Source organism: Nelumbo lutea, chromosome 1 (genome assembly GCF_056320005.1).
Source record: "Nelumbo lutea isolate HS-2025 chromosome 1, American lotus-T2T, whole genome shotgun sequence".
NCBI classification, from domain to species: Eukaryota; Viridiplantae; Streptophyta; class Magnoliopsida; order Proteales; family Nelumbonaceae; genus Nelumbo; species Nelumbo lutea.
The window spans coordinates 55,844,728-55,988,906 of NC_142684.1; the positions used below are offsets into that span (position 1 = coordinate 55,844,728).

At 38.6% G+C, this 144,179-nt stretch overlaps 1 protein-coding gene, 3 long non-coding RNA genes and 1 other non-coding gene across 8 annotated transcripts; 3 read left to right on the top strand and 2 right to left on the bottom strand.

Moving 5' to 3' along the window:
• Positions 1–18,076: 18,076 nt before the first annotated feature.
• LOC148874655 (uncharacterized) lies at positions 18,077–39,110 on the top strand. 2 transcript variants are annotated; one of them, XR_016104946.1, is made up of 3 exons: positions 18,095–18,606; positions 37,114–37,315; positions 38,703–39,110. It is a non-coding gene; the product is annotated as an uncharacterized LOC148874655 (long non-coding RNA). The 2 variants fall into 2 exon arrangements; XR_016104945.1 differs by lacking the exon at positions 38,703–39,110 and having other exon boundaries at positions 18,077–18,606; positions 37,114–37,431.
• On the bottom strand, positions 36,930–42,723 carry LOC148874656 (protein FLOWERING LOCUS T-like). The gene is made up of 4 exons (XM_088964359.1): positions 42,486–42,723; positions 42,181–42,242; positions 39,616–39,656; positions 36,930–37,297 (listed from the first exon to the last, which is right to left on the bottom strand). The coding sequence occupies exons 1-4, from the start codon at positions 42,681–42,683 to the stop codon at positions 37,077–37,079; spliced, it is 522 nt and encodes a 173-aa protein (XP_088820485.1). The 5' UTR covers positions 42,684–42,723; the 3' UTR covers positions 36,930–37,076.
• Positions 42,724–43,841: 1,118 nt separating this feature from the next.
• LOC148874657 (uncharacterized) lies at positions 43,842–86,811 on the top strand. The gene is made up of 3 exons (XR_016104947.1): positions 43,842–43,920; positions 84,561–84,650; positions 86,549–86,811. It is a non-coding gene; the product is annotated as an uncharacterized LOC148874657 (long non-coding RNA).
• A 7,924-nt stretch (positions 86,812–94,735) lies between these two features.
• LOC148874658 (uncharacterized) lies at positions 94,736–108,425 on the bottom strand. 3 transcript variants are annotated; one of them, XR_016105894.1, is made up of 4 exons: positions 108,259–108,425; positions 104,327–104,818; positions 103,198–103,338; positions 94,736–95,004 (listed from the first exon to the last, which is right to left on the bottom strand). It is a non-coding gene; the product is annotated as an uncharacterized LOC148874658 (long non-coding RNA). The 3 variants fall into 3 exon arrangements; XR_016105895.1 differs by lacking the exon at positions 94,736–95,004 and adding an exon at positions 95,041–95,238; XR_016105893.1 differs by lacking the exon at positions 94,736–95,004 and having other exon boundaries at positions 102,369–103,338.
• Positions 108,426–140,483: 32,058 nt separating this feature from the next.
• Positions 140,484–140,570, top strand: TRNAS-GGA (transfer RNA serine (anticodon GGA)). The gene has a single exon. It is a non-coding gene; the product is annotated as a tRNA-Ser (tRNA).
• The last annotated feature ends 3,609 nt before the right edge of the window (positions 140,571–144,179 follow it).

Sequence of the window (144,179 nt, forward strand, 5' to 3'; positions counted from 1 at the left end):
AATAGTGTCACTTCGCCATCACTCAATCTTCTGCTAACTTTGAACCCCTGCAGTGAGTTACACGCATGAGTTGAAGCCTCGGAGTCAACACACCAAGACACAAAAGTAACTAACATATTAGTTTCTATGACACAAGTTTCGATGTTACCTTTCTTAGATTCCAGGTAGGCAGGACAATTCCTCTTCCAGTGGCCGGTCTGTTTGCAGAAGTGATAGATATCAGATGCCTTGTTCTTCTTCTATTTCTTGGGTTTGGCAGCTTTCTTCTGGGGCTTCTTTGCCTTTCTCTTTTTCTTGCCTGATTTGTTAGCTTCAGCAAGCATAACCATAGGCTCATCCTTCTTGAGTAGATCCTCGGCCCTCTACAACATTTTGCTGAGTTCCTGGACGCTGACATTCAGCTTATTCATATTGTAGTCCATTGTGAACACATTGAAGGAAGAGGGCAAAGAATTCAGGATGCCATCCACTTGCATGCCAAGATCTAGCCTGGATCCAAGAGCTTCGAGTTCGTTAATGTATCCCATCATCCGAAGACAATGGTCATGAACTTTCTGCCCTTTGGTCATCTGCGCGGTCATGAACAATTTCAGGACCTTTTGTCTAGTAGAACGGTTCTGCTCTTCATACATTGTTCTTAGACTGTCCAATATGTCCTTGGCTAGTTTGATATGATCGAACTGCCTCTGTATTGAATTGTCTAATGAGGCAATGACAAAGCAGCGGGCTAGGGAGTTTTTATCCTCCCAATCTTGGTAGTCCCTTCTACGGGCCTTAGAAGCCCTATCACCCGGACGTTCCGGGGCAAGATTTTTCACCACCTTGTCTAACTTTTCAGAAGTTAGGACCAGCATAAGATTTCTGTACTAGTCGGCATAGTTTGGGCCCTTAAGCTTATTATCATCTAGAAGCTTTGCAAATTGACCGTTTGCCATTTTCTGATAAAACAACAAAGACGTTAGTCCACAACCTTAGTTTGATTCATGTTACCTACATAGATATGGTTTTTAATCTATGTTTCATTCCGATTTGTTCATCTCTGAGATTTCCCTCCTTTCTCAATGACGGAGACGACGAAATGTCTCTGAAAATGTGGGAAATCACATAGGGTGCTTGAAGCCAACTATTTCAGTTGTAAAACCCCACCACCTTTCTGTGATGGATCATATCCACTCATCAAATGAGTATCCCTTTGGCCTCTGTCAGAAAAGGTTCAGAGTCATTTTCAGGTAAACCTTTCTACCCAGTGAGTGCACACCCATCATATTCAGGTTACGCCAAGGTACCATGAGAGAGTTCCCATTTTCTAGTGAATCCCCTCCCACATCGGTCTATGACGCCCCTATCATCTTATGAAACACTCGAATAGATCCAACAGCAAATGGATAGCCCAATTTCATGGTGTGTTTCCTCATTACTGATGGACCCATCATTATGCTAATGACGAAAGGCCTTTAGAGAGTCCATCATATGGATCTCCCTATCACATGCATTCATATTTGCTGGAGGGAACAAAATTACGCCCTAGTTCTAATTTAGGTCAAACCAAAGTGGCTCCCACTGACTTTCATAAAGTCAGATTTCTGGTGGGCCTTAATCGGCTAGGGGTTCCATACGCATCCCTTTTCAGGATTATGGGGCCCACCAAGTAGAGAGGGGGTCATCCAAAGACCTTAAGGGACACCATGGCAATGATGTGCATTCAACCATGGTGTGCGCAAGAGCCACTAACGAGTCAACATGGGCCAAGTGCTTATAGCCCATGGTCACAGCACATCAAGCATCCAAACATCACATGTAAAGGAGGAATTGTCCAATCAATTAACTGTTGTAAAGCCCATCGAATAGCCCATTTAAAAACCTAAGCATTAACAATTAATGTCTATTAGGTGTATGGGCTTAATTGTAGTTAGCAGTTCGGCCCATACAACTTTTCTCACAATAATGGGCTTTTGCAGTTTTAACCCTTTAAAACTGGGCTTTACAGGTGGGCTGAATTAATCCCTGTAATTGAACATCAAATTTCAAATAACAAGTGTGAGAAATATGGACTGAAAAACAGCCCCTTTCGAACCCCAGATTTGGTCCAAACAGGTTTGGCCCAATCTAGTCCGGAATGGTCCAAAATTGATTTTCAATTCAAGAATTAATTCATGAAAGATCTAAAATTAATAATCTTGATTTTAAACAATCAAAAATCAACTATGATTGTTTGCACCACCTGCAAAACAGAGGTTAATCACAAATGTTACAGTTTCATAAACTGTAAATCGCAGGAGGCGATTTCTCCATTTGCAAATCTCCAACAACGCCATCTTCTTCCTTCTACTTTAATCATGAAAATAAATAACAAAAATCCTATTTCTATTAATTAATTACATTCTTGATTAAATCCTATACATTTAGTCTAGAAAAATAAGAAAATTATTTACAGACCGAATTGAATAAAATAAATGAAAAAGGGTGCGCAGACCATCTGCACCAAAACTGCACTGCGATCTCCAGGTTCGAACAGTCCAATAAATCAAAAATAAATAAAAAACAATTCTAAATAAATTTTGGATTTAACAAAAATTAATTTCAGATCAATCGCCCTTAACAAGAAACCATTTCTTGAAAAAAAAGAAACCAATCTACGCAGATCTTAGCAAAACATCTTATGTCCATCTGCATAGGGTCAGATCTGATTTTCTTTTGGTTCAAGATTTGAACCTATGGCTCTGATACCACTGAAAGAATGGTAGGATCCATCTAATGGATGCCATGAAGGGTGTGGAATGGGTGGGCGAATTTCAAAAACTTTCTACCTTCTTCCAACTAGGAATCATATTCCCTAAATTTATAATATAATATTCAATGATTCTACTTGAATCATAATCAAACCAGATCTGAACCAAAAGGAAACAAGAAGGATTATACCTGATCCGGTGAAACAATATCTCCCAAAGTTGGTGTTCATGCCCAAAGAAGAAACCAAGATCTGCTCCTGCTGAAGATGACACAGCTGTGGATGGAACGGAACCAACAGGATGCGTCCTACACACTGGATTCTTTGCAAGAATCCTCTGGAAACCTTGAACACTGAACATTTTGGTCTTTCTTGCAAGACTGTTGTCAAGAACTTATTTCTTGACTTCCTAATGCTGCAAAGGTCCAATCTTGCAATAGGGAATGGAGGCTACTAGAGGAAGAGAAATCCAGGGACGAAGAGGGTTGAACTGTGTCTCTTCTCTCTAGAGTCTATGAGAGATCAAATCTCAATTCGCAGGAGGTATCTCTTGCATACAAACCCTAGTTTGAAATCTGATGTTTCTGATAGGATTTTCTCCTCTTTCTTCTTGATTAAGAAACCTCCTAATTTTTTGGGAGTTATCCCAATCCAAATCAGTGTTTGGATAGGGATAATCTTAATCCTATCTGCAGATTAAGTTAGTTGACTCCTGATCTTATCAGGAGGTTACCAGATTCAAATCTAATTTGAATTTGGTCTCTTAGAGTGGATAAGGTTAAAGACCCAATCCTTTTACTAACATTAATCTCAGATTCACCCCATGAATAGGTGATCATATCAACCCAGTTCGAAATGGGCTTTTGGCTCATTAAGGGTTCAGTGTTTAATTAGTTTCCAATCTGCTGCCCAGTTGGGCTTCTTTGTATGGCGTGGGACCCAATCATTGATCTACACACCAGCCACATGGGTTCGGCCCAGCCTTTATTACAAGGCCCAGCCGAATTCACTGAAAGACTCAGTGACCCCCTTAAGCCCATCACATGGACCCTATGGGCCCAACACTTACATTAATTGGTCCCTGGGCCAAGCCATCTTATAAAAACCCAGGGACTGTGGGCAGGAGCAAGATTAGCCCATCAGGTATTATCCTAAATGGTCTTACACTTAACCTCTCATTAATGATCAAGCACTGCCCGACAAGAGAAGACCTCTCCCTCGGCTGCAAGGAATAGTGTCGCACTCTCTACTCACATGGATCCCGGGAATTAAAACCTTTTGCAAATCTTTTGAAACTGTACATATACATATATATATATATATATTAATTTTGCAAAACAAAATTCCAATGATTGAAATCAACTGCCGGCAGTTTGGTTTCCATCAGAGAGAGTGCATTCCCGATAATTACCATTGTCCGACAAAGGGGTTGATCATGTCACTATGATCACTCACTCAGATGAATTCTCAGACTGCCCCAACATGTCCATGTTTTGACCCCCACTATGGATCTCACTGAATGACACATCAAAGACAGCCCGATCCGACACCTAGTGATGTGTCATAATCGAGTTTAGGGGTCAGGTGTAACTTTCCAGTTTTGCCCATCTATCTCCAAGGTCTAGGGCAATACTGGAAATCTGGTCCGGTTCAAGGGTTCAAGCAATCCCATACTGCATGTTCCTTGGGTCTTACCCTGATGGCCGAAACAAGCCATGCCAACACTTGGTGGCACATTAGTATCAGCCTTGGTAGGATAAATCTCCCCAAACTTATCCAATAGCTGTGAACATTTAAAACTAACACAAGTTTCTATAAGTGTCCAGTTTTAGGGTCTTACACAGAATTATACCAAACAACATGAATCAAACATGTACTTTATTTATTTACACTAAATGTCAAAAGTACATCAAAATGGATTGAAGCTAAGGGCATACAAAACTGTCTAACATCAACCAGGCCAACGTTAATGCACGTTTGAGTGTTAACGTGGTATGATCTGGTTCACGCAGACATGAACCCGTTATGGGCCTAAAAGTGTAAGAAATCTAGACTGAAAACAATACCCTTTTGAACCTTAGATTTGGTCCAAATAGATTTGGTCCAATCTAGTCCGATATGGTCCAAAACTGATTTTCAGCTCAAGAATTAATTCAAGAAAGATCTGAAATTAATATTTCTGATTTTAGACAATCATAAATCAGATATGGACTGTTCGCACCATCTGCAGAACAGAGGTTAATCACTAAGGTTGCAGTTTCATAAACTGCAAAACGCAGAATGCAATCTCTCCATCTGCAAATCTCCAACGCTGCCGCCTTCTTCAATAAAGAAAATAAAATAAAACAGAAATTTTATTTCTATTAATTAATTGCATCCTTGATTAAATCCTATACATTCAGTCTAGAATAATAAAAAAAAATTTATTTTACAGACCGAATTGAATAGAAATTACAAAAAGGATGCGCCAACAATCTGCGCCAATTCTGCACTTCGATCTCTAGGTATGAACAGTCCATTAAATCAAAGATAAATAAAGAACAGTTCTAAATAAATTTCAGATTTCATAAAAATTAATTTCAGATCAATCGCCCTCAACAATAAATAGTTTCTTGAAATAAAACAACAAACTGTGCAATACCCGGATAGAACAGCTTCTACCGAATTGCGTAGGTTAAGATTTGATCTTTTGGTTCAAGCTTCGAACCTGGGACTCTAATACCATTGAAGGGAATGGTAGGATCCCTCGTATGGATGCCAAAATGATTGCGGAATGGGTGGGCCTGATCTTTTGGTTCATGTTTCGAACATGGGGCTCTGATACCACTGAAGGGAATGGTAGGATCCCTCGTATGGACGCCAAAATGATTGCGGAATGGATGGGCGAATTTCAAAAATTTCCTACCTTTCCTCCAACTGGGAATCACATTTCCTAATTTTAGAATCAAAATATTCAAGGATCCTACTTGAACCATAACTGAACCAGATCTGAACCAAAAGACAAGGGAGGGATTATACCTGATCCAAAGAAATAATATCTCCCAAAGTTGGTGTTCATGCCCAAAGAAGACACCAAGATCCGCTCCTGTTAAAGATGACACAACAATTGTGGAATGTTACAAGTAGAGTGTGTCCTACGCATTGAATCCTTCACAAGAATCCTCTGGAAACAATGAGCACCGAACTGAATTATCCTTTCAGTAAATGTTGATATCAAGAACCCTTTCTTGATCTTTCCCTCTCAGAGAAATCAAACTGGTGGTGGTTGGTGGTGGTTGATGGAGGAGGAAAATTGAAGAGAGTGGTGAACTGTTTTTCTCCTCTAGGGTTTCTAAGATCTAATCTTTAGAATGCAGGTATGTTCTCTACGAAATCCCCTGGGTTCAAATTCTTGTAATTCGAATTAGGGTTTTCCTCCTCTTTCTTAATGATTAAGAAAGCCTCCTAATTATATCAGGAGTTTCCCTTATCCAAATCAGTATTTGGATTAGGACTCTTCTTAATATTATCTGTAGATTAGATTAGCTTTAGGGCCCATCTTAATCTCAGATCTGCCCCCTTAATTGACTGATCAAATCAGCCTAGTTCGAAATGGGCTTTGGACCCATTAAGTATTTAGTGCTCTATTAGTTTCCAAACTATTGCCTAGTTGGGCTTCTTTGTATGGCGTGAGACCCAAGCATTGATCTACACACCAGTCACATGGGTTCGGCCCAACCTTTGTTACAAGGCTTGGCCGAATTCACTAGAAAGCCCAGTGACCCCCTAAGCCCATCACATGGACCCTATGGGCCCAACACTTACACTAAGTGGTCCCTGGGCCAAGCCATCTTATAAAAACCCAGGGACTGTGGGCAGATGCAAGATTAGCCCATCAAGTATTATCCTAAATGGCCTTACACATAACCTCTCAGCCCATAATGATCGAGCATTGCCCGACAAGAGAGGACTTCTCCCTCGACTGCAAGGAACAGTGCTGCACTCTCCACCTATATGGATCCCAGGAATTAAAACCATTTGCAAACGTTTTGAAACCATATGTAAGTATATATCATATATATAGATTTTGCAAAACAAAATTCCAACGATTGAAATCAACTGCCGGCAGTTTGGTTTCCATCAGAGAGAGTGCATCCTCGATCTTACCTTTGTCCGACAAAGGGGTTGATCCCGTCACTATGATCACCCACTCAGATGAATTCTCGGACTGTCCTAACATACCCAGGTTTTGACCCCTGCTAAGGATCTCACTGATTGGCATATCAAAGATAGCCCGATCCGACACCTAGTGCAGTACCATAATCGGGACTAGGGGTCAGGTGTAACTTTCAAGTTTTGCCCACCAATCTCCAAGGTCTAGGGCAATACTGGAAATCTGGTCTAGTTCAAGGGTTCAAGTAATCCTACACTGCGTGTGCCTTGGGTCTCACCCTGGCGGTTGACACAAGCCACCCCAACAGTTGGCAGCACACCAGGGTCAGCCTTGGCAGGACAAATCTCCCCAGACTTATCCAACGACTATGTACATTTAAAACTAACACAAGTCTCATTAAGTGTCCAGTTTTAGGATCTTACATAGAAGCATACCACACAACATGAATCAAACATGTACTTTATTTATTTACATTAAATATCAAAAGTACATCCAAATCGATTGAAGCTAAGGGCATACGAAAATTGTCCAACACCCTCGACCTCGGCCTCATGGGCATTGGTTTCATGGACCACGAGGTGGTAGCCTTTGGATGTGATCGCAACTCAGACTCACTACTCAACGAGCCACTAGAGCAAGAAGAAGAGGAAGAGGATGAGGAGGAAGAGGAACAAGACATCTTACCAAAGCCAAAGACTATAGAACACGTGAAGCACTAGCCAAAGATTAAGCACATACCAAACTCCCAAGTTCCTCAGCCAAGGACCTCAAAACTCTTCCGCTGCTTGGCCATGCACTCCTTGACTTCAAAACTAGGAAAGTGGTGTTTGAGTAGTGCCTGAGCTGGCCTAGATACAAGGCCCATCCGAATTCACTGAAAAACTCAATGAACCCCTTGAGTCCATCATATGGACCCTATGGGCCCAACACTTACATTAAGTGGTCCCTAGGCCAAGCTATCTTATAAAAACCCAGGGACTGTGGGCAGGTGCAAGATTAGCCCATCAGGTATTATCCTCAATGGTCTTACACTTAACCTCTCAGCCCTTAATGATCAAGCACTGCCCGACAAGAGAGGACCTCTCCCTCGGCTGCAAGGAACAGTGTTGCACTCTCCTCTCACATGGATCCCAGGAATTAAAACCATTTGCAAACAATTTGAAACCGTACATATATATAAATATATTAATTTTGTAAAACAAAATTCCAATGATTGAAATCAACTGCCGGCAGTTTGGTTTCCATCAGAGAGAGTGCATTCCCGATCATTACCCTTTGTCCGACAAAGTGGATGATTCTGTCACTATGATCACCCACTCAGATGAATTCTCAAACTGTCCCAACATACCCAGGTTTTGATCCCCGCTAAGGATCTCACTGATTGGCATATCAAAGGTAGCCTGATCCAACACCTAGTGAAGTGTCATAATCGAGTCTAGGGTCAGGTGTAACTTTTCAGTTTTGCCCATCTATCTCCAAGGTCCAGGGCAAGACTGGAAATTTGGTCCGGTTCAAGGATTCAAGTAATCCCATATTGCATGTGCCTAGGGTCTTACCCTGATGGCTGAGACAGGCCATCCCAACACTTGGTGGCACACCAGCATCAGCCTTGGCAGGATAAATCTCCCCAGACTTATCCAACGGCTGTGAACATTTAAAACTAACATGAATCTCTATAAATGTCCAGTTTTAGGGTTTTACACAAAATTAAACCAAACAACATGAATCAAACATGCACTTTATTTATTTCCACTAAATAACAAAAGTACATCAAATCAGATTGAAGCTAAGGGCATACAAAAACTGTCTAACACTTATACGATGGATGATCACACGTGGACTGAAAACTCATACATTGCACAATAATGTAAAAAGAATTATGATCCAAATGTACGATAATACTTGGGGATTCTTCAGGTCTAAAATGTCACATGCTTAAGTGAAATTCAAAGACTGATTCAAATGACCTTCTACAAACTGCAAAGGGATGCTAAAAGTGTTGGTAAGTTATGTATCCTTTCAAGAAAGGATTGTTGAAGATCTAAAGGACTACTTAGTGTAGCATATTCTTGCTGGCAAAAAAAGATGGGGAATTTGCATAAAGTTGTAAGAACATCCTTGGATATAAACAAAAATTGGCAGAATTTTCCTTATCAAATAGAGACATATAGAGACATAAAAATAAATCATATGACTATATATTCTCTTATTTATATATGTTTGCTTATATAAGTATATGGGTCAACTACTCTATGAAGGTAGTTCTTTATACCCTCTCTTGTTCTTTTGTTCAAGTGAATCAATTAAGTTGAGGGGCTGGTTTTTTCTTTATTCGAGACACATCTTGTCTTCTCTCTTTCCTTTTCTCTTGATTCAAAATAGAAACTTATAATTTGGCATGTGAACCTCAAGGCTAACCCTCACGACTTAAAGTTGATTGGGTCATAAAGCACCTGAAATATCATATTGATGTAATGCTGATGTACTCCAACAAAATTACATAGCTAATTCCAATCAACACTTCTGAAGTCTTCAGAATCATGCATCACATGTCAAATAGATTACCAAGTTCTAAATACCACTAAGGATGGTAATCTTTTGCTTCTTTTACTAAAGGCTCAGTTTTACCTAATGCATATTTGAGCAACCTAGAAGAAAAAGATTTATGAGATAATTAGCGGGGCCCCATGCGATGAACGAGAAAATCTAAAAGACTTAATTATTTTATTTATTATTAATTGATATTAAATTAATAATCAATTTTTTTGTTAATTAACAAAAAGTATTCAAAGTTATTGTTAATATCTAAAATTTTAATAATTATAATTTTCATTTAATGTTCATCTACAGAAAATAGTTATTGTTAATTTAGTATGAACAAATATTTTTTAATAAACTTAGTTTTATTAATAATTTGTAGTAATTTGAATAATTGTTATTATTTTTAAATGAAATTTTGATTAACTTTAAATAAATAAAAATAATTTCAAAAGCTATCATTTTTATTAATTTCACTAATAATTAACAATTATATAGAAATGACAACAAGGTGGGTTCATGGTGGGGCACCCCATCCCTGTCCCTACCCTATAGTGAAGACATTCTACCCCATCTCCACCCCATCCCTAGTGTCAGGAGGGTTCAGGGCAAGGCAACCACTCCTCAATGTTGGGCAAGTTCAGGGGCAAGGAACCCTACTCCACATCAAGGATGGGGAATCCTCAGATTCCCCCGCCCCGTCTCCTATATTGGTTGGGTTCAAGTAGAGGTGTAAATCGTGTCATACTGGGCCGAGCCTTGGGCCAAACTAGGCCACGGACCGGGCCAAGCTATGACAGGTCCATTTAAAAAAAAAACTGAAAAAGATGTTTAAATTTTTATTTCATATGATTTTTTTATGTATATAATTATTTATATATACAATTAAACCTATTCATCGGCCTAACCTGACCCGTTATTTTTTAGGCTTGGACAAAATTTCAGGATTGTGGGCTCAAGCTCAGGCTTTCTCAAATAAGCCCAACCCAATACTATTACATATATAAAAAGTTACTTATGTTATATATAATAAATATAATATATATATATATATATACATATATGCTTCTTAAATTATTAATAAATATCAATTTACTATTAGGAAATATAAATTAGTTTATTAATTTATTAAATTATTACTAAACTAATATAATATTAGTTTAAAAAAGTATACTAAAAATAAGACATTTTGTGTATAAATCAGGCTTCGAGCTTGGGCTCGAACTTCATGCTTTATATAAGGGCTAGGCTCAGGCTCAAGATCTAGGCCTGATGGTCGGGCCGAGCTCGAGCTCAGGCTTGCACATTTTCTATTGACAAAGAGCCTGTGTCGATTATAAAACTATGATTTTTTATAAATTTAAGTTTTTATTTAATTCTAGTCTACTATAAAAAATATATAACGTTTCTATATAATAACATAAAATTTGTTATTTAAATACTAAATAATAATATTTACCATATATGCATATAACTTCCAAGTTGAGCTTATTAGGGGTTGTTTAGCTTAGGCCCTATCCACTAAAGCCATCATTGGATTCCAAAATCTGATACCCAATTAGACTTCGGATCAGATTATCCTTGATAATGTGTGGGCATGGTGCAAATCTCAGCTAGACCTAACTCAAAAGAAAATAGTTACTTGAGCCAATAAAGGGTTTGTTACTTTTTAATATTAATTATTAAAATATTGTAATAATTAAATTACTATATTTATTTAAAATATAGTAATTTTTGGAAATGATCATATTTTCAAAAATATTGCTAATTTCTTGGCTAAAACTAATTAAATGTAATTTTTTGGTAATTAAATGTAAATTTCTACTATTTATAGCTTAAATTATAATTATTGTTAACTATAGTTTAAACATAATCATGTTAATTATATTACTATGAATAATTATTTTTTGCAATAAAATACAATTAATTTAATTTGTTAATTATTTTTAGTATTTTAATTAAGCTTTAGGTTTTCAAAATTTTAATTAAATTTTGGCATTTTTCATTATTATTCAGTAATTTTTTGCATATGAGTATTTTTTATTTTCGGTATTTTCATCATTTAAATAACTAAATAAATACCATAGTTAATAAAAAGTAGAGATAATTTTCAATATTTTTCAATAATTTATGGCTTTGGTATTGTTTTAATGATTTTTTTTGTATTTTTTAATAATGTAATACATTAATTGTACTTTTTAACTATTTTTAGTAAATACCCTTATTAATATAAAATATTGTTAATTTTCAATATTTTTTTAATTATTTTTAGTATTTTAATTACGTTTAGGTTTTTTAGAATTTTTTTTTTGGAATTTTATTTAATTGTTGGTATTCTAATACTATCAATTAATATTTTTATATTTAAATTTCTTATTTTTATTTGCGTTTATTAAGTGGAATTGAAACACATTTTTAATATTTACTAGGCTTTGTTAATATTTATTTTTAGTGAAAGTTTAGTGGATTTTTAAATTAATTATTTTTTGATGGTTTAACCTCAACCTATTTATATTATTTGATTTATATCAGGTTTTCAAAACCGGACCGGACCGGAAAAACTAGGAACCGCTTAGGTGACCGGTTCCATTTTACCCATTTCGCCAAAAACCATGATTTGGTCAGCAAATTGCAGACCCGTGTGGTCAAACCATTTGAACCATCCAATGGTTTTGGTCATTTTTTATTTTTTTGTTAGAACAGGTCGTCCATTTGGTTCAAATGGTTAGGCTGTTGTCTGGTTTGGTTTTAAAAACCTTGATTTATTTTATTACTATTCTCTCTCTTTCTTTTATATATAATAATAACATACATTAAAATAAGAGGCTTTAGAAAACCCAAATATCTCTCCCTCTGTTAATGTTGTGTTTAAAAAAGATGCAATTAAGTGTGAATGCAAATATGTAGAGTGTAAAACGGTTCATATAAATCGCAAAATCAGGTTAGTTTTGCACTGACAAGTTTACCTTCTTACCAAACAGGCTTTTAACTGTAATGGATGCAAGCATGAATTCCAATAAAGCATATGCATTTTTTTATCAAAAGCCCACTTGAATGCAAATTTACTTCTTTTTTATTGATGTATTTTTACATCTTATTATCAATGTAAATTTGCATTGGTCTGTCATTTATTTGTCAATGCATAAATGTAATGTTGCCAAACATAGGCAAAAGTGAACCAAAGTGCAAATTTACCTTGAATTGGGACTTACACTCCATTTGCATTGTTTCCAAATGCAACCTAATGGCGCTTCTCCTTAAAATACATGGCTGCTCCTTCAACTTGAGAATACAGTAGGGACTATACATGTAATGTGGAGTGTGTCCTACGCTACTCTAGCTTTAAAATCATCTTGTTTCTTAATTCAAATAAAAAATATAGGCTGCATTTGGAAACGATGCAAATAGAATGTATATCCCGGTTTAGGGTAAATTTGCACTCTGGTTCACTTTTATTTGTGTTTGGCAACACTACATTTATTCATTGGCAGCACTACATTTATTCATTTACATTGATAATATGATGTAAAAGTACATCAATAAAATGAAGTAAATTTGCATACAAGTGGGCTTTTGATAAAAAAAAGCATATGCTTTATTGGAATTATTGTTTGCATCCATTATAGCTAAACGTCTATTTGGTAAAAAGGTAAATTTGTCAATGCAAAACTAACCCAACTTTGCAATTTATATGGACCATTTTATACTCTACATATTTGAATTCAAACTTATTTGCATTGTTTTCAAACACAGCCTAAATATCTTTTTTAAATGTAATAATAACATGCATTAAAGTTAAAAGGCCTTGGAAAACCCAAAGGTCTCTCTCTAATAGTGTGCAACTTTATTATTCTAATCAAGATAAGCAATGATTACTGTTTTATATTTTTAAAACAAAAGAAAATAAGAAAAAATGCAAAAAATGGAGAAAATAAATAAATAACATCTCTCAAAGGAGAGGGTGTTGACATAGACAAACCAATTTTAATATATATATACATATATATATATATATATATATATATATATATATATATATATATATATATAGATAGATAGATAGATAGATAGATAGATAGATAGATAGATAGATAGATAGATAGATAGATAAGACATAACTTAGGAACCACTCTCAAAAGAGAGGGTGTTGACATAGATAGACCAATTTTATATATATATATATATATATATATATATATATATATATATATATATATATAGATAAATAGATAGATAGATAGATAGATAGATAGATAGATAGATAAGACATAACTTCGGGTTCATATTTACCTAATGCATATTTGAGAAACCTAGAAGAAAATAACATGGGAGAGAAAGCAACAGTCATACATGTTTGTCCTTCAGATCGGATCTACCACTGGAGAAGAAGAAGAAGAGAAGAAGAATAGTGGTCGCCGGCCCTACCATCGCAGCTATTTATCGAAGAAGAAGAGAAGAAGGATATGTCGCTGCCGATGGACAAGGGTTTTTTGTATGGATAGGTTTTGGTGTAAAGAAATGGAAGAAAGAAATTGAAGAAATGGCCAAATAGGGATTTTTGCTTGGGTTCCAGACCAATTCATGTTCACATGAACCGGATCATGTCCGTGTGAACTGGACCAGACCATGTTAATGCTCAAACTCACGTTAACGTTGGCCTGATTGACGTGTCGTTTTTCCATTTGTACCACTTAGGCTCCGTTTGGTTTGTGGGATGGGGATAAATCTTCCTTTTTATCTCATTTGTTTCAAGGGAAACAAGGGGATGGGATGAGAAAAAAGTGGGATGTGAGATCCCAAAATTGTATAATCGGGGTCGCACCCAAACCGTGCAACCTAGGTGGAAAAACTCAAGAAAAATCAAGTTTCATCTTCATCCTCATCATTGCTGGTAATCGCCACCACCGCTGCTGGTAATCCCTGCTACCAGTAATCACCGCTGCCCTTCTACCTTTTGTTGCCACTGTCACTGCCCTTCTACCTTTTGTTGCCACTGTCACTGCCCTTCTACCTTCTACCTTCTGCATAAGGAAACAGACAACAGATAGTTTTAGGAACCTAGATCTGTCACTACTGGTAAAGCATGTGCATGAGGACGAAGACGGTTTGAACTTGATGGTTTTAGGAACCCAGATCTGTTGCTACTAGTAAAGCATATGCATGAGGATAAGACGGTTTGAACTTGATGGTTTCAGGAACCAGATCTGCCGCTGCCCTTCTACCTTCTACCTTCTGCATAAGAAAACTGGCAACAGATGGTTTTAGGAACCCAGATCCGCCACTGTTAGTAAAGCATATTCATGAGAATGAAGACGGTTTCCCTCATGCATATGTTGGGAATCGCTGCTAGTAATGCTGCTACTGGCGATTCCAGTTTCGCACAAGGTAACACCATTGATGACGATCCTTGGTAGGCATTCACCAGCGATGAGGGCGGATTGATCTCTGCAGATTGAACCTCCAAGATCTCTGTTTTGTGTTGGGTAATTTTCCTACTATTTTTCCCATGTAAAACCAAACAATGGAAAGTTAAACTTTTACACTTTCCCATCCCATCCCAACTTTTTCCATCCCACCCAAATCTTCCCAGAAACCAAGCGGAGCCATAGTTTCTCTATCTTAATAAGTTCTTGAGACATAGCAGATGCAATCATTATTTTAGAAAAAATAATAATAATAATAATAATAATAATAATAATAATAATAATGTTAAGAAACTAAGGCCACATTTATTTACACCATAAATTGGTGTAAATAATCAATGTAAAATATACATCAAAATCGTCGGTGTAAAATTAACATCTCTTTCTTGTCGTTTTTTTCTCTCGCTAGCACCAATGCATCTCTGTCAAACATCCAGAAGGAAAACCCAGCAACTACAGTATAAGATTTCTCTCTCCTAGGGTGGATCTAAAACCAAGGCAGCAGTGGCAAAACCCAGTTGCAGCGACAATATGAGATTTCTCTCTCCTAGGGCGATAGCAGCAAAACCTAGTTGCAGTGGCAGTATGGGATTTCTCTCTCTTAGGGCTGATCTAAACCTAGGGCAGTAGCAGCAAAACCCAGTTGCAGCGGAAAATCTATGAACCCACCTCCGACCTTTCTCTCTCCATCTGTCTCTCTTTCGTTCTCTCTCTTTCTCTCTTTTCCTCCTCCTTTTTCTTCTTCTTCATCCTCAGCTTCCCTCCTCCTTCTATGTCGACTACAATAGCTCCCATCTCAGGTTTTATCAGTAACTCCTATCTCACCGAATTTACACCTTGACAACCAAATATAGTCGGTGTAAATTTTCAAAATCTACCGGTCCCAATTTCCGTCAACAACTAAACTGGTTCACATTTCCCGTCAGTGTAAAACTGAATTTACACCTAAAACAAATGCAACCTAAGCTTTTTTGCACAAATCCAAAGCTGGGGCTTGTTCTCAGTCCTTTGGCTAGTTCCAAAAAACACAGCTGGCTGGAGAGGTCTTGTGTTTAACCAAGTTCAAGAATTATTTTAATGAGAAGACAATCATTCTAATTTATTCTAGATAACAAGAAGCATTCAATAAGACTCAAGAACCTATATACGAAAATGTTTAGAATGCTTGTTTGGATTAAATAACCAATACAGATCCGGGGTAGGCTATTTGGTTTATCAAATAAACCCCAAAACATACAGATTTGCTCTCTAGAATATTCCAAACACTTTGCTATTTCGATCTAGAGAGAGAAAATCGCAAAAACCCTAAAAACATTTTTGGTTTTGCTATTAATATCACCCAATTCACCTATTAATAATCAAAGGAATCCGATGAGTTTCCCTTGCCACAGCTTAGAATACAACCAGGATTGTAGTATGAGGACTTATCACCATAATAACTGGGACAAGAGTTATGGGCCTTGAGGCCTATTTATAGTTTTCTTTTGCTGGAACATTGGGCCTCCTAACTTACTCCAACTTCTCTTGGTTCAGTCCATTCTCTCTTGATTGAGACAAGTTTCTTTATTATCTAAGGGTTGGGACTTCTCCAATGAGCTTGCCACTAGTCCTTGACTCTATTCAAGTTAAGATGATGCATGTTGACTTGGCAAGAGTCTCTCTAATCAAACTTGTTTTTCCATGTGATTGAGTCAAAACACATACATATAAAAAAAATTTGAATAATAGAATAAAATAATAAAAATAAAATCAATTTGTGTGTGTGAACGTAGAGAAATTAATCCAACGGTTGAGGCTATGCATTGGGCTAAATGACTTTCACACCCAAGTGTGGGTCACGAGTAGAACTGTTCATGGGTTGGGCCAGGTTTTCACTCTGCATTAACAAATTTTTTAAGGCCCAAGCCCGAGCCCAAAGTATATAGCTCATGCCGTTGCTGAAGCGGCTGAATATAGAGAGACGGAGAGAGAAATTGTAAAGAAAAAAAAAATAAAAATGCATATATTAAATTATTAATATATATTATAATAAGTATTATATATTTTACATTGTATAAATGAGTTGGGCTGGGCTCTTTTGACAAATCTCGAGCTCGGCCCGACACATAATTGGGCTTGGTGTTTTGGGCCTAAGGTCAGACCCGTTGGCCTAATTACATGTCCAAGCTTGATTGGGGTGCAGGGCTGGCCATTGAACTACCCGGCCCATGAACAGGTCTATATGGCCACTTGTTCCTTCATTTATCTCCCTCTTTGGTTAGGGGAAAACTTAACCTTTGCACACCCAAGTGTGGGTCACGAGGGCCTATGGCCACTCGTTCCTTCATTTATCTCCCTCTTTGGTTAGGGAAGAACCTAACATTTCCACTAAGAGACAATACACACACTCTCTCTCTCTCTTTCTCTTTCTCTCTCGTGTGCGTGCACATACACACACATTGTGGAGGGGTGAACCAAATTTGAGCTCAAATCTCTCCTAGCTTGAATCGAGTTTAAGTTTCATTTTTTTTTTTTTTTACAAGCTGAACTTGAATAACTAAACATTTGGCTCAATTGAAATCTACCCATAGTTGTGGTTTTAACAAATATTGGATTTGGCATCGATTTCTTATATAGTTATTATATATGAACCAGATGCATAGACAACCATCATAACATATTTTATGATGAATTGGTTGCATATATAATCAATGCGGCAGTAGTACGAGATATAATCATTTCTGTCAATTAGAGAAGGAGATTTTCACAGCTTTACCACACCACAGGCAGCCATGATTGGAGTTGGGCGTTTAATGTAGAAAGCCGAACACAAAGACGAAGACACAAACCTAATTTGGATTTTGGATCTAACTGCCATTAAATTCCATTAAGATCCTTCTCCACATGGCGAAATGCTATTGGAGGATTCATTACAATAGAGCATTATCATTTCGAGTGATGTGGTCGAATTCTATTGGTGGTCGCAAGCCAATAAGCAAGAATTGGTATCTGCTCTTAAGCGCGCTTCACACGGAACTCACAGCCACATCTCACCCTACGAACAATAAATTCAAGAACGAGATCCTCCCCAAGTAAGGCAGGACATGCTGCGAGGTCGGTGTGAGGCGCGCATTGTAAGTAACAGTTCCGGACGTGATGGGATTCAGCCACAGAGCCTTGCATTGGGACCTCCCCATGAAATAAGCTAATGAGTACGGATTGAAAAGATAAATAAAATAAAAAAGGAGAAAATCGAAAAAGAAGAGAAGAGATGCGATTCAGGTAACACGGGATCGCCAGCTTGTTGGTACCTCCCGCCACCGTAAAATGTATATGGACCAGCTGCTACTTAACTAATCGTACCGAGTACGCCAGTGTTCCGAAAAATGGAACCACCTCCATCTGTACGGAATACATCGTACATCATTATTTATTTATTTTGGTTCTTTCAGCTCTCTGATCGTTCTAGAAAAGTGTGAAACCTCTCCTCATTTCTCTTCTTCGTCCTTCGGCCCAGCGCCCATCTCCCTTCGTTCTCTCCATTTTTCCTCCCTTAATCTTTGCATTTCATTCCTTAAGATGGCGAAAAGCGCCTCAAATCCGCCATTTCTGAGATAGATACCCACCTCTAAATCGTTCTACAGATAATACTTGTAGATGGAGAAGCATTTGCTTCATCAAATCGTATTTGGAGAACCTTTCGATCAGTTGGTAAACCATTTTTCCCGCAGCAGCACGCTTCAGAGGATTGGAGACATCTCATAAATTCGTTTTTCCTGCTTTAGGTATATGTGGCCATGTGGTTTCTGTATTTGCTTGATTTCAGCTGGTTTTGGTAGTTTTTGTTAAGTTGATTCCTCTCTTATACCCATTTTCTTTCTTACGTTTGTGCAAAATCTTGGTTTGCTTCTTTAGCTTATTATTACTAGATTTTCTTTTTTAGAACCATTCTCTTGCTTGTGCTTAGCAAATACGTGGTTAAGATCTCAATTTCAAAGCTGATAGCTCATGTTTCTTGCTTAAGGTTGATGCTAGAACGTGATTACGTGCACTGTTTTATGTTTTGTAATTGTTTGTTGCTATTTCTTGTTTGTTTTCGTTTAGAAATATGGATTACGACCTTGTTTTTGTGATTGGGTTTGTTTCCATTAGCACTTTGATTGCATAAATTTGACTTTTCAGTTTTAGTCAATTCTTCCTACATAGGGGTGAGGTGAGCAGTGTCGCTAAAAATGCAGGGAAGTTAGTATAGCGAAGCACTGTTGGTTATTAGAAACAAGAACATTGGTGGCCATTGGCCACCTCCTTCCGTGTCTGATGTGGAAAACAAGATGTATATATGCTAAGATTTTGAATCAGAGAAGCCGATTAATGTTGTTCTAGCAAGAGGCTGAAATCATAGTTCACCTGAAGGATACCTTAAACCAAAGTTCAGAGCTACAGTTCACCAGTATGATTATATATAAACTTGTGGAGTGTACAACTTGCTACTGGAACAAGCCAAGCCAATACTCTGTCCATCTTTTGCAATACCTTCAGGGCCATCAAGTACTCCTCACAGTCTGGTTTCTTACAATGTGTATCTGTGATGCCACACTCATTGAAAAACCTATTCTATCCTCCCATGACCTTCCCTAACTTTACCCACTTAATCCCATCCTTTAACATTGCAATTTCTGAAGCAAAATGTCCACATCTCACACCAAATGAGTAAATAGTACATTCTTACATCACCATTGCTGTGAAAATTAACTCGTCATGTGGTAACAAACAGATAGTCCCATTTTTACCAAATCCAGTATAAAAAAAAAGTGCACCTTTGTGATGTTGCCCTTCAATTCAAGCCTAGTGATGACTATCTTGAATGATTTCTAGGCTTGGAAATGACCTAAGATTGCTCTTTTGGATGTCTTCTTTGTCATTTTGGTGAACCCTTTTTTGGGTTTTCTACATTAATTCCTGAAGTGACAGAAAGTTCCACCTTCATCGTCAACATGGACATCATCATCATCATTATCATATAAGCCTTGTCTCAACTGGGATCAACTTCTTAAATCCTGTTTTGCTATTTCATTCTGTTTTGTTCCATATCCATTGTTAGAGTTTAAATAATTTATTGCTACTTCAACCCATGTCCTCTTTGGTCTGCCTTTAGCTCTCCTACTCCCTTCAACTTTTAGCAAATCCTTCTTATTATGGGTGTTGTAGATAGTTTTTTATGCATGTAATTTCACCATCTTAGTCTACATTTCTTATCACCTATTGGAACTACTCCTAATTTCCTTCAAATGACACTTTCTAATTTCCATATAATTGTATATATTTCTTAACTGCCCAACACTCCAATCCATCAGCATTATTCGCCTTACAACTGTTTTATAAAAAGCTCCACCTTCTTAGAACTAAATTTAGTGCAATAACGTTAGTAAGCAACGTTTGAGCCTGTAAGTTTAATTGTATTGAACTTGATTAGAACTTTGGAAGTCCAAATGCATGCCGAGTCAAAGGCTCACTAATCCTTGCATAAGTTCATTTCCATACCTACATTGATGTTCTTTTATAGTTAATTATCCCTATATTGATGTTCAATTGAATGTGTTTTGCACGATACCACTTTGGTTGGGTGTAAGCATAAAGAATAATATTAGTATGGTAAGATCCGTTTGGTTTGTAGTCAAGATCAGAATTGGAATCAGAATCAAAATTCTCTAGAATCAGAATCAAATTTATCTATTTTTGATGCCTGTTTGGTCCAGATAGGGTTCATAGTCGAATTCCAATTGTTGTTGTTTCGTACATTTGGAAGTTGGAATCATAATCAGTCAAAAACTTTCAGTTTTGTATTAATTTATTAATATTTTATTAGTATTATCTTATTTTTATTTAAATAATATTTTATTGATATTAAAGTTAGGTGTATTAGGGTTTGGAGGGTATTTTGTTAGAAATTCTTTACTTTTTGAAAAACTTTGGTATGGGAATGAGAATCTCATTCTAATCAAACAAACTGCTGGAATAGGAATGGACCTTTCCAATCTGAATCCAAGCCCCTATTCCAGTGAACCAAATGACAAATTTTAAACCTTGATTCCTTCATGGCCAATTGCAAACCGTAGAAACATACTTGCATGTAGTATAGGAGATTTGATTACGTATGCATCCACCCCTATACGAATCAGTATAACATACGTAAGAAAACCAATGTAAATAATCCATAAAAAAGGAGCACAAGAAAAGATGAATGATTTATGTGCTTAGGCCTTTTGGCTATATATGAGAGAAAGATCTATTCTTCACCTCCATGAAAAATAATGTGAAATGGTACACACAATTATTTATCAAAAAAAAATGGTACACAATTCCCAGTGGTTTACACTTCAAACCAACAATGATACCTTATTTGTTCGTTCTCTCTTTCCTCTCTCAAACTTGAAGAGCCCTTATTAGAGATAATTACTCTCTTACCAAGTGCATATTTCTTTCTCTTCAAAAGATATCATTCTTTCTTCTTTCAAAAGAAATGTTTAGTTAGAAAAAGTGTCTCTTTGGTATATATGATGCTTCGAGGGTGAGGCTGACTTTATAATGACAAACCATCGGATTTGTGATGAAGTGAGAAAAGAGTTTGCGATAAGATTGCAACAGAGGAAAAGCAAATGACGGTAAAGGGAGTTTGCGATAAAGTTGCAATGAAAGAAAATCAGAGAATTGTCAGATGTACTTCTCTGTTTTGCATGTATTAAATACAAGAGAGAGATTTACAAATTTACAAGTGACGGGAAGGCAAATTAGTTGCAATCTTGAATTCTGTACAGCTGTCTTGCCAGCTCAGCATATATTAGTTTTAACTGCCTAATCGCCATGTGTTCTTGCTTACGTATAAGAAGTGTGCTTTTCTATGTTGAGACAAGGAACACTTGAATCAATGGTGCAAGATTCAGACTAACTGGAGAGTCAGATCATGAAGCCCAAGAACTGGAAGCAGGTTTTTTGATACTCCAGTTTTTCAAATTTTTGAAAATGAACATATCGGTGAAAAGTTGGTGAGAACCATTGAAAATCAGCCGATTTTTAATGACCCGCTTGGGTCACTAAATTACCACAAACTTTAAAATGACATTAACATGCCTTCAACGACCTGTTAACATGCCACCACTAATCTATCATGTTGTTTATGCTTATTAAAGTCTTTTTAATATGTATTTCAATTTTGATTAAATACGAATATTATTTTGGATAAAATGTGAGTTAAGAGACTAAGAACCCTCATCACTTGAGTTAAGAAATAGACCATCTAACCACCACTTAGACATGTAATATAAAATATATTTATATGTATTTTTTATTTGACTTGTGGTCAGACCATTTAACTCGTGGACAAATTTGTATCCTTTCCGAATCTTATAACATTGATTTAAGTAATTTCCATATCTTTATTTATTTTAATCTAGGGTGTGGTTTGTTTCATTGACTCAAGTATGGAGAGGTTTTAGACTTTGAGTAGGAATGGCAACGGGGTGAGGATTATATTCTGTGCCTCTGACCCCAATTTTGAAATGAATTTCTATCCCCAATCCTTGAAGGAGACGGGTTCTCTGTAGAGACCTGAATCTCTCAAATTTTTTAATTAGCAGTATTTATATATATATATATATATATATATATTCAGGGTCGGGGCAGGGCTGGAACTTCATTCCTCATCCCAACATCCCCAACCTAATGGGGTTTGAGTAATTTTCCCTTTTAGTAAGGATTTAATGTTTTGTTTGCTTAAATGGCAAAAACGTTGAGAAGAATAAATTATTGTACCACTAAACTGGATGCGCTCAAATTGTCATTGGAAAATAAGTGCACAATATCCTTTCACGCTGTCTTCTTGTATAAAGTAGTTAGATTTTTAAAAGGAAAATGCCAATAAAACTCACATAGTCACAATATCTTCATATGGTTTAAAAACACAATCACCATTGATACTAGACCCGTGAGACTATTTAGAAGATATCCTTGGCGTATAGAATTAGTCACTTTGTGATACCATGCTGACTAACCGTTAGGAACCTGTCTAACTCAAGGCTCTTTGAGGGAGCCAACCTCCTGAATTCGTTGGATGGAGAAAGAGAGTTAGAGATTAATGCTGAAAGAATTACCATCTAATTTCTCTTTGTGCTTCACTACTTATACTGTTTACAATTTTTGATTTCTTTCTGTTACAACTGTTGCAAGTGGACAATTAGTTGTGCTGATGTGGCCTCCTCTTGTAAAACTGATTAACTGCTTTCGGTTGGTCTGTTCCAGTAATCTTTACAATCCCCCCCTCCTTTAGAGCGACCTTGCCCTCAAGGTCTAATGTGGGAAAATTTGATTGCAGATCTAAGTAGGATTCGCAGGTTGCATTCTCTTCTGGGAGTTTAGACCAAACAACTAATGCTTCTGGTATTACTCTTCCACCCCGGTGCACCCATCTGAAATCAATGATGCGGGCTAGCTCAATCTGCACTTGTCCTTCCTCTAAAAATGTGGGAAGGGTCACACTTGTAATGACTCCTGGTTTTGGCCCTTTCTTCAGTAAGGAGATATGGAATATAGAGTGTAGTTTTGATGTTGCCGGAAGGTCCAGCTTGTAGGCCAGTGACCCTATTCTCTCAAGGATTTTAAATGGTTCAAAATAGCACGGGCTGAGTTTGTTCCACTGTTGGCTTGCAACTGAAATCTGTCTGAAAGGTTGTAATTTGAGAAACACCCAATCACTGACTTCATATTGGACATTCTTGTGATGTTTATCATAGGTGTGCTTCATCCATTGCTATGCCTGTAAGAGATGATGTCTTAGTTCCTTAACACCTCATCTCGTTGCATCAACTGTTCTTCTAAGATTGCTACTGTGGTGGTCCCTTTTTCATAAGGAAGTAGAGGGGGAGGGTCCCGACCATATAGAGCTCTGAAGGGTGTCATCCCAGCGGTGCTATGGGAAGTGGTGTTGTACCACCATTCAGCCTAGTGGATCCACTTCACCCATTGTCTTGGTCGATCTCCCGCGAAGCATCTCAGATATGTTTCAAGACTCTTGTTAACCGCCTTTGTCTGTCCATCAGATTGGGGGTGGTAGCTAGTTGACTTGAAGAGTTTAACCCCGTGCAGGCGAAAAAGCTCAGCCCAGAAACGGCTCATAAAAATAGGGTCCCTATCTGATACAATTGAGCTGGGGAGCCCGTGTAGGCACACAATTTCCCGGATGAACAATTCAGCAATTGTGCTATAAATGGGTGTGATAGAGGTAGGAAATGACTGTATTTCGTCAATCTATCCACTACCACAAGGATAACTATTTTGCTGGCAGAAACGGGCAATCCTGTGATGAAATCCATTGATATGTCATCCTAGACTTGGGTTGGTATTGGGAGTGGTTGCAAGAGGCTTGCTGGTGTTGTAGTGGCCGATTTGTTTTGTTGGCATACTGCACACCCGACTATGCGTTTTTGTGTTCGTAGGATGCCAGAGTGGCCACCTGTGGTTAAGGCATGGAATAATTTCAGGAGCTTCCTGAGATGAGCAGAATCTGCCAGAATTTCTAGGTGTCCTTTGAAGAAGAGTAGATCATTATTAATGGTGTACCCGGGGTGCAGTGAGGGATTTGCCAATACTTGGGCCTTCAACTACTGTAACTCCCTATGGGATTGGACTTCTTTTCAAAGTAGATCCAGGAGTGGAGAAGTTGGGGAAGATACTAGTAATTGAAATGATTGTGGGTGTCGTGAGAGGGCGTCGGCCGCTCAGTTAGCAGCCCCTGCTTTGTACTCAATTATGTAGTTGTACCCCAGTAGCTTGGATATCCATCGTTGTTGTTCTGGGGATAGGATTGATTGATCCAATAAGAACTTCAAACTTTGATGGTCGGTCCGAATTATGAACCATCTACCGAGCAAGTAGGATTGTCAACGTTGGACTACTAAGACCAGTGCTATTAATTCTCATTCATAAACTGATTTGGCCCACTTTTGTGATGTTAAAGCCTTGCTGAAAAAGGCTAGTGGTCGCCCCTCTTGCATGAGAACAGACCCAACACCTTGACCGGAGGCATCACGTTCAATGATGAAGTCTTTTGTGAAATCGGGCAATGCTAATGTTGGAGGGCTCGCAACTGCTTGTCTCAACTGCTCAAAAACTTGTTGGGCCTGGGTTGACCAGTGGAAAGCATCTTGTTTCAGCAATTGGGTCAATGGAGTAGCTACTAGGCCATAGTTTTTGATGAAGTGGCAGTAGTACCCAGTCAGGCCCAAGAAGGCCCTCAACTCTTTCACACTTTTGGGTTGCGGCTAGCCCATTAGATTTTATTTGGGTCGGCCACTACTGTTCCATTCTCTACAACATATCCCAAGTATTTGACTTGGTTTTGTCCAAAAGAGCACTTGGGCTCTTTAGCGAACAATTGGTGGGCCTCAAGTGTTGAAAGGGTGACCTGTAGATGATTCAGATGTTCCTCCCAATTGGGGCTATAGACCAATATGTCATCAAAGAAAACAAGGATGAACTTACGTAAATATGGCCGGAATATGTCGTTTATTAATGCTTGAAATGTGGCTGGAGAATTGGTCAGCCCAAATGGCATGACTAGGAACTCATAGTGGCCATCATGTGTCCTGAAAGCCGTTTTGTAAACATCCTCCCTATGTACCCTTATTTGATAATACCCAGCTCGTAAATCTAATTTTGAGAATATGGCGGCTTGACTGAGTTCATCAAGCAGCTCATCAATGACCGGTATTGGAAATCGGTCTTTAATGGTGATATTGTTAAGGGCTCTGTAATCAATACAGAATCGCCACGTCCCATCCTTCTTTTTGACTAATAATACCGGTGAAGAGAATGGGCTGTGACTGGGTTGTATTATCCCTTGCTTAAGCATATCTTGAACTTGCTTCTCGATTTCAAATTTTTGAAAGTAAGGGTATCGGTAGGGTCTTACATTGCTTGGGGTTGCGGTGGTCATGCTCCCGGCGTGGTGGAAGTTCTTGGGGTTCTTCGAACACGCTGCCATATTGCTAAAGGAGTTTTTGTAGGAAACTTTGGAAGTCTCTAGGCCCATTTGGGTTGCTGTTAGCTAAAGATGGGCTGGTCCAATTTGAGTCCATGTGCATGAATATGGGCTGATCCGGATCTTCTATTTGCTTTGTTAATGTTGCAAGATTGATGGGCCTTGGACCCTTGCATGTTTGCCCTTGTAGATGGACTGTAGAGTTCCCTGATGTGAAGTCCATGGTGAGTCGGGTCCAGTCATAGATTATGGGCCCTAACTGTCTTAACCATTGAATGCCTAGCACCACGTCCGCTCCACTAAGATGAAGAGGATATAGGTCCACCGCAAACTAGTGATCCTAAATCTTTAGTGGTAAGCCCATGCAAATGCTATTGCAGGATAGGCTATTACCGTTGGCCACATGAATCGTAAAAGCCGTTGTTGGTTGAACTGGGAGTCCCATTTTATCCACGAAGACTTGAGTTATGAAGTTAAGGGAATTGCCACTATCTATGAGGATTGACACTTGGCATCCCTGGATTAACCTTGCAACTCTCATTGTTTGACGGGACGCAAGTCCTGTAAGGGCTTGTAGAGATATTTCAGGTATGTGATTGGGTTGTATTTCCCACCCTGGGTTAGATTCCCCACAATCGGTGAGGTCGTTTTCCTCTTCGGCATCTGTTTAGAGTTGAAATGCTTATTGTTTCTTGCATCAATGGCCCGACCCGAATTTCTCTTTGCAGTTCTAACAGAGTCCTTTGTCTCTACGGGTTTGCATCTCTGCCCAGGTCAGCCGTTTGAAAGGAACCAATGGGCCTGGGCCCAGTATTCCTTCCTCCTTGTCTAGTGTTGTTGTCCTGGTTCTTGGACCCCATGGCTGTTGCACCCTTCTTGCCCGAGCGAACTTATCCTCATACAATCTTGCTAGCGCTGTTGCATTTATGACTGAAGTGGGCTGCATCGCTTTCACTTCCAATCGTAGTTCTTCTTTTAGGCCGCCGACGAAGCTTTCCACCAATGCCTTCTCCGTCCACCCTTGAACTCTCACGGCCAGCTTTTCGAACTCCATCTGGTAATCTTTAACTGATCCCACATGCCATAGCTTTGCCAAACTGTCATCATGATCTTTGAACCCAAACAATCTAAAACAGATAGTCATGGCATCAGTGAAGTCTGCCCAAGTTTGATGAGGGTGCCCCCGTCGGTACCATTGAAACCAGAGGATTGCTTCCCCTTCAAGATGCACAGAAGCCAAAGCTACCCTGTCTTGCCTAGGTGTCTCATGGTAATCGAAGTACTGTTCGGCTCTAAGAATCTAGGGAGTTGGGTCGCCACCTGAGAAGATGGGGAAATCGATTTCGGCTACTCTCATTGCCGCCAGCCCTATTCTGCAGTTATTTTCATTGCTGTGCTCTTCTTGGCTTCCTCTGTCATTGTCCGTTGCCACTTGTTCTAGTCGATTGAGGAGAGCAGTGAAACCTTCCTTCATTTCTTTGAAATTTGAAGACATTCGATGGATCTCTACCTTCATCTGATCCACTCCGGTGTCTATTGACGTGTTTCTTGTGTTGGTCATGCTAGCTCTGATACCAACTTGTTAGGAACCTACCTAACTCGGGGCTCTTCGAGGGAGCCAACCTCCTGAAGTCGTTGGAAGGGAGAGAGAGAGAGAGAGAGAGAGAGAGAGAGAGAGAGAGAGATTAATGTCGAAAGAACTCTCGTTTTATTTCTCTTTGTGCTTCACTACTTATATTGTTTACAATCTTTGATTCCTTTTTGTTATAGCTGTTGCAAGTGGATATTGTTTACAATCTTTGATTCCTTTCTATTATAGCTGTTGCAAGTGGACGATAAGTTGTGCTGATGTGGCCTCCTGTAAAACTGATTAACTGCTTTCTGTTGGTCTATTCCAGTAGTCTTTACACTAACCATTGGATCTGATACCAAAATTGATGTAGCAGGGCTGGAATAAACTATCACAAGATGGAAAAGGGAGAGGAATAGAGAGAGAGAAAGGGTGGACCACTCCAAGGGTTCTAGAATCACTCTAGGGTTTGTAGGAATCACCCCATACAACAAACTTGCAAAAGAACTTTCAAGAAATCTTCATTTATTAGCTTCAAATAGAAGAGAATACATCTATTTATAGAGTGACTTGTGTGGTCCGAAGTACTATTCACCATAATTACAAAAATGTCATTCCTTGTCTTGTGCATCAAGAAACATAATATGTTTCTACCTACTAATGCAAATAAACTAAAATTTGAAAGATAAGCCCTAAGAAATTAGACGAACAAGATGCTATGGTCCATGCCCACATGGGACAGGTTACAATGACGAAAATACCCCTACTGTCCAAAATACAAAATTACATAAAATTTGAGAAAATTCCAAACTTGATTCTTCAGCTCTTGCATTAAGTTGTAAACCTAAAAAACCAATGGAAAATTGAGTTACTTAATAGAAAAAAGATTGTTTTATGTTTTTTAATTTTAAATCATTTGGTAGGGGTACTTTAGTTATTACGGGTCATATAAAATGATTAAAATGAAAATCTAATAGAGCTAATAGAGTTCTTAGTTTCTCTCAAGGTTTTAGAAGCATTCAATGCAACAAGGGCAAAGGAGAACCTTCATCATTCTCTACCAATTCTTGGTCAATTTAGTGCGAATTTTTTCTTATTATTCTACACTTTTTGGGTGACTAGAAATCTAGCATCCTAACTTTGTCATTATTTCTATTTTCTCTAATAGAAAACAATGTTGTCAAAGTCGTACTATTATTCAATACCATTCAAATAAATTCAATTAAGAATTAGTTCTTTGTAATTTTTTTTTGTTTATATTTAGTTTTGCCAAGGGAGACTTGTTTTTTAAAGTCCTTATCAGAAAATGATTGGTGTACATTTTTTAAGACTAGAAATGGAGTTTGTTTTCTATCATATGTAGGTTAAAGAGCCATTGTATGTATATTTGTTTGATTTTTAAGTCAAACTTAAATGATAAATTCTATTGTTTTAAGTACATATATGGTAGATATAGATTAAAAATCGGGTAAAGTCACTTTCCTAGTTTGATTTAATTACACCTCATCTTTTTGAGCCATTATGCCTCAATTGTGCCTTTATCCTTTTTAAAACCTTGTTATTTTAATAGAAAAGTTGATTGCTTTGTGTATGTGTGTGTGCTTAATTTTAAACCTTTATCCTTTTTAAAACCTTGTTATTTAATAGAAAAGTTGATTGCTTTGTGTGTGTGTGTTTTTAATTTTAAACCATATGGTTAGGGCACTTTGGTGATTATGGGTCAAATTAAAAGATTAAAATTGAAAGATAATAGAGCAATAGTTTCTTTTAAGGTTTTAGAAGAGTTCAATGCAAGAGGGGCCAAAAAGAACCTTCATCATTCTATGTTTATTCTTGGTCAAGTTTCGTGAAAATTTTCTTATTATTTTACACTTTTGGAAACTAGAACTCTAGCATCTCATTATTTCTATTTTCTCCACAATAAAAATACTGTCTACCCAATATTTGCCTCTAAATTATCTTCCTAATGGATTTCTTTTTTTGTTTGTTTTTTGGATGGATTAAACTAACTAAATTAGACCATCAAGTTTCTCCAATGACTCTCCCAATCTTCATTAAAGAGGAATCTATCTAATTTCCACAAAGAGGGTTTTCTTGGAAATTAGACCAAGTAAAGTTGGCTTGTAAGAGAGGTAATTCCTTTAGGCCATAGTCACTAATAAATTCATTGATCTCCATACACTTCTCACCCACCTTTTATCCATTTCTGCCAACTTGGTCTCTTGTATGAACATTGTCTGGTTTCTCTCTTCTTGGTCTCCAATGACTCTCCCAATCTTCAGTTTATTTACAGTTAGGGGCTTCCTCTCACATCTTCATTGTGCGTATCTGATTGTGCCACTTCAAATCGAGCTCTAATAATATCATTAACTGAAAAGGCTATGAACATTTCCAATGTTTTTACCTAGTGAGTAGTTCTCACTAGATAGCCTCCACAATCTCCTCCTTGGAAATCTCCTCCTTGGAGTTGTTTTACCTCCTAGATCGTCCAAACCAAGGCAGCTCTTAGTCCTTTCCTTCTAACTTAGTTCATTCTAATATTCTTGAAAGACAAAACATAGTTGAAGATCCCTCTCTTGGGTAGTGTTTGGTACCATTGTCATTTTTTTTCATTTTTTTTTTTGAAAAACACTATCAGTTTGAGCCACATAGGAGTTTTTTGCAATGGAAAATTGCTTCTTATTTTATTTGTGTGGGGGCAATTGTAAAAAGAAAAATTAAAAAATTTTCATTGCCATATAAAAAGTTTCCAAATTTCAATGGGGCAATTGCCCACACTCACATATACATAGATCTACCAATATTTGTGTGATATCTATCATTGGAATGGGAGGCTTAGGAAAAACTACACTTGTTAAGGAGATTTATAATAATGATGTTATTAAAGTCCATTTTGAATATCTTACTTCGATTTATCTGTCTCAAGTGTACAACACTCAAGAGCTTTTGCACACCATAGCTAAGAGGGTTATGGGTTGAGCAATTCCCTTGAGAAGATGGATTTAGACAAATTGGAGGAGAGAGCTCCATGAATTCTTGGAGAAATGCTGGTATCTAGTGATTATTGATTGTTTTAATGGTTCATACCAGTCTTGTTTTGAGAGAAAGAAAGAGAGAGAAGAAGAAGAAGAAGAAGAGGAAGTTGTTGAACTAGAGAAATTAACCCTACTAATCAACCATAATCTCTATTATAATGTAATTAGAGTACAAGGTCAAATATGCCCCTACTTAAATATGGGAAAAGTTTACTAAAAATGTCAAAACAGATTTATCACATCATCACATAACATAAAACATAATGAAAAGACTAATCTACCCTTATTCAACCAATTCTAATATTCTCCCTCAAGTGGGATTATATATGTCATATAATCCCAGCTTGTTACATATATTGCTCACACTCCCTGAACTCAAACCTTTTCTGAACAAATATACCCATTGATCACTTGAACTCACGTGTTGTGTATTTATCTCTCTAGTAAGGGCTTTCTCCCTCACAAAATGGCAATCAACCTACATGTGTTTTGTTATTTCATGGAAAACTGGATTAGATGAGATGTGAATTGCAGCTTGATTGTCACAATACAATCTTATAGGTTTGCTAATTGAGAATCCAATCTCTTGTAGAAGATTTTTCATCATACTAACTCACATGTAGTGTGTGCCATGGCTCTGTATTCGGCTTCAACACTACTTGCCAAAAGAGTCTGCTTCTTACTTTTCCATGTCACCAGATTTCCTCTAAGAAATATGTAATAACCTATAGTAGATCTCCTATCAGACACCGAGCTTGCCCAATCTACATCTCTATACCCAACTATCTCAAATCTTCCTCCTGGTTTGTACAATAACCCATGGCTTGGAGCTCCCTTCAGCTACCTTACATTTCTAAGAACTGCATCCCAGTGAGGTACTCGGGGATTTTGCATAAATTGGCTCACCACACTAACAACAAAGGAGATGTCTGGTGTAATGGTCAAGTAGTTCAACTTCCCCACTAACCGTCTATATCTTCTAGGGTCATCAAATATTTCACCTGCATCACTGTTCAACTTAGCATTCGGTTCCATGGGTGTTTCAGTTGATTTCGCATCTAACAGTCTTGTTTCATCCAATAGATCAAGAACATATTTTTTTTGGCACAAGTTTACACCTTGTTTCAACTTACCAATTTCTATACCTAAGAAATACTTCAACTTCCCAAAATCCTTTTTTTGAAAATGGTTTTGCAGAAAGGCCTTTAGTCTATCAATCCCTAATCTATCATTGCCAATTATGATTATACCATCCACAAACTATTAATAAAATCATTCCGACTTCATAGTCATATCTGCACACTGAGCGGTTGACCTGACATTGTTTCATTCCAAAATTTTTCACCACGTCACTGAACTTCCCAAACCAAGCACGAGGAAGATTGTTTTAGCCCATAAATTGCCTTTTCTAGTCTACACACCTTACCATCCTCCGCCATCCTCTCCTTGAGCAACAAACCTTGGTGGTTTCTCCATATATATCTCCTCCAAAAGGTCACTATGGAGGAAGAAATTTTTAATGTCAAGCTGAAACAGAGGCCAATCATACATAACTGTCAAAGAAATTAAGACACGAACTAAACCAATCTTTGCCACAGGGGAGAAGGTCTCCATATGGTCCACCCCATATAACTGAGAATAATCTTTATCAACTAGTCAGGCCTTCAACTGCTCCACACTATCATCTGGTAAATATTTAATAGTATACATCCATTTACAACCTACAACATGCTTGGAGAAAGAGTTGTGAGCTCCCACATGTGCGTATGTTGAAGAGTAGAGAGTTCCTCCTTCATTGCTTGACGCCACCCGGTTGAAGTAAGGGCCTCCTAGACATCCTTGGGTATAGATATAGAGGATAATAGAGAAACAAATTGGTGATGTGAAGTGGAAAGGTCAGGGACATAAACATAATTGCAAATGGGATGTAGGGTACAACTATATTTACCTTTTCGTAAAGCAATGGGAAGATCAAGTTCAAAAGGTTTTGGGACAGAGCAACAATAGGATCCGTCGACGAGGTAGAAGCGGGAGGAGGTGCTGGTGTTTGTCAATGAGTATACACGTGCCAGACCAGTGGTTGTTTAGTATGAATCTGCACTAGAGAAGGTGAAGGTTCAGTCATAACAAGAACAATCGGAATGGGATCACAACTGGAAGAGGAAGATGATCGATGGTGGAGAGGACAGTACTTCAGGCCCCAAAAAGAATAGTGCGGAATCAAAAAAAGCTGACATCAGGACATACAAATGACTTTCGAGTGATATGATTGTAAAACTTATACCCTTTTTGGGTTCAAGAATAGCCAAGAAAGATACATTTAATAAAGTGTGCATCCAACTTGTCTTAATCTATGACTCAGATTGTGAACAAAGCATGCACTCCCAAAGACCCGGGGAGTTAATGGAAAAGGGAGACAAGGTGGGAAACAAAATAGAAAAAGGAGACCGACTGTGAAGGATGAAGGTGGGCATCCGATTAAATAGGAAATAAGCAGTAAGCACAACACCACTCCAAAAACGTTTAGGAACGTTCATATGATGAAGAATAGACCAAGCAGTCTCAAGAAGATGACTGCTCTTTCATTTAGCCAACCCATTTTGTTGAGGGGTGGATGCACACGAACGAAGTCTAATGAATGATGTCATGTTATTCCAAATATTGTTGAAAGGAAATAAGAAAGTATTCACGACCATTATCTGAACGAAGAACTTTTATTGGAACATCAAATTGCGTACGCATTTCAGCATGGAATTTTTGAACAATAGAAAATAATTCACTCATTTCTTTCATTAAATAAATTCATGTCATCCTTGAACAAACATCAACAAAAATGACAAAATACGTGTAACCATTATATGACTCAATTTTAATTGGACCCCAAACATTTGAATGGACTAAAGTAAAATGACTCAACATACGACTATCAAACCTAGGACTAAAGGAAACTTGATAGTGTTTCCCATACTGACACAACTCAAACCGTAAAGAAGACAAATGACTCAAAGAAGGAACTAGTAGATTGAGTGCCTTGAGAGATGGATGTCCCAGCTCACAATGCCGTTGGAGAGGAGTTAAGGAAGTTTGAAGTGTAACTAATGGTCCACCATCGTCAAGATAATACAATCCATCGGCCTCATGCCCTCTACCAATATTCTTCCCCATCTTGAGATCCTAAAAACCACAAGATGAAGGGAAAAATGTAGGGAAAAATGTAATAGAGCAATGAAATGTCTTAGTTAATTTACTAACTGGCATGAGATTGAATGAAAGTTAGGCACGTAGAAAATAGATGATAAAGAAAGAGATGTAGTGTCAACATTACCAATACCACAAATGGGGGAAGGAGAACCATTGGCCAAGGTAACGGTTTGTGATGTGGAAGTTTCAGAGAAGGAAGAAAACACACCTAGAGTCCTGGTCATGTGATCAGAGGCTCCAGAATCAATAATCCAATGAGAAGGTTTGGATGTCAGACAGGCCATACCTGAGTGTTCAAGAGTGGTAGTGGTATGTTGTGAAGTGGCTTGAAAGAACCTCTCATACTCATCTCATAGTACACTCACATCAACCCCACTAGCATGTTGTGAAGTGGTATGTTGTGTAGTGGCTTGAAGGAACCTCTGAAGTGGTAAGTTGTGAAGTGGAAGGTGTTTGATCTGTCTGTTGGTTATCACTCACATCACCCCCACTAGCAACTGCATGATTAGCTCATGTAGGTGGGCCATGTAGATCATAGCAGAAATTAACTGAAAGCCCTTCCCTGCCACAATATGTACACTTCCTAGTAGTGTTGCCTCTTCCTTTACTACGACGTCCCCTTGAGTCACGATCACCACTACTTCCATCACCACGACCAAACATGGTACTACCATGACCTCTTCGAAATGCATGTCCTCCCCCTCTATTACCACGTCCACCTCCACTCGCTACAACAAATACTGATTTGTCAAATGTTGTGGTACTCTCTATGGGTCCCAGTGAAATCCTACAAAGTTGAGCAAATACTTCCTCAAGTGTAGGAAGGGCAGAACCTCCCAATATTTGTGCTCTAACAGGTTCATACTCTGATTTCAGCTCCACTAAGAACCTAGTTACATCTAGTTGCTCCCTTTGTTGTTGTTGAACTTTAACATTCGGAGTTAAGGGATGATAGACATTGAGTTCATTTATGAGGCTTTTCATACTAGTATAATACTTTTCTAGGGTTTGATTCCCTTACTGTAAATTGAAATACTCCTGATAGAGCTGTACTCTCATAGTATTATCTTGTCCAAAATAAAGTTTCATAGCATATTCCCATATTTTCTTAGTTGTATCTAAGAGCATAATGTTGACACTTATCTTGGGTTCCATATTGTTCCACAACCATATCATGATTTGAGCATCTTCTTGTTCCCAGTCACCAAACCCTGGAGATTCAGCTGATGGTTTATCTTCCTTCACATGTTTCACCTTCCTCTTCGCCTTGAGAAAAACTTCCACTAACTTGGCCCATGGCACATAATTTTCACCATTAAATTTAATTGATGTCATCTGCACACCTAGATAGTTTGAGGGGATTATCAAACCAGATTTCTGATCACTACCACCATCTCCAGTTTCTGCCATTGTGTTCCCCAATACTATTTCTAATTCTGAATTATCAACCACCAAACAAATACTGCCATTGTCTCCACATCACTTATAACAATCTCTCAACTAGTCACAATCAAAGAGCTTGATGTAAACCACCATTCAGACACATTCGGCCACTCTTTCAGCCCAATTTTTTTTTTCTTTTTTTTTTTCACACCACTACTGATAACCAACCACCATGACTGTTACTCAAACAGCCACCAATAATCCTCTTGAAACTGCTCAATAGAGGGTCTGGAACACCACAAACACCACCACATGACTACTAGGGCTGTCACTCATGGTGACAACAGTATTAGAACTGTTGTCCTAGAGCTGCTGCACCTTCTTAACACCTGTAATGAGGATTGCGGCAGTCCTGGATTACAAAAAAAACCTTGCCGCAGCCACCTGCCTTTGCACCTTAGATTGCACAGCCCAGAGAATAAGAAAAGAAGAAGAAGAGGAGATCGCAGGTCAGGGTACTTGAAACTGCAGCCTTCTTCTCCTTTGTTTAGCGCTTTGATACCATGTTTTAATGGTTCAGACCAGTCCTGTTCTGAGAAGAAGAAGAAGAAGAAGAAGAAGAAGAGGAAACTGTCAAACTAGAGAAATTAACCCTACTAGTCGACCATAATCTCTATTATAATGTAATTAGAGTACAAGGTCAAATATGCCCCTAATTAAGTATGGGACAAGTGAACTAAAAAAGTCAAAACAGAATGCCACATCATCACATAACTTAAAATATAATGAAAAGACTAATCTACCCTTGTGCGACCAACTCTAACAATGATGAATGGACCATTGATGATTGGGATAGTATAAAAGCAGTCTTTCTTGACACTGAATGGAAATAGATTAGTTATTACCAATTGTAACAAGGAAATTGCCTTGCATGATCATCCTTTAACACCCTGTATGAATTGAATCTTTTAAGTGGTGAACATATTTGGATTTTGTTTTCAAACGAGGCATTTTTTGGAGGAAACAGGTGTTGGTATAGGGATGACTCCCAAGCAATTAGAAGAGGCTCCGATGAAGATTGTAGACAACTGCGAGGGCTTGCCTCTTGCAGTCGTTCTGTTGGAAGGCTTGTTATCAAGAAAAGAGATGAGCTGATCGCATCAATTGGCAGATTGAGCAAGACCAAATACCATGCTCTCAAATTTTGGTTTTGAGCAATTATGATTTACCCTTGAAAGTCGTGCTTCCTATATCAATAGTGGATCAAGTAGATTGAGGATGGAAATCAATTTTTTGTTGATTCTCAATGATCTTGGCATGATGCAATAGTATGATTATCGTGACAATTCTGTCCATGATATAAGATCTTGGTTCTTGACCTTTAGATTGTTGAAAGGGTAATGAATTTACCTGTGGAATTGCAGAACTGGATGGTCAGAATTGACCTTCCACTGTCTTTGGGTGATCTAGGAGCATTGAGAAGGTATATAAGGTGACATTTTACCTATTGGCAGTGAATTTCACGTGCATTTATTGATTTTTTTTGAATTGATGTGTATTTGTTGAATATTTGGATGTATTTCCATGTCTACGATTTCAGGTTCTCAATGTGGTTTAAAGGGTTCAGACAGATCAAGCCAAGCAATAATCAAGAGCTAATATACACTAGCCATTTTTTCTGTTAGAGAAAAAGGAAAAAAGTAATTAAATAAAGAAAAAGATGAAAACACATAATACTAACACACGTACATATAGTATTTTATTGATCCATTGATTTTACACCAGTGTTAATTGGTTCTATGACATCATCAACATATATACATACATATACCCCTACTCTTTCACTTATACACCTCATGATGGGAACAAAGGGATGTGATGAATAGTCTAGAAGCTCTAAATACCTTTATTTGTTTACAATTGCTATTATATTATGTCTCATCCATCCATGGATGAGCTCTATAGATCTTGCCATTTTTGCTGTTTTGTCTTTTTTGGGTAAATATTATTACTTTTGTATCTAAGAAATTCTATTTACCTCCTTCCACCACAACCCCCCTCCCTTTGGCAGTTGAAATAGACAGCAGCAGATGGTAGCCCGAGGTTGTAAAGCTCAGCAAAGTCTCTGGTGCTGAAATTTTGACGCCACCCTGGAGCATACACAGTCTGCTTACCCAGTTGCCGAAACAATGCAAATACAAAGCGGTGGATCCCAGATGTTGGATTTGGTCTCTCATAGCACACTATCTCTTTACCTGGAACAATTAATATAGGTTAGTAGTTCTAATTTCATAACTCAAGTCTGCCCATCTTACAGCCCAAACTCGTGCCTAAAAATATTGTTTCTCATACTATGGAAAGAAAGACGAAAGGAGGATAGTTTGCTTGACCCACGTGTATTGCTTGCTAATAAAACTTGAACAATAGACCACCTAAGGCAACATACTATTAACGACTGAGATAAAAGTGAGATTAGGGGTGCAAGTTAGGACCGGATTAGGTCGGCTTGAGGTCAATCCTAGCCCAACCTGGCCGATGTTTTGAACCTACAACCCTCAACCTTAATCCAACCCGATTTAGTCAACCCTAATCCAACCTAAAATCCTCAACCCTCACCCAACCCAAGGCTTCGGGTTGGACCCAACCTGACATTAAACCTCTCAAATTCTCTTCGTATTTGATCAAGAGATCTGAACATCACTTTTATGACCATATGTTGAGCATATTTTTATAATTGATAATTAATTGTTTAATGATTTTATTGGCTTTTCCAGTATAAAAATGTAAAAGAAATGCTTCAAAAGACTAGAGTCTTATGAATTATAATAAACCTCTTATTAAAAAATCTAAAACCATGAAGTCAGCAATAGTAAAGCATATAATTATGGATTGAAAGTTATTAATGACGACTTGTTATTAGAATTAGGGGTTATGAATTAAGATAAATGGATTATGATAGTATGTAGTAGGAATATAATACATACAATAACAATGGTAGATTTGGGTTCGGGTTGGCTAAGATCGCCCAAAAGGCCAACCCTAATCCAAGCTGAAGTTGGGTGTGTAAAATTCAACCCTAACTCTAAACCCATCATCAACCCAACCCAACTGACTAACCCAGCCCAAAGCCCTAAGTGGGATGTATCCTTTTTTTTTTTTTTATATATGAATAAGTGGGTTGTATCCATTTTTATATATGTATAAGTGGGATGTATCCTCTTACCTCTTTTGGAGTTTTCTCACAGTTGTACTGTGATTCCGTGTAACCCTTTAGCTTGAGAACCATCGACTCTCAACGGTCTGTAACATGCACTTGACCTTTTCTACAACTCTTCTTTTAAATAACTGACTCTTAATATTTAGCATATATATCAATGACTTTGCAAATCGAGATATATTGTACGAGACACACTGATATGGTATATTAATATAAACCTTGCTTAGGGCTATAAACGGGAATTGTCTGGTCCCATACCTATAATCTCACTGAGTTCGGATTTTCTACCCACGGCAACTCTATCCAAATCTACTTGCATAGCATTACAGTCACACAATATAATGAATCTAATCCTTTTATATGCTATTATATAAGGGGAGATGTTCTCAATACATGGAGGTAGTTTTTTTTGAGCCAGGATCTTCTGCTCATGTTTCTTGCAGTTACATATGGAGAATTTCTCATCTTCTGCATAATTTTATGCAGAAGGAGATATTCCCAATTCACAGGGGGTGATGTATTATGGATAGACATGGGTAAAATTCTCGTGAAAAGGAGATCCTGAGTTGGAGATCCAGAGTCAACCCCACTAACCTTGGTGACAGCCGGCTTTGATCCCAAGTCTCCGATAAACCAAAAAGATTACTTATAACTGATCCACCATTAGTTGATGATTGTAAGAGATTTTTTTTTTTTTTAAATGCATAATTGTTGGTATCATCTAGTTAGAGTTAAAAATGATTCATTCTGAATACATAAAATCTTGTTCACCAAAAAAGTTCAAAAATATGTAAAATATTGTTCACCAAGAAAGAAAACAGAATACATAAAATGCTCATCAATTACATCAAGGCTATTGACTTCTTTTCCATTTGGAACCACCTGACGCCAATCTCTGGTAAGCCTAATTCATTTGCATTTACATTGGTGTTAATGCATGGGAATGGTGGTGGAAGGAATTTTATATCACCTTTTAACCTAAAAATAAAATCCTAGGCTGTGAATAAATCCTTAACATCTTTTCTTTTTCTTCTTTCCAATGCGGGAGATACACTCATACATGCATCCCGACAAGTTGTATTAGAAAATTAAAAGTCATTTGTAAAATTTGTTTCAGTATTTGCCATTCATTTTATTTTTTCTGCCATTTAGAGAGAGGCTGGGTGGCATCATGCTTACGTCCTCAATTTCGCCAGTAGAATGGAACAACGCAAGTTTAGACTGGTTTCAATTTTCAAGTGGTAATCTCTAAGTCGCAGGTCAGTTTTTGGGGGGAGTTAGTCAACACAGCACGTAAAAAATGAAAAGTAAAGCTAAAAGATATAAAAAGAAATATACGGTGGTTGTTTTACTTACCGAAAGTTGCATCGGTTCCTTCAGGGATGTCAGTCACCAGCCTAGAGTGTTAAAAGTAAACAAGTTAGTACAACCATGATAACAATTATAATAAAAATCAGAGATTGAGACACACAGAATGGCTAAATATAGTTATCTACAATTCAGTTTGGAAGGAATACAAATGCAAATATGTACAGTATAAATACATACAAAATATAAGATTTTACATTATATTTACATTTGTACTCCTTCCAAACTCAGCTTACAGGAAAAATCTATGCTGCTGCTGGCCAGGAAAAAACATGATACCTTTGACCAATCAAATTTTGTATGATACTGGTTGATACCTTTCCGGTCTCATAGTCAAGCCCCTAAATCTCCAACAAAAATGCCCTTTTGAATCTTTTTCGTAATGCATGAGAGTGTAAATGGGTAGAGTAGAAATTCTAGTTTACTTTTTATGAAAAATTTACAGAGATAGGAATACAAATTATCATTACTGATAAATAGATGTAACACTGAACGTGGGCTTGCGCTGTTTTTAGTCCGGTTTGGATATGGGTTTGGGCCCAAAACATTAGGCCTAACTTTCTTTTGGGTCGGGCTCAGATTTCTCAAAAATCCCAGACTCAATAATACTTTATATAACAAAAAGTATTTTATATAATAAAATTATATATAATATATATATTTTTCATCATCCCTTTTCTCAAGCCATAGTGAGATCTTTCAGTATTTTTGAGTTTTGAGGTTGTTTAGTATGAAAATAAATCAGTTTCCTTGAGTTATTTTTTTTTTTCAGAAGGCTTTGAACTCTATTGAGTCTAGCTGGGCTTAAGTTCAAGATTTAGGTTGGGTCTAGCTGGGGCTCAGGCTTGAATGCGTTCTGTTAATATAGAGGCAAAGCTCGACCCAAACCTTGTTTGTGAATAGGTGTAATTCCAATAAAACTTATCATGGACAAAGATGCTATTTAAAAATTTTAAAGCGTTACATTAGAATTAACAGAAGGGTTGTATTTGTATATTTAATTATTTGAAACATGGAGGGTGGTTTTGGGAGGTCAAAATATAGGGGAAGCTTTTCTTTTCAGCCAAATATAGGAGAAGTTAGGTTTTGTTTGTTTGCAATGCAAATCTGAACCAGATACAAATTTTGCACTCAGTTCAGTTTTGCATGTATTTCTTTGTAATTATGATTTGTATTCTTATTTGAAACAAAGTTTGTTAATTTTTGTTTCATTTGCAACAATTAACAGTACCAATTTTCTTCCAAAAACATCGATGCAAAATTTACAACACCATGCACATACTTCAATTATTTGTCATATAAAGTGGAACCATATAATCTAGCTCTCTACCTCACTATTAAACAAATAACCCTCTTACCTCTATTCTCTTGCATAAGGGGGAGACAACGTCATCTTAATTCATGTTTTACTTCTCACAGACAAATAAGACAAAATCAAATCTAAAGCAAAAGAAAAATCAGCCTGAATTTACACAGCCTAATTGCGCTCCCATGCATTTACGCTAATGCAAATGAACTGCAACCAAACTATGCCCTAAGTATTTACTAAGAATCATAAGAAAAGTTTTAATAACTTTCCATAATGTTCACTAAAAGAGCTACCTTCAAGTTAGAAGAAAGTAAAGTGTCTTATAAGTATATCATCTAATTTTCTAGAATAAGGAAGATCAGTCATCAAAATATCCATCCATAAAGTAACTTATTACTCGTATATCACCCAATAATTTATGTTCATTGAAAATTTCTAGTAGACCTCAGGCTTTAGAATGCATGCCAACTTTTAATTGGGACCAAATAAATTTTACAAGTGGCATGTTTAGAGGATGAACTTCAATATGAATAGTTTTCTTTATTTGTCATAAAAACATTGATATGGCCATATTAAAAACCGGGAGAGATTCACGTAGTAGGGCAGTTTTCGTATCAGGTTCAGATATCCAAAAACCCTACAAGGGCATTACAATGCAAATCTGAACTGGATATAGTTTTTGTACTTGATTCAATTTTGTATCTATTTATTTGTTATAATGATTTGTATTCATTCCTGATACAGTATGTACTTGTACTTTTTGTTTCATTTACACAGTTCAACAGACTGAAGTGCAAATTTTTTTTATGAAAACAACTAACTTAAAATTTGCATCACTTTCCTCCTATCTCAATTATCTCTTATATGGTTTGGATTACATCATCTTGCTTCGGTGCTTCCTATAATACAAACAAAAAAAATCTCCTATATTCTTTTTCATATAAAATGGAATCCACATCTTATTTGACTTTTCACATACAAAAACAGACAAGCAAATCAAAAGCAAAAGTAGACCAAAATTTACACTCAGTCAATTTGCATTAACATACATTTACATTAACGCAAATGAAATTCACAGTGCAAGCAACTAAACATGATGATTTTTCCTTACTATCTTTTATAGATTCTATTTTGAAATCCCGAAAAAGTGGTTCCAACTTAAATATTTGCAAGGATAGAAACTTAGGGCACGATAAACTTAAAATTGAGAGAGAGAGAGAGAGAGAGAGAGAGAGAGAAATAACCAGTGCAAATACTCTCTTAGGTTTGGATCACTTGGACTTGGTGCATCAGGGTCGACCATTACCTACAACATGAATAACCAATTTGAAGCCACAGTTCAAGAAAAAAATGTAAAGCTATTAACAACATGAGCATCGTTGGATCAACCACAGCAGATGCAGGAGATTATATTTAAAGAAATATAAAATCTCCATCTAATCTCTCTATAGCTTGATTTCGTAAATCATATGATGATGTAAGAAAACCACGAAGGGTAGGAGTAACAAGAAAAAAATCCTGATTGTGAATTAGAATTGTAGGGACTTACCAGCGTGTAAAAGATCCTGAGATCATTGCCTCCAATTTCGACCCTAGGTTGGTTTAACAGGGACAAGGGCCGAAAGTCATAGCCATTGTTGACCTCCCTATTGTTGTAAGTGATCCTAATAGATATGGTTCGTTCAAAGGGATCTAACACATCCCCTATTACACGACCAACAACCAAAGGATCCCTTACCCTAGACATGCTACGTGAATGGGTAGAATCCGTTACAATTGGAGGGTGGTCGATGAGATCAGGTAGCCCATATAAATAGAGGTCACACTGGCCAAAACTGCCCTTCCATGTATTGCTGTGGCCCCAACCTTGATGTTCAAAGCGGTGCATGCCACAGTCACAGCAATACATCGAAGGGCCTTGATTTACACAAAGTCGGTGCAAAAGTGGATTGCTGGTATCTTGGAATCTACTTTTTTGCACCACCCTTATTGTCAACATGCTATAGACCAGTTCCATCATTCAACTGGTGGGGGACTATTTGTGCTTTGTGCTTGTGGAGGTTAAAAATTTCATGTTTTTTGAGATTCAGTTAATTTGGAAAGATTATAAATACAAATATGTAGAGTTAAAAACCTTATATTTTATATTATTTTGTATATATTTATATTTGCACTCCTTCCAAATTATAAGGAAGCCTGAAATACAAATTATAAGGATTTGCATTGTAAATATTTGTATTTATAGTACTCTTACCGAATTAAACTTAAGGTTGCATTTGGAAACAATGTAAATGAAGTGTAAATCCTGGTTCAGGGTAAATTTACACTCTGGCTCACTTTTGCCCATGCTTGTCAACATTACATTTATGTATTAATAAATGACAGATCAATGCATATTTACATTGATAATAAGATGTAAAAGTATATAAATAAAAAAGAAGTAAATTTGCATTCAAGTGGAATTTTGATAAAAAAGAATAATCTTTATTGGAATTCATGTTTGCATCTATTACAGCTAAAAATCTGTTTGGTAATAAATTTGCATTCAAGTAAATTTCCAACCATTTTACACTCTACATATTTACATTCACACTTGTTTGCATTGTTTCTAAGTGCAGCCTAAAGGGTAAATTACAGGGAATTAGCTTGTATTTTGATTAGTGACATTTAAGGGTTTGAACTTTTCACTTTTAACACACATCTATCATGTATTTTCGGATTCTAACACTATGCTCCTGCCATTAGCATTCCATCAGCTAAGCGGAGAAGATTTGCACATGATGTCATGTGGGGTCTATAAACATTTCAAAAACACTAAACTACCCTTTCCTTATTTATAAGACCGTTTTACCCTCTCCTTTCTTATCTTCTTTCTTACACATGAAGAAATAGAGCATTGATGTAACACATTCACAGAATATACTTGCATTTGCTCATCAACCTAAATATCCGAGAAGCTAGCGGTTTCGTTCTCAAGCAAGCAGGTATGAACTATGAACCTCTGTAGCCGTTATTCCAACCTTCATTTCAAAATGAGGTTTTCGTTTGAGCTTCCATTTATGGTTCAGACACTACGTCGTTGCTCTTATCAAGAACTCATGTGGTGATGTTTAGCAATTTAGATTATTTCGTTTTATCTTCCTTAACAGGATTTTGGTAAGTTTTCCAAAATTTTGAGATTTTAATTCTTGTTCTCTATTTGGTTGTTTCTTTCTCCCTTTATTCCTTATTCTTTCTGTGCATGGTTGATGGGTTTTGTGCTCCCTATTATAGAATAAAAACTTATTCGGGGCCCTCACCTAACAGCCTAAGTTTTTAGGTTGAATTGTCACCCCATAAGGATGGCCATGTTAGATGGCTTCCCTTGTTCTATTACCTCAACCCTATATTTATAGAGGGTGCATTATTCCCTTTCCAAGCCTCTAGAGTTGTCACTTCGGGATACCCCTCTCCCTTTCCCACCCCTAATAGAAACATGTATTAAAATTGTTTATTTCTATTAATCCCCACTTCACAATTTCTTAAAAATCTTCTTAAAATCTCTCTCTCTCTCTCTCTCTCTCTCTTCACACCCCTAAAACCTCTCCAATACATTAGGAAGCTTCTCTGGTTTTTATGCTACCCTTAGTGGACCTTATCTTTTTGATCAACCTCCTATCGTATTTATCATCTTTTCATTTTCTTCTTTCCCTCAACGTATTCCTCTTGCTCTCTTTTCATCACGACGATCACATGTTAGATAACCCATTTTTAAAATAATGTTACATAAACATGACCCATTAAATATAATTATTGCCTTTAATCATGTATTTTACATATGCTACATGCAAAATTGCATAATTAACCTGAACCGCCCTAAATTAACATCAATTTAATTTAATTTAACTTAGATTAACTTAAATTAACTTAAACTTCCCTAACTAGTGCTAATTTAATTAACCTAATAACTTAATTCAAGTTTAATCTTTTATTGATACAATTTGCTATGTGTAAAGTCACCTAATTAAGTTAAAGAACTAATTTATTTTAATTAGGACATTAATTAAAGTTAGCTAATTAATAAATAAGCTATTTGAATAGCTAATTAAAGTATTACCTAATTAAATTGAGTAACATAACTATCCAATTAGTTCATTTAATTAAGTTAAATGAACTTAAATTAAGTACTATAATTAATCAACTTTAAATTAAGCTACCCAAGTTAATCTACATAACCTAATTAATGAAGTTAGTCTTAACCCAATATTTTAAAAAGTCAAATTGAAAATGGAACCATCTTCGCCTCTAGGTTCTAGGTTAGCAATTCAATCATTGGGTTTGAAATGGATCCACTTATGATATTCATCCATGTTACGACTAGTTTATGGGCTATAGGTTCAATCATCAGGTTTGAAATGGATCCATAGATGATATTCATCAATATTTTAAGGGAAATTGTCTAAAACTCACCATGAGTTTTCAACATTTCTCTTAAACTCATCACAACTTTTTAAAATGTCTAAAACTCACCATGTTAGTAACTTTTTATTTTCTAAAACTCAGCCTTCATTAGTGCACCGTCATTCTTCTTAATAGAGATGTCCATGTCAGCATAAATAACAAATTTCATGACCAAATTACCCTTAAATGGCGAGTTAGAGGAAAAACGGTCTTTCCCAATTTTCAATTTTCTTGTTTTTTTTTTTGCATTTTTAGTGTTTTATTATAATTTCCAATATTTTTTATAAATTCTATTTTTTTACATTTTCTATTTTCTAGAATCTATAATTTTCTTGTACTTTTTGTTATTTATTTGTAATTTTCGTGTTTTTCTATAATTTTTGGTGTTTTTTTCTACAATTTTTAATTTTTGATTTTGTTTTTCAATTTCTACAGTATCTATAATTTGAAAATAATTTTTTATTTTGTTTTGCAATTTCTATAATTTTTATATTTTTTGTAATTTCTATGTTTTTATGTATTTTATATTTGAAAATATTTTATGAACTTTTTCCTTTTTTTTCATGTCTAAATATTAAAATGGAAATATATTAACACATTGTTATTTTATTTTTATATATTTTATAATTTTCTATGAAGGTGAAAATGGTAATATATTAACAACCGTTAGTTTGTTTAATGTCAAGTTAGTGACATAGTGAGTTTTAGACACTTTGAAAAGTTGTGGTGAGTTTAAGAGAAATGCTGAAAACTCATGGTGAGTTTTAGACAATTTCCAATATTTTAAAAATTGACCTACATCAAAACCATTTTGGCCACTAGATTTTGGGTTAGCGGTTCAATTGTCGGGTTTGAAATGGATCCACTTATGATATTCATTAATGTTTTAAAAACCGATCGAGACTCGGAATCGCTTTGGCCACTGATTTTTGGGTTACCGGTTTGCCCATTCTATTTGAATGGATGACCCATTCCTATTTAAAAAATAAAAATAATAAAAATAAAAAAATGACCAAAAATTGTTGTTTGGCTCAAATGGTCAACGGTTCAACCATCTGGGTTAGTAGGTTGTTGATCAAGTCAATAGTTTTTGGCCCGAATATGGGTTAAGAGTGAAATGGAACCGGTTGCCTCGACAATTTTTGGCTGAACGGTCCGACCATCCTAGTCAACGACAATTCGAAACCATGATATTCATCATTAATATGACAAAACATTTAAATTATAAAAAATAGTTATCAATCTATGAACGATTATCCACTTTAAACAATTCAATGAATATACAATTTAGATCAAAGGTCCACTAACAAAATCAACTATATTTTACAAAATAATGAGCTAAGTTGTAATTAAAAAAAATGTGACTGATGAGGTGTATTTTGTCCTGACCCATTAGCATGCGGACACGTGGAGCGACCTGTTGATTAGATGACATCTTAACATTTTCTGAACACTTCAGTAGGCCAGGTTAGTTCGGGCACCTCGAGTACCTCGGCTAAGACCAAGGTCTGAGTAGCTTATCGTGTCCCAACTTGTCGAGGTGCCATGTGGCGTCCTTCTAGAAGGGAGCTAGCTGTCTCCAATCTCTTTGGGATCACGTCGCTCGGTAGTAGGGATTATCTATATCCTGCCCGAATTGGATGGACCTGGCTGGATAAGCCTTATCCACTCAGACAGGGCTTGCCCTTAGATATAGAACAAAATCCCAGTCTAACAGGCAACGATCTCGAAGGTGTTTTGTGAGGACTATGGAAGCTCACCTATATAAAGGGACCACCATCATCCTTTTGAGGTACACGATTTATCTCTCATACTCACATACTTACAAGCAAACTGGCTCGCTACAAAGCTCTTTGCTATCAGACAGTGTATATGCCCTTAGCTCTAATTAGAATGATGTACATTATGACATTTAATGTAAATGAATAAAGTACATATTTGATTCATGTTATTATGGTGTGTTTCTATGTAAACCCCTTAAACTGGACACATATGAGACTCATGTTAGTTTAGAATATTCACAGCCGTTGGATAGATCTGGGGAGATTTATTCTACCAAGGCTGATACCGATGTGCCGCCAAGTTGGTTAGGGTTGCTTGTCTTAGCTACCAGGGTGAGACCTGAGGTACATGCAGTGTAGATTTTCTTGAAACCTTGAACCGGACCAGAATTCTAGTATTGCCCTAGACCTTGGTGATAGATGGGCAAAACTGAAATATTACACCTAACCCCTAGACTCGATTATGATACTGCACTAGGTGTCGGATTGGGCTGTGTTTGATATGCCAATCAGTGAAATCCTTAGAAGGGTTCAAAACATGGGTATGTTGGGACAGTTTGAGAATTCATCTGAGTTGGTGATCATAGTGACAAGATCAACCCTTTTGTCGGACAAAGTGAATGATCGGGGATGCACTCTCTGATGGAAACCAAAATTGCCAGTAATTGATTTCAACCATTGAAATTTGTTTTGTAAAATATATTTATATAGAGATATACATGTATATATACATGTATATATATATATATATATATATATATATATATATATATATATATACATATATATTAAGATTTCAAAATGTTTGCAAAATGATTAATTCCCGGGATCCATGTGAGTGGAGAATGCAACACTGTACCTTGTAGTTGAGGGAGAGGTTAAGTATAAGACCATTGAGGGTAATACCTGATGGGCTAATCTTGCATCTGCCCACAGTCCTTGGGCTTTTATAAGGTGGCTTGACCCAATGGTCATTTAGTGTAAATGTTGGGCCCATTAAGAGCTCATGGTGATGGACTCAGGGGTTCACTGTTTCATACAGTGAATTCGGCTAGGCCTTATAACAGAGGTTGGGCTGAACCCATGTGGATGATGTGTAGATCAATGTTTGGGTCCCACGCCATACAAGGATATCCAACTGGGCAGTAGTTTGGAGGTTAAGTGAGCACAAAGACTTAATGGGCCTAAAGCCCAATTCGCATAGGCTTAATAAGATTAATTAAAGAGGGGCGGTTCTGGGATTTAGATCAACGGATAGGATAAGGGATTGTCCCTATCCACTCAGAGAGTCTAAATCCAAATAAAGATTTGGATCATGAAACTCATAATTAGATTAGGAGGGCTGATCTTTATCTATAGATAAGATAAGTGATTATCCTTATCTCTTAAAGAGAGTGTAGATCCAAATACAAGATTTAGATTAGGAAACTCCTAATGGGATTAGGAGATGCTCTCTTTAAAGCTATAAATAGAGGAGCGGGGCGAACCTCAAGATCATCCTTTAATCTACTGATACAAGAGAGAATATAGCATACAATTGGATTGCCTCTATCTTCTATTTTTGTTGTCTCCTGCTATTGCCGCCATACCAGTTCGATCTCCACTCTGAGAGCGATCAAGAAAGGGTTTTTGATATCACCTTTTTATAGAAAAGGTGATTTGAAGTCGTGCTCACTTGCCCTCCATTGAATTCTTGCTGAAGAATTCGGTTCTTGCAAAGAACCACCCTACTGATTCTGCTCCAACCTACGTTGTGTCATCTTCAGTGGGAGCAGTCTTTAGTATTCTCCTTGGGTGTGAACACCTTCGTTGGGGGTTACTACTACTCCATATCAGGTATATCCCTCTCATACCCTTTGGTTTCAGACCTGGCTCGGTTTGTGTTCAAGATTGATATTTGAAAATATAGTTTTTTAAAATAGGGAATGTGATTTCCACGTAGGAGAGAAATTTTTGAAAATTTGCCCTACCTTCCTGCAAGGTTTGGCCATCCATATGATGGATCTCTCATCCCTTTAGTGGTATTAAAGCCAGGTTCAAATTCCAGATCTGAAACTACTCAAATGGGTAGAAGGCTTTCTACTCGATTTGCACAGATTGTTGATTTTTTGGGAAATTGGTTCCTAGATTAAGGGCAATTGATCTGAAATTAATTTTTTTTTAAATCTGATTTATATTTAGAATTTTTCTTTATATTTATCTTGATTTATGGGTTGTTCGTACGGTGGAGATCGAAATCTTGATTAGCGCAAGAAGTCTGCGCTCATACTATTCTATTCATTCTTGTCTATAATTATTATTATTTTTTTATTTTTAGACAGAATGTATAGGAATTCTTTTTGATATAATATTAATAGAAATTTAGGGTTTTCTATTTTATTTCATTCAAATTCGAAGCAGATCACGCAGAACGATGGAGTTTCGCAGATTAGGAATCAGCTATCTGCGATTTGCAGTTTGAGAAATTAGAAACTGCGAACTAAGATCTATGAACATCCCTTCTACCAATTCTTGAATGTCTTTTATCAATAATTTAATTTCATATCATGTTCTTGAATTAAAGATCAAACCCTAGACCCATTCGAACCAGATTGGATCAAACTGGTTGGACCAAATTTGTGGTTCGATGGGGGCTGTTGTCAACCCTTTTTTTTCACTCTTGGGACCATGAGTTGATGGTTAATTGCAAGATGTTGTTCAGCCCACACCTGTAAAACCCAATTTTAATGTGTTAAAACTGCTTTAGCCCATTAACTGCATAAAAGCTATATGGGCCGAACTGCTCTTTGCAATTCAACCCATATTCCTAGATAATATTAATCAGTAATATTATGAATAATTTTAGGCTTTAATTATGGGTTTTACAGATATTAATTGATTGGATTAATTGTGTTTTTCATGCATGTGATGTATGGATGTGTGATGTGCAACGTTCATGGGCCATAAGTACTTGGCCCATGCTAACACGATAGTGGCTCTTACGCACACCATGACTGAATGCACATCATTGCCATGGTGTCCTTAAGATCATTAGATGATCTCCCTTCGTGGTGGGGCTCCACACCAGGTTCCTCCCCAAGAGGAATTGTGCGGATCCCTAGCCGTTTAGGGCCCATCTAAATCTGGTTTTATGAAAGCCCGTGGAAGCCACTTTGGTTTGACCTAAATTAAACTAGGGCGTAATATTTCATTCCCTCCACTGAAATATGAGTGCATGTGATAGGGAGATTCATATGATGAACTCTCTAAAGGCCTTCCATCATTAGCATGAAGATGGGTCATTCAGTAATATGGAAACACACCATAAAATTGGGTTATTTATATGCTGATGGATCTGTTGGAATGTTTCATAAGATGATGGGGGCGTCATAGACCGATGTGGGAGGGGCCTATCCTAAAATGGAAGAATCTCTCATGGTACCTTGGAGTTCATGAATATGATGGGTGAGCACTCATTGGACAGAAAGGTTTAACCTAAAATGGCAATGAATTTTGTTTGACAGAGGCCAAAGGGAAATGTTATAAGATGAGTGGATATGATCCTTCACAGAAAGGTGATGGGGTTATGTAGCTGAAACATTTGGCTCCATGCACCCTATGTGATTTTCCACATTTCCAGAGACATAATTCGCAATCTCCATCACTGAGATAAGAGGGAAATCTCAGAGATGAATAAATAGAAATGGAACATAGATTAAAAGCCATATCTATGTAGATAACATGAATCAAATAAGGTTATGGACTAATATTTGCTTTTTATCAGAAATGTAAAATGGGCAATTGGAAAAATTGTTGAATGACAACAAACTTATGATCCTTCACAGAAAGGTGATGGAGTTATGCAGTTGAAACATTTGACTCCATGCACCCTATGTGATTTTTCACATTTCTAGAGACATAATTCGTAATCTCCATCACTGAGATAAGAGGGAAATCTTAGAGATGAATAAATGGAAATGGAACATAGATTAAAAGCCATATCTATGTAGATAACATGAATCAAATAAGGTTGTGGACTAATATTTTCTTTTTATAAAAAATGGAAAACAGACAATTGGCAAAATTGTTGGATGACAACAAACTTAAGGGCCCAAACTATGCTGACTGGTACCGTAACCTTATGCTGGTCCTGACATCTGAAAAGTTGGACAAAGTAGCTAAAAACCATATCCCGGAACGTCCGAGAGATAAGGCTTCTGAGACATGTAGGAGGGATTACCAGTATTGGGAAGAGAAAAATTCCCTTGCCAGTGGCTACATCATACAATCCTTAGACAATCCGATACAATGACAGTTCGATCAGATCGAATTGTCCAAGGATATCCTAGATAGTTTGAGGATTATGTCTAAAGAGCAGAATCATTTTACTAGACAAAAGGTCTTGAAACAGTTCATGACCGCGCAGATGTCCAAGAACCAACAAGTTCATGACCATTGTCTTAAGATGATGGGATACATCAATGAACTTGAGGCTCTTGGATTCGGGCTTGATCATGTCACTAAGGTTGACGCCATCCTAAATTCTTTGCCTCCTTCCTTCAGTCAGTTCATAATGAACTATAACATGAATAAGCTAAATGTTAGCATCTAGGAACTCAGCAATATGTTGCAGAGGGCCAAGGAACTGATCAAGAAGAATGAACCCAATGCCATGCTTGTTGAAGCTGGTAAATTGGGCAAGAAGAAGAGGAAGGCAAAGAAAAAGCCTTAGAAGAAATCTACTAAGTCCAAAAGGCAGAGGAAAGACAAAGCATCAGATGCTTGTCACTCTTGCAAGCAGGCCAACCACTAGAAGAGGAACTATCCTCAATACCTGGAGTCCAAGAAATAAGGTAAATTCGAATCCTTTTCCATAGAAACCAAATTATTGGTAACTTCTGCTTCGTGGTGCATTGACTCCAGGGCTTCAACTCATGTGTGTAACACACTGCAGGGGTTCAGGACAAGTAGAAGACTGAGTGACGGAGAGGTGACTCTTTATTTGGGGACTTCTGCAAGTGTTGCAGCTACAACCACAGGAACTGTAAAGTTAATTTTCAGAGAAGGAATCATTGTACTAAAAGATTGTCTTTATGTACAGAATTTGAGAAAAAATTTGATTTCTATTTCAAAATTGTGTGCGGATGGATATCCTGTTCTCTTTAGTAATACGATTACTATCAAAAGAAATAACATTCCTTGCATATGAAGAGCTAGAGAATGGTCTCTATGTTCTCCATCATTCTCTAGAAACTAACATAACCGAAACTACGTCAGATGATATCCCCAAGAAAAGAACCCATGATACAGTTAATTCCATGTGCCTGTGGCATTACTGACTTGGCCACATTAACATAGATCGTATCACAAGGTTGGTAAAGGATGGTCCTTTGGATTATCTAACTATAAAACCTTGCCTTCAGGGTAAGATGGCGAAATGGCCATTTAACGGTAAGCCTGAAAGATGTGCAGGCACGCTTGACCATATACATACTGATGTATGTGGTCCCATGAGTGTTAGGACACGTAACCAACATGTTTATTTTATAATGTTTACTAATGATTACTCACGGTATGGTTACGTGTACCTAATGAGACACATGTCTGAATCCTTTGAAAAGTTCAAAGAGTTCAAACAAGAGGTTGAGAACCAGATAGCGAGAGAAATTAAGACCCTTTGATCAGATCGAGGTGGCGAGTATCTCTCTGACGAATTTAGGGACTACTTAAAGGAATATGTGATAGTATCACAATTAGCTCCTCCTGTTACACCACAGTTAAATGGTGTATCAGAGAGGAGGAACCAGACTTTATTGGATATGGTCCGATCAATTCTCGTACACTCCGAGTTACCCACATCCTTTTGGGATAACGCATTAGAGATTGTGATATACGTGCTGAACCAGGTTCCAACCAAATCGGTTCCGAAGACTCCCTATGAGCTTTGGATCGGTAAGAAACCAAGTATAAGACACTTGAAGATTTGGGGTTGTCCGACACATGTTAAAAGAATGAGTGCGGACAAATTGGAATCCAAGACCAATTGTTGTCTATTCATAGGCTACTTCAAAGGCTATGTGGGTTACTTATTCTATGACCCAAGAGAACAGAAGGTGTTCTATAATCAAAATGCCCATTTCTTGGAAGATGATTACATCCTGAACAATCATCGTCAAGAAGTTGTTCTTGATGAGGAGAGCTCAGGGTTAATGGGAAATGTCCCACAAGCTCCAACTAATAACCAACCTAGAAGATTTACTCAGGTTTCCAGGCCTCCAGTTTGTTTTGGCTATAACCAGGACAGTTACTTGGTGGAAGCCACGACTAGTGAGGGGATCCCGTGACTTATATGGAAGCTATGTTAGACATAAATTCCTTGAAATGGGTAGATGCCATGAGAGATGGACTCAATGGAGACCAATGGAGTCTAGACTCTGGTAGATCCGCCCCCTGGGGTAGAAGCAATTTGTTGCAAATGGATCTATAAGAGGAAGAAGGACCCCGATGGTAAGGTTGAGACCTACAAGGCTCATCTTGTGGCGAAAGGGTACACTCAGAAAAAAGGAATCGATTATGAAGAAACCTTTTCATCAGTGACCATGCTTAAATCTATTAGGATCCTGCTAGTTGTAGCAGCGTACCATGATTACGAGATTTGGCAAATGGATGTCAAAACTGTGTTCCTAAATGGAGATCTTAGTGAAGATATCTATATGTAGCAACTGCAAGGTTTTATAGCAACGGGTCAGGAACACATGGTATGTAAATTAAATCGATCCATACATGAACTTTAAGCAAGTTTCTAGGAGTTGGAACATCTGGTTTGACTCTACCGTAAAAAAGTTTGACTTTGAGCAAAATCCAGATGAACCCTATGTTTACAGAAAATCCATTGGGGATAAGGTTATGTTCCTGGTTCTGTATGTAGATGACATTCTACTCATTGGGAATGATGTAGGAATGTTGACTATGATGAAAGTATGGCTTTCACAGTAGTTCTCCATGAAAGATCTTGGAGAAGCCTCCTACATACTAGGTCTTTGGCTCTATAAAGATAGATCGAAGAGGATAATAGGATTATTCCATTCTGCTTACATTGACAAGATGGTCAAGAGATACAGCATGGAGAACTCCAAGAAAGGAAATGTTCCTTTCAGGCATGGAGTCATTCTCTCCAAGGGTATGTCTCCCAAGAGTCCCGAGGAGATTGAGGGCATGAATGACGTTCCCTATGCCTCAACCGTAGGGAGCATCATGTATGCCATGTTGTGCACTTGCCCTGACATCTCTCAGGTAGTGAGTGTGGTAAGCAGATTCTAGTCACACCCAGGACAGGAGCATTGGACTGCTGTGAAAAACATACTAAAATACCTTCGAAGGACAAAGGAGTTTTGTCTGGTATTCGATGGTAGTTCACTACTGATCCATGGGTATACTGGTGCCAACTTCCAGTCAAATCCAGATGATAGAAAGTCTACATCTGGATACATTTTCACGATAGGATCGTGTGCTGTTTGCTGGAAAAGTAGCAAATAGGAGTCCATGGTAGACTCCACAATCGAAGCCGAGTACATTGCCGCAAATGAAGCTGCCAAAGAAGCTGTGTAGATAAAGAGGTTCATTCATGAATTAGGAGTGGTTCTGACCAGCACATCACCCATCCCGTTGTTGTGTGACAACAATGGAATGATCGCCTAGGCTAAGGAGCCTCGGGCCCACTCAAAGTCAAAGCACATCGAGAGGAAGTACCATGTACTGCGGGAGATCGTTGGTAGAGGAAATGTCTTGATTCAGAATGTAGCATTAGCAAATAATGTGGTAGATCCATTAACTAAGCCACTCACACAGAAGGTGTTTGAGAAACACATGGAAAGTATGGGACTCCAGATTGTACCATATTGGACCTAAGTGCAAGTGGGAGTTGTTGGACAGTTTTTGTATGCCCTTAGCTTCAATCAGTTTTGATGTACTTTTGATATTTAATGTAAATGAATAAAGTACATATTTGATTCATGTTATTATGGTGTGTTTCTGTGTAATACCTTTAAACTAGATACATATGAGACTCGTGTTAGTTTAGAATCTTCACAACCGTTGGATAGATCTGGGGAGATTTACCCTGCCAAGGCTGACACTGATGTGCTGCCAAGTTGGTTGGGGTGGCTTGTCTCAGTTGCCAGGGTGAGACCTGGGGTACATGTAGTGTAGGTTTTCTTGAAACCCTAAACTTGAGCAGAATTCCAGTATTGCCCTGGACCTTGGATATAGATGGGCAAAATTGGAATGTTACACCTGACCTAGACTCGATTATGATACTGCACTAGGTGTCAGATAGGGTTATGTTTGATATGCCAATCAGTGAGATCCTTAGAGGGGGACAAAACCTAGGTATGTTGGGACAGTCCAAGAATTCATCTGAGTGGGGGATCATAGTGACAGGATCAACCCCTTTGTCGGACAAAGTGAATGATCGGGGATGCACTCTCTCTAATGGAAACCAAAATTGCCGGTAGTTGATTTCTACCATTGAAATTTGTTTTGCAAAATATATTTATATAGAGATATACATACATACATATATAGATATGTATATATATATATATATATTAAGGTTTCAAAATGTTCGCAAAATGTTTTAATTCCAGAGATCCATGTGAGTAGAGAGTGCATCACTGTACCTTGCAGCCGAGGGAGATGTCCTCTCTTATCGGGCAGTGTTTGATCATTATGGGTTGAGAGGTTAAGTGTAAGACCATTGAGGGTAATACCTGATGGGTCAATCTTGCATCTGCCTATAGTCCTTGGGTTTTTATAAGGTGGCTTGACCCAATGACCATTTAGTGTAAATATTGGGCCCATTAAGAGCCCATGGTGATGGACTCAGGGGTTCACTATTTCCTATAGTGAATTCGGCCAAGCTCTGTAACAAAGGCTGGGCTAAACCCATGTGGCTGATGTGTAGATCAATTTTTGGGTCCCACGCCATACAATGATATCCAACTCGGTAGTAATTTGGAGGTTAAGTGAGCATATAGACTTAATGGGCCTAAAGCCCAATTCGAATTGGCTTAATAAGATTAATTAAAGAGGGGCAGTTCTGGGATTTAGATCAACAGATTGGATAACAGGTTGTCCCTATCCACTCAGAGAGTGTAGATCCAAATAAAGATTTGGATCATGAAACTCATAATTAGATTAGGAGGGCTGATCTTTATCTACAGATAAGATAAGGGATTATCTTTATCTCTTGAAGAAAGTCCAGATCCAAATACAAGATTTGGATTAGGAAACTCCTAATGGGATTAGAAGATGCTCTCTTTAAAGCTATAAATAGAGGAGCAGGGCGAACCTCCAGATCATCCTTTAATCTATTGATACAAGAGAGTGGATAGCATACAGTTGGACGGCCTCTATCTTCTGCTCTTGCTGTCTCCTGCTATTGCCGCCATACCAGTTCAATCTCCACTCTTGGAGTGATCAAAAAGGGTTCTTGATATCACCTTTTGGCAGAAAAGGTGATTTGAAGTCGTGCTCACTTGCCCTCCATCGAATTCTTGCTGAAGAATTCGGTTCTTGCTAAAGAACCACCATACTGATTCTGCTCCACCCTACGTTGTGTCATCTTTAGTGGGAGCAGTCTTTGGAACGACCAACCCAGTAGATCACAGTGACAGCTTCTAGGCCCTAATGTAGCTTCATGGGGCCAATGACGCAAGCCTCTGTATGTCATTCTCCACTACGCTTTGAGGAACAACTCGGATGGTGGTACAAGGGAATGCTCATGGGCTCGATCAAGAGTTGGAAACAATTGACGGATTTCTTCACCATGCACTTCGCCACTAGTAAGTGGTGCCCCAAATCTATCTACTAAATGTGGTCTAGCGACTGAATGAGCCTTTCCGAGATTACATTAAAAGGTTTAACCTTGAGCGGCTACAGATTCCCAACCTCAACCCAACAGTACAGCTCACTACGGCGGTGAATGACATCTTCTACACTGACTTGCCCTGGCAAACTGAGTTGAACCCTCCAACCTCTGTGGAGGCATTCCTCACTGAAGTGGACAAGTTTACAAAGCCAGAGGAGGTGCTGGGATCCCAGTTAGAGCTACAGCTAGCCAGGAAGAGAAAGTAACTAGAGGATGAAGCGGGGAGTAGCTAGCAGTGGTTAACAAGCAAGTCACCGAAGAGAAGCCGATCACTCTGCGACAAGCGAAGTAGGTCACCACACCGGAGTTCCAAATCAAGCTGGCGATCTAGAACCCCACTAGTCTAGACCCGGAGCTACACCACCCTGAATGCCAAAAGGTGTGAGATATTAATGTAAATAAAGATAGTCGAGTACGTGAGATGGATGCCCAGGAAGAGAGGCGACCCCGCCAACCATAACCCAAAAAAGTATTGCCACTTCCATTGTGACATCGATTATGACATAGAAAGTTACCGGTGTAGGTACATGATGGTTGCCTAGACCATCAGAGCATAGAACGTACCAATACTACACAAATGCCTGTGATGAGTCTATAACTCATCACACATCTGTGATGAACTCAGAATCTGCGTAGACATGTGATGACCTTATGACTCGAAATGAGCTGCAATGAGCTTAGGACCCGTGCAGATCTGCGATGAGCTTAAGTCCATCACATGTCCATGATGGGTGCAAGTTCATCGTAGCTCAGAAACAAGCAAAAGGAATAAGCACGTTGTTGATGACGCACATGACATGATGCTTCATAGACTAAATAAGGACATGCGAGATAAGTAGTAGCGTCATTCGTGCAGCGTCAGTTTAGAAGGGTCACAAAAGGAAGTAGCACATGTGTATTATGAGAATCCTTAGATGAAAGGAAATCTTGTCCTTGAGATATCTCATAAGACACGTGGCAAAACACTAGCAATGCACCCTGAAAACCGACACTGAATCTAAGATTCCCTTTCCAAATGGAAATCAAACACTTTTGGCTCATTCCTTTCGAGACCTCGAGATCTCTCCCTATAATTAGGGGCACAACTCATAACTAGAGCATTCATTCTATCACTTCATTTGCCTTAGTCTTTAGCCTACCTCCTACTATTGGCTTTCCTTTGTCCTTCAAGAAGACCACCATGTACACGTAGCCTTACCTCCCCACTCACAATCAGAACTTGAAAGATGAGATCGAGGAACTGATTTGTCATGGCTACCTAAGACAGTTCATTAAGCACGACGATAAAGATGCCTGGCCTACAGACCAACCTAGAGAAGAACCAATATTGAATAGGCAACACTGTTGTGATAATCCTGTTAGAAAGCGTATGCCCTTACCTCCAATTAGAATGATGTACATTATGGCATTTAATGTAAATGAATAAAGTACATATTTGATTCATGTTATTATGGTGTGTTTCTATGTAATACCCTTAAACAGGACACATATGAGACTCCTGTTAGTTTAGAATATTCACAGCCATTGGATAGATCTGGGGAGATTTATCCTTCCAAGGCTGACACTGATGTGCCGCCAAGTTGGTTGGGGTTGCTTGTCTCAGTTGCCAGGGTGAGACCTGAGGTACATGCAGTGTGGGTTTTCTTGAAACCCTGAACTGGACCAGAATTCCAGTATTGCCCTAGACCTTGGAGATAGATAGGCAAAACTGGAATGTTACACCTGACCCCTATACTCGATTATGATACTACACTAGGTGTCAGATTGGGTTGTCTTTGATATGCCAATCAGTGAGATCCTTAGAGGGGGTCAAAACCTGGGTATGTTGGGACAGTCCGAGAATTCATCTGAGTGGGTGATCATAGTGACTGGATCAACCCCTTTGTCGGACAAAGTGAATGATCGAGGATGCACACTCTCTGATGGAAACCTAAACTGTCGGTAGTTGATTTTGATCGTTGATATTTGTTTTGCAAAATATATTTATATAGAGATATACATACATATATATATATATATATATATATGTATTATGGTTTCAAAATGTTTATAAAAGGTTTTAATTCCTAGGATCCATGTGAGTAGAAAGTGCAACACTGTACCTTGTAGCCGAGGGAGAGGTCCTCTCTTTTCACGCAGTGTTTGATCATTATGGGCTAAGAGGTTAAGTCTAATACCATTGAGGGTAATACCTGATAGGCTAATCTTGCATCTGCCCACAATCCTTGGGTTTTTATAAGGTTGCTTGACCCAAGGACCATTTACTGTAAATGTTGGGCCCATTAAGTGCACATGGTGATGAACTCAGGGGTTCACTGTCTCCTACAGTGAATTTGGTCAGGCCTTGTAAAATAGGCTAGGCTGCACCCATGTGGCTGATGTGTAGATCAATGTTTGGGCCCCATGCCATACAAGGATAATGAACTGGGTAGCAGTTAGGAGGCTAAGTGAGCAGATGGACTTAATGGGCCTAAAGCCCAATTCGAACTTGTTTAATGAGATTAATTAAAAGAGGGCAGTTCTGGGATTTAGATCAACAAATAGGATAAGGGACTATTCCTATCCACTCAGAGGGTCCAGATCCAAATAAATACTTGGATCAGGAAACTCCTAATTAGATTAGGAGCGTTGATCTTTATCTACGGATAAGATAAGGGATTATCCTTATCTCTTAAAGAGAGTCCAGATCCTAATACAAGATTTGGATTAGGAAATTCCTAATTAGATTAGGAGAACCTCTCTTTAAGGCTATAAATAGGAGAGTAGGGCGAACCCTCAAAACACATCAGAAATCATCTAACAGACTGCTGAATTCCAGAGAGAGATAACACAGTTTGACTGCACTGTCTCATTCTTTCCTGCTCTTGCTGCCATGCCAGTTCGATCTCCACCTGTGGGAGCGATCACGAATGGTTCTTGATATTACCTTTTGGTAGAAAAAGTAATTTAAAGTCGTGCTCACTAGCCCTCCATCAAATTCTTGCTGAAGAATTCAGTTCTTGTTGAAGAACCGTCCTGCTGATTCTGCTTCATCCTACACCGTGTCATCTTCGGTGGAAGCAGTCTTTGGATTTTTCCTTGGGCATGAACACCTTCATTGGAGGTTATTACTACTTCGCATCAGGTATATGACTCTACTCCCGTTTTGGTTTCAGATCTGGCCCAGTTTGGTTTCAAGATTGATCATTGAAAATGTTGTTTTATAAAGTAGGGAATATGATTCTCACATGGGAGAGAGAAATTTTTGAAATTTCGCCCAACCTTTCTGCAGGGTTCGGCCATCCATATGATGGATCTCTCATCCCTTCACATATACCTTGGGATCCAACACCACCAGAAAGGTCAATATGTGGAGTGATCAATATGATCACAGGAGGCTCTATAGTGGTAGGGTGCAACATGGTGGTGGGGAAGAACTTAGTTAAGGAGCTAGAGCACAGAGACAAGAACTCATTGAAGCACCCTTGGGTGGAGAAATTCATCTACTTCATCGAGGATGACCTTTGCAGGGTCCAGTATCCGCATGATGATGCCCTCGCTGTCAAAATTATCATTAATGACTTCGAGGTAAAGTGAATTTTGATCAACTCCAGAAGTTCGACAAATATTCTTTTCTTAGAAGCTTTCGAGAAGATGTAGCTGAAGTGGATGGACTTACAACTAGTGAACATATCCCTCGTGGTCTTCAACGAAGATGTGGTGAAGCCTTTAGGTAGAATCAAGGTGCCAATTACAGCAGGGTCAAAGCCTAATGTAGTCCGGTTTGAGTACACCTTCTTGGTGGTCGCCACACCGTCCCCCTATCATGCAATTTTAGGTCGGCCCATTCTGCATGCACTTTGTGCAGTGGTTTCTACTTATTACCTCTTGATGAAATTTTCGACGAGGCTACTAGTTGGAATCTTGAAAGTGCTATGTCCCAACACTTAAAGGCAAATCAAAATTGGCAGGCAATGTTGGGCTAGAGCCCCCCCCCCCAAGCACATAGACGAGTGAGCTCAACCCATGGAGGATATAGTCATGGTCTCAGTCTATGATATCGAGCCCACAAAGACTACCCAGATTGGAGCTCACCTAAACCAACAACTTTGGTCTACACTAGTAAGTTTTTTACTTGGTAATTTAGAAGTTTTTGCATGGTTGGCAGCAGAAATGCCTATCATAGACCCATCAGTAATAACTCGTAAATTGAATGTGGACCCTTCATTCAGACCAGTTAGGCAAAGAAAAAGGAACCTCACCCCAGATACGTGGAGGGCAATAGATGAGGAGATCGGGAAGCTCCTTACAGTAGACTTCCTCAGAGAGGTCCAATACTCGAGATGGATAGCTAACCCCATGCTCGTGAAGAATGCTAATGGCACGTGGCACATGTGCGTCGACTACACCGACCTCAACGGAGCCTGCCCAAAGGACAATTTCCCATTCCCAAAAATAGACTCCCTACTAGACACGACCTCGAAACATGAGTTGCTGAGCTTCATGGACGATTATTCCAGCTACAATCAAATCCGGTTGGACCTAGACAAATAGCAAAAAGATAGCGTTTGTAACTGAGTTAGGGCTATACTGCTATAAAGTTATGCCGTGTGGACTAGAAAACACTAAAGCAACTTTCTAGTGCCTTGTAAATAAAGTTTTTGCACCACTTATTGGAAATAAAGTAAACTGTTATGTAGATGACATGGTCGTGAAGCTCAACCTGGATAAATGTGTCTTCAGGGTCATGTCTGGAAATTTCCTTGGCTATATAGTGCACCGACGTGGCATCAAAGCCAAACTAAAGAAAATCCAAGCAATCTTAGATATGAGACCACCTAGGTCAATAAAAGAAGTACAAAGGTTAACTGGATGAATTGCCACCTTGAACTGGTTTGTGTCTAAGTTGGTCGGGTGGTGCTTACCATTTTTAAGGTTATTAAAAAGAACAAGGACTTCAAGTGGACCAAGGAGTGCTAGCTCGCATTCGACGAGGTCAAAAGGTACTTAAGTTCACCACCTATGTTTATTCAACTTGAGTCAGGAGATAAACTAAAACTCTACCTTTCTGTGAGTGACGAGGTAGTGAGCTTGGTATTAATAAGGGAAGTAGACCGGGTCCAAAGACCTGTCTATTATATAAGTAAGGTTTTGCATGCATCTTAGACCAGGTACCCCGACATTGAGAAGTTGGCCTTTTGGCAGCCCGAAAGCTACGTCCTTACTTCCAAACCCCAATTATTGTCTTAACTGATCGGTCTCTGAGGCATGTCCTTTACACCTAACCCCTAGACACGATTATGGTATTGCACTAGGTGTTGGATTGGGCTATCTTTGATATGCCAATCAGTGAGATCCTTAGCGGGGGTCAAAACTTGGGTATGTTGGGGCAGTCTGAAAATTCACTTGAGTGGGTGATCATAGTGATAAGATCGGCCCCTTTGTCGGACAAAGTGAATGATCGGGGAAATGCACTCTCTTTGATGGAAACCTAAACTACCGGTAGTGGATTTCAAATGTGTTTGAAATTTGGTTTTCTAAAATATAGTTATATAGAGATACATTTATATGTTATGTTTTCACAAATTGTTTGCAAAATGTTTTAATTCCTGGGATCCATGTGAGTAAAGAGTGCAACATTATACCTTGCAGCCACGGAAGTGGTCCTCTCTTATCGGGTAGTATTTGCTCATTAATGGATGAAAGGTTTAAGTGTAAGACCATTGAGGGTTATACCTGATGGGCTAATCTTGCATCTACCCACAGTCATTGGGCATTCATAAAATGGTTGGACCCAATGACCATTTAGTATAAATGTTAGGCCCATTAAGAGCTCATGGTGATGGACTCAGGGGTTCATTATGTCCTATATTGAATCTGGCCTGGCCTTGTAATTAAGGCTAGGATGAACCCATCTGGCTAATGTGTAGATCAATGATAAGGTCCTACGCCATACAAAGAGAGCCAAGCTAGCCAGCATTAAAAGGAAGTGAGCCTAAAAGCTTAATGGGCCTAAAGCCCATTTTGAACTGGGTTAATTGGATTAACTAAATAGGGGTGAATCTGGGTATGGATCAACAGATAAGGATAAGAGGATAACTCTTATCCACTTAAAGAGTCTAGATCCAAATAGAGATTTAGATCAGAAAATTTCTAATTTTAATAGGAATAGCTGATTTTGATCTGTAGATAAGATAAGGGTTTGTCCTTATCACTTAAAGAGCTCAGATCCAAATAAAGATTGGGATTAAGAGACTATTAATCAAATTAGGAGATCATCTCTTTAAGGCTATATATAAAGAGCAGGGCGGATCTAAAGGATATAAAGAACACAACATTGTTTGATTGCTTTTGCCTTCAGTTTTCTCTCTCTACTCTTGCCACCCTACCCTGTTTGGTCTCCACTTCTTGGAACTAATCAAGATTAGATCTTGATATTGTTTCTTGCTATAAGAAACAATTGTGAAATTATGCTCACTACCTCATTCGATTCTTTCTAAAGAATTAGAAGTTCTTGGTGAAAAACTACCTGCTAATCCTGCCTCATCTTAAGTTGTATCATCTTCAGTGGAGGGAGGCTTTGGTACACTCTTTGGGCATGAACACCTGCATTGGGGGGAGCATTTTTATGTGGATTCCATATCAAGTATACCTTTCCCTAGTCTTGGTTTCAAATTTGGTTTGATTTGGTTACAAGAACGAACCTTGAAAATGCAATTTTCTAAATTGGGAATACGATTCCCAAATGGGAGTAAAGAAATTTTTGAAATTTCACCCAATCTTCCTGCAGGGTTCGTTCATCCATATGATGGATCTCCTATCCCTTCATAACTAGTGAGGAAGTAGAGTTGGGCTTATACTCTATGGGCCTAGCGAGGTGAAGCTGGAGTTCTTTCTCCGATTTGCGTTTGAGGCATCGAAAAATGAAACAGAGTATGAGGCATTAATAGTCATTCTGACTTTGGTGGAAGAGTTTAGCGTGAAGCACGTCATGGTGTGTAGTGATTCTTAGTTGGTCATGAACTAAGTGAATGGATAGTACAAGGATCGGGAGCCCGCCACATCGGCCTATCTAGCCGAGGTGAGAGAGCTCTTGCCCGGCTTCCACTCTTGGTTTATCCACCAAGTACCGAGGATGGAGAACATAGAGGCTGATGCGCTTTCGGAGCTGGCTAGTGCAAGCAATGTCACAAAAAGGATAGTGTATGTTGAAGACTTGCTGCGACATAGCATTGCTAGAGCGGTAGAAGAGGACGCTCCTATGTTGGCAACAGTACTAAGCTGGATGGATTCGCATGTTGATTATCTGCTCAACAGAACCCTACTAGTAGATTGTAACATAGCTTGGAAGGTAGAGTGTCAGTCAGCTCGTTATGTCCTTATTGGTGAGCAGCTATATAGAAGATCCTTCACGCTCCCCTACCTGTGCTGCTTGTGACCTTTAGAGGCAAGCCAGGTGCTACACGATATCCATGAAGGTCTTTGTGGAGGACACCTGGGGGGTAGGGAGCTTGCCCAAAAGGTTCTAAGGCAAGGCTACTACTGGCCTACAAAGAAGGTGGATGCACTTGAGCTCATCCGGAAGTGTGAAAACTACTAGAAGCATGCCAACATACTTCACCAGCCCACTGCCGACCTCAAGTACTTGACCAGCCCATAGCCTTTCACCTAATGGGGAATAGAAATCCTCAGTCTGTTCCCACCGGCGATCGGGTAGAGAAGGTTCTTGGTCGTGGTAGTTGATTACTTTACGATGTGGGTGGAGGCAGAGTCACTGGTGATAATCACAACCTGAAATGTACAAAACTGTTTCTAGAAGAACATAATATGTAGATTTTGACTCCTGAAGGTGCTGATATCTAACAATGGGAAGCAGTTCAAAGATATAAAGTTCTAGAACTGGTGTGCCAAGATGGGGATTCAACAAAATTTTACTTTGGACAGGCCGAGGTGACAAACAGGGCAATCCTCTACGGACTCAAAGCTCAGCTCTTCTGAGCTAAGGGTTTGTGGGTAGACGAATTACCTAGTGTCCTTGGTACCTATTGGACTACAATCAAAATGATAAGTAGAGAGACTCCATTCAACTTGACGTGTGGTACAAAGGCCGTCATTCCTACCGAGATCAAAGTATCGATCTTGCGGTTAGAGGTGTATGATGAGGAGGCTAATGATCGAAGAAGTGTGCAACTTGACCTATATTTGGATTGCGGGTTACCAGCAGCGAGTAACTCGGTATTATAATGCTCAAGTCAAGCGATGCCACTTCTGATTTTATGACCTTATACTCTGGAAAGTTATGGTGCCTGAGCCTAGCATAGTAAGCTCGGACCGAATTGGGAAAGTCCATATAGAGTACGATGGGTGTTTGAAGAAGGAACATATGAGCTCGAAATGGTGGAAGGGAGTAGGTACCTCGTGCCTGGAATGTTGGCAACCTCAACAAGTACTATCTATGAGCTCAAGAGTTAAGCATCTATGAATTCAACCAGATAATAAAAAATTTCACATAGTATGAAGAACTATCCACTTCGATGACCTAGTCAAGTACATCGACAAATCATATTTCAAAGAGAATTCAAGGGGGATGCCAAGTCACTTTGTGCCTAAAGGGCCCCAGTCCCAACCTAACATTGACCTCGGCGGTCTAATAAAGCATAGTCACTTTGGCATATGGGTAGTTCTAGTATATCTTTAATTATGCCTAGTTGGCACATAGGCAGTTTGGATTATATGCCATACTATGCCTAGTTTCCTCGACAAAAAGACACTTTTGGTTTACCCCCTACAACTTTTAGTCAAATTGAAATTAGGCACCTCGGGTAAACCTATACTTAGTCCATTTTTTGAATCTTCAAGTTCTAGCAAAGTATTAAAAGACGAGATGGATGTGAAGTAGGCAAAAGATATATGTTTTCATTGAAGTTCGTAAAAAATTACATCGATGTAGTAAAAAAGAGAAAGAAAAAGGAAAATTCTTTAGACCAAGCTTGGAGGCTCGGCATGATAGATATATACAAGTGGTGAGGGGGGGGGTCCAAGAAAAGAGGTAAAGGTTTCAAACATCTTGAGGTTCCTCATCCCTATCTCTACTGGCAACGGTAACACCCTTATTAGTGGCTTCCTCCTCCATAACATCCTTATCAACGATCTCCATATCGGTTTCCTCCCTGACATCCTCGATGATCTCATCGTCATCCTCCTCCTTAGAGTTTGGGTCCTTGTCGACCTTGTCAGTCATCTCCTTGGTGCAAGCAGAGAAAGTGATGGGTCTGAGGTCGAGCTTGGGGTACATCGACCTCACAAGCATTCGACAGAGCTTGAAGCCCTTATGGAAAGCCGAGGTGCCGAAGTCCTGCCTCTCCTTAAGAAAGCCCAATGAGGCTTTGTACTCCTTAATGGCATGGGTCTTGGCCTTCTCAATCACGTCAATAAGAATGGCCTCCTTACATTCGGCCAAGAAAGCTTCTTTTTCCTCGAGATCTTTCTTGAGTTTCACATTGTCGAGCTCTAGCTCCTCGACATGCTTTCACTTAGACACTAGATTGTCTTTTAATTTGATGATAACCTCGACAACTTTCTCTACTCTACACTTGTACTCAGATGATACCGCCTTAGCCTCAACAACCCTTGCGAGGTGCCACTTAGACTGCTTAATGAAGGTATGTTCCATGGAGTTGATCTACAGAAGAAGATAAATTTGTTAAGTATAAGAAAGCACTTCAGTAACAATACAGTAATGGGTATGAGGACTTACCACCATGGCACAACACATCACTTTGGTGCCTAGCTCAGTAGGATGCATTGCAGTCATGTTGGAGACTAGCTCGGGAAAGATGGCCTCCTAGCTTTTGTAAAGGCATGTCTGGACTTCAATGATGGACTGCCTCTCCTCGGGGACTTCCCCCACAGAATTGTCCCGGGATGTTGAGGATGCACCTTGGGTGATTGGGCCACCTTGCGATGGTGTGGTGACTTTTTCTCCTGGTCGTCTTCGACCAAGTTGATGACTAGAACTTCCTCAGCCTTGGTGGAGGCAACGAGCTTAGTAAATTGGTGTGTCTGGAAGCGCGTCGTTGAACACTCCAGAACACCAGTTTAAACAATTATAATTTTTTTACCATTTGTCAAACAACTACTTGTTAGACAGTTTTTGTATGCCCTTAGCTTCAATCAAGATGATGTACTTTATGAGTTTATTATAAATGAATAAAAGTGCATATTTGATTCATGTTCCCTTGGTATGTTTCTGTGTAATACCCTTAAACTGGACACTTAATGAGACTCGTGTTAGTTTAGAATGTTCATAGCCGGTGGATCGATCTGGGGAGACCTATCCTGACAAAGTTGACACTGTGGTGCCACCAAGTCGGTTGGGGTGGCCTGTCTCAGCTACCAGGGAGAGACCCTAGGAACATATAATGTAGGATTAATTGAATCTATGAACCAGACCAGATTTTCAGTATTGCCCTGGACCTTGGAGATTGATGGGCAAAACTAGAAAGTTACACCCGACCCCTAGACTCGATTATGATACTGCACTAGGTGTCAGATTGGACTGTCTTCGATGTACCATTCAGTGAGATCCTTAGCGGGGGTCAAAACCTGGGTATGTTGGGATAGTCTGATAATTCATTTGAGTGGGTGATCATAGTGACAGGATCAGCCCCTTTGTTGGATAAAGGTAATGATCGGGGATGCACACTCACTGATGGAAACCAAGACTGCCGGTAGCCGATTTCAATCATTGAGGTTTGTTTTGCAAAATATATTTTATATGAGATATAAAAGTATATATATAATGGTTTCTAAAAGGTTTGCAAAATGTTTTAATTCCCGAGATCCATACAAGTAGAGGTGTGCAACACTGTTCCTTGCAGCCGAGGGAGAGGTCCTTTCTTGTCGGGCAGTGTATGATCATTATGGACTGAGAGGTTAAGTGTAAGACCATTAAGAATAATACCTGATGGGCTAATCTTGCATCTGCCCACAGTCCCTGGGTGTTACAAGGTGGCTTGGCCCAGGGACCACTTAGGGTAAGTGTTGGGCCCATAGAGGCCATAAGATGGGTTTTAGGGGGTGCACTGTCCATAACAGTGTATTCAGCCCGGCCTTGTAACAAAGGCTGGGTCGAACCCATGTGGCTGATGTGTAGATCAATGTTTGGGTCTCACACCGTACAAGGAAGCCCAACTGGGCAGCAATTTGGAAGGTTAAGTGAGTACATAACATTAAATGGGCCTTAAGCACATTCGAACTGGGCTGATTTGATCAGTCAATTAAAGTGGCGAATTCTGAGAGGGATCAGCTGATAGGATTGAGCCCAAACCCTATCCACTTAGAGAGTCCAAGATCTAAATAAGATTTAGATCTGGAAGCCTCCTAATCAGATTAGGAGATGGCTGATAAGATCTGCAGATAAGATAAGGGTTATCCCTTATCACTCAAAGAGACTTCTAATCCAAATATAATTTGGATCAGCAACTCCTAATGAGATTAGGAGCTGATCCCTTTATGATTATAAAAGGAGGAGGGGACAACAGCCTTTAGATATGCAACCGACACATTCTTGTCTTCAGAGCTGAAATCACAAGAAGAGAGAATTCTGCACCCTGTGAATACTCTCTTACCACATCCTTCCTGCAACCGCCGCCTCCAATAGTTCGATCTCCTACTCTCTTCTAGAGTAATGAAGATTTGATCTTCGTAGACAGTTTTGTATGCAACCACTACCCCCTCCAAGATTTGATCTTGGAGGGGGCGGCAGCCTTTGATTCATGTTCCCTTTGTATGTTTCTGTGTAATAACCTTAAGTTGGACACGTAATGAAACTCATGTTAGTTGAGAATGTTCACGGCCAGTGGGTCGGTCTGGGGAGACCTATCCTGACAAGGCTGACACTGTGGTGCCACCAAGTTGGTTGGGGTGGCTTGTCTCAGCCACCAGGGTGAGACCCTAGGCATATACAGTGTAGGATTAATTGAACCTTTGAACCGGACCAGATTTCCAGTATTGCCCTGGACCTTGGAGATTGATGGGCAAAACTGGAAAGTTACACCCGACCCCTAGACTCGATTATGATACTGCACCGGGTGTCGGATTAGGCTATCTTTGATGTACCAATCAGTGAGATCCTTAGCGGGGGTCAAAACCTGGGTATGTTGGGACAGTCTGAGAATTCATCTGAGTAGGTGATCTTAGTGACAAGATCAGCCCCTTTGTCGAGCAAAGGTAATGATCGGGGATGCACTCTCACTGATGGAAACCAAGACTACCGGCAACCGATTTCAATCGCTGAGATTTGTTTTGCAAAATATATTTTATATGAGATATAAAAGTATATATTATGGTTTCGAAATGATTTGCAAAAGGTTTTAATTCCCGGGATCCATATAAGTAGAGAGTGCAACACTGTTCCTTGCAGCCGAGGGAAATGTCCTCTCTTGTCAGGCAGTGTATGATCATTATGGGCTGAGAGATTAAGTGTAAGATCATTGAGGATAATACCTAATGGGATGATCTTGCATCTGCCCACAGTCCCTAGGTGTTACAAGGGGGCTTGGCCTAGGGACCACTTAGTGTAAGTGTTGGGCCCATAGAGCCCATCTGATTGGTTTCAGGGGGTGCACTATCCATATTAGTGTATTCGACCAGGCCTTGTAACAAAGGCTGGGCCAAACCCATGTGTCTGATGTGTAGATCAATGTTTGGGTCCCACGCCATACAAGGAAGCCCAACTGGGTAGCAGTTTGGAAGGCTAAATGAATACATAACCTTAAATGGGCCTTAAGCCCATTTCGAACTGAGCTAATTTAATTAGTCACTTAAGGGGCGAATTCAGAGATGCATCAGCTGATAGGATTGGGCCCAGACACTATCCACTTAGAGAGTCCAAGATCTAAATCAGATTTAGATCTGGAAACCTCCTAATTAGATTAGGAGATGGTTGATCTAATCTGTAGATAAGATAAGGGTTATCCCTTATCTTAAAGGGACCTCTAATCCAAATATGATTTAGGTTAGCAACTCCTAATGGGATTAGGAGCTGATCCCTTTAAGTCTATAAAAGGAAGAGGGGGTGGCAGCCTTTAGACATGCAAAACACACATCCTTGTCTTCAGTGCTGAGATTACCAGAAGGGAGAATTATGCACCTTGCAAATACTCTCTTGCCGCTTCTTTCTGCAGGCGCCGCCTACAGCAGTTCGATCTCCAGTTCATGGGAGAAATCAAGATTGGATCTTGATACCAATCTTTTGGAGAAAAGATTGGTGGGAGTTGTATTCACAAGCCGTCTTGTTGATTCTTGCGAAGGGTTAAGTTCTTTTGGAAGAACACTGTTGATTCTGCTCCACCTTGCACTGTGTCATCTTCAGTGGGAGCAAATTTTGGATCCTTCCTTGGGCGTGAACACCTCCATTGGGAGATACTACTTCTCTGTATTAGGTATTATCTCTCCCTACTCCTTTTGGTTCAGATCTGGTTCAGTTTATGATTCAAGAATGATCCTTGAAAATATGATTTTCTAAATGGGGAACTCGATTCCTAGTTGAAGGGAGAGAAAAATTTTTGAAATTCGCCCCCTTATTCCGCAATATTTGGGTGTCCATGTGATGGATTTCCTATCCCTTCAGATCTTGATACCATACTTTTGGAGAAAAGATTGATTGGAGCTGTATTCACAAGCCATCTTGTTGATGCTTGCGAAGGGTCATGTTCATTTGGAAGAACACTGCTGATTCTGCTCCATCCTACACTGCGCCATCTTCAGTGGGAGCAGATTTTAGATCCTTCCTTGGGCGCGAACACCTCCAATGGGAGATACTATTTCTCCGTATCAGGTATAATCCCTTCCTACTCCTTTTGGTTCAGATCTGGTTCAGTTTATGGTTCAAGAATGATCCTTGAAAATATGATTTTCTAAATAGGGAATGCGGTTCCCAGTTGATGGGAGAGAAAATTAGTTTTGAAATTCGCCCCCTTATTCCGCAATCTTTGGGCGTCCATGTGATGGATATCCTATCCCTTCAGTGGTATCAGAGCCCAGGTTCAAATCTTGAACCAATTTGTTTCAAATCTGAACCTGCGCAAATGGGCAGAAGGCGTTCAACCCGATTTGCGCAGATATGGGTTTTGGGAAATTTGTTCCCAAAATTGATGGGCAAATAATCTAAAATTAATTTTATATAAATTTGATTATTGTTTAGATTAGTTCTTTATGATTTTCTTGATTTATGGGTTGTTCGTACAAGAGGAGATAGAATTCTTGGTTTGCGTAGGGAAAACTACAAGATTTGCAGTTTCTTGATTTATTTCTTAAATTTGGTCTGTAAATATTTTTTTTTATTTTTAGACTCAATGTATTGGTCATTCGATTTGATGTAATTATAATAGAAATTAGGTTTTCTATTTCTATTTATTTTTGGATTGAAGATGGCGGCACATGGAAGGAGATTTCGCAGATGGGACATTCGCTACCTGTGATTTGTAGTTTGTGAAACTGTAATCTGTGATCTAACCTCTATTTTGCAGGATGGATTGTGTGAACAACCCTATTTGACTTATTCTTGATTTAGTTTTATCAGTTCTTTAATTTCAGATTATTTTCTTGAATTAAAGATTTAATTAAGGATCAAACCCTAGACCCATTCGAACCAAGATTGGTCCAAATTGTTTGGACCAAATCTAGGGTTTAATCAGGGCTGAAAGTCAACCCTAATTTTTCCCACTAATGGGCCTGAGGATTGATATTTAATTAAATGGTTAATTTGGCCCAACCTATAAAGGCCCAGTTTTAAATAGTTAAAACTGCCAAAAGCCCACTTCAAAGGTTAAAGCTATATGGGCCGAACTAGGTAACCCTAATTCAGCCCATATACCTAGATAATATTAATGGTTAATAAATATTTAAAATGGGCTTCCAATGGGCCTTACAGATGATTAATTGATTGGATCAATTTATCCCTGCATGAGATGTTTGGATGTCTGATGTGCTGCGTACATGGGCCATAAGTGCTTGGCCCATGCTCAATCGACAGTGGCTCTTGCGCACACCATGGCGGAATGCACATCATTGCCATGGTGTCCCTTTTGGTCATTGGATGACCTCCATCAATGGTGGGCCCCCACACCTCATCAAGAGGTTACGTGCGGAACCCTAGCCGATTAAGGCCCACCGAAATCTGACTTTATGAAAGTTAGTGGGAGCCACTTTGGTTTGACCTAAATCAAACTAGGGCGTAATAACAGTTCCCTCCAGCTGATATGAGTGCATGTGCTAGGGAGATTCATATGATGAACTCTCTAAAGGTCTTCCATCATTAGCATGAGGATGGGTCCTTTAGTAATGAGGAAACACACCAAAAAATGGGTTATCCATTTGCTGTTGGGCTTGTCTAAGTGTTTCATAAGATGATAGGGGCATCATAGACCAATGTGGGAGGGGCTTCACCAGAAAATGGGAACTCTCTCACGGTACCTTGGCGTTCACGAATATCATGGGTAAGTACTCACTAGACAGAAAGGTTTACCTAAAAATGGCTCTGAACCTTGTTTGACAGAGGCCAAAGGGAAAATTCATATGATGAGTGGATATGATCCTTTACAAAAAGGTAGTGGGATTATGTAGTTGAAACAGTTGGCTCCATGCACCTATGTGATTTCCCACATTTCTAGAGACAACCCGTAATCTCCGTCACTGAGAAAGGAGAGAAATCTTAGAGATGAATAAATGGAAATGGAATATAGATTAAAATCCATATCTATGTAATGAACATGAATCAAATTAGGTTATGGACTAATGTTTTCTCTTTTATCAGAAAATGGCAAATGGATCTTTTGCAAAGATTCTTGATGACAACAAGCTTAAGGGCCCAAACTATGCGGACTGGTACAGGAACCGTATGCTAGTCCTAACTTCTGAAAAGCTAGACAAAGTGGCAAAGAATCCTGCCCTAGAGCGTCCTGGAGATAGGGCTTCTAAGGCCCGAATGAGAGACTATTAGGAATGGGAGGAGAAAAACTCCCTTGCCTGGTGTTACATCATTGCCTCCTTGGGCAACCCAATACAGAGGCAGTTCGATCAGATCAACTAGTCAAGGATATATTGGACAGTCTCAAGATGATGTATGAAGAATAGAATCGTTCTACTCGACAAAAGGTCTTGAAACAGTTCATGACTACACAAATGACCAATGGCCAACAAGTTCACGACCATTGTCTTTGGATGATAAGATACATCAACGAACTGGAGGCTCTTTGATCCGGGCTGGACCTTGCGACCTAGATAGATGCTATCCTTAATTCTTTGCCTCTTTCCTTTAATCCGTTCATCATGAACTATAACATGAACAAGCTGAATGTCAGTTTGCAAGAGCTCAACAATATGTTGTAAAGAGCTGAAGGGTTGATTAGAAAGGATGAGCCTGTAGCTATGCTTGTTGAAGTTAGCAAGATAGGCAAGAGAAAGAGGAAGGTAAAGAAGCCTTAGAAGAAAGCCACTAAGGGTAAGAAGCAGAAGAAAGACAAAGCATCAGATGCCTGTCACTTCTGCAAAAAGACCAGCCACTGGAAAATGAATTGTCTTGCCTACCTGGAATCCAAGAAATGTAATTTCAAAACTTGTGTTATAGAAACCAATTTATTGGTAGTTTCTGCATCTTGGTGTATTGACTCCGGGGCTTCAACTCATGCGTGTAACTCACTGTAGGGTTCAAGGTAAGCAGAAGGCTGAGTGAAGGAGAAGTCACACTCTACTTGGGGACTATTGCAACTGTTGTAGCCGCGGCCATAGGAACCGTGGAATTACTGTTTAGAGAATGAACAATTGTACTAAAAGATTGTCTTTATGTACAAAATAAAAGAAGAAATTTGATTTCTGTCTCAAAACTGTGGCAGATGGTTATTCTGTCTTCTTTAGTAATATGATTACTATTAAAAGAAATAACAGATTCATCGCATACGGGGAACTGGAGAATGGTCTCTATGTTCTACATAACAAAACTATGTCGGCTGAAATCCCCAAGAAGAGAGCCCATGATACAGTTAATCCCACGTGTCTGTGGCATTACCAACTTGGCCACATCGCTGTTGACCGAATCACAAGGTTGGTGAAGGATGGTCATTTGGATTTTCTAACTGTAGAAGATCTTCCCACCTGTGAGCTTTGCCTACAAGGCAAGATGATGAAACGACCATTTAACGGTAAGCCTAAAAGTTGTACAAGCACACTAACCTAATACATACTGATGTATGTGGTCCCCTGAGTGTTAGGACACGAAATCAACACATGTATTTCATCATCTTCACAGATGATTTTTCATGATATGGTTACATGTACCTAATGAGACACAAGTCTGAATCCTTTGAAAAGATCAAAGAGTTTAGACAAGAGGTTGAGAAACAGTTAGGGAGAGAAATTAAAACCCTTCGATTAGATCGAGGTGGCGAGTATCTCTCCGACGAATTCAAGAATACTTAAAGGAAAATGGGATAGTATCATAATTAGCTCCTCCTTCTACACCACAACTTAACGGTGCTTCAGAGAGGAGGAATAGGACCTTATTGGATATGGTCCGGTCGCTTCTCATACACTCAGAGTTACCCACATCCTTTTGGGGTTACGCATTAGAGACTGTGATTTACATGGTGAATCAGGTTCCAACCAAATCGGTTTCAAATACTCCATATGAACTTTGGACCAGAAAGAAACCAAGTGGCAGACACTTGAAGACTTGGGGTTGTCCAGCACACGTTAAAAGAATGAGTGCAGACAAATTGGAATCCAAGACCAGCCGTTGTCTATTTGTAGGCTACCTAAAAGGTTCTGTAGGATACCTATTCTATGACCCAAGTGAGCAAAAAGTGTTCTGTAGTCGAAATGCACAATTCTTGGAAACCGATTACATCTTAGACACCCATCATCAGGAAGTTGCTCTTGATGAGGAGAGCTCAGGAGCAGTGGGAGATGTCCCATAAGTTCCAGGTAGTGACCAACCTAGAAGATCCACTCGGGTATCCAGGCCACCAGTCCATTATGGTTATGACCAGGATAGTTACCTGGTGGAAACCTTGACTAGTGAAGAGGATCCCTTGACTTACGCGGAAGCTATGTTGGATATAGATTCCTAGAAGTGGGTGGAGGCCATGAGAGTAGAGATGGACTCAATGGAGAACAATGGAGTCTGCACTCTAGTAAATCCACCCTCCGGGGTAAAAGCAATCGACTGCAAATGGATTTACAAGAGGAAGAAGGGCCCCGATGGTAGGGTTGAGGCCTTCAAAGCTCGTCTGGTGGCGAAAGGTTTGTTTTGCAATCGTTGAGGTTTGTTTTGCAAAATATATTTTATATGAGATATAAAAGTATATATATAATGGTTTCTAAAAGGTTTGCAAAATGTTTTAATTCCCGGGATCCATACAAGTAGAGAGTGCAACACTGTTCCTTGCAGCCGAGGGAGAGGTCCTTTCTTGTCGGGTAGTGTATGATCATTATGGACTGAGAGGTTAAGTGTAAAACCATTGAGGATAATACCTAATGGACTAATCTTGCATCTGCCCACAGTCCCTGGGTGTTACAAGGTGGCTTGGCCCAGGGACCACTTAGGGTAAGTGTTGGGCCCGTAGAACCCATAAGATGGGTTTTAGGGGGTGCACTGTCCATAACAGTGTATTCAGCCAAACCTTGTAACAAAGGCTGGGCCGAACCCATGTGGCTGATGTGTAGATGAATGTTTGGGTCCCATGCCATACAAGGAAGCCCAACTGGGCAGCAATTTGGAAGGCTAAGTGAGTACATAACCTTAAATGGGCCTTAAGCCCATTCGAACTGGGCTGATTTGATCAGTCAATTAAAGGTGCAAATTCTGAGATGGATCTGCTGATAGGATTGGGCCCAGACCCTATCCACTTAGAGAGTCCAAGATCTAAATAAGATTTAGATTTGGAAGCTTCATAATTAGATTAGGAGATGGTTGATCTGATCTACAGATAAGATAAGGGTTATCCCATATCACTTAAAGGGACTTCTAATCCAAATATGATTTGGATCAGCAACTCCTAATGGGATTAGGAGCTGATCCCTTTAAGATTATAAAAGGAGGAGGGGGCGGCAGCCTTTTGATATGCAACCAACACATTTTTGTCTTCAGAGCTGAAATCACAAGAAGAGAGAATTATGCACCCTGCGGAAACTCTTTTGCTGCTTCCTTCCTGCAGCCGCCGCCTCCAGCAGTTCGATCTCCTTCTCTCTTCTGGAGTAATCAAAATTTGATCTTGATACCAATCTTTTGGAGAAAATATTGATTGGAGCTGTATTCACAAGCCATCCTGTTGATTCTTGCGAAGGGTCAAGTTCATTTGGAAGAACACTGTTGATTCTGCTCCATCCTACACTGTGCCATTTTCAGTGGGAGCAGATTGTGGATCCTTCCTTGGGCGCGAACACCTCCATTAGGAGATACTGTTTCTCCATATCAGGTATAATCCCTTCCTACTCCTTTTGGTTCAGATCTGGTTCAGTTTATGATTCAAGAATGATCCTTGAAAATATGATTTTCTAAATAGGGAATGCGATTCCTAGTCGAAGGGAGAGAAAAATTAGTTTTGAAATTCGCCCCCCTTATTCCGCAATCTTTGGGCGTCCATGTGATGGATATGCTATCTCTTCACGACTAACTTCATAAATGGGTGAGAATGGGTCGTATCCATAGGGAAGCAAGTGAAAAATTAATATATACTTAAATTCAGACAAGAGATTGCAATTGGGAATGGTAGAAAATACAATGTTAAAATCTATTATTGCTGAAATAAAATGTTTTGAATTTATACAAGACAATAAATAAAAATCAGAATTTAATAAAGTATGGGAATCAACAAAGGAAATGAATAAATAAAATGATACAAAATCTAGTTCTTGTGGCAGTAGCTGCAGATCGGCCAGACAACTTGCAGAAACTCCTCCTAACAAGAACTGGGCATCTGTCCTTTCTACAACCCTCGAACCCCTTAAGACACCTTAGCATTGAATTGAACGAATTCAGATATGCAAAATAGAGAAATAAAAAAAAGAATTAAATCTAAAAGATTGTAGAAATAAAAATAATAGAAAATAAAATAAAGAAAAGAAAAGAATGGTTGATCAGATCCAGTGGCGGTAGTTGTAAAATGGTTGAACAGGTTGCAGGAACCCCTCCTGAGAAGAATTGGACGTCCTCCTCTTCTACAACCCTTGAACTCCTCAAGAAACCTTAGACTTGTTAACTGGGTAAATTGACCAACCCTTCTCCAGGGCCCCTGGGTACTTTTTATAGAGAAGGGTGGATATAATTGGGAATAGAGAGAAAGAGGGGGTGGCAGGTGGGTTTTAGCAAAATTATGGGTGCCCTAGGATTTAGAATGAAGGGTTAGGATGGTTCTAAGGTGATCCTAAGGCTAAGAAGAAAATGAAAAGGCACCCAATATTATGTAAGGCTGAGATTTAATGGCTAAAGGCAAAATGGTGAAAATTAGAAGTTAGGTGGCTCCTAGGGTTAGAATGTTAAAAAGAGAGTGCCCTAGAATGGATGGTAGAGATTAGAAGATATGCAAGGTGAGGATTTAGCAGTTAGGGGTGGCTAGGGTTTGCTAAGAGTGAAAAGAATGGGTTAAAAGGCGTCTTAGGGTTTGCTAAGGCGTGGGTAGCATGTTAATATAGTAGGAGGGGCGCCAAACTGTGTTTAGTAGCTAGGAGGCGCCCTCTTGCTCTCAGTTTTTTAGAAAAACACCCCCTCTCTCAGCTTGACTTTACACCAGCTTCCCTAAAGCTACTTTTCATCCATGAAAACTTCCTAGTTTCCCCAGAATTTGCACAAAGACCCTTAGGGGCCACAACATTGCATTTAACTGGGAAAAGTGCACATCCTGACTACTGTAAGGCTGGAAATGCCCTTGAATTGATGCCCTTAAGGCATCCAAATGCAGAGTTATCACACCCCCAACTTAAACCTTGCTAGTCCCTTAGTAATGCAGCCTTGAAATTACACTGAGCACAGAGATCCTTCCCATCTCAAGATCATCTTGATAGAATTAGTCAAGCATCCTGATTCCAGAATTCTTAAACTTTGTATAAATCGGTATTAGGCTTAAGGGGTAAAATTGTCATACTTTGAATATTATAGAAACTTAGCTTAAAAATCTTATATACCCTTCCATTTGCAGACTGTCTTGATAAGTTGAGATTGATTTTTTGAAATCAGGTGGGTATTCTTCTTATCATTTTTTATAGTGGATTTCTACCCCTGAACTTGATATGCATACTTATTTGTTTTTTCTTACCTTCAACCATTTTACGTGAATCTCGACACTTACCTTAGGTGAAGAGACCCGGTTACTAAGTCTAGGGTATCCATTGACATTTTATTCTCTTTTTCTTTTTCTCTTTTCTTTTTTTTTTTTTTTTTTTGCAATACTGTGTTTCAGGGTAGTCCACTGTTTTTAACAATTTGAAGAATTTTTGTCTAATTTCACCATCTTTCTCTTCTTATCTTTGTAGTGGCAAGCTTGGGAGTTTTTTCCAATTTCTAAATGGTTTCGACAATATTCAAATAAGACCAATTTTGACTCCTATCACTTGATTCCATTTTCAACAAAATTCAATATTCTTTTATCAGTTTCCTCAACTTTTTCTGTTTGGAAATTACTTTTAATGGAAAAAAAATTTAAATTTTTTAGTGAAATTTTAATTCTACATATTTAAAGGCTTAGCTTCTCATTTTTTTTTTCAATTTTTTTCTCTCTTTCCTCACCCCCTAACTTAAATGCCATTGTCCTTAATGGCATGACTAGAATGATGCAAAAAGGATTTGGGCCAAAGGGAACAATGAATAGGGTTTTCCTGTGGGGTTCAAGGTCTTCCACCTAGTCTCGAATCAAGAAAAGAAAAACAAATCCTAAAAGCAAAAACACTAAAAACTATGTTGGGTTGCCTCCCAACCAGCGCTAAGTTTAATGTCTTCAGCCGGACACATTCACGCATTATTCCCATCTATACTCAATGACTCACTTTCATCTTCCGATAGACAAGGTTCAGATTGGGCTAACCACGGGGTAGGTAGGGCATCTAAAAGATCATCCACTATATCCACCTTGCACTCATCTTCCCCTAGGTTTGGATACTTAGAGACACTAAAAATGTTTAATCGGACTTTCTGCTCCTCTAATGAAATTTCCATTTCTCCCAATTTACAGCTGATATTTGTATCGATCGTTGCTAGAAACGGACATCTTAAGATTATCGGGATGTGGTTCAGTTCCTCGGTTAGGGTCATGTCTAGGATGATGAAATCTACTGAGAAGTGACAACCCTCTACCCTGACAATGACGTCCTCAATAACATTTAGAGAAGTCTTGACTGACCAATCAGTGAGTTGTAGAATTACCAGGGTAGGTTCTAAATCGTCGATCCTGAACCTATCATGAATGGATGGAAGCATATTTATACTGACCCCTAGATCCAATAAGGCCCAATCGAAGGTGCTTCCAAAGATGACACAACTTATGAGAGGAGCACTAAGGTCTTTCATTTTTTGGGGAAAGTGGTTTAAGAGAGCTGTACTAACATCTACCAAGAGCATTATTCTTAGTGGTGTCGATCGTGGCTCCATCATTTGAGTACACAACTCTTTTAAGAACTTGGCATAGGCCGGGATATGTTGGATCGCGTCGAGGAGAGGGAAGTTAATATGGACTTCTCTGCTCTCCTCGTTGCGAGTCTCTTTCTTATTTCACATCGGCCCGACTGTGTGTGCAGTTGGAAAGGGAACTATGGGTTGGTTCACTAAAGGTTATTATTCTAACATTTTCTTTCATTCTTCTTCTCCCCCTAACATAGGGTCTTCCTGCTCCTTTTCTTCTTCTTCAATTTTCTTTTTCTCATGTGGGTCCTCTAAAATCATCTAACTCCTTAAGGTTATAATAGCCTTGGTATTTTTAGGCTAAGGTTTCTTAGGAAGTGGTTGAATTTGTTGTGGAGGAAAACCCGATGGCTGATTTCTAGGACTGACAACCGGTTGACTTTGTAACTGCCCTACTCCTCTCCTCTTCTTGGCTTCGGCTAGCTGTCATATATGGCTCTCTAATCTATCGATGGACTGTTGCTGATTTAGGATTAGCTACTGAAGCTACATGAATTAATCATCTACTGTATGGGTTTGAGGAGGTTGAGGGTAAGCCTGATATGGTTGGACCGATTAGTTCCTAGGGTACACCTGCTAGAATGAACTTTGTACTTGTGGCCTTTGAAATTGTTGGGCCATGGAGTTAGGTGGATGATGATACTACTAGGACTGTGTATGGATGATGATACCACAAAACCCGCTTAGGCGTAGTTGTTTAACCTCTTTCCTTAGACACCAACCGTTGGTTCAAGTTTTCCTAAAATTCAACACACCTTTGAATCAAATATGAGGCTTCCCTAAAGGATCATACTATCCAAATTTTAAATTAGGGTTTAGGGTGAACCACACATGAAGGGTGGTGATTTTTAGGCCAAGGAAGGGTGATGAAATCCCCACCTTATCTTATTTAAGTTGGATGCCCTTAAAATGGATTAACGGAAAGAAAAAATGAACACAACAAATGCAACTAATTACAATGCATGAGCAATTAATTCTAAAGTGCAATTAAGCAATATAACATAAAAGAATAAAATAAACTAAGCAAGAGAAGCAATTAAGAAACCTAGCACATTCACAAGTAGCTATGATAATCAATTAAATAAAGGTATATGATACATGCTCTAGAATATGAAACCCTAAATGTTGGGATGCCAAAAACTAAAAAAAAAATTGATTTTTTTTTTAATTTTAATTTTATTCTTTTATTTTTAAAATTCAAAATTTTAAATTTAAATTTCGAAATTTGAACTTAAAATTCAAATTCAAATTCAGATTTGAATTTAAATTTAAATTTGAAATTTAAATTCAAAATTTGGAAAATTTGGACAATTTCCTTTTTTTAACAATTGATTATTCAATTAAAGCACTAATAAAAAGGAAATTAAATAAGGCAACAAATAATTATAATAAACAGAAAATAAAAGAAATACTAATGCTAAAAAGATTAACAACTAACAAAATAAATTCTAACAAAACAATTACTATAAAAATTAAACCGAAAATACAAAAAGAAAAGATTATGTGGCAATAAAATAAAAAAATGAAATAAAATAAACAATTTTTTTTCTGTTTTTTTTTTGAAATAAAAGAAAAGCACAAACTTAAAAAGACCAAAAATTCGAACAAGAAATTAAAATAAAGAAGGAAAATAAATGTAGAAACAAAACGAAAGACAAATAAAACTAAAAAAATAAATCAGATCTAAACAAATTAATTAAAAATTCAAAAATCACTATATTATAAAAAAGGAGTTTGAAAATAAAAACAAAAAAAATAAAAATAAAATGGGACAACTACACCTGAAACGCGATCCAATTTCTCTTCTCTTCTCTTCCGTCCTGTAGTCCCACAATGCTCCAATACCCCACCTTTCGCTATTCCGTCCTGCAGAATCAAAGAGAAACAAGAATTAATCTGAGATAACGGATCAAGTAATAAAACAAAAATAAAATAATAATGAAACATATCCGGATAAAGCAAACAAAAATCTTTCTCCGTGCTTCCCCAGAAATAGTGTAAAAAACTTGGTGTGTCCGGAAGCGCATCGTTAAATACTCCAGAACACCAATTTAAACATTTATAATTTTTTTACCATTTCTTAAAAAACTACTAACGTAGTAAATGGGTGAGAACGGGTCATATTCACAGGAAGGAAGTGAAAAAATTAATATATACTTAGATCTGGACAAGAAAATGCAATCGGGAATGGCATAAAATACAAAAATAAAATCTATTATTACTAAAATTAAGTGTTTCGAATTTAAACAAGACAATAAATAAAAATCAGAATTTAATAAAGTATGGGAATCAATAAAGGAAATAAATAAATAAAATGATCTAGAATCCAAATCCGGTGGCAGAAGCTGCAGATCAGCCAGATAGCTTGCAGAAACCCCTCCTAACAAGAACTAGACATCCGTCCTTTCTACAACCCTCAAACCCCCTCGAAACACCTTAGCCTTGAAACGAACGAATTCAGATTTGCAAAATAGAGAAATGAACAAGAATTAAGTCTAAAAGATTGCAGAAATAAAAATAACATAAAAGAACATAAAGAAAAGAAAAGAATGTTGATCAGATCTAGTAGCGGTAGTTGTAGAATGGTTGAGGGAATTGACCAACCCCTTCTCCAAAGCCCTTGGGGTCATTTTTATAGAGAAGAGTGGATATAATTGGGAATAGAGAGAAAGAGGGCGGTGGCAATTGGGTTTTAGCAAAAATATGGGTGCCCTAGGGTTTAGAATGAAGGGTTAGGATGGTTCTAAGGCGATCCTAACCCAATATTATGTAAGGTTGAGATTTAATGGCTAAAGGCTAAATGGTGAAGATTAGAAGTTAGGTGGCTCCTAGGGTTAGAATGTTAAAAAGAGAGTGCCATAGAATGGATTGTGGAGATTAGACGGGATGGAAAGTGATGACTTAACAGCTAAAGGCGGCTAGGGTTTGTTAAGAGTGAAAAGAATGGGTTTAGCAGCTAGGAGGGGTGCCAAACTATGTTTAGCAGCTAGGAGGCGGCCCTCCTGCTCTCAGTTTTTCATAAAAAACCCCCGCTTTCAGTTGGACTTCACACCGGCTTTCCAAAAGGTTCATTTCAGCCATGAAAACTTCTCAGTTTCCCCAGAATTTGCACATAGACCCTTAGAGGCCACAACATTGCATTTAACTGGGAAACGGGCACATCTTGACTATTCTAAGGCCGAAAATGCCCCTAAATTGATGCCCTTAAGGCATCAAAATGCATAGTTATCATAACTACTGCTCGAGATGTGTTTCTACGAGACACCTTTCTATTCCTCTTCTTGTTCTTCATATCCGAGAGCAACCCCATAATTGAAAGATTCAACATGTTGCCTACAGAAGAAGGTCAAAAGTCAGCTAAATTAGTATGAAACAAATCAATAAAAATTAAGTACGGATAGTTCTACATTTTGATGCCTTAAGGGCATCATTTCATGTGTATTTTTGGCCTTATAATAGTCAAAGTATGCCATTTTCCCAGTTAAATTCAATGTTATGGCATCTGAGGGTCTCAATGCAAACTCTGGGCAAAGTTGGGAAGGTTTTATGGCTGAATCGTAGTTTTTGGGAAGTTGGTGTGAAGTCCAGTTGAGAGAGAGGGTGTTTTTGTTAAAAATTGAAAGCAGGGGGTGCCTGCTAGCTGCTAATCCCAGTTTGGCGCCCCTCTTATTGTATTTGCATGCTCCCCACGCCTTAGCAAACCCTAGGGTGCCTTTTAACATATTCTTTTCACTCTTAACAAACCTAGCCACCCCTAACTGCTAAATCCTCACCTCCATCCCTTCTAATCTCCACCATCCATTCTAGGGCACTCTCTTTTTAGCACTCTAACCCTAGGAGCCACCTAACTTCTAATATTCACCATTCAACCTTTAGCCATTAAATCTTAGCCTTACATAATATTGGGTGCTTTCTCATTTTCTTCTCAGCCTTAGGATCACCCCAAAACCATCCTAACCCTCCATTAGAAACCCTAGGGCACCCTTTTTTCTCTCTAATCCCAATTGTATCTACCATTCTCTATAAAAAGGACCCAAGAGCTTCTGAGAAAGGATTGGATTCTTCCCCTAGGTAAGATAGAAGGCTGATCTTGAGAAGTTCAAGGGTAGAGGAAGAGGAGGGTGCCCAGGCAACAGGAGGGGTTCCTACTTGCAGTTCGCCAACACCACTATTGCCACCTTTGGAATTGGATCCCAACTATTTTGCATTAGTTTTAGATTTAATTTCTGTTATTTCATTTGTGGTTTTGCTATTTCCTTTCTGCATTTTTTTTTCATTTTGTTTGATCTTCGTTTTCTTTTTTGCATATCTAGAATTCGGCCAAGTAAGACGGAAGGCCTAGCTCGAAAAGTTCGAGGGTCGAAGGAGAGATCCAAAGATTGCTACCTATGATCGGATTACAGACATTTTAATTATTTTCTTTTCTATTTATTACTATATTTATTTATTTTTCTACACTTTTAATTTCTATAATGTTCGAATTCTATCTTTTTCAGTTTAATTAATTAATTTTTATATTTTTGCACTTTCATCTTGTGTTCTCTTGTTCGGATTTGAGTATGTATTAATTTTTCCCTTACTTCCCTGTGGATACGACCCTTTCTCATCATTTTACTGCGTTTGTAATTGTTTGAGAATCGAAAAAAATTATATAAATGTTAAATTGGTGTTCCAAAGTGTTTAACGACACGCTTCCGGATCACAACAAGTTTTTGGTGCCGTTGCCGGGGAAGCACGGAGAAAAATTTTTATTTACTTTTTCCGGATCTCTTTCATTATTTTTTCCTTTTCATTTGATTACTTGATCTGTTATCTCAGTTTAATTTTTATTTCTCTTTGATTCTGCAGGACGGAATAGCGAAAGGTAGGGTACCAAAGCATTACGGGATTGTAGGATGGAAGAGAAGAGAAGAGAAGAGAAATTGGATTGCGTTTCAGGTGTAGTTGTCCAAATTTATTTTTAATTTTTGAAATCCTTTTTTTGGTAGAACAGTGATTTTTGAATTTTTTGAATTAATTTTTTTCCTCTAGATCCATTTTTTTAGTATTATTTTGCTTCCATTTTGTTTCTAGAGCTATTCTTCTTTCTTTATTTTAATTTCTTGTTTGAATTTTTTTGCTTTATTAGGTTTGTGTTTTTCTTTTATTTTAGATTTAAAAAAAATCAATAAAAAACAAAAAAATTGTTTATTTTATTTTATTTTATTTCTTACAGCATAATTTTCTTTTATTTATTTTATTTTATTTTATTTTTGGTTTAAATTTTAGATTCATTTTTTTCTTTTATTTCAGATAAAAAACAAAAAATAAAAAATAAAAAAATTGTTTATTTTATTTTATTTTTTTGTAGTGTATTTTTCTTTCATTAATTTTCTTTTCGTATTAATTTTAGATTTCTGTTTTTCTTTTATTAAAAAAACAAAAAAAAACAAAAAATATATATATAAATAAAAAAATCAGCAGTTTTTCTTTTGTTTATTTTATTTTTGGTTTATTTTTTTTAGATTTGTATTTTTTTCTTTTATTTTATCTATTTCTTGCATAATTTTTTTTTATCATTTTATTTTCAGTTTAATTTTTAGATTAGCAATTAGTTTGTTAGAATTTATTTTTGGTAGTTGTTAACTCTAATTAGTACAATTAATTGTTGTTTTATTTTCTGTTTGCAATTATTATTTGTTGCTTTATTTAATTTCTTTTCTTTTAGTTGTTTGATTGAATAATTAATTGCTAAATAGGAAATTGTGGAAATTTTTTAATTTGAATTTAAATTTCAAATCTGAATTTAAAGTCAAACTCAGTTTCGAATCTGAATTTGAATTTGAATTTTAAATTTTGAAATTTAAAAAAAGTAAAAAGAAAAAAAAATTAAAAATTCAAATTTAAATTTTAGGAATTTAAATTTCAAAATCTGAATTTGAGTTTAAACTCCCAAAAATTTAAAATTTTAATTAATATATTTATATATAAATAAATAAAATGTACTGTTACTGTTATACCTTCATTGGGAGTTACTATTACTGTTTTCTCCTTGGGTGTGAACACCTTCATTGGGAGTTACTATTACTTCATATCAGGTATATCCCTCTCCTCCCTTTTGGTTTCAGATCTGGTCCGGTTTGGTTCAAGATTGATCATTGAAAATGCAGTTTTCTAAAATAGGGAATGCAATTCCCAAATGGGAGAGAGAAATTTTTGAAATTTTGCCCAACCTTCCTGTAGGGTTTGGCCATCCATATGATGGATCTCTCATCCCTTCACATAGGATATTATACTTGCAACATTTTGATATTTATTTTTGTCTTTAAACATTATTTTTGAATTTATCGATATTTTTTAGTGAGCACTCCATATTTTAGGGAATTGGGCTGATGGAGTTCAAATAACTACAACAAAAGAATGTAATTGTTTGAACCTTGTTTATTTTATTGAATTCTTATTTTTGATTTTGTTATGCTATAGGTAAGGGTGCCAGCTAAATTGGGTAGTGATAAATTTTTTATATTGGTCTTCATTTTCTCATGAGAACAAATAGCTATCATTATGTGCCTTAATCTACATGAAATTTCTCTTTGAATGGGATTTGAAGAGTTTATTGATCAGGAACCAAAATTTCTCTCTAAATCATTATATGCTAAAGTTGAACTTAGGTTTAAAGAGTCTATTGAACCACTATAGTAGAGATAATTAGCCTTTGTTTGGAAAGATAATTAGCTAATGCATTCCCTAACTTGTCCACACAAATTAACAAAAATACTAGTGGATTTTGTTACCTGGCTTCCTTTTCATTTTTTCATTGTATATTGCATATCTAATTAGATTGTATTTCTTTGTAGGTAAAACATGCGACGAGCGACTCTTAAAGGATGGCCAAAGACAAGGGATAGTTCTTTTATATTTAGAACTTTTTTAAGGGAAATTTGACATTTGTAATACATTTTAAACAATGGATGTATTTTTCTTTTTGTAGAACAATGGATGTATTCAAATTATACATGGCATGTAATTTCTTATTACAATAATATAACAACTTGCTAAAAATTATTATATAATTTTCATGTGATGTATGAATAAAACAGGTGTTGCTTTAAAGTGGCAGTTATAATTGTTGTTATTTTACTATTTTATTTGGAATATAGCCAATATTTTTCTCTAGTTTCAAACAATTAGCTATGGTTTTGCAAGATGGCTATAGATTTCAGCTTTTAGCCATTGTTTCTCAAAAACCATAGCTATAGGTTGATATATATAGCTTCGATTTTATAGAAAACCATAGTTACAGCTTGGCATATCTAGTTGCGGTTTTTCAAGAAATTGTGGCTATAGATTACACCTTTTAGCCACGGTTTTTATAAAACCGTAGTTATAAGTTAAAATATTTAACTTTAGGTTGATACATTTAGCTATGGTTTTATAACAAACCGTAGCTATAAATGGAAGAATTTAGCTACGGTTTTATAGAAAATCGTGGCTATAGATTTAGATATAGCTACGGTTTAGCCCGTGGCTAAAGGTCCATCTGGTTTACATCCATCCTTTAGCTACGGACAGATACCGTAGCTATAGATGACTTATAGCTACGGATTAGTTAAATTGTAGCTATAGGCTATAGCCACGCAAACATAGGCTATGGTTTTCTATCTGTAGCTAAATTGTAGCTATAGGTCTATAGCTACGGTTTTTCTGATGTATAGCCATGGTTTTGTCCGTAGCTAAAGGTCATATTTCTTGTTGTGACCGGAAGAGCCAACATGGTCTGCCATGGAGAATCAGGGATATCTGCCAAACGATGAGAGTCGCCAAAGACAGTCTGAGGGAGCGGTTGACACTAAGGTTACAGGTGCAAAATCGCCTCTGCCATCCCCTCGTCAGGAAGAGAATGTAGAGGTGGATACAATGTAATTACAACAATTTGAAGTTTGGTCTCCCTCTGGACTTGCGAATACTGAAGCCCCCTCACCATTGGAGTCTATGACACTTGAAGAGGAGATATTGTTGGATTTTAATCTCATAATTGGGTTTGATTGGTTAATTACATGAGAAGTTGCACCTGCACACTTGTTTGGAAAATTAGCTTTTCTCTTACAAAATCCAGTTTTGAACTTGTCCCGCATTGAAAAATTATAAACTTTGTTTTTAGTATTTTAATAGGAGCTGATTTACACTCCTTAGAAATAGTAGAGGAGAGTATGGAGTTTTGATACTACGCAACGTGCGCACATGTTCGTGTGTGTGGTGCAATGAGGCACTTTAGAGGTGCACTTTGCTCGCACTTCACATGCACCCGCGTGGCTTGCGAAGGGCAGCTTTGGTTTTAGTGCGATGCTGACCATTGATCACCGTTGATGAGATCAACATTTATGATTTGATCGGGTGTGATCAAGAGGCACAATTCAAAGTTAAGAGTCATTAACTATTAACTACCTTTTAAACAGTCACAATGTTTGAAATTGTGATTGTTCAAGGTGTCTTCTTTGAACCAGCACCTACCTTTTCTTTATACCTCTTCATAAACTATTTAAGGAGCACGAATCAGACTTCTCCATACACATATTCGAAATTCACTCTCTCTTTCTCTCTCAGTCTGGTCTCCATCCAGGGCCATGACATCCTGGAACTAGCTAGGGAAAGTATGAGCACACCTAGGGTTGCCGGAGCCTTTCCATGGAGCATACGACATCATGGAGCTGGCCATGGCATCGTGGAAATGACTACGACATCCTAGAACCGGCCAGGGTATGAGTGTGCACTTGGGGTTGTTAGGGCCTTCGCATGGAGCATGCAGCATCATAGAACCAACTGTGACATCCTAGAACCAGCCAGATAATAAGTGAGAGTGCGTCTGGGGCTTCTAGGGCCTTCGCATGGAGTATGCGGCATTGTGGAACTGGCCACGGCATTGCGGAACTGGTCGCGATATCTTGGAACTGGCCTAGGTCTGATTAAGTGCGCCTGGGGTTATCAAGACCTTTGCATGGAGCATGCGGCATCGTGGAATCGGCCACATCGTGGAACCGGCCAGGGTATGAGTAAGTGTAGCTAGGGTTGCCAGGGCCTTCGCATGGAGCATGCGGCATCGTGGAACCAGCTAGGGTATGAGTATATATATATATATATACATATAACAAGCACAATCAAGATTCATCACACAAGTTGTAGAAAACTTGTATATAACATGAACTTTTCAAAATATATCATATCTTCATCGCAAAGTTTAAAGTACATCGCAAACTTTGAGTCATTAATATACATCTGAATCTCATCGCATAACATTTTCAGACTAACTATACATATAAAGAATATAAGACATTCTATGTTTCGAATACAACACACCTTTCATATGACAACTTAAAAGAAACTTTAATAATCAAGTCTAGGGGTCAGGTGTAACATTTCAGTTTTGCCCATCTATCTCCAAGGTCTAGAGCAATACTAGAATTTTGGTCAGGTCTAGGGTTTCTAGAAGACCCACACTACATGTACCTCAGGTCTCACCTTGGCAGCTGAGACAAGCCACCCCAACCAATTTGGCGGTACATCAGTGTCAGCCTTGGCATGATAAATCTCCCCAAGTCTATCCAACGGCTGTGAAGATTCTAAGCTAACACGAGTCTCATAAGTGTCCAGTTTAAGGGTATTACACAAAAACACACCATAATAACATGAATCAAATATGTACTTTATTCATTTACATTAAATGTTATAATGTACATCATTCTGATTGGAGCTAAGGACTTAGTCAATGGGTCCCACTTGCACTTAGGTCCAATCTGGTTTAAGCTAGAGTCCCATGCTTTCCACGTATTTCTCAAACACTTTCTGTGTCAGTGGCTTAGTCAATGGGTTTGCTACATTTTCCGCTGATGCTACTTTCTGAATTAGGACATCCTGTCTTCCAACTATCTCCTACAGTACATGGTACTTCCTCTCGATGTGCTTCGATGTCGAGTGGGCTTGTGGCTCCTTAGCTTGAGCAATGGCTCTAGTGTTGTCACACAACAATGGAATGGGTGATGTGCTGGATGGAACTACTCCCAATTCGTGAATGAACTTCTTCATCCAAACGGCTTCTTTGGCAGCTTCACTTGTGGCAATGTATTCGGCTTCGGTTGTGGAATCCACCATGGACCCCTATTTGCTGTTTTTCCAGCAAACAACACACGATCCTATCGTGAAAACGTATCCAGATGTAGACTTTCAATCATCTAGATCTGACTAAAAGTCGGCATCAGTATACCCCTGGATCTGTAGTGAACTACCATCGAACACCAGACAAAACTCTTTTGTCCTTAAGGTATTTTTGTATGTTTTTCATAGTAGTCCAATGCTCCTGCCCTAGGTTTGACTGGATCTGTTTACCACACTCACTGCCTGAGAGATGTTAAGACGAGTGCATAGCATGGCATACATGATGCTCCCTACGGCTGAGGCATAGGGAACGTCCTTCATGCTCTCAATCTCTTCAGGAGTCTTGGGAAACATACCCTTGGAGAGAGTGACTTCATGCCTGAAAGGAACATTTCCTTTCTTGGAGTTCTCCATGTTGTATCTCTTGACTATCTTGTCTATGTAAGCATATTGGGATAATCGTATTATCCTCTTCGATCTATCTCTATAAAGCCGAAGACCCAGTATGTAGGAGGTTTCTCCAAGATCTTTCATGGAGAATTGCTGTGAAAGCCATACTTTCACTATAGTCAACATTCATACATCATTCTCAATGAGTAGAATGTCATCTACATACAGAACCAGGAACATAACCTTATCCCCACTGGATTTCCTATAAACACAGGACCCATCCGGATTTTGCTCAAAGTCAAACTTTTGACGGTAGAGTCAAACCGAATGTTCCAACTCCTTGAAACTTGCTTAAGTCCATATATGGATCGATTTAATTTACATACCATGTGTTCCTAACTTGCAGCTATAAAACCTTGTGGTTGCTACATATAGATATCTTCACTAAGATCTCCATTCAGGAATGTAGTTTTGACATCCATTTGACAAATCTCATAATCATGGTAGGCTACTACACCTAGCAGGATCTTAATGAATTTAAGCATGGCCACCGGCAAAAAGGTTTCCTCTTAATCAATTCCTTCTTTCTGAGTATACCCTTTTGCCAGAAGATGAGATCGAATAGGATAGTGCAACAAAAACAGAGAGAGAGATCTGAGAGAAGAAAAATGGTGAAACTAAAGCAATCCACCCCCTCTATTTATAAGCCTTAAGGATCAGCCTCTTCTAATCCAATTAGGAGTTTCCTAATCAAAATCTTTATTTGGATCTAGACTCCTTAATTGATAAGGCTTATCTTCTAATCTTATCTACTGATCCAAACCTAGATCCATACTCATATTCGCCCCATGTCACATGGCTGATTAATCTATCATGTGACACCTTGATTAATCATATTAATCTTGGGCCCTAGGCCCATTAAGTAAGTGGGCTTACCTCTCCTTTTAATTGCTGGCTAATTTGGCTCTATTTGTAGGACCCTAACATTGATCTTCACAAAGGCCATATGGGTTCAGCCTAGCCTCTGCTATAAGGCATGGCTGAATTCACAGTTGGACACAATGAACCCCTGAGCCCATCGGTATGGGCTCTTAATGGGCCCAAAAATTACACTAAATGGTCCTTGAGTCTAGCCACCTTATGAAGGCCCAAGAACTATGGTCTTAGGTGAGATTAGCCCATCAGGTATAAAAGCCCTAAGTGATCTTACAGTCAGCCTCTCAGCCATAATGATCAAACACTGCCTGACAAGAGAGGACCTCTCCCTCGGTTGCAAGGTACAACGTCACACTCTCTACTCGGATGGATCCCGGGAATTATTGGAGATTAAACTACTGTTATTTATCAGAGATGAGACTATTAATTTAGCTAAAATTATGAGTATTCATCAGTTGGTTCGGTTTAGTCGTAGGCTATTAGGCAAACCAAATTCACCTGGTTAGGTTGGGGAGATGGTTAGTTGAAACTGACTAACCTTTAATGAAAACCAACCCACTCAAGTTGTATCAGTTTGGATCAACTTTTTGGTTTGGTTAGTTGGTTTAGAAGATTTAAACTTAAAAATTTAATTTAATTTTAAAAATTATAGTGCAATTATTAAAAAATAAATTTAAAATTTAGAGTTATGATATAAAACATTTTAGACTAAGAAATATGGGAAATTTCCCACATTTCCATATTAAAAATTATATTTAAAATATAAAATATTAATATATTTTCATGGTTAGGTCATTCGATTTTGGTTGGTTTACAAATGGCCAAAGTGAAATTGGTCCAACTTGGTCGAACTGTGAAGTTTTAGAATCAAAGCCGACCTAAAATACTAGAAAACCGACCAACTCAGGTCGAGCTAATCAGGTTGGTCGGTTTCATCATTTGATGAATAAACCTAACTGAAATTAATTATTGTTATTTTTGTATTATAAAAAAATTATTAAAAGTAGTATATAAAATATGAATAATTATTAATTACTTAAAAAGTTAAAAATATAAAACAATTGTATAATCTTATGTGATTCTATTATGGTCATTTACTAGAACACATCTTATAGTTTTACATATTTACTTAAACCTACCTTATAGTTTTCATTTTATTAAAACATCCCATATATTTTACAACTTATTTACTTAATCAACATTTCATTAAGGAGTGTTTGTTTTGCCATTAGGCCCATGATTTTTTATTCCAAAAATACCCTTCATTTCTTTGTATAGAAAACAAAATTAACCAAATATAGCCAATAGAGTGGTTGTCTGTGTCTTATAAAGGGCAAAAATGGTATTTTATTTTTATTTTCTTTTGATTAAATTTATTTAAATGAACATTAGGGTCAACATTGTCATTTTCCACTGTCATCTAATGGAAGATTGATTAAATCCATTGCAAATTATAAGTGGTGTTTTAGTAAAATTTTAACTATAGGGTAGATTTTAGTAAATCCATGAAACTATAAGGGATATTTTAGTAAATGGCCATTTCTATTATTTAGCTTTAGTTTAATAAATCCCATGCATCGCACGGGTCCCTACTAGTTTTCATATAAATATATTTTGCAAAAACAAATCTTAAACACTATTGAAATTGATTGCCGACAGTTTTGGTTTCCATCGGAGAGAGTGCAGTCCCCGATCATTCACTTTGTCCGCAAAGGAGCTGATCCTATCACTATGATCACCCACTCGAGTGAATTCTCAGACTGCCCCAACATACCCAGGTTTTGACTCCCATTAAGGATCTAACTGATTGGCATATCAAAGACAACCCAATCTAACACTTAGTGTAATACCATAATCGAGTCTAGGGGTTGTAACTTTTCAGTTTTGCCCACCAGTTTCCAAGGTCCAAGGCATAATTGGAAAATGGTTTGGGTTCAGTGTTTCAAGTAAACACACACTACATGTGCTTCGGGTCTCACCCTATCAACTGAGACAAGCTACTCCAACCGACTTGGCAGCATATTAGTGTCAGCCATGGTAGGATAGACCTCCCTAGGTCTATCGAAGAGCTGGGAACATTCTAAACTAACACGAGTCTCATAAGTGTCCAGTTTAAGGGTAATTACACAGAAACATACCAGGTACAACATGAATCAATTATGTACTTTTACTCATTTATAATAAATGTCTAATGTCATCAAACTGATTGAAGCTAAGCGCATACACTGTCTAACATGGCCTTCATCGGAACCTAGGGCTACTGAGGTTTTATCACCGTCAGAGCCCATACCACTTGAAGAGGAATTGGCATATGTTCATCAAGAGCTTGAGCAGTAGTATCAGTGCCATGAGCTTTTCCGACTGGGTTACTCAATTGTGCATCCTATCACCATTAGGGTCTATGTAAGAAAGAGAAGTACATGGTCTCAGACTCTGTTACGGAAGCTGCCTCTTTCATCGTGCAGAAGGGGTGGTTGCCCTCCATGGAGCTCCCTACTGTTGTGATGGGTGCTTCTTTGAACACCATTGCGGGTGTAATCAATTGTATCATGAGTCAGCCCATAGAGGAACTTTCATTGTCAATATTTGCCAGCTGGCTGAAGATGTGCTCATCATTTACCACATGCCGCAGAAAACTCAACCAGCGCCAAAAGGTTGCTCAGGCCAATCTGGGGAAGGCTCAAGAGAAACTAAATGCCCTATTCGATGAATGCACTCAATAGCAGAAGCTGGTCTGGCAATATGAGGCAGAGGTCAAGGAGCCCGTAGAGATTGCAACAGATCGGAAGAAATTGGAAGAGATCACCCATGTCAGGGATGAGTGGTTTAGGGAGTGAAGTATTTGTGTTTATGAAAAAAAACATATTGATTTTGATTGAAAAGGTCTGTTCTGTTTATGTGTGTGCCTTTTACTGTGATCCGGTTGCTTGCCTTATATTGTGTGTTAGTTTGTAGGGTATATATATTTGTGGGTCTGCTATGTTTTGATCACAGCGTTAGTGGGCCTTAGTAGGCCGAATATGATGCCGGTAAGCCGTTCAGGTCTTGTGTGGCTCACAGATGCTGGTCCCATAACCTTTCACTTCGGCACCTTTGTGCAAAAGTCCCTTATCATGGCTGAGTTTTTATCGCATTTTCTGCACTCAAATAGCTGTATACTAAAAAAAGATAACCATATGTTGAAAAGGTAGAGCTTTATTGCAGGCCAGACACTTAAATACTATCCTTTCTTAAGAAAATTGAATTTTGTCGCTTTGAAAGAGTCAAGCAATGTTTGCGAAAAATTAGACTGTACCTCGGTTAAATATTTTAGACTTTATCACATACGAGAGTAAAGTTAAAAGTCACTGCATGTGAGGGTTTTAACGAATGCGATGAACATAAGTACTATCACGTAAGAAGAGTCACGTAAATACCATCGCATGTGTCAAAGTTAAGTACTATTGAGAAAGATAAAGTTCAACGCAAATGCTAAGGTTAAGTACTTTTCGCGAGGTACGACAAATGTCATCACAAATGCCCATGTTAAGTTCTTGGGCAAGCAACAGGTAATTTCATCGCATAAGAAGAGTAAGATTGCATCGCATGTGTAAGAGGTAGATCTTGTCATACCAAAGGGATTAAGTACCATCATACAAGTTTGATGAGTAACCATGTGTGAAAGAGTCATCGCGCTATTTAAAGAAAAAGAAGTTATATTTGCATGCGAATCAGAATCAGCTAAGCTTCATCGCATATTTGAGAAAGATATCCTTGTATTCTTGAGAGAGGGCAACTTCATCGCATAGGCCAGACTCAGTGAATACTATCCAACTAGGGTGGCTGAGTGTTACCATGCCTACAAAAATTAAATTTGGTCACCTCGGGTTTCACCAGGGTAATCTATTGTAAATAACAAGATGAATGCCAATGTTCGATGCTAACGTCTGATGCTATCAAGAGTACTCGTGAGGGTACCAGGGTGCTGGTACTCATGTAGGAAGATAGAATAAAAGGGGCTAGTTGTCGTACCTTATGTTTGGCATGTTCTCCCTTGGGTGACCAGGTAGTTCATCGCAATTTGTAATGTTACCTGCTTCGCATGAAGCATGCGGCATCATGGAACCGGCCATAGCATCCTACATCTGACTAGCATAAGTATGTGTGTCTGGGTTTGCCAAGGCCTTCACATGGAGCATGTGATATTGTGGAACTGGCCACGGGATCCTACAACCGATCAAGGTAAATATGTGTGTGCTTGGGTTTGCCAAGGCTTTCACATGGAGCATGCGATATCGTGGAACTGGCTAGGGTAAGTATGTGTGCACCTAGGTTTGCTAGGGCCTTTGCATGGAGCATGTGGCATTGTGGAACCGGCCATGATATGTAAGTATGTAAATATATTTATATATAGTAGACATAATCAAGGAAGATTGATCACACAATTTGAAGTCAATAATATATTCAGAGTACATAATGCTTTTATTTCAGATTGGGTATGCATACAAAGAATTCATGGTTCTCTATGTTTTGATTACAACATATCTTTTATATACAAAGACATGAAAATTTCTCTTTCAGAACTATAGAAGGCGCTATATTTTGAATATAAGTATACATGACATGCTTTTCCTTACAATACAAATCGTAGTATTGTTTCAATCAGTGGCCATTCACAATCTCATCTTCTTCTCCTATGCTCGTAGTTTTGAGTACGTAGTATCTAGTTAGGTGCAAATTTTCTAACGGGCTTACCCTGTTTGACATGGAGTGCTATTTTAAGAATCTTGTCGCCCTCTTGGAATTTTCTCAGCTTTACTAATTTTCTAAAGTTAGAAGGCATGGTTTGTTTGTATTTGATTTGTTTCTGCAATGACTTCTCTCTCTTCATCGATGCACTCTAATCTGTCGCTGAGCAAGTGATCTATATCCTCTATTTGAAACTGTTTTCCCATCACGAAGGCTATGTGGGTAGAGATCGTCTGTATTTTTGCTGGTAGCACGACTTCCTGGCCATATACTAATGAGTAAGGGGTTGCCTATGTCCTCTTTCTAACTGTTGTGCGATAAGCCCAGAGAGTTTCAAATAACGTTTCTGACCAGTCCTTCTAGTTATTTGCTACCATTTTGTTCAGCATCTTCAACAAGGTTTTGTTTGTGGCCTCTGCTTGCTCGTTCCCCCATGGGTAATAGGTTGTAGATGTGCCTAGTCTCACCCCATACTGCCCCAATAAGTCTCAAACTTCCTGATTCTTTATGGATAAACCATTATCTGTCACAATTCTCATTGAGACCCCAAACTAGTGGACTATATGCTGCCTAAGGAAATTTGCAATGTTTTTTGCACAAATCCTTCTTAAGGGGATGGCCTCCGCTCACTTGGTGAAATAATCCATGGCTGATATGATGAAACAATATCCCAGGAAGGTGGATGTATTCTGAAGGGATAGGAAATCCATCATATGGATGCCCAAAGATTGCAGAATAAGGGGGCAAATTTCATAAATTTTTCTCTCCCTTCAACTGGGAATCGAATTCCCTATTTAGAAAATCTTATTTTCAATGATCATTATTGAATCATAAACTGAACCAGATCTGAACCAAAAGGAGTAGGGAGAGATAATACCTGATACAGAGAAATAATATCTCTCAATGGAGGTGTTCACGCCCAAGGTAGAATCCAAAATCTACTCCCACTGAAGATGGCGCAGTGCAGGGTGGAGCAGAATCAACAGTGTTCTTCCAAAAGAACTTGATCATTCTCAAGAATCACCTGGACGGCTTGTGAATACAACTCCCACCAATCTTTTCTCCAAAAGATTGGAATCAAAATCCAATCTTGATTTCTCCCAAGGAATGGAGATCGAACTGCTGTAGGCGGCGGCTGTAGGAAGGAGGCGGGTAGAGTATTTGCAGGAAGCAGAATTCACTCTTCTATGATTTCAGCTTTGAAGACAAGACTATTTGTTGCTGATGATTGTGTCTAAAGGTTGCCGCTCCCTCTTCCTTTTATAGACTTAAAGGGATCAGCTCCTAATCCCATTAGGAGTTGCTAACCCAAATCATATCTGGATTAGAAGTCCCTTTAAGATAAGGGATAACCCTTATCTTATCTGTAGATTAGATTAGCCATCTCCTAATCTATTAGGAAGTTTCTAGATCTAAATCTCATTTAGATCTTGGACTCTCTGAGTGGATAGGGTGTGGGCCCAATCCTATCAGCTGATCTTATCTCAGAATTCGCCCCTTAATGACTAATCAAATTAGCCCAGTTCGAAATGGGCTTAAGGCCCATTTAGGGTTATGTATTCATTTAGCCTTCCAAACTACTACCCAGTTGGGCTTTCTTGTATGGCGTGGGACCCAAACATTGATCTACACATCAGCCACATGGGTTCAGCCCAGCCTTTGTTACAAGGCCTAGCCGAATACACTGTTATGGATAGTGCACCCCCTGAAACCCATCAGATGTGCTCTATGGGCCCAACACTTACCCTAAGTGGTCCCTGGGCCAAGCCACCTTGTAACAACACCCATGGACTGTGGGCAGATGCAAGATTAGCCCATCAGGTATTATCCTCAATGGTCTTACACTTAACCTCTCAGCCCATAATGATCATACACTGCCCGACAAGAGAGGACCTCTCCCTCGGCTGTAAGGAACAATGTTGGACTCTCTGCTTATATGGATCCCGGGAATTAAAACCTTTTGCAAATCATTTCGAAACCATAATATATATACTTTTATATCTCATATAAAATATATTTTGCAAAACAAATTTCAACGATTGAAATCGGCTGCCGACAGTCTTGATTTCCATAAGTGAGAGTGCATCCCCGATCATTACCTTTGTCCGACAAAGGGGCTGATCCTGTCACTATGATCACCCACTCAGATGAATTCTCAGACTGTCCCAACATACTCAGGTTTTGACCCCCGCTAAGGATCTCACTAATTGGTACATCAAAAATAGCCCAATCCAGCACGTAGTGCAGTATCATAATCGAGTCTAGGGGTCGGGTATAACTTTCCAGTTTTGCCCATCAATCTCCAAGGTCCAAGGCAATACTGGAAATCTGGTCCAGTTCAAAGATTCAAATAATCCTACACTGTATGTGCCTAGGGTCTCACCCCGGTAGCTGAGACAAGCCACCCCAACTGACTTGGTGGCACCACAGTGTCAGCCTTGTCAGGATAGGTCTCCCCAGACCGACCCACTGGTGTGAACATTCTAAACTAACACGACTCTCATTAAGTGTCCAGTTTAAGGGTATTACACAAAAACATACCAAGGGAACATGAATCAAATATGCACTTTTATTCATTTACAATAAACTCATAAAGTACATCATTTTGATTGAAGCTAAGGGCATACAAAACTGTCTAACTTATTTTTCCTATTAGGTCTACCCCAAGGTGTGGAAAGGCCAAGGTGTACGGATGGGGTGGAGGTCCTTCACCGTTTGATGTATTCTCTCAGCATGTACTTGGCATTTGTGACACCTTCATACATGCTTTTGGGTGTCCTAAAAAATGGTAGGCCAGAAAATTCCTAAGTGTAGAATATAGTTGTAAGGCCATTTGTCCTTGGAGTGTGGCTGGTTCAATGTTGTGGGCTACATCTAAGGCTTCCTTTGTTTCTTCCTTGGCTAGGCACCGCAGAGGTTTTCCGATGTAGGACTTTCTGTACAACACTCCATTGTGAAGGTAGAATCTTTTGGCTTTTGCTAGGAGTTTTCTCTTCATAACTGGGTCAGCTAGTATGGTGTTGTTTTCTATGTAATCTATGTATGCATTCCTCTAATCCACTTCGCCCATCGTAAGACACTCATTCTTATCGGCTTTCGGGATACATCAATGGCTAGTAGTACCCCAGCCTTTATAACTTATTGTATAACATGCCAGTTATGTCTCCATAGTAGGTTCTATGAGTCTCTTCCAAGACTACTTTTACCTCTTTAGGCCCGAGGCACCTCATTCTAACTCCATCTGCCATCCTATGGTATAACACCCCATTCACAAGATGGAACTTTAGTAATGTCATGTCGTCTTAAGTTGTTGTTGTCGGGTTGTTCAGCTTCTGTATCATGTTGTACCTCCAATCTTCTGTTGCTATTTCATCCTTCATTTCTACCCAGTGTCCCAATCTATCGATCAACGGCTCATAGTGCATCCAGATGGAAATGTTGATTGGATCTTTACTTGGCTGAACTTTCAACCCCAATGTGGCTAATGCATTAGTGTACCTACTTTTGGCCCTGTTCTGGTGGTCATAGGTCACTTCTAAGTGCTTGGTCAATCTCTAGATCAAAGTCCTATATGACAAGATCATTAGTTCCTTAACTGTTGTGCTATCATCCATTTGCCCAATCACCAGTTTTGAATCCCCCACTACTTTGACCTTTTTGGCTCCGGAATCTCTTGCTACTGTCAGTCCCAGTACCAAAGCTTCATACTCCTCTATGTTGCCAGTAGGCGAGGTCAATGTGACTCCGGCCCAGGCCGAGGTGTTAGTACTGCTTCTATCAAAGGTTAAGGTCCATTTCTCGTCCTCAACTATTGTGATGATGGGAAAATCTCTAGGTACCTCTTTAGAAATGGGGAATTTTTCATCGGTGGGGAAAGCAACTAAGAGGTCTACTACTGCTTGACATTTAATGGCTTGGGGTTGGGTGTACTCAATTGTGTACTCATTGAGCTACATCATCTACTTAACTAATCTTCCAAAGAGAGTAGGTTTGTCTATGAAATACTTGATTGGGTCACTCCGTGCAATCAACTTTACCCTCTGTCCTAGGATGTAATGTCTAAATTTTTAAGCTCCAAACACCACCGCCAAACACTGCTGCTTCATGTGGGAATAAATTTTCTCAACTGGTTTCAGAGTTCTGCTAACATAATAAATTGGGCACTCAATGCCCTCATCACTGTCCTAGGCTAACAGACATCCTACGGCCTTAGACTTTGATGTGATTGACACCTTGAACTCTTGGGCACTCTTGGGTGGTGACATGGTTGAGGCTTTAGCTAGGTTTCTTTTTAGCTGGTCAAAGGCATCCTTATGCTCTGTTGACCACTTATACTCTACAAACTTCTTGGTTAGTTTTAGCAATGGCGTTGCTGCGTGCACAAGGCCAGGGATGAACCTTCTAAGGTAAGACACTTTTCTTAGGAAAGTTTTTAATTGGGACCCACTATTCAGAGGTGGTAGGTCCAAAACTTCCTTTACTTTGTCTTCGTCTGAATGGATCCCAGCCTAATCCACTCTATACCCCAAGAAATTCCTGGGTTGTACTCCAAATGCACACTTCAGAGGATTAATTCTTAGGTTGAAAGTTCTGCATCGATCAAACACTCTCCTCAATACCTCAGAGTGGTCTTCCTTCTTATTCACCTTGACCACTATGCCATCCACGTAACACTCAATTTCCTTGTGCATCATGTCATGGAATACGCTTGTCATTGCTCTCTAATACGTGGCCCTAGCATTCTTTAGGCTGAAGGGCATCATATTATAGTAAAAATTCCTTATCGACATCCGAAAGGCTGTGTTCAGTGCATCTATAGGGTCCATGAAGATCTGATTATATCTATTGTAGGCATCTAGGAAAGTGAATAGTTGATTTTCCATCGTCGAATCTATTGGACATCCATGTTTGGTAGAGGGAACTCATCTTGGGGGAAGGCTCTGTTCAAGTCTCTAAAATTGACACAACACCTAAGGCAGGAGTGGAAGAAGTTAGTTTGCAGCATTGTTTTGATAACCTAACTAGGTACTTAGAGTGTGAACACTAACCTGTTTTGCCTATTCTTCTTTTTGACAAGACCACATTGGCTAACCACTGTGGGTGTGCTATAGGCTTGATAAACCCCACTTTCAGAAGTTGTTCGACCTCTTCTTTGATTTTTTAGAACTATTTCTGGGTTGAAGATTCTATGGGGTTTTTTCACCGGTTTGACCTTTAGATCTATGCACAAAGAGTGTTTGACAAGGGATTTTGGCATCTAGTCGTATGACCAAGTGAAGACATCTTGGAATTCTATGAAAGAAAGCACAAATCAGTCTACTTCTAATCAAGTCCTAATGTTTACGATGAGGAAAGGTTTCCTTTACCTTTCAGCAGGTCGATTAGTTTTTGTCTTTCTTCAAGTCCTAACTTGGTTGATATGTACAATGGCCTCTTCTCCGTTCCTTTCGCGGCCATGTTGATTTCTTCCAATGGTTCTTCCACCGCATCGATGGAATCCAGTATGTGTTTATGAGGTGTTTGGATCTCATCGCAATATTCTATGGTCTCCTCTTTCTATCCCATTTATTGCAAGTGAATTTTGGCATCTTTAATTCCATTATTAATTATGTGTTTATGTCTTTTAGTGCATTGTACCTTTGATGTTGGTGTTATTTGTTTAGGTTATGGAATGTCCTCCTGCATTGAAATCATCGCAATGTCCTTTTGCGAAGATTGCTCGATGAAATAGTTCTACTTGAAACATCATGCATGGAAATGTTCACATCAGAAAGTGCAATCGTCATTTCATTCGGGGTGCATGCATTGTTAGACAGTGTATGCCCTTAGCTCTAATCAGATTGATATACATATCCATTTATTGTAAATGAATAAAATTATATAATTGATTCATGTTACATCTGCTATGTTTCTGTGTAATTACCTTTAAACTGAACACTTATGAAACCCATGTTAGTTTAGAATGTTCACAACCATTGGATAGACCTGGGGAGGTTTATTCTGCCAAGGCTAACACTAATGTGCTGCCAATTCAGTTGGAGTAGTTTGTCTCAGTTGCCAAGGTTAAATCCGAAGCACATGTAAGTGTGTTTGTTTGAAACACTGAACTTGGACCATTTTCCAGTTATGCCCTAGACCTTGGAGACGGGTGGGCAAAACTGGAAAGTTACACCTAACCCCTAGACTTGATTATGGTACTACACTAGGTGGTGGATTAGACTGTCTTTTATATGCTAATGAATCAAATCCTTCGAGGGTCAAAACTTAGGTATGTTGGGGTAGTTTGAGGATTCACCCGAGTGGGTGATCATAGTGATAGGATTAGCCCCTTTGTCAAACAAAGTGAATGATCAGGGACTGCACTCTCTTTGATGGAAACCAAAATTGCCAGCAGTTGATTTCAACTGTGTTTGAGATTTGTTTTTGCAAAATATATTTATATGAATATATATATATATATATATATATATATATATATATATATATATATATATATATATATAATATTATGTTTTATGAAAAAGTTTGCAAAATGTTTTTAATTCCCGGGATCCATCCGAGTAGAGAGTGTGCATTGTACCTTGCAACCGAGGGAGAGGTCCTCTCTTGTCGGGTAGTGTTTGATCATTATGGTTTGAAAGGTTAAGTGTAAGATCATTTAGGACTATTATACTTGATGGGCTAATCTCATTTAAGACCATAGTCCTTGGGCCTTCATAAGGTGGCTGGACTCAAGGACCATTTAGTGTAAATGTTAGGCCCTTTAAGAGCTCATATTGATGGACTCAGGGGTTCACTGTGTTTAGTAGTGAATTTGGCCAGGCTTTGTCACAAAAGCTAGGCTGAACCCATATGGATTTTGTGAAGATCAATGTTAGGTCTCATACCATACAAAGAGAGCCAAGTTAGGCAGCAATCAAAAGGGGACGTGAGCCTGCTTGCTTAATGGGCCTAAGGTCCATAATAAACTAGATTAATTGGATTAATCAGTATGGAAAAATTTGGATAGGGATATGGGTTTGGATTAGTTGATAAGGATAAGAAGATGAGTTTTATCCACTTAAAGAGTCTGGATCCAAATAAAGATTTGGATCGGGAAGCTCCTAGTTGGATTAGGAGTCAACTCTTTAAACTATTTAAATAGAGGAGGGCGAACTGCTCCAAATTTACACATTGCTCTTAGTTCTCCCTCTCCTTCTGCTCTTGTCATCATATACTCTATTCGATCTCCATTCTTGAATTGATAAAAATCAGTTATTGATTCTAATTTTGCAAGAAAAATCAAATCTGAATTCGTGCTCACCTCCCTTGCCTGATCCAAGCCGTTGGATTGCAATTCTTGCTGAAGGACTGCATTGCTAAACCTGCTTCTTCTCAAGTTGCGTCATCTTCAGTGGAAGCGGATTTTGGTACCCTCTTTGAGCATGAACACCTACTTTGGGAGCTACACATGTGGATTCCGTATCAGGTATTGCTCTCACTTCTTTTAGTTTCAGATCTAGTATGGTTTGGATCAAGAACGATCCTTGAAAAATGCAATATTTCTAAAACTGATAATACGATTCCCAGAAAGGAGAAGAATTTTTTGAAATTTCACCCAGGCACCTTGCATGGTTCAGCCATCCATATGATGGACCTCCCGTCCCTTCATGCACATAGTCGTGGAGCTAAGTAATGTATGCGGTGACTGGTGGAAGTTACACCACCTTCCCCCATGTCTTTCCTTTTTGGGGTCATCCCTTGGTGGCAGTGGCGGCAGGTTGATAACTCGGTCTTCTACAAGTTTATTCATTATGATTACTACTTCCTCCTTAGTGCAGGCGAAAGGAGGAGGGATCGGTAGGTTGTTCCTTCTGCCTTGGATGTTGTTGTGATAATTTTGGTAGAATATTTTCCAAAAACTTTTAATACTTTTCATAGCTAATGGATTCTTTAACAATTGATTATTATTTAAGAATACATTATTTAACAATAATGGAAGATGCCATGAATATATTGAAAACATCGAATTCCCCTTATTCCCCTCTTTTTGTTTGATTTGGAAAACCAAATCTTAATAAACTTTAACCCTCTTTTTATGGGAAGGTGGAGAGAATAGAGGGAAATTAGAGATAGAAGTGAAGTAGAGGATAAAACATATATCAAGCTAATTAAGGAGAGAAATTAGGTTGTTATAGAAAGTGAGAGACGTGAGTTGTGGGGGGAGAGAACCCAATGGGAAGGGAGAGGAACAAAGAGAGAGGATGCTGAGATGGAAAATTGGGAGCCAAGAGAAGGGGGAGAGGAGAGAGAATCAAGGAAAATGCAAGATAAGAAAATTGGAGCAAGAAAAAGCATGATAGTGTAGACTGTCTTGCTATATATAGATAGATAGATAAATAGATAGATAGATATACATATATAAATTCATATTGATCAAAGAATCTATTTACCTTCGTTCACCACAACCCCCTCCTCCTCTTGCAAGTTGAAATAGACCACGGTAGCTGGTAGCCCGAGGTTGTAAAGCTCAGCAAAGTCTCTAGTGTCAAAATTTTGATGCCAGCCTGTAGCATATAGTCTGCCTACCGAGTTGTCGAAGCCAAACAAATACAGCGATGAATACATTGTTTCAAAACGTGGAACATTATAAATATCGGATTAGTGTTTCTTCTAATTCCATTGCTCAAGCATACCCATCTTACAACAAACAATTAATATTTCTAGGTACAAGTGTGGGCCATAAGATGGGCATATACACTTGACTTAAGAAATTAGAATCACTAATATTCGGATATTGATATTGTTCTACGTGTGCTATGAAAGCCCAAATCCAACAGCTGGGATTCACCGCTTTGTGTGTTTGTATTGTTTCATCAACTGGGTAAGCAGACTGTATGTGTTAGGTGGCCCAATACAATTTGGTAGTGCTCGCACAAACAGTACTGCATATAACAGAGAATGGAAACAAAGATGATGAAAGGAGTATTACAACCAAAAATAATATCATTTGAAAGTTTGTAAATAATACAAAGGTAAGGCCTAACGTATCAAGGCATAAGAGTTTATAAATAATAAAAAGAACATATTGTAAACTTGTATAATAATAGAATTGGCAATGATTCATACAATAGAAACCTATACTCTATAAGTAATATATTCCAGAGTTTTAACATTCAATAAACTAAAAACTAATCAACTAACTGTCATTAACCTTTCAAAATCCAAATTTCTCATATTGTTCAAGAGAAGAATCATATATATATCAAAAATTGTGCACCCATCGTCAATGTTTCCAACATTAATGAGATCGCGTTACCCATATAATTGATGTTGGATTTCTGGTTATCCAACAATTTGGAAGAAGCTAAACAATTTAATTGGTTTAATTTATGCAACAAAAAGATAAAAGGAAAAGAAATCCATTACTAAGAGAATTGGGAAGAAACATTTGAGTAGATAGGATTTTCTTGGGGAGAAAATAGAAAAAAAATGAAAATTTAAGGATATTAGATTCCCGCTTGATTTGACAAAGAATGCAGAGAGAATGATTAAGGTTCTACTAGGCCCTTGTTCCATTTAACTCTTTTGACACCCGAAGGCCAAGGTTCAAATTATCAATACGTATCGTTCTGGGACCCCTCAAATATGCCCCTATAGTGGGTGCATTGGGGGTCTAACCGGTTCAGGGGGTGGAGGAGCCCTAAACTGCCACCTGAACCGGTTTCAGAAAAAAAAAAAAAAAACAGTATCAATTCACTCAATACGCCCCTATCGACATATCGGGCATATTGATATTTTGAACCTTGCCTAAGCCTATGTTTGGTTTGAAGGAGAAGGTAGGGAAAGGAAAGGAAATGCAATACAAGATTTGTAAAGGTTTCACTTCCTTTCCTTTCCTTTCCTTTCCCTACTTTTTCCTTCAAACCAAACATAGCCTAAGAGAAACTAGGAATTATATTTGCTCTATTAGCTTTTCATTTTAATCTTTTTATTTGCCGCATAGTTGTTGTCAACTTCAAAAAAAAAAAAAAAATCAAAAGAATCTTTTTCTTTTCTGGTATCAAATAAATCACCAGTTGTTGTCTCTGACAAAGAACTAACCCTTGAAGTAAACTTGAGAACCTTGTCTTTTAAAACCATACTCATTCTTATTTGTTTGTGAGAAATAAGATAGGAAGTAAAATGATGTAGTCCCCATCTGATCATATGAAAGATGATAGAGGTAGCAGGAAGGTGGTGTAGCAGTTCAAACTTATGAGTCCAACAGGTCAGCCCTCAATGCTATAGAAAGCATATAAAGAGTTAAGTAATAAAATATTTAAAATAGAAAGCATACAAAGAGTAAATGAAAAATACAAAAAGTAGAAAACTTAGACATATCTCTAATAATATATATTAACCATATTAAACACAAAATAAGTGTGGTGAGCAAGAATTATTTTTTATAATGATGTAAATAAAAATAAATTAAAATATAAACTGATTTGAAAATGATATTGCTTTCTTGTCTATGTGGAAGGTTAATTATCCAACCTTCTCGATCAAATGGGTCATCCCTTTATGTCATAATTACATAATAAATGTTTAAAACAAAGAAACATAAAAGCTTTAGAAAGGTACATAAATTTTGTAGAAAAATTGAACACATCTCTAATATTATATATTCATGATATTAAGGAAAAATAAGTGTGAGAAATAAGATGTGATTTTAGTTAATACTAATGATAGAAATGGAATACTAAATTTAAAATTGAACCAAAAGGAAAATGAATTTTCCATCCATGTGGTGGGTAAGTAGTTAACCATCTAAATCAAATGGGTTACCAAAAGATATCATAATTAAATACTAAATATTTAAAAATAGACAAAATTACAAAAATTTGTTAAGACATAAAGAAATATTGTGGAAAAATATGATGTCTCTCTAATATATATTATATTTTCATCATACTAAACTAATGTGCTAAAGTAAATAGGTCACCAAGTCAATCAGTTTAGCGGTTCAATTAAATAGGTCACCAAGTCATCATGTTGTTTACCAAGTCAATTCTTTTCAAAAGTAGGCAAATAGTTTGGGTGGATTAACCAATTTGACCAGATGATTTATTTATGGGAATAGAAATAATTGATAAAATGTCAATTTTCTAAAAATTGGTTGGAACTGCATACATTTCTGTCTCAGTTAAATAACTTGTGGTTTTTATAAATTAAATTATAAAAAATACTATAGAAAATATATAAATTTTGAACATGTCTTTAATATTATATATATATATTCATTATATTAAACAAAATATATACAAAATATGAGAATTATTGATGGAAATGGTTAAAATATGAAACAAAAAAGAAATAATAAAAACTATGTTATTTATGGCCCATTAACCAGGTCAAATAGGTCATCAGTTCAACCAATAAGGTCTGAGACAAAAATTACAAATTATGTATCACATAGTGAGCAATCAATCACAATTATATACAAAAGATTGCAAAACTGAATTGGGTGCACAATTTGTATTCAATTCAGATATTTTGCATTGCAAACAAGCAGTGACATGGTAGAAAATAGGTGGGTGGGTGGATGGACAAGCGTGAAAGAATGGTTGGATCCATTTAATGGACGTCAAGAAAGGTGCAGAATGGAGGGCAAAATAGGAGATATATAAGGATCTGTTTGTTTTCAGTGCAAATTTAAACCCAGTATAAATTTTGTATTTGGTTCAATTTTACATCTATTTGTTTGTAATCAATTATAATTAAATCCTGACTTGATACAAATATATGGTTTTTGTTTCATTTGCACTCACTATTAAAAGTCCACATCACCTTCTTGCTATGTCACTCATATGAAGTGTGTATTACATCATCTAGCTTCCTACCATACTCCCAATAAAGTGTACAAAAACGATAAAATAAACCACGATTTACACTCAGCCAAATTGCACTCCCATGAATTTAATAAGCAAAATTCGTAGTGCAACCAAACTAAGCTTTCAGGGTTTTTTCCACCTATATTTTATAGTTTTACGCTTTGAAATCTAAGAAAAGTTTCTAATTTAATTTGGAAGGCTAAAATTTAAGAGAGAGAGAAAGAGAGAACTGGTGCAAATGTTCTCTGAGGTTTGGATCACTTGGGCTTGGAGCATCAGGGTCGACTATTACCTACAGCATGAAACAACCCACTTGAAGCTACATAGATATTGACTATTGAGTGCAAGAAAATCCCAATAACACGATGAAGATTAGTTAAACGTCGCTTCATCACACAGCAACTGAAGCATCTAAGGATCATCAATCACAGCAGATGCAGGAGAGGGTAGGAGTAACAAAAAAAAAAAAAAGAAACACAATTTGGAAATAGAATTGTTGAATTGGGACTCACCAGCTAGCGTGTAAATTAAAGATCCTGATATCATTAACGGCCGAAAAGCCCGTATCCTTTAATTGCCGAATGATCTTAATAGATATGGATTGTTCAAGGGGATCCAACACATCTCCCATTACACGAACCAATAGGCAAATTATCCCTTCTTACCCTACACATGGTACGTGAATGGTCAAGAAAAGGGCTATTTTGAGAATTGAGAGGTAGCCTACTTATATAGGTTTAGCCGCCTCAGGCTAACTGGTATTACGTGTAAATTTAGCTTTCAGAATAAACTGTAAGTTTGTAACCACACATGGTCTACTAATTAAGTTTTTTTATCAAAAAAAAAAAAGGTCTACGAAGTTTGTGGCTGAGGCTACTTGATAGCGATTCTATGACCAAAAAAAGACATATTGTTTGTATTTTAGTATGCCTTTCCATTGGGGTACTGGATTCCACCGGTGTCAAAAAGCATACAAAAGTCATAAGCTTTTTCTTTTTATATAAAATTCATAAGCTAGTATTTTTTATCCTTTTTCTAATGCCAAATGCTATACCAATTTCATTAAAGTTAGGTGGGCAGATATGATACTAACAAAAAAATTTCCAACACTATCCCAACAAGCCACTCACCCATACATTAAAAATTTCTCCCTTGTCATTCATGAGGAGATCTTGCCACTCTCTGTACGTTGCAATAACCTCCTCTTGATAATAGATCTCAACTCAAGTTTGATTTCATCGGTTTAGGCCTGGGATCTCAACATTACATTCCTAAATTACATTTTTGTTATTGGATGAAATTCATGCTTTTAATTATTTATTCTGTTAGATAATGTATATGCCCTTAGATCCAATTGATGTAGTATATATCTTTGTTATGAATTAAAGAATATTTGTTTCATATGTCATCGAGTTGTTCTGCTAAATCCACTTGGTTCATATTAGCATTATGTATGAGACCACATAATTGTCATAATATGAATTTAAATCATCACAATCAGTGGATACATATAGGGAAGTCTATCTTGATAAGATTGTCATTATCACACTATCCAAGGTAGTACTGGATCTCAACTACTTGGGTTGTGACCTAAGTTATAAGGGTAAGTGTTTATTTGTCTTTGACAAACTTAAATCAAGTCTACATCACAATCAATGGATACCTATCATGCCATATAATAGTTGAACAACTGAGAATTGTTTTTAATCCCTAAACTTGATATTAATATCAGATTGAGTATCAAACTTATTTGTCTCTGATATGCCAACTAGTGGGATCCTTTTGTGGTCAAATACTTATATATGTTAGGATATTCAAGGATGGTATGTCGGCTGATAATCAATGTTATAAGATCTACTACTAGGTTAAGACATAGAAAATACTTTGTACAACTTCAAGGATGGTTCACTGCCTGACCCAATTAGCATTGGTCTAGTTTGGGCCTAATAATCCTTGGATTCAACTACCCTATGAAGACCTAAGGATAATGGGCTCATGTAAGACAAATCCCAACAAGTAATTAGCCCTAGAATGGTTTCTTACACTTAACTTCTCTGCCCATAATGATCAAACACTGCCTGACAGGGAAGGACCATTGCCTTGCTTGCAAGGTGTAGTGCCCACACTCTCTGCTCAGATGGGTCTTGGAATTAAAACCTTTTGCCAACTTTTTTCACAAAACAAAATTATATTACATATAAATATATTTTGCAAAATCAGATTTTAAACACAGATAAAATCCACTGCCAACAACTTAGGTTTCCATCATAGAGAGTATAAACCCTGATATTCACTTTTTTCGACAAATGGGCTGATCCTATCACTATGATCATCCACTCAGGCGAATTCTTAGACTGGCCCAACATACCCGAGTATTTGACCTTAATGGTTCTCATTAGTTGACTTATCAAAGACAACCTAGTCCAACACCTAGTGCAGTACCATAATCAAGTTTGGGGTTATGTGTAATTTTAATTTTTTCCATCTATCTCCATGGCCTAGGGCATAACTGAAAATTGGTCCGGGTTTAGCGCTTCAAATAAATACCCACTGGATGTGCTTGGGGTATAACCCTAGTAGCTGAGACAAGTTGCTCCAACTCCTTAGAAACACACCAGTGTTAGCCTTGTTAGGATAAACTCCCCAAGTCTATCCAATGGTTGAGAACATTCTAAGCTAACATGAGTCTCTTCAATGTCTAGTTTAAGGGATAATGCACAAAAACATACCAATATTGACATGAAACAACAATGTACTTTATTCATTTACAAATAAATGCTCATGTACATCAAGCTGATTGGAGCTAAGGGCATACAATTTCTAATAGCTCCCACTTGCACTTAGGTCCAATTAGGTATAAGCCTTAGTCCCATACTATCCACGTGTTTTTCAAATACTTTCTAAGTGGCTTAGTTAGTGGGTCTACCATATTTTCCACCAATGCTACCTTCTGAATCTAGATGTCTCCTTTACCAACAATCTCTCGTAGAATATGATACTTCCTTACGATGTGCTTCGACTTCGAGTGGGCTCTAGGCTCCTTAGCCTGAGCAATGGCTCTAGTGTTGTCACACAATAGTGGAATGGGTGATGTGCCAGATGGTATGATTCCTAATTCCTCGACAAATTTCTTCATTCAATCATCTTCTATGGTAGCTTCACTTGTGGCAATGTACTCAGTCTCGGCCGTAGAGTTTGTTTTGGATCCTTGATTATTGCTTTTCCAACTAACTACACAGGGCCCCATCAAAAAAGATATATCCAGATGTAGACTTTCTATCATTTGGATCAGACTGAAAGTCGACATCTATATAACTGATCATCTGGAGTGAACTACCATTGAAGACAAGACAATAGTCTTTGGTTTTTCTGAGGTATTTTAGTATGTTCTTTACAACTGTCTAGTGCTTTTGTCCTAGATTGGATTGATATCTACTTACTACACTTACTGTCTGAGCGATGTTTGACTGAATGCACAACATAACATACATAATGCTCTCTGCGACTGAGGCATAGGGAACATCTCTCATGTCCTCTATCTCCTCAAGGGTCTTAGGTGACATTCCTTTGGAGAGTGACTTCATGCTTGGAAGGAATGAATCTCCTCTTGGAAATCCGCATGTTATATCTTTTGACGATCGTCAATATAATTAGATTTGGATAGTCCAATCAGCTTCTTCGATGTAAAAGGCTTCTCCAAGATTTTTCATGAAGAATTGCTGTAAAAGCCATACCTTCACTATGGTTAACATTCCTGCATTATTCCCAATGAGTAGAATGTCATCTACATATAGTACCAAGAATGTAACCTTATCTCCCACTATCTTTCTATAAACACAAGGTTCATTTGGATTTTTCTCAAAATCAAAATTTTTGACCGTTGAATCAAACCAGATGTTCCAACTTCTAGAAGCTTGTTTTAATCCATATATGGATCTATTCAGCTTACACACCATGTGTTCTTAACCCTTGGCATCGAAGCCTTTTGGTCGCTGCATATAGATATGTTCAGTAAGATCTCCATTAAGGAACAAAGTTTTTACATCCATTTGCCAAATTTCATAGTTGTAGTGTACAACTATAGCTGATAGTATTCTAATGGATTTGAGCATAACCACAAGTGAAAAGTTCTCCTCATAATTGACTCCTTCTTTCTAAGTGTAACCTTTCGCTACAAGCGGAGTTTTGTAGGTCTCAACTTTTCCATTAAGGCCCTTCTTCCTCTTGTAAATCCATTTTCAACCGATTGCTTTCACCCCGGGAGGTGGGCCTATGAGAGTCCAGACTCCATTGGTTTTCATCAAGTCTATCTCGACTTTCATAGAATCTACCCACTTCAAGGAATCTATGTCTAACATAGTTTCTATATAAGTTGTTGGATCTTCCTCATTGTCCATTTTTTCTATCAAGTAACTTTCTTGATCATAGTCAAAACATACAATTGTTTTCCAATTTTATTATACTAACTTATTTAATTATTGTATACATCAAAATTCATATAAAATTAAAATTTTAAGTTTTTTTCATTGTTTAAATAAATAGCTTTGGCCCGGTCCACAGCCCAGCCTGGCCCAGGCCTTGGCCCACGGACCCTCCCAGTTTGTGGTATGGTACGGGCCTACACAGGCTTAGGCCATGGGCCATGTTAAGTCAACCCCCCAAGTTATCCCAGGGGAGGACGGAACAACCTATAGGCCAGCACGACACAACTCGCACTTTGCGTGGGCCACCTATGCACGACCCATTTTACACCTCTAGACCAGACCATACCCAATAAAGTTTTATTTCTTCTCTCTGGTACACCATTTAATTATGGTGTAGTAGGAGGAGACAATTGTGATATAATCCCATTGTCCTTTAAGTAGTCTCTGAATTCATCAAAAAAATATTCACTTCCTTAATCTGATAAAAGGATTTTGATTTCTCTTGCTAATTGTTTTTTGACTTAATATTTGAACTCCTTGAACTTTTCAAAGAATTCAGACTTATGCATCATTAGGTACACATAACCATACCGAGAATAGTTATCGGTGAAAGTTATAAAGTAAGAGTGTTGGCTCTATATCCTAACATTCATGGAACCACATACATCAAAATATATAAGGTCAAGTGTACTTGTACTTCTTTCAGTCTTACCTGTAAATGACCTTCTTGCCATCTTGCCTTGAAGACAAGGTTCACAAGTTGGTAGATCTTTTATTGTGAGAAAATCTAGAGGAACATCCTTCACTAATCTTGTGATTGGTTCTTTGTTTATATGGCCAAGTCAGTAATGCCACAGGTATGCGGGATTAATCGTTTCTCATGTTCTTTTCTTGGAAGTGCTCTGTCATTGTTTTGGTCACATTTGTTTTTAGAGAATGATGGAGAATATAAAGACCATTCTCAACTTCTTCATGAGTAAGGAATTTGTTATTCAATTTAATTGTAATCTCATTACTACAAAAAATAGAATAACCATATTTACAAAGCTTAGAAACTGAAATCAAATTTCTTCTAAGTAACAAAACATAAAGACAATCTTTTAAAGTAATAGTTCCTTCTCTAAAAGTTAAATCTATTGCTTCTATAGCAGTAACTACAACAGTTGTAGATGTCCTTAAGTAAAGTACGACCTCGTCATCATTCAACCTTCGACTTTCCTTGAACCCCTACAATGTGTTACATGCATCAGCAGAAGTCCTAGAGTTAATACACTAGGATGCAGAAGTGACAAGCATATTGGTTTATTTGACCTAAGTTTTGAAATTACCTTCTTCAACTCTACAACATATTGCCGAGCTCTTGCAAGCAAGTTGTTAGCTTGTTCATGCTGTAGTTCATGACAAACTAATTGAAAGATGTGAAAAGAGGATGGCATTAGTCTTGGTATCATCATCCATCTTGAACGAAGAGCCTCCATTTCATTAATTAAACCTATAATCTTCATGGCATGGTCATGAACCAGTTGGTTGTCAATCATCCTAGTGGTAGGGGTGTCCACGGTTCGGTTAACCGAACCATGGCCCTTTTTTGTAAACCGAACTAGTGGTACCAGTTTTTCATTTTGCCAAACCAAAATTGAACCGGTACCACCGGTTAACCGGTCCACCAATTTCGGTTTTTGACCGGTTCGATTTGTCGGTTTGTCAAATTTTTATATTTATAATATATATTATATAAATATATGTATAATATTATATTATAAATAATAAATGATATATAATATATTATAAATATTTTAAAAATATATAATGTATTTGTAAATAGATCATTATAAATATAATATAAGTATATATTTGATGTAACCGGTTCTGGTCAAGTACCAATTTTTTGTGATGTATGAATTTTTTTGGCTAAGTACCTTGTCATTTGACCTGCTCCCAGACAAGGATGGTGGAGCTACCTGGTGGTGAGCTACTTGATGACGAGCTCCCTGGTGGTGAGCTACTTGGTGATGAGCTCCCTGGTGGTGAGCTGCTTGACAACGAGCTCCCTACTGGTGAGCTACTTGGTGATGAGCTCCCTGCTGGTGAGCTACTTGGTGAAGTAGCTCGTCATTTGACCTGCTCCTAGACGAGGATGGTGGAGCTCTCTGGTGATGAGCTCCCTAGTGGTGAGCTACTTGGTGACGAGCTCCCTGGTGGTGAGCTACTTGGTGACGAGCTCCCTGGTGGTGGGATGCTTGGTGATGAGCTCCCTACTAGTGAGCTACTTGGCGACGAACTCCTTGGTGGTGAGCTACCTGGTGACGAGCTCCCGGGTGGTGAGCTACTTGGTGATGAGCTCCCGGGTGGTGAGCTACTTGGTGACGAGCTCCCTGGTGGTGAGCTACTTGGTGACGAGCCCTGGTGGTGAGCTGCTTGGTGACGAGCTCCCTACTGGTGAGCTACTTGGTGATGAGCTCCCTGCTGGTGAGCTACTTGGTGACGAGCTCCCTGCTGGTGAGCTGCTTGGTGACGAGATCCCTACTGGTGAGCTACTTGGTGATGAGTTCCCTGGTGGAGAGCTACTTGGTGATGAGCTCCTTGGTGGAGAGCTACCTGGTGACAAGATTTGTAAAGGTTTGTGAAGGTTTGATGGAGAAGGTAGGGAAAGGAAAGGAAATGCAATACAAGATTTGTAAAGGTTTCACTTCCTTTCCTTTCCTTTCCTTTCCCTACTTTTTCCTTCAAACCAAACATAGCCTAAGAGAAACTAGGAATTATATTTGCTCTATTAGCTTTTCATTTTAATATTTTTATTTGCCGCATAGTTGTTGTCAACTTCAAAAAAAAAAAAAATCAAAAGAATCTTTTTCTTTTCTGGTATCAAATAAATCACCAGTTGTTGTCTCTGACAAAGAACTAACCCTTGAAGTAAACTTGAGAACCTTGTCTTTTAAAACCATACTCATTCTTATTTGTTTGTGAGAAATAAGATAGGAAGTAAAATGATGTAGTCCCCATCTGATCATATGAAAGATGATAGAGGTAGCAGGAAGGTGGTGTAGCAGTTCAAACTTATGAGTCCAACAGGTCAGGCCCACAATGCTATAAAAAGCATATAAAGAGTTAAGTAATAAAATATTTAAAATAGAAAGCATACAAAGAGTAAATGAAAAATACAAAAACTAGAAAACTTAAACACATCTCTAATAATATATATTAACCATATTAAACACAAAATAAGTGTGGTGAGCAAGAATTATTTTTTATAATGATGTAAATAAAAATAAATTAAAATATAAACTGATTTGAAAATGATATTGCTTTCTTGTCTACGTGGAAGGTTAACTATCCAACCTTCTCAATCAAATGGGTCATCCCATTATGTCATAATTACATAATAAATGTTTAAAACAAAGAAACATAAAAACTATAAAAAGGTACATAAATTTTGTAGAAAAATTGAACACATCTCTAATATTATATATTCATGATATTAAGGAAAAATAAGTGCGAGAAATAAGATATGATTTTTGTTAAAACTAATGATAGAAATGGAATAGAAAATTTAAAATTGAATCAAAAGGAAAATGAATTTTCCATCCATGTGGTGGGTAAGTAGTTAACCATCTAAATCTAATGGGTTACCAAAAGATATCATAGTTAAATACTAAAAATTTAAAAATAGACAAAAATACAAAAATTTGTTAAGACATAAAGAAATTTTGTGAAAAAATATGATGTCTCTCTAATATATATTATATTTTCATCATACTAAACTAATGTGCTAAAGTAAATAGGTCACCAAGTCAATCAGTTCAGCGGTTCAATTAAATAGGTCACCAAGTCATCATGTTGTTTACCAAGTCAATTCTTTTCAAAAGTAGGCAAATAGTTTGGATGGATTAACCAATTTGACCAGATTATTTGTTTATGGGATATAAATAATTGATAAAATGCCAATTTTCTAAAAATTGGTTGGAACTGCATACATTTCTGTCTCAGTTAAACAACTTGTGGTTTTTATAAATTAAATTATAAAACATAATATAGAAAATATATAAATTTTAAACATGTCTTAAACATTATATATATATATATATATATATATATATTCATTATATTAAACAAAATATGTACAAAATATGAGAATTATTGATGGAAATGATTAAAATATGAAAGAAAAAAAAATAATAAAAACTATGTTATCTATGGCCCATTAACCAGGTCAAATAGGTCATCAGTTCAACCAATAAGGTCTGAAACAAAAATTACAAATTATGTATCACATAGTGAGCAATCAATCACAATTATATACAAACGATTGCAAAACTGAATTGGGTGCACAACTTGTATTCAATTCAGATATTTTGCATTGCAAACAAGCAGTGACATGGTAGAAAAAATACCACCCTTCTTTTATCTCAAGTTAGTTGCTGTCAGCATGTAATTTCATATACATTTACATTAAAGAATTCCAGTGGTGCTCCTATTTAGCTAAAGTGCCCATTATAGCTTTGATTTATTATAGGATAATTATTTAAACCTCTCCTTTGTGTTTTATAACAAATACTTAAATCTCCCATGTTTTAACCTCTTTGGAAAAGCCTCTCACGTTTAAAATAAATATGCAAACACACCCCTTCCATTAATTATCCTGTAGTAGTGACACTGAAATTACAATTATGCCCTTAGGAATGTCCACAGTGAGTACTATTATTCTCTCTTTAGATTGTTGAATATTGAGCCTCTATCAAAAAAGGAGGTTTAAGTTCAATTCGAACTTGGCCTTTCTTTTCCTTTGTTTTATTGTGCCCAACTTAGCCTTTGTTGGTGTTCACTTAGGCTGTGTTCATCTTGTATGGGTTTCTTTACCTTTCCTTTTCTTTTCCTACTTTTTCCTTTAAATCAAACATAGCCTTAGTGATGAAACCCACTTGTGACAGAATACCTACCTCAGCCGACACAAGGATAGAGCAAAGAATTTTTTATGAGGGGGCCAAAAGATAAAGTGGATTGACTGGTGAGAGAATAAAAATGGATGCGCCATTTGGACGCAACCATTGAGGTGGGGAGTAAGAGGGGGGAAATTATACATGGGAGAGTGTAATATATGTGGGGATTTCTGAGCCATAGGGGGCCATGTCTCCCCTGGTCCCCGTGGGTCCCCCCTACCCACCCATGAAATGACATAGAAGTAAATTCTTATGAAAGGTGCTACGATAGTTGTTGAGTACTTATTCAATGTGCTCACTAGTGGGTGGGTGGATGGACGAGCGTGAAAGAATGGTTGGATCCATCTAATGGACGCCAAGAAAGGTGCAGAATGGGGGGCAAATTTCAAAAAAATTTCCTACCTTCTTCCAACTAGGAATCACATTCCCTAAATTTAGAATACATTATTCAAGGATCCTACTTGAACCATAAACAAACCAAATCTGAACCAAAAGGAAACAGGAAGGATTATACCTGATCCGGAGAAATAATATCTCCCAAAGTTGGTGTTCATGCTCAAAGAAGTAATCAAGATCCGCTCTTGCTGAAGGTGACACAGTTATGGATGGAACGGAACCAGCAGGTTGCGTCCTACACACCGGATTCTTCACAAGAACCCTCTAGAAACCTTGAATTCTGAATCCTAGTGTCTTTCTTGCAAGACTATTGTCAAGAACTGCTTTCTTGACTTCCTGTTGCTGCAAAGATCCAATCTTCCAACAGGTAGTGGCGGCAGCTGAAGGAGGAGAAGTCCAGGGACGAAGAGGGCAGAGTTGTCTCTTCTCTCTGGAGTCTGTGAGAGATTAAATCTCAAATTGCAGGATGTGTTTCTTGCTTACTCCAACCCCCTAGTTCGAAATCTGATATTTCTGCCAGGGATTTATCCTCTTTCTTCTTGATTAAGAAACCTCCCAATATTTTGGGAGTTATCCCAATCCAAATTAGTATTTGGATAGAGGTTAATCTTAATCCTATCTACAGATTAAGTTAGATAACTCCTGATCTTATCAGGAGGTTACCAGATTCAAATCTAATTTGAATTTGGTCTCTTAGAGTGGATAAGGTCAAAGACCCAATCCTTTTACTAACACTAATCTCAGATTCACCCTATGAACTGGTGATCATATCAGCCCAGTTCGAAATGGGCTTTTGGCCCATTAAGTGTTCAGTGTTTAACTAGTTTCCAACCTGCTGCCCAATTGGGCTTCTTTGTATGGCGTGGGACCCAAGCATTGATCTACCCACCAGCCACATGGGTTCGGCCCAGCCTTTATTACAAGGCCCAGCCGAATTCACTGAAAGACTCAATGACCCCCTTGAGCCCATCACATGGACCCTATGGGCCCAACACTTACATTGAGTGGTCTTTGGGCCAAGCCATCTTATAAAAACCCAGGGACTATGGGCAGGTGCAAGATTAGCCCATCAGGTATTATCCTAAATGGTCTCACACTTAACCTCTCTGCCCTTAATGATCAAGCACTGCCCAACAAGAGAAGACCTCTCTCTCGGCTGCAAGGAACAGTGCCACACTCTCTACTCACATGGATCCTGAGAATTAAAACATTTTGCAACTCTTTTGAAACCATACATATACATATATATATATATATATATATATATCTTAATTTTGCAAAACAAAATTCCAACGATTGAAATCAACTGCCGACAGTTTGGTTTCCATCAGAGAGAGTGCATTCCCGATCATTACCATTGTCCGACAAAGGGGCTAATCCTGTCACTATGACCACTCACTCAGATGAATTCTCAGACTGCCCCAACATGTCCAGGTTTTGACCCCCACTAAGGATCTCACTGATTGACACATCAAAGACAGCCCGATCCGACACCTAGTGATGTGTCATAATAGAGTCAAGGGGTCAGGTGTAACTTTCCAGTTTTGCCCATCTGTCTCCAAGGTCTAGGGCAATACTAGAAATCTGGTCCGGTTCAAGGGTTCAAGCAATCCCATACTACATGTGCCTTGGGTCTTACCCTGATGGCCGAAACAAGCCATCCCAACACTTGGTGGCACACCAGTATCAGCCTTGGCAGGATAAATCTCCCTAGACTTATCCAATGGCTGTGAACATTTAAAACTAACACAAGTTTCTATAAGTGTCCAGTTTTAGGGTCTTACACAAAATTATACCAAACAACATGAATCAAACATGCACTTTAATTTATTTCAACTAAATAACAAAAGTACATCAAATTCGATTGAAGCTAAGGGCAAACAAGACTATCTAACAGCTCCCACTTGCACTTAGGTCCAATCTGGTACAAGCCGGAGTCCCATACTTTCCACGTGTTTCTCAAACACCTTCTGTGTCAGTGGCTTAGTCAATGGGTCTGCCACATTTTCCGCTGATGCTACCTTCTGAATTATGACGTCCCCTCTACCAACGATCTCCCGCAATACATGGTACTTCCTCTTGATGTCCTTTGACTTCGAGTGGGCCCAAGGCTCTTTAGCCTAGGCGATCGCTCCATTGTTGTCACACAACAACAGGATGGGTGATGTGCTGGACGGAATCACTCCCAATTTGTGTATGAATTTCTTCATCCACACGGCTTCCTTGGCAACTTCACTTGCGGCAATGTACTCGGCCTCGGTTGTGGAGTCTGTAGTGGACCCCTGTTTGCTGCTTTTCCAGCAAATAGCACACGATCCTATCGTGAAAACATACCTAGATGTAGACTTTCTATCATCTTGATCCGACTGGAAATCAGCATCGGTATACCCCAAAACTTGTAGTGAACTACCATCGAATACCAGACAAAACTCTTTTGTCCTTTGAAGGTATTTAAGTATGTTCTTCACAGCAGTCCAATGTTCCTGCCCTGGGTTAGCCTGGAATCTGCTTACCACACTCACCGCCTGAGCTATGTCCAGGCGAGTGCATAGCATGGCATACATGATGCTCCCTACGGCTGAGGCATAGGGAACGTCTCTCATGCCCTCAATCTCCTCAGAAGTCTTGGGAGACATCTTCTTGGAGAGAGTTACTCCATGTCTGAAAGGAACATTTCCTTTCTTGGAGTTTTCCATGTTGTACCTTTTGACAATTTTGTCAATGTAAGTAGCCTGGGATAATCCAATTATCCGCTTCGATCTATCTCTACAGAGTCGAAAACCTAGTATGTATGAAGCTTCTCCAAGATCTTTCATGGAGAACTGCTGTGACATCCATACCTTGACCGAAGTCAACATTCCTACATCATTCCCAATGAGTAGGATATCGTCCACGTACAATACTAAAAAAGTAATCTTATCCCCACTGGAATTCCTGTAAACATAGGGCTCATCCGGATTCTGCTCAAAGTCAAATGTTTTGACAGCAGAATCAAAATGGATGTTCCAACTCCTAGAAGCCTGCTTAAGTCCATATATGGATCTATTGAGTTTACATACCATGTGTTCCTGACCAGCAGCAATAAAGCCTTGCGGCTGCTGCATGTAGATATCTTCACTAAGATCTCCATTCAGGAACGCGGTTTTGACATCCATTTGCCAAATCTCGAAGTTATGGTATGCTGCCACAGCTAGCAGGATCCTAATGGATTTAAGCATGGCCATGGGTGAAAAGGTTTCCTCATAATCAATGCCTTCTTTCTGAGTATAACCTTTCGCCACCAAGCGAGCTTTGTAGGTCTCAATCCTGCCATCGGGGCCCTTCTTCCTCTTGTAGATCCATTTGCAACTAATTGCTTTTACCCCGGAGGGCGGATCCACTAGAGTCCAGACTCCATTGGTCTCCATTGAGTCCATCTCAGCTCTCATGGCCTCCACCCACTTCTGGGAATCTATGTCTAATATAGCTTCCGCATAAGTCATGGGATCCTCTTCACTAGTCAAGTCTTCCACCAGGTAGGTATCCTGGTCATAACCATATCGGACTGGTGGTCTGGATACCCGGGTGGACCTTCTAGGTTAGGCACTACCTAGAACTTGTGGGACACCTCCCACTGCTCCTGAGCTCTCCTCATCAAGAACTATTTCTTGACGGTGAGTGTCCATGATGTATTCAAATTCTAAGAATTGGGCGTTTCGACTGCAGAACACTTTCTGCTCACTTGGGTCATAGAATAGATAACCCACTGAATCCTTTGGGTAGCCTATAAATAGGCAACGACTGGTTTTGGATTCCAACTTGTTCGCACTTGTTCTTCTAACGTGTGCCAGACAACCCCAAATCTTCAAGTGTCTTACACTTGGCTTCCTTCCGGTCCATAGTTCATATGGAGTTTTCGGAACTGATTTGGTTGGAACCCGATTCAGCATGTAGATAGCAGTCTCTAATGCATATCCCCAAAACGATGTGGGTAATACTGAGCATACGAGAAGTGACCAGACCATGTCCAACAAGGTCCTATTCCTCCTCTCTGAAACACCGTTGAGTTGTGGTGTAGTAGGAGGAGCTAGTTGTGACACTATCCCATTGTTCTTTAAGTAGTCCCTGAATTCGTCAGAGAGATACTCGCCACCTCGATCCGATCGAAGGACCTTAACTTCTCTCCATAACTGTTTCTCGACTTCCTATCTGAACTCTTTGAACTTTTCAAAGGGTTAAGACTTATGTCTCAATAGCTACACGTAACCATATTGTGAAAAATCATCTGTAAAGGTGATGAAATACACGTGTTGATTCCATGACCTAACACTCAGGGGACCGCATACATCAGTATGTACTAGGTCAAGTGTGCCTCCAGATCTTTTAGGCTTACCGTCAAATGGCCGCTTAGTCATCTTACTTTGAAGGCAAGGCTCACAAGTGGGAAGATTTTCTACGGTTAGAAAATCCAAAGGACCATCCTTTACCAGTCATGTGATTCGGTCAATACTGATATGGCTAAATAGGTAATGCTAGAGGCACGTGGGATTAATTGTATCACGATTCCTTTTCTTGGGATTTTTGATCGACGTAGTTTCGGTTAGGTTAGTTTCTAGAGAAGGATATAGAACATAGAGACCATTCTCCAGTTCCCCGCATGCGATGAATTTGTTATTCCGTTTAACAGTAATCATATTACTAAAATAAACAGTATATCCATCAGCACACAGTTTAGAAACATAAATTAAATTTCTTCTCAAGTTCTGTACATAAAGACAATCTTTAAGTACAAGGACTCCTTCTCTAAAAACTAATTCTACCCTATCGCCGCAGCTGCAACACTTGCAGTCATTCCCAAGAATAGTGTCACCTCGCCATCACTCAATCTTCTGCTAACCTTGAACCCCTGCAGTGAGTTACACGCATGAGTTGACGCCCCAGAGTCAACACACCAGGACACAAAAGTAACTAACATATTAGTTTCTATGACAAAAGTTTCGATGTTACCTTTCTTAGATTCCAGATAGGTAGGACAGTTCCTCTTCCAGTGGCCGGTCTGTTTGCAGAAGTGACAGACATCCAATGCCTTGTTCTTCTTCTGCTTCTTGGGTTTGGCAGCTTTCTTCTGGGTGAAGCCCTCCCACATCGGTCTATGACGCCCCTATCATCTAATGAAACACTCTAACAGATCCAACAGCAAATGGATAGCTTAATTTTATGGTGCGTTTCCTCATTACTGATGGACCCATCATTGTGCTAATGACGGAAGGCCTTTAGAGAGTCCATCAAATGGATCTCCCTGTCACACGCACTCATATTTGCTTGGAGGGAACAAAATTATGCCCTAGTTCTAATTTAGGTCAAACCAGAGTGGCTCCCACTGGCTTTCATAAAGCCAGATTTCTGGTGGGCCTCAATCGGCTAGGGGTTTCGTACGCATCCCTTTTTAGGGTTGTGGGGCCCGCCAAGTAGAGAGGGGTCATCCAATGACCTTAAGGGACACCATGGCAATGATGTGCATTCAGCCATGGTGTGCGCAAGAGCCACTAACGAGTTAACATGGGCCAAGTGCTTATGGCCCACGGTCGCAGCACATCATACATCCAAACATCACATGTAAATGAAGAATTGATCCAATCAATTAACTGCTGTAAAGCCCATCGAATGGCCCATTTAAAACTTAAAGCATTAACAATTAATGTTTACTAGGTGTATGGGCTGAATTGCAGTTAGCAGTTCGGCCCATACAGCTTTTCTCACAACAATGGGCTTTTGCAGTTTTAACCCTTTAAAACTGGGCTTTACAGGTGGGCCGAATTAATCCCTATAATTGAACATCAGATTTGGAATCAGTGTGAGAAATATGGACTGAAAAACAGCCCCCTTCAAATCTCAGATTCGGTCCAAACAATTTTGGTCCAATCTAGTCCGAAATGGTCAAAACTGATTTTCAATTCAAGAGAGATTTGAAATTAATAATTTTTTATTTTAGACAATCACAAATCAAAAATATGGACTGCTCGTACCACATACAAAACAGAGGTTAATCACAAAAGTTACAGTTTCATAAACTGTAAATCGCAGATTGCGATTTCTCCATCTGCAAATCTCCAACGCCACCATCTTCTTCCTTCTTCTTTAATCAAGAAAATAAATAAAAAACAGAAATCCTATTTCTATTAATTAATTACATTCTTGATCAAATCTTATACATTCAGTCTAGAAAAATAAAAAAAATAAAAAAAGGTGCGCAGGCTATCTGTGCCAAATCTGCACTGCGATCTCCAGGTTCGAACAGCCCATTAAATAAAAAACAAAATAAAGAACAATTCTAAATAAATTTTTTGGATTTAACAAAATTAATTTCAGATCAAACGCACTTAACAAGAAACCATTTCTTGAAAAAAAAGGAAAGCAATCTGCGCAGATCTTGGCAGAACATATTTCCTACCTTCTTCCAACTAGGAATCATATTCCCTAAATTTAGAATACATTATTCAAGGATCCTACTTGAACCATAAACAAACCAGATCTGAACCAAAAGGAAACAGGAAGGATTATACCTGATCCGAAGAAATAATATCTCCCAAAGTTGGTGTTCACGCCCAAAGAAGTAACCAAGATCCGCTCCTGCTGAAGATGACACAACTGTGGATGGAACGGAACCAACAGGGTGCGTCCTACACACTGGATTCTTCACAAGAACCCTCTAGAAACCTCGAACACCGAATCCTAGTGACTTTCTTGCAAGACTATTGTTAAGAACTACATTCTTGACTTCCTGTTGCTGCAAAGATCCAATCTTCCAACAGGTAGTGGCTGCGGCTGAAGGAGGAGAAGTCCAGGGACGAAGAGGGCAGAATTGTCTCTTCTCTCTAGAGTCTATGAGAGATCAAATCTCAGATTGCAGGATGTGTTTCTTGCTTACTCCACCCTCCTAGTTCAAAATCTGATATTTCTGCTAGGGTTTTCTCCTCTTTCTTCTTGATTAAGAAACCTCCCAATATTTTGGGAGTTATCCCAATCCAAATCAGTATTTGGATAGAGGTTAATCTTAATCCTATCTGCAGATTAAGTTAGTTAATTCCTGATCTTATCAGGAGGTTACCGGATTCAAATCTAATTTGAATTTGGTCTCTTAGAGTGGATAAGGTCAAAGACCCAATCCTTTTACTAACACTAATCTCAGATTCGCCCTATGAACTGGTGATCATATCAGCCCAGTTTGAAATGGGCTTTTGGCCCATTAAGTGTTCAGTGTTTAACAAGTTTCCAACCTGCTGCCCAGTTGGGCTTCTTTGTATGGCGTGGAACCCAACCATTGATCTCACTGATTGACACATCAAAGACAGCCCAATCCGACACCTAGTGATGTGTCATAATCGAGTCTAGGGGTCAGGTGTAACTTTCTAGTTTTTCCCATCTGTCTCCAAGGTCTAGGGCAATACTAGAAATCTGGTCCGGTTCAAGGGTTCAAGCAATCCCATACTGCATGTGCCTTGGGTCTTACCCTGATGGCCGAAACAAGCCATCCCAACACTTGGTGGCACACCAGTATCAGCCTTGGCAGGATAAATCTCCCCAGACTTATCCAATGGCTGTGAACATTTAAAACTAACACAAGTTTATATAAGTGTCAAGTTTTAGGGTCTTACACAGAATTATACCAAACAACAGGAATAAAAAATGCACTTTAATTTATTTTCACTAAATAACAAAAGTACATCAAATCCGATTGAAGCTAAGGGCATACAAGACTGTCTAACACTAAATCCATTTTCAACCAATTGCTTTTACCCCAGAGGGCGGATCTTCTAGAGTCCAAACTCCATTGGTCTCCATTGAGTCCATCTCAGCTCTCATGGCCTCCACCCACTTCTGGGAATCTATATCCAACATAGCTTCTACATAAGTCACTGGATCCTCCTCACTAGTCAAGGTTTCTACCAGGTAACTATCCTGGTCAATACCATAACGAACTGGTGGCCTGGATACCTGAGTGGATCTTCTAGGTTGGTCACTACCTAGAACTTGTGCGACATCTCCGACTGCTCTTGAGCTCTCATCATCAAGAACTACTTCATTACGATGGGTATCCAGGATATAATCTGTTTCCTAGAATTGTGCATTTTGGCTATAGAACACCTTCTGCTCATTTGGGTCATAGAATAGGTAACCCATAGAGCATTTTGGGTAGCCTACAAATAGGCAACGACTGGTCTTGGATTTCAACTTGTCTGCACTCGCTCTTTTAATGTGTGCTGGACAACCCCAAATTTTCAAGTGTCTAACACTTGGTTTATTTCCGATCCAAAGTTCATATGGAGTGTTCGGAACCGATTTGGTTGGAACCCAATTCAGCACGTAAATCGCAGTATCTAATGCATAGCCCCAAAAAGATGTGGGTAACTCTGAGTGTATGAGAAGTGACCGGACCATATCTAATAAGGTCCTATTCCTCCTCCCTGAAACACCGTTAAGTTGTGGTGTAGTAGGAGGAGCCAATTGTGATACTATCCCATTGTCCTTTAAGTAGTCCCTGAATTCGTCAGAGAGATACTCGCCACCTCGATCTAGTCGAAGGGCTTTAATTTCTCTCCCTAACTGTTTCTTGACCTCTTGTCTAAGCTCTTTGAACTTTTCAAATGATTCAGACTTGTGTCTCATTAGGTACACGTAATCATATCGTGAAAAATCATCTGTAATGGTGATGAAATACACGTGTTGATTTCGTCACCTAACACTTAGGGGACCACATACAGCGGTATGTATAAGGTCAAGTGTGCCTGTGCATCTTTCAAGCTTACCGTTAAATGGTCGTTTGGTCATCTTACCTTGTAGGCAAGGCTCACAGGTGGGAAGATCTTCTACTGTTAGAAAATCCAAAGGACCATCCTTTACCAACCTTGTGATTCGGTCAACACCGATGTGGCCAAGTCGGTAATGCCCCAAGCACATGGAATTAACTGTATCATGGAATCTTTTCTTGGAGATTTCAGCCGATGTAGTTTTAGTTATGTTAGTTTCTAGAGAAGGATGTAGAACATAGAGACTGTTCTCCAGTTCCTCGTATGCGATGAATCTATTATTTCTTTTAATAGTAATCGTATTATTAAAGAAGACAGAATAACCATATGCACATAGTTTTGAAACAGAAATCAAATTTCTCCTTAAATTTTGTACATAGAGACAATCTTTCAGTACAACAATTCCTTCTCTAAAAAGTAACTCCACGGTTCCTATGGCCATGGCTGCAACAGTTGCAATAGTCCCCAGGTAGAGCATAACTTCTCCTTCACTCAGCCTTTTGCTTACCTTAAACCCCTGCAATGAGTTACACGCATGATTTGAAGCCCCAGAGTCAATACACCAAGACGCAGAAGCTACCAATAGATTGGTTTTTATAACACAAGATTCAAAATTACCTTTCTTGGATTCCAGGTAGGTAGGGCAGTTCCTTTTTCAATGGCCGGTCTTCTTGCAGAAGTGACAGGCATCTGATGCCTTGTCCTTCCTCTGCTTCTTGGGTTTGATAGCCTTCTTTTGGGGCTTTCTCTTTGCCTTCCTTTTCTTGCCTGATTTGCCAGTTTCAATGAGCATGGCAATGGGCTCATCCTATTTAATTAATTCTTTGGCCCTCTGCAACATATCGCTGAGTCCTTGGAAGTTGACGTTCAGCTTGTTCATGTTGTAATTCATGATGAATGGATTAAAATATGGAGGTAGAGAGTTGAGAATAGAATCGATCTGTGTTACCAGATCCAGCCTGGACCCAAGAGACTCCAGTTCATTGATATAACCCATCATCCAAAGACAATGGTCATGAACTTGCTGGCCCTTGGACATCTGCGCGGTCATGAACTGTTTCAAGACCTTCTGCCAAGTAGAATGATTCTGCTCTTAAATACATTGACTTGAGACTGTCCAAAACGTCCTTAGCAAATTCTATCTGATTGAACTGCCTCTGAATTGGGTGGTCCAATCAGGCAATGATATAGCAGCGGGCAAGGGGGTTTTTCTCCTCCCATTCTTGGTATTCTCTTCTCAGGGGCTTAGAAGCCCTATCTCCCGGACGATCCGGGTCAGGATTCTTGGCTACCTTGTCCAATTTCTCAGAGGTTAAGACCAACATAAGGTTCCTGTACCAGTTGGCATAGTTTGTGCCCTTCAGCTTGTTGTCATCAAGAAGCTTTGCAAATTGTTCGTTTGCCATTTTCTGATAAAAGACCAAACATCAGTCCACAACCTAATTTGATTCATGTTCATTACATAGATATAGATTTTAATCTACGTTCCATTTCCATTTATTCATCTCTGAGATTTCCCTCTCTCAGTGATGGAGACTACGAGTTGTCTCTGGAAATGTGGGAAATCACATAGGGTGCATGGAGCCAACTGATTCAGTTGCATAACTCCACCACCTTTTTATGAAGGATCATAACCACTCATCATATGAGTTTTTCCATCGGCCTCTGTCAGACAAGGTTCAAAGCCATTTCAAGTAAACCTTTATGTCCAATGAGTGCTTACCCATCATATTCGTGAACGCAAAGGTACCGTGAGAGAGTTCCCATTTTCTGGTGAAGCCCCTCCCACATTGGTCTATGACACCCCTATCATCTTATGAAACACTCAGACAAGCCCAACAGCAAATGGATAGCCCATTTTCTGGTGTGTTTCTTCATTACTGAAGGACCCATCCAAATGCTAATGATGGAAGGCCTTTAGAGAGTTCATCATATGAATCTCCCTATCCCATGCACTCATATTAGCTGGAGGGAACAATAAATTACACCCTAATTTGATCTAGGTCAAACCAAAGTGGCTCCCATTGACTTTCATAAATCCAAATTTCGGTGGGCCCAAAACGGCTAGGGTCCCGCATGTAACCTCTCCATGAGGTGTGGGGCCCATCACTGAGGGAGGTCATTCAATGACCAAAAGGAACACCATGGAAATGATGTGCATTCAGCCATGGTGTGAAGGGATGAGAGATCCATCACATGGACGCCCAAAGATTGCGGAATAAGGGGTGAATTTCAAAAATTTTTTCTCTCCCTTCAACTGGGAATCACATTCCCTATTCAGAAAATCATATTTTCAAGGATAAATCTTGAACCTTAAACTGAACCAGATCTGAACCAAAAGGAATGGGAGAGAATAAAACCTGATACGGAGAAGTAATATCTCCCAACGAAGGTGTTCACGCCCAAGGAAGGATCCAAGGACTGCTCCCACTAAAGATGGCGCAGGGCAGAATGGAGCAGAATCAGCAATGTTCTTCTCCAAGAACTCTGTCCTTCACAAGAAAACAGCAGGATGGAACATGAGCACAGCTTCCTTTTCAATCCTTTCTCAAAAAACTGATGTCAAGATCCAATCTTGACTTCTCCCACAACTGGAGATCGAACTGGCAAACAGGGAGGCAAGAGCAGGGAGGCGGCAAGAGAGTATTCGCAGGGTGTAGAATTCTCTCTTCTTGATTTCAGCACTAAAGAGGATCTGATGTGTTTCTTGGTCTCTCTCAAGGCTGCCACCCCCTCCTTCTTTTTTGTTAACTTGAAAAGATCAGCTCCTAATCCCATTAGGAGGTGCTTATCCAAATCATATTTGGATCAGCCTTCTCTTCTACTTTTATTCATTTACAATAAACTCATAAATTACATCAATTTTGATTGAAGCTAAGGGCATACAAAACTGTCTAACAGCTCCCACTTGCACTTAGGTCCAATCAGGTACTAGCCGGAGTCCCATGCTTTCCACGTGTTTCTCAAACACTTTCTGTGATAGTGGCTTTGTCAATGGTTCTGCTACATTTTTCGCTGACGCTACCTTCTGAATCAGGACGTCCCCTCTACCAACAATCTCCCGCAGTACGTGGTACTTCCTCTCGATGTGCCTCGACTTTGAGTGGGCTCGTGGCTCCTTAGCCTGAGCAATGGCTCCATTGTTGTCACACAACAATGGGATGGGTGATGTGTCGGACGGAACTACTCCCAACTCATGAATGAACATCTTCATCCATACGGCTTCTTTGGCATCCTCACTTGCGGCAATGTACTCGGCCTCGGTCGTGGAGTCTGCAGTGGACCCCTGTTTACTGCTTTTCCAGCAAATAGCACACGATCCTATCGTGAAAACATATCTAGATGTAGACTTTCTATCATCTGGGTCTGACTGGAAATCGGCATCTGTATACCCTTAATTATGTTTTTCACATCAGTCCAATGCTCCTGCTCTGGGTTGGCCTGAAATCTGCTTACTACACTCACTGCCTGAGCTATGTCAGGACGAGTGCACAGCATGGCATACATGATGCTCCCTACGGCATAGGCATAGGGAACGTCTTTCATGCCATCAATCTCCTCAGAAGTCTTGGGAGACATCTTCTTGGAGAGAGTGACTCTGTGCCTGAAAGGAACATTTCCTTTCTTGGAGTTTTCCATGTTGTATCTTTTGACTATTTTGTCAATGTAGGCAGATTGGGATAATCCTATTATCCGCTTCGATCTATCTCTATAGAGTCGAAGACCCAGTATATATGAGGCTTCTCCAAGATCTTTCATGGAAAATTGCTATGATAGCCATACTTTCACCATAGTTAACATACCTACATCATTCCCAATGAGTAGAATGTCATCTACATACAGAACCAAGAAGCTTGCTTAAGTCCATAAATGGATCTATTAAGTTTACATACCATGTTTTCCTGACTTGCAGCAATGAAGCCTTGCGGCTGCTGCATATAGATATCTTCAGTAAGATCTCCATTCAGGAATGCAGTTTTGACATCTATTTGCCAAATCTCATAATCATGGTATGCTGCTACAGCTAGCAGGATACTAATGGATTTGAGCATGGCCACAGGCAAAAAGGTTTCCTCATAATCGATGCCCTCTTTCTGAGAGTACCCTTTCGCCACCAGACAAGCCTTGAAGGTCTCAACCTTACCATCGGGGCCCTTCTTCCTCTTGTAAATCCATTTGCAACCGATTGCTTTTACCCCGGAGGGCGGATCTACTAGAGTCTAGACCCCATTGGTCTCCATTGAGTCCATCTCTGCTCTCGTGGCCTCCACCCACTTCTAGGAATCTATGTCCAACATAGCTTCCGTGTAAGTCACGGGATCCTCCTCACTAGTCAAGGTTTCCACCAGGTAACTATCCTGGTCATAACCATAACGGACTAGTGTCCTAGATACCCGAGTGGATCTTCTAGGTTGGTCACTACCTGGAACTTGTGGGACATCTCCCACTGCTCCTGAGCTCTCCTCATCAAGAACAACTTCCTGACAATGGGTGTCCAGGATATAGTCAGTTTTCAAGAATTGCGCATTATGACTACAGAACACTTTCTGCTCACTTGGGTCATAGAATACGTAACCAACAGAGCCTTTTGGGTAGCCTACAAATAGGCAACGACAGGTCTTGGATTCCAACTTGTCTGCACTCATTTTTTTAACGTGTGCTGGACAACCCCAAATCTTCAAGTGTCTGACAATTGGTTTCTTTCCGGTCCAAAGTTCATATGGAGTATTCGGAACCGATTTGGTTGGAACCCGATTCAGCACATAAATCGCAGTCACTAATGCGTAACCCCAAAAGGATGTGGGTAACTCTGAGTGTATGAGAAGTGACCGGACCATATCCAATAAGGTCCTATTCCTCCTCTCCGAAACACTGTTAAGTTGTGGTGTAGCAGGAGGAGCTAATTGTGATACTATCCCATTGTTCATTAAGTAGTCTCTGAATTCGTCAGAGAGATACTCGCCACCTCGATCTGATCGAAGGGCCTTAATTTCTCTCCCTAACTGTTTCTCGACCTCTTGTCTGAACTCGTTGAACTTTTCAAAGGATTCAGACTTGTGTCTCATTAGGTACACGTAACCGTATCGTGAAAAATCATCCGTGAAGGCGATGAAATACACATGTTGATTTCGTGTCCTAACACTCAGGGGACCACATACATCAGTATGTATTAGGTCAAGTGTGCCCGTACATCTTTCAGGCTTACCGTTAAATGGCCGTTTCGTCATCTTGCCTTGTAGGCAAGGCTCACAAGTGGAAATATCTTCTACAGTTAGAAAATCCAATGGACCATCCTTTACCAACCTTGTGATTCGGTCAACACCAATGTGGCCAAGTCGATAATGCCATGGACCATCTGCACACAGTTTTGAGACAGAAATCAAAATTCTCCTTAAATTTTGCACATAAAGACAGTCTTTCAATACAATTATTCCTTCTCTAAAAATTAATTCCACGGATCCTATGGCCACGACTGCAACAGTTGCAGTAGTCCCCAAGAAGAGTGTGACTTCTCCTTCACTCAGCCTTCTACTTACCTTGAACCCCTGTAGTGAGTTACAAGCATGAGTTGAAGCCCTGGAGTCAATACACCAGGATGTAGAAGCTACCAACAAATTGGTTTCTATAACACAAGTTTCAAAGTTACCTTTCTTGGATTCCAGGTAGGCAGGACAGTTCCTTTTCCAGTGGCCAGTCTTCTTGCAGAAGTGACAGGCATCCGATGCTTTGCCTTTCTTCTACTTCTTGCTCTTAGTGGCTTTCTTTTGAGGCTTCTTTGCCTTCCTCTTTCTCTTGCCTATCTTGCCAGCTTCAACAAGCATGGCTACAGGCTCATCCTTTCTAATCAGTTCTTCAGCTCTTTGCAACATATTGCTGAGCTCTTGTAAGCTGACATTCAGCTTGTTCATTTTATAGTTCATGATGAACGGATTAAAGGAAGGAGGCAAAGAGTTAAGGATAGCATCTATCTGGGTTGCAAGGTCTAGCCCGGATCCAAGAGCCTCCAGTTCGTTGATGTATCCCATCATCCGAAGACAATGGTCGTGAACTTGTTGACCCTTGGACATTTGTGCGGTCATGAACTGTTTCAAGACCTTTTGTCGAATAGAACGATTTTGCTCTTCATACATTGTCCTGAGACTGTCTAATATGTCTTTGGCAAGTTCGATCTGATCGAACTGCCTCTGTATCGGGTTGTCTATGGAGGCAATGATGTAACACCGGGCAAGGGAGTTTTTCTCCTCCCATTCTTGATAGTCTCTCCTTCGGGCCTCAGAATCCCTATCACCCGGACGCTCCGGGGCAGAATTCTTTGCCACTTTGTCCAGCTTTTCAGAAGCTAGGACCAACATAAGGTTCCTGTACCAATCAGCATAGTTTGGGCCCTTCAACTTGTTGTCATCAAGCAGTTTTCCAAAAGATTCGTTTGCCATTTTCTGATAAAAGAGCAAACATCAGTCCACAACCTAATTTGATTCATGTTCATTTCATAGATATGGATTTTAATCTACGATCCATTTCCATTTAATCGTCTTTGAGATTTCCCTCCTCTCTTAGTGACGGAGACTACGGGTTGTCTCTGGAAATGTGGGAAATCACATAGGGTGCATGGAGCCAACTGTTTCAGCTACATAACCCCACCACCTTTCTGTGAAGGATCACATCCACTCATCATATGAGTTTTCCCTTTGGCCTCTGTCAGACAAGGTTCAGAGCCATTTTCAGGTAAACCTTTCTGTCTATTGAGTGCTCACCCATCATATTCGTGAACGCCAAGGTACCGTGAGAGAGTTCCCATTTTTTGGTGAAGCCCCTCCCACATCGGTCTATGACGCCCCTATCATCTTATGAAACACTCAGACAAGCCCAACAGCAAATGGATAGCCCATTTTCTGGTGCGTTTCCTCATTACTGAAGGACCCATCCTCATGCTAATGATGAAAGGCCTTTAGAGAGTTCATCATATGAATCTCCCTATCACATGCACTCATATTAGCTGGAGGGAACAAAATTACGCCCTAGTTTGATTTAGGTCAAACCAAAGTGGCTCCCACTGACTTTCATAAAGCCAAATTTCGGTGGGCCATGAATCAGCTAGGGTTCCGCACGTAACCTCTTGATGAGGTATGGGGCCCACCACTGAAGGAAGTCATCCAATGACCAAAAGGGATACCATGGCAATGATGTGCATTCAGCCATGGTGTGCGCAAGAGCCACTGTTGAATGAGCATGGGCCAAGTACTTATGGCCCATGTATGCAGCACATCACACATCCATACATCACATGCAGGGATAAATTGATCCAATCAATTAATTATCTGTAAGGGCCATTGGAAGCCCGTTAAAATTCCATAATATTAACCATTAATATTATCTAGGTATATGGGCTGAATTAGGGTTACCTAGTTCGGCCCATATAGCTTTATCCTTTAAAATGGGCTTTTGCAATTTAAACTATTTAAAACTGGGCCTTTATAGGCTGGGCCGAATTAACCATTTAATTAAATATCAATCCTTAGGCCCATTAGTGGGAAATTAGGGCTGACGTTCAGCCTTGATTAAACCCTAGAATTGGTCCAAACAGTTTTGAACCAATCTTGGTTCGAATTGGTCTAGTGTTTGATTTTTAATTAAATCCTTAATTCAAGAAAATAATCTGAAATTAAATACTGATAAAAGGAAAAACAAGAATTAGTCAAACAGGGCTGTTCGCACAATCCTTCCTACAAAACAGAGGTTAGATCACAGAAATGTAGTTTCACAAACTACAAATCGCAGATAGCATTTCTCTTATCTACGAAATCTCCTTCTCTGCGCCGCCATCTTCGATCCAAAATAAAAAATAAATAAAAATCCTATTTCTATTAATAATTACATCAGATCGAATACCTATACATTGAGTCTAGAAAAAAAAAATTATTTACAGACCCAAAACAAATCAAGAATTGCAAAAACGCAGGTTCCCTGCGCAAACCAAGATTTCGATCTCCTCTTGTACGAACAGCACATAAATCAAGAAAATTATAAAGAACAATTCTAAATAATAATCAGATTTATTTAAAATTAATTTCAGATTATTTGCCCATCTGATTTGGGAACAAATTTCCCAAAACCAAATCTGCGCAAATTGGGTAGAACGCCTTCTCCCTAATTGCGCAGGTTCAGATCTGAAACAGAATGGTTCAAGATTTGAACCTATGGCTCTGATACCACTGAAGGGATGAGAGATCCATCACATGGACGCCCAAAGATTGCGGAATAAGGGGCGAATTTCAAATATTTTTTCTCTCCCTTCAACTGGGAATCACATTCCCTATTTAGAAAATCATATTTTCAAGGATAAATCTTGAACCTTAAACTGAACCAGATCTGAACCAAAAGGAATGGGAGAGAATAATACCTGATACGGAGAAGTAATATCTCCCAACGAAGGTGTTCACGCCCAAGGAAGGATCCAAAGACTGCTCCCACTGAAGATGGCATAGTGCAGAATGGAGCAGAATCAATAGTGTTCTTCTCCAAGAACTCTGTCCTTCACAAGAAAACAGTAGGATGGAACGTGAGCAAAGCTTCCTTTTCAATCCTTTCACAAAAAACTAATGTCAAGATCCAATCTTGACTTCTCCCATAGCTGGAGATCGAACTGGCAAACAGGGCGGCAAGAGCAGGGAGGCGGCAAGAGAGTATTCGCAGGGTGCAAAATTCTCTATTCTTGATTTCAGCACTAAAGAGGATCTGATGTGTTTCTTGGTCTCTCTCAAGGCTGCCGCCCCCTCCTTCTTTTTTGTTAATTTGAAAAGATCAGCTCCTAATCCCATTAGGAGGTGCTTATCCAAATCATATTTGGATCAGCCTTCTCTTCTACTGATAAGGATAAACCCTTATCTTATCTGCAGATTAGATTAGCTTTATCCTAATCTTATTAGGAGGTTTCTAGATCTGAATCACATTCAGATCTGGACTCTCTGAGTGGATAGGATTAAGACCCTATCCTAACTGCTAATCCATCTCAGAATTCGCCCCTTTAATTAACTAAATTAATAGCCCAGTTCGAAATGGGCTTTAGGCCCATTAAGCTTATGTGCTCACTTAACCTTCCTAACTGCTGCCTAGTTGGGCTTCCTTGTATGGCGTGGGACCCAAGTATTGATCTACACATCAGTCACATGGGTTTGGCCCAGCCTTTGTTACAAGGCCTGGTCGAATACACTATTAAGACAGTGCACCCCCTGAAACCCATCAAATGGGCTCTATGGGCCCAACACTTACCCTAAGTGGTCCCTGGGCCAAGCCACCTTGTAACACCCAGGGACTGTGGGCAGATGCAAGATTAGCCCATCAGGTATTATCCTCAATGGTCTTACACTTAACCTCTCAGCCCTTAATGATCATACACTACCCGACAAGAGAGGACCTCTCCCTCGGCTGCAAGGAACTGTGTTGCACTCTCCACTTATATGGATCCCGGGATTTAAAACCTTTAGCAAACATTTTAGAAACCATAATATATATACTTTTATATCTCATATAAAATATACTTTGCAAAACAAATCCCAACGGTTGAAATTGGCTGCCGGCAGTCTTGGTTTCCAACAGTGAGACCGCATCCTTGATCATTACCTTTGTCCGACAAAGGGGCTGATCCTGTCACTATGATCACCCACTCAGATGAATTCTCAGATTGTCCCAACATACCCAGGTTTTGACCCCCGCTAAGGATCTCACTGATTGGTACATCAAAGACAGCCCGATCCGACACCTAGTGCAGTATCATAATCGAGTCTAGGGGTCGGGTGTAACTTTCCAGTTTTGCCCATCAATCTCCAAGGTCCTGGGCAATATTGGAAATCTGGTCCAATTCAAAGATTCAATTAATCCCACACTGTATGTGCCTAGGGTCTCACCCCGGTAGCTGAGACAAGCCACCCCAACCGACTTGGTGGCACCGCAGTGTCAGCCTTGTCAGGATAGGTCTCCCCAGACCGACCCACTGGCTGTGAACATTCTAAACTAACACGAGTCTCAATAAGTGTCCAGTTTAAGGGTATTACACAGAAACATACAAAGGGAACATGAATCAAATATGTACTTTTATTCATTTACAATAAACTCATAAAGTACATCAATTTTGATTGAAGCTAAGGGCATACAAAACTGTCTAACATGGTGTGCGCAAGAGCCACTATCGATTCAGCATGGGCCAAGTACTTATGGCCCATGTAGGAAGCACATCACACATCCATACATCACATGAAGGATAAATTGATTCAATCAATCAATTATCTGTAAAGCCCATTTGAAGCCCATGTTTAATCCATAATAATAACCATTAACATTATCTAGGTATATGGGCCGAATTAGGGTTGATGGGTTCGGCCCATTTAGATTTATCCGCAGAGTGGGCTTTTAGCAGTTTTAACAACTTAAAATTAGGCTTTACAGGTTGGGCCGAATTAAGCATTTAATTAATTATCAATCCCCAGGCCCATTTTGGGAAAAATGTAGGGCTGACATCCAGCCTTAATCGAACCCTAGATTCGGTCCAAACAATTTGAACCAATCTTGGTTCGCATGGGTCTAGGTTTTGATCTTTAATTAAATCTTTAATTCAAGAAAATAATCTGAAATTAAATACTGATAAAAGATAAACAAGAATCAGTCAAACAGGGCTGTTCACACAATTCTTCCTGCAAAACAAAGGTAAGATCATAGTTTGCAGTTTCATAAACTGCAAATCGCAGATTGCAATTCTCCCATCTGCGAAATCTCCTTCTCTGTGCTGCCATCTTCGATCCAAAATTAAATTAAATAGAAATCCTAATTTCTATTAATAATTACATTTGATCGAATACCTATATATTTAGTCTAAAAAATAAAAAAAATTATTTTACAAATCAAAAGTAATAAAATAATCCATAAACTACAAAATCGCAAGTTCCTTGTGCAAATCAAGAATTCGATCTCCTCTTGTACGAACAGCCCATAAATCAAGAAAATCATAAAGAATAATTCTAAACAATAATCAGATTTATGTAAAATTAATTTTAGATTATTCACCCATAAATTTTGGGACAATTTCCCAAAACCCTTTATCTGCGCAAATCGGGTAGAATGCCTTATGCCCATTTGCGCAGATTCAGATCTGAAACAAATTGGTTCAAGATTTGAACCATGGCTCTAATACCACTGAAGAGATGAGAGATCCATCATATGGATGCCCAAATATTGTGGAATAAGGGGGGCTAATTTCAAAAAATTTTCTCTCCCTTCAACTTGGAATCGCATTCCCTATTTAGAAAATCATATTTTCAATGATCAATCTTGAACCATAAACTGAACCAAATCTTAACAAAAGTAGTAGGAGAGAATTATTCCTGATACGGAGAAGTAATATCTCCCAATGGATGTGTTCACGCCCAAGGAAGGATCCAAAGACTGCTCCCACTGAAGATGGCGCAGTGCAGGATGGAGTAGAATCAACAGCGTTCTCTAAGAACCCGATCCTTCAAAAGAATAGCTGTATGGCATGTGAGCACTGCTTCCAATCAGTCCTTTGATATCAAGATCAAATCTTGATTTCTCCTACAAAGTTGGAGATCGAACTAGAGGTTTAGCGGCGACAGGAAGGAGGCAGCAAGAAAGTATTTCGCAGAGATTGCAGAAATCTTTCTTCTGTGATTTCAGCTTTGAAGACTAGAGATCTTGGTGTGTTGTTCTCTTCTAAAGGCTGCCGCCTCTTCCTTCTTTTGTAACCCAAAAGGATCAGCTCCTAATCCAATTAGGAGTTGCTGATCCAAATCATATTTGGATCAGACATCCCATTAGGTGATAAGGATAAACCCTTATCTTATCTACAGATTAGATCAGCCTTCTCCTAATCTTATTAGGAGGTTTCCAAATCTGAATCACATTAAGATTTGGACTCTCTGAGTGGATAGGGTCAAGACCCTATCCTATCTGCTAATCCATCTCAGAATTCACCCCATATTTAACTAATTAAATAACCCAGTTTGAAATGAGCTTTAGGCCCATTAAGGTTCAGTGCTCACTTAGCCTTCCTAACTACTGCCCAGTTGGGCTTCCTTGTATGGCGTGAGACCCAAGCATTGATCTACACATCAGCCACATGTGTTCAGCCCAGCCTTTGTTACAAGGTCTGGCCAAATACACTGTTATGGATAGTGCACCTCCTGAAACCCATCAAATGGACTCTATGGGCCCAACACTTACCCTAAGTGGTCCCTGGGCCAAGCCACCTTGTAACACCCAGGGATTGTGAGCAGATGAAAGATTATCCCATCAAGTATTATCCTCAATGGTCTTACATTCAACCTCTTAGCACATAATGATCAAGCACTACCCGACAAGAGAGGACATCTCCCTTGGCTGCAAGTAACAGTGTTGCACTCTCTGCTTATATGGATTCCGGGAATTAAAACCTTTTGCAAACATTTTAGAAACCATAATATATATATACTTTTATATCTCATATAAAATATATTTTGCAAACAAATCTCAACGATTGAAATCGGCTTCCAGTAGTCTTGGTTTCCATCAGAGAGAGTGCATCCTCGATCATTACCTTTGTCTGACAAAGGGGCTGATCCTGCCACTATGATCACCCACTTAGATGAATTCTTAGACTGTCCCAACATACCGAGGTTTTGACCCCCACTAAGGATCTCACTGATTGGTACATCAAAGACAGCCCAATTCAACACCTAGTGCAATATCATAATCGAGTCTAGGGGTGGGGTGTAACTTTTCAGTTTTGCCCATTAATCTCCAAGGTCTAGGGCAACACTGGAAATCTGGTCCAGTTCAATGGTTCAAATGATCATACACTGCATGTGCCTAGGGTCTCACCCTGGTAGCTGAGACAGGTCACCCCAACCGACTTAGTGGCACATCTGTGTCGGCCTTATCAGGATAGGTCTCCCCAGACTGACCCACTGGCTGTGAACATTCTAAACTAACACGAGTCTCATTAAGTGTCCAATTTAAGGGTATTACATAGAAACATACCAAGGGAACATGAATCAAATATGTACTTTTATTCATTGACAATAAATTCATAATGTACATCATTCTGATTGAAGCTAAGGGCATACAAAACTATCCAACATTCAGCGAAATATAGGATCCCTTCAGGGAGTTATTTGTCCGACAGAAAAAAGGTTAAACCCCATTTCTTCAATTTTAATTTTCAACAAAGAGGGGGCAAGGTCCAGTTGAGTTCTTACTTTTTCATGTCTACAACCAGTTCATCCGATTACTACAGGGATGAACCCAATCTGGAATATGAACCGTAAAAGAAAATACCTATTGAACCGATCACAGGAATACCAGTTACAGTACCTATCAGCCAAAGAGGAATCCTTCCATTTTTGTCTTAAAAATAGAAAAAAAAAAGATATTGAGGTTTGGGCCAATATGGATACCGGCGCCAACATTAATAAAAAACAACAAGAATTTTTATTCTCAAATGATATTAGAGGGGTTTGCAGTCATTGTGGAAATTCCATTCTCGAGAAGCGATGGGAACGACGGAACCTGTGACTGCAGAAGATTCTATTAAAAATGAATCCTAATGATTCATTGGGTGGGATGGTGGAAGAACCAGTAGAATTTTGCAACAGAGCTCCTAATGAAATTTGTTCCTGAGTCAATCTCCTCAGTCTTTATTGACTCGTGACTCTTTACTTCTTTTTTTTTTCCTATGAATTTTTCCTATGAACCAAATTCATCTAATTATGGTTCCCATCCTCCCTCCTACCTGGATCACAAAAAAATTCAGTTAAATCCACGCGTCATTTAAACTCGATTCAGTTTGTGAGAAAGAAAAGATATAATTCAGAGAAAAATCATTAGAAATCAGAAATAAGGATCCTTTTTTCTGTCGTTAAGGTGGAGAACTGAAACAAGAATTCTCTTTCTTCATCATCAATCGAATCACTATTCGTGACCCAGTATTCTATTTTATCATCAATCCAATCACCGTTCACGTTTTTTCTTTTTCTTATCAATGAATAGATCTCTTTATTTGTACGAGATCTTTGATGAAAAGTTTTCTTTTCTATTTATAATAGAAATTAATTGGTCGTACCTATACCTATATATAATTGTATAATTCTAAAAAAATAATATGAATGACTTGCTATGCACTCGATTTCGGGGTCATAATCATTATGTAGGAGAGATGGCCGAGTGGTTCAAGGCGTAGCATTGGAACTGCTATGTAGGCTTTTGTTTGCCAAGGGTTCGAATCCCTCTCTTTCCGTACCTTAATGACTTATATTCATTCTGTCCCGTATTGGAAATCAAAATCTAATTAAGGACCCTTCTTTAATTTCGAATTTCGTTTTTAATTAATTTAGTTCTTCAAAAAAGAATTGGATCTTTCATGAGTGATCGTCTTGAACAATCTGTTGACGAAAAATATTAAAAAAACTAATTTATTTGTGTTCTTTAAAAAAAAATTGTTTTATTCATATCATACGATAAGATAAAATATGATATGGGGTTAAATTGAATTCTTTCCCGGCAATGCAAGAGAAGCCATCGAGAAGCTACTAAACATCGTAAATATTTTTGGCATTGGGATAGCAATTCCTCCCATTTCATCGAGATAAACAAGACGTATTCTATCGTAACTCGTTCCTGCCAAGATTTTTTTGAATTTCACTATTGTGATCTATGTTCTGTGATCTATGTTCCCATCCTCCCTCCTACCTGGATCACAAAAAAGTTCAGTTAAATCTACAAGGCTTGATCGAATTCATTGTATAACACATTGAACCCCTAAGTCCATCAGTATGGGCTCTTAATAGGTCCAACATTTTCACTAAATGGTCCTTGGGTCAAGCCACATTATGAAGGCCCAAGGATTTTAGGCAGCTGCAAGATTAGCCCATCAGGTATTACTCTCAATTGTCTTATACTTAACCTCTTAGACCCTAATGATCAAACACTACCCGACAAGAGAGGACATTTCCCTCGATTGCAAGGTACAGTGTTGCATTCTCTACTCACATGGATCTTTGGAATTAAAACCTTTTGCAAACATTTTTTTGAAACCATAATATATAAGTATATCTCTATATAAATATATTTTGCAAAACAAAATTCAACAAGTTTGAAATCAACTATCGGTAATTTAGGTTTCCATCAGAGAGAGTGCATTCCCCGATCATTCACTTTGTTTGACAAAAGGGCTGATCCTGTCACTATGTTCACCCACTCAAGTGAATTCTCGGACTGCCCCAACATACCTAGGTTTTGACCCCTGCTAAGGATTTCACTGATTGGTATATCAAAGACATCCTAATCCGATACCTAGTGCAGTACCATAATTGAGTCTAGGCGTCAGATGTAACATTCCAGTTTTGCCCATCTGTCTCCAAGGTCTAGGACAACTGAGACAAGCCACCCCAACCCACTTGGCGGCACATTAGTGTCAGCCTTGACAGGATAAATCTCCCTAGATCTATCCAATAGCTGTGAAGATTCTAAACTAACATGAGTCTCTTAAGTGTCCAGTTTAAGGGTATTACATAGAAACACACCAAAATAACATGAATCAATTATGCACATTATTCATTTACAATAAATGACAATAAGTACACCAAATTGATTAGAGCTAAGGGCATACACTGTCTAACAACTCCCACTTGCACTTTGGTCCAATCAGGTACAAGCTAGAGTTCCATACTTTCCACGTGCTTCTCAAACACTTTCTGTGGTTGCTTAGTCAATGGGTCTGCCACATTCTCCACTAATGCTACCTTTTAAACTCAATCTCCCATAGATCCAGTGTTGTTACACAATAGTGGAATGGGTGATATGCTGAATTTCAAATTCTAGAATGAACACCTTCATCCATTAGGCAGCCTCACTTACGTCAGTGTGCTCAACTTGGGTTGTGGATTGTTATTCTTACTACAGAGGACCCCATCGTGAAGATGTAACCAGATGTAGACATTCTATCATCTGGGTCTGACTAGAAGTCAGTATCAGTATACCCAATGATCTGTAGTGAACTACCATCGAATACCAAACAAAACTCCTTTTGTCCTTCGAAGGTATTTTAGTATGTTTTTTATAGTTATTCAATGCTCTTGTCCTGTATTAGATTGATATCTATTTACCATATTCACTGCCTAAGCAATGTCATGCCAAGTGCACAGCATGGCATACATGATGCTCCCTACGGCTGAGGCATAAGGAACCTCTCTCATGCCCTCAATCTCCTCAGGAGTCTTGGGAGACATACTCTTGTAGAGAGTGACTTTGTGCCTAAAAGGAGCATTTCCTTTCTTGGAGTTCTCCATACTATATCTTTTGACAATCTTGTCAATGTTAGTAGACTAGGATAATCCTATTATCCTCTTCGATCTATCTCTATAAAGTTGAAGACCCAAGATGTAGGAGGCTTCTCCAAGATATTTCATGGAGAATTGTTATAAAAGCCACACTTTCACTGTAATTAACATCCCTACATCATTTCCAATGAGTAGGATGTCATCTACATATAGAACCAGGAACGTAACCTTATCTCTCACTATCTAGACCTTATTGGTCTCCATCGAGTCCCTGAGCTCTCCTCATCAAGAACAACTTCCTAATGATGATTGTTTATGATGTAGTCTTCTTCGAAGAAATGAGCATTTTGACTGCAAATTACTTTTTGCTCTTTTGGGTCATAGAACAAATATCCTACAAAGCCTTTGGGGTAGCCTACAAATAGGCAACGGTTGGTCTTGGATTCCAATTTATTAGCACTTATCCTTTTAACATGTGTTGGACAACCCTAAATCTTCAAGTGTCTTACACGATTTCTTACCGGTCCATAGCTCATATGGAGTCTTAGGAATAGATTTGGTTGGAACCCGGTTCAGCATGTATATCACAGTTTCTAATGCATACTCCCAAAAGGATGTAGGTAGCTCCGAGTGTATGAGAAGTGATCGATGTTAGACAGTTATGCCCTTAGCTCCAATTAGATTGATGTATCTTTTGAGATTTATTGTAAATGAATAAAGTACATAATTGATTCTTGTCATTGTGGTGTATTTCTGTGTAATCCCCTTAAACTGGACACTTACAGGATTTGTGTTAGTTTAGAATCTTCACAACCATTGAAAAAATCTAGGGAGATTTATCCTGCCAAGGCTGACACTGATGTGCCACCAAATTGGTTGGGGTGGCTTGTCTCAACTGCCACGGTGAGACCTAAGATATAGGCAATGTGGGTTTTCTTGAAACCCTGAACCAGACCAAAATTCCAGTATATGCCCTGGACCTTGGAGATAGATGGACAAAACTGGAATGTTTCACCTGACCCCTAGACTCAATTATGGTACTGCACTAGGACAGTGAGATCCTTAGAGGGGGTCAAAACCTGGGTATGCTAGGACAGTTTGAGAATTCATCTAAGTGGGTGATCATAATGATAGGATCAGCCCCTTTGTCAGACAAAGTGAATGATCGGGGATGCACTCTCTCTTATGGAAACCTAAACTGCCGATAGTTGATTTCAACCGTTGAAATTTGTTTTTGCAAAATATATTTATATAGAGATATACATATATATATATATTATGTTTCAAAATGTTTTGCAAAAGGTTTTAATTCCCAGGAACCATGTGAATAAAGAGTGCAACATTGTTCCTTGCAGTCAAAGGAGAGGTCCTCTCTTGTTGGGCAATGCTTGATCATTATGGGCTGAGAGGTTAAGTTTAAGACCATTGAGGGTAATTCCTGATGGGCTAATCTTGCATCTGCCAACAGTTCTTGGGTTTTCATAAGGTAGCATGACCCAAGGACCATTTAGTGTAAATGTTGGGCCCATTAAGAGACCATGGTGATGAACTCAGGGGTTCACTATGTC

Coding starts and splice junctions, on each gene's coding strand:
- LOC148874656 (XM_088964359.1), bottom strand. CDS start 42,683: ATGTCTAGGGTAAGGGATCCTTTGGTTGTTGGTCGTGTAATAGGGGAT. Junction 42,243..42,485: donor TCAGGATCTTTTACACGCTG/GTAAGTCCCTAC, acceptor TTCATGTTGTAG/GTAATGGTCGACCCTGATGC. Junction 37,298..39,615: donor AGGAACCGATGCAACTTTCG/GTAAGTAAAACA, acceptor TAATTGTTCCAG/GTAAAGAGATAGTGTGCTAT.